The following is a 141,409-nucleotide window of genomic DNA, read 5'->3' on the forward strand; positions in this document are numbered from 1 at the left end:
AAAAAAAAAAAAAAAAAAAAAAAAAAAACGGTCAGGTCTTCTAACACATATATATGGAATCTAAAAAAATAAAAGGTTCTGAAGAACCTAGGGGCAGGACAGGCATAAAGACGCAGAGGTAGAGAATGGACTTGAGGACACGGGGAGGGGGAAGGGTAAGATGGGACGAAGTGAGAGAGTGACATGGACATATATACACTACCAAATGTAAAATAGATAGCTAGTGGGAAGCAGCTGCATAGCACAGGGAGATCAGCTCGGTGCTTTGTGACCACCTAGAGGGGTGGGATAGGGAGGGTGGGAGGGAGATGCAAGGGGGAGGTGATATGGGGATATATGTATATGTATAGCTGATACACTTTGTTGTACAGCAGAAACTGACACACCATTTGTAAAGCAATTATACTCAAATAAAGATATTTTTTAAAAAAGATATATGCAAAAAAAAAAGTGCAGGTCCTAAGTACTCTGGATAAGTGATCTTATAAGGCTGGATCAGGGAGTGTAGACAGGGAAGAAAACACTCATAGGTTAAGAACAATTCCCAGGTAGGTGTGAAGCCATGTCCAGGACTTACTGATTCTGAGACCTTAGCCTCATAGCATCTCTGAGACTCAGACTCCTCATCTGTCAAATGTAGGTGGGGGTGATTTCATGATACAATCAGATAATGTACAGTGTCTTCTATATAATACATGTTTAATGAAAGGAGCTGTTATTATAATTAACAATAAGCATGATTATTATCCAAAGGTAGCCTTAGAAGAAGGTATTAATTTTTGTCAAGTCAGGTGTATCTTTTAGGATGCTTTGGACTGTAAGTATCAGAAAATCTGTATGCAAACTTGTTGAATTTATTTCTCCTATGACCAGCACTCCCAAGACAGGGTAGGCTGTAAGCAGGGTGCATCAGGACCACAACTCGGTTTTTTTGTGACTCTTTTGGCCCTGACCTTTTCTGTGTATGGGCCTCATCCTTAGCTTGAAAGTTAGATGGCTGCAGCCATTACAAGTGTCACATCCAGACACTTATGATGTCCAGAGAAAGGATGGGATGGGACTTTTTCTTTCATGGGTCTGTTTTTAAGAGTGACAGACTCTTTTCCAGAAGCTCCAGCCCCCCCACCCCCCATTCCCCAAGAAGACTTCTTTTTTGCCCTTAGCCAGAATTACGTAACATACCCAGGCTTAAGGTAACCATTGACAAAGGAAACAGGCCCACCACGATCAGCTTAGACTAACCAGTGCCCATCTTTTAGGACTGAGGATGTGGCCAGCCTAGTTACCCTGAGGCATAGTGGTGGGTGAATAGCTAAACAAAATCAAGATTCTACTAGGAAGGAAGTGGAAGGATGAATATTGCTTAAGTCTAATACCCAACCTTCTGTCCTAACTTGTGGCTCAAAAAGAGATGGCCGTTGGGGAACGACCAGTAATGCCTAGAGCTCCCTCTGTGAACCTTGTCCTTATACTGCTCCTTTCTATGCCGGGTTTCATTGCCTACACTGTCCTTTGCTTAAGTAGCGCCTGTGGCATTGGGCACCTAAAACAAAGGAAGCTCAAGGATTCAGGGAGTTGGCAGGGAGGCTCTTACATTTCTGAAAGACACATACGTATTTCCTGGTTTTAACATTCCAAGCAGTTTTTAATTTATTTATGTATTCATTTATTTATTTAATTTTATTTTGGCCACACCACATGGCTTGCAGGATCTCAGTTCCCCAACCAGGGATTGAACCTGGGCCATGGCAGTGAAAGCATCGAATCCTAACCACTAGACCACCAGGGAACTCCCTCCAAGCAACTTTTAGAGGACATTATTTTGAAGACAAATTTTGTCCTCGGAGTGCTTCCAAAATATAGGGATGCATAGTCCAAAGGGCCAACATTATCACTGAGTTTCGAGCTCCAGAAAGAGTTATATTTATCCAAACCCAGGCTTCACCAGTGGACTAAGGGCCTGAGCACTTGACAGCACTGGAGGTCAAACAGCAGAAGAGGAGAAGGGCAGGTAGAGGACAACACGAGACCAGAAAGGAGGGATCAACCATGGGGATGAGGGGCTTAGGGCCCAGGCCAGCTCTAAGTCTTTTCTGAAACAGCTGGTGGTCTCCTTCTCACTGTTCCCACATAACTCCAGGACTTTCTGCTTGATTTTCTAAAACCCAGGGAAGATTCTGGTATTAAAAAGATTTTTGACAGCGGGTTAGGGAAAAGAAACTATAATACAATGAAATGGCCTAGAGGTAAAACAGATATGTCAAACTCAAGAACAAAAGCTCAGTGCCACTCAGCATTTTGCCTTGCAGGGAAATGGATTTTCAAGGAGAATAAACTGAACCAGAATGCTTACGGAAGGAATGGTGGAGGATTAGAGATGTAAAGAAAGGTGAAAGAAGAGGTCAAGGTGATCATGGATGGAGGCCAGAGGCTGGAATGTCTTTCTGCCGGAGTTGTGTATGACTTGTCAGTGACTCATTGCGTGATCTCAGCAGAAATGCCAAGAACAATCACATCAGAAAGTAGCAGCCCAGGCTAAGTGCAGGGTCTGATTAGATCAGCTATTTCTAATACAGGAGCTTGGTTTCTAGTGTCCACAGGCTGAGATGTCATTAAGATCAACGCCCAGGAGAATTCTCAACTCAGATGAGTCTTCCTCAGCACTTAAAAGACAAACTAACAGGAAACAAACAACAAACCCACCACCACATCACACCAAGTCGCCTATACATTCTCCTAGAGTACACAGCATTCTAGACTATTCTCTTTGGTTACAAGATGTAATTTATTGTGGAAATGAGAACTTGTCCTTCTTAGCTTGGAGCCGAGGTTAAGATGGAAGTTAAGGGATCCTAACAGATTGTCCAGGAGACAAGATCCTAAAAGGTGTACAGTGACAGAGGACCAGGTTGTTGGGGACACGCAGAAGTTGAAGTTCAAGAGGAAGCAGATAGGAGGGAGATGAATGTTGGCAGAGGTAAGACATCTCTGTTAAATACACTCAGTTTCCAGAGAAAAACTAGAGGAAGTGAAGAAGTAGGGGAGATCAGGCCACTGGGGTTCAGTCAAGTCTTTTGATGTCCTGGAACATTGGTCATTGCTGTGAGATGCATCAATAGGTCAAGTGACACAGCAGCCACTCTACTGTCACTCCCTCAGGATCGGCCATCGTTACCCCATTCCTGTGCCTTAGTCTGCCCCCTCCTTGTGTCCACTTCATCTTCACCACTGCCACAGAAAGACTTTGGGCCAGGCCAATTCATGGGCCACTGGCTACTCATAGAGTTCTATCTTTGACTCAGGAAATCAACCCTAGTCCAATCGGTTGCGGCCAGTGTAGTAGGATCACAAAAACAGGTGCCTGGTATGCAAAGGTCCACTTCTGACCACTTTTTTAAAAGGAGACCACAGGCATGGCAAACACTCAGTGTTTCGTCGATCTCTTTCTTGCCTGGGACCTTATCAGTAGATGGGATTGACACTGCCCCCCACCCCGTCATGCAGCCTTGAAGATCTCAAATTGGGATGTATTCTTTTAAAACTAAAGTATCCATATGAGTGTCATATAAACAGATGTTTCCCCCCCGCCCAAGATTCAGAATCTTTCCCTTGGACCAAACCAAACCAAACAAACAAACAAAAACATATTGTGTTTCTTTTAACTCGTCTTTTAAGTTGTATACTGGGCCTTATATATAGGACATCTCTTGGGCATCACCACATCCCAGCCTATTTTTTCACTCCAGCCATTGCTGCAGCAGCCAGCAACCAGATGTGCAAGTTACTGCTAGCACCTTCTTCACTGGCCATTCTGATACATGGACAAAACTGGAAGGGAGTTAACAGTTCAAGGAAAACTTAAGCCAGTGGGAGATAAATACACCCTTCTTTGGTTCCCTCAGGTGATCTCTTCTAAGGTACATTCTGCATAGCTCCTCAGAGGGTCCCTGGCCGCACTGAGCCCCAGTAGCCCACAGCAGTGACCAATTCAATAACTCACCCTTGGACTGGCTTTCCCTCCTGCCCGGTTTCACTCTCTTCCTAATCCCACTCTGCTCCCTGAAATCACTTCCAAAAGTGAACTATCTGCATAAAAGCCCTTGTTTGAGGTTCTAGTTTTGGGGGAGGACCCAGCCTAAGACAACCATGCCTTCCAATCAAGATAGCCTTTCTCTGGTCAAGCAGTTTTTGTTTTTTGGTTTTGGCCATGCCGCGCAGCTTGTGGTTTCTTAGGATCTTAGTTCCTCTACCAGGGATTGAACCCGTGTCCTCGGCAGTGAAAGCTTGGAGTCCTAACCACTGGACCGCCAGGGAATTCCCAGTCAAGCAGTTCTTATGATCCAGGGAACATGTCTCACTCTTTAACATGTCAAATTAATGCTTAACTTTCATAGAGGAACACTGTTTCCTTTTCTTTTTAATATTTATTATTTATTTATTTGCTTGCGCTGGGTCTTAGTTGCAGCAGGCAGGCTCCTTAGTTGTGGCAGACGGGCTCCAGGTTGCGGCTTGAGGGCTCCTTAGTTGTGGCATGTGAACTCTTAGTTGCAGCACGCGTGTGGGATCTAGTTCTCTAAGCAGGGATCGAACATGGGCCCCCTGCATTGGGAGCATGGAGTCTTAACCATTGTGCCACCAGGGAAGTCCCACTGTTTCCTTTTATTCCAAGTATCTTATAAGCATCTTCTTTTCACATCGATATAACAGAGGACGGAGACAGAGCAGCAGGCCTCTGAGAAAAGCTCAACTCCATATGCCCAAGCCCTATTGTACCTTTGAACCTGTGATTCTTAGCCCTTGGCTAAGACCTTCACAGAGTAGATCTATGAAGAAACTTGTCTTCTTCCCAACCTGCTAAATTAAACTCTCCATGTAAAGCTTAGACATGTGAGTCTTTCCAAAGCACCCCAGTAATTCTGATGTGTACCCTCAGCTGAGAATCACTGCTTGAGACTCATCACCTACCCAAGAGAGAACCAGATCCAACCAGTTATTAGAGCTACCTCAACTAAAATATAGTCAAAAAGGCAGTTGAAACTTTGAAAATGAGTATGAAGAAAAGTGAAAATTAGCTCTCTGCAAAAGACGGCACAGACACATGGTTTTTAAAAAGAGCAGGTAATGTAGGATTGTCTGGTTAGTCAATTTTGATCTCCGTTCAGCTTCTGTTTTCTGGCAGTCTTAGTAGCATTCCCTCACTCTCAAGTCAGAAGCATCTTGAACAGAAGCCAAGGCTTTAGATTCCTCTGGGGTGTCTCAAGCTCTCGAAGGCGTCTCCTTGAAGCCCCTCTCATAAGACTTCGGAAGAGAAGTAAAACCCTGGCCCTCCCTTTTGGGGTGGGTTGGACTCAAAGCACGGCAGCTCTGTCTAAAGAGACTTCTTCACGAGTCTACCCCTTCAAAACCCCCTCCCTGTGCTATACAGTAAGTCCTTATTGGTTCTCTACTTTATATATAGTACTGTGTATATTTTAATTCCAAACTCCTAATTTATCCCTCCCCCCTTTCCCCTTTAGTAACCATAAGTTTGTGTTCTACGTCTGTGAGTCTATTTCTGTTTTGTAAAATGGTTCATTTGTATCATTTTTTAGATTTGACATACACTCAATATCTTGTAATAACCTATAATGGAAGAGAATGTAAAAAAAGAATATATATATGTATAACGGAATCGCTTTGCCGTACGTCTGAAACTAACACAACACTGTAAATCAAATATATTTAAATAAAAATTTTTTTAAAACCCTCCCCACTCTTTTCATACACTCAAAACTGGTGAGGGGTTTCATCAGACAAGAAACTGGTTTTTAGGTCTTTCATTTAAAGTTTCCCATTTTTGTCTACCTCAGGATTTACCTTGGTAACTAATATCGAATGTAACTTGGCACCTCAAATCACGTAATTTAACAAGACGGCGCAATTGCAATATCATAGGGTAAGTGCAGGACAAGAGGTCTAGGCACGTAACACTGGGAGAACACTGAGCATTCTCCACTGGCCCAGCTGGAGGATGAGTGGTCCAGGAGATTCCTGGAGAAGGGAATTCCTTATTTGACTCTTTCTTAATGTATGTGCTGGAGTTAGTAGTATGACGACTCTCAGGGTGGGCGGGAGTACTTCCGAGGGGAGCATGCTCAAGAAGACACTCCTAGGCCAAATACATTATATTTCTAGACAGATCCCCAAACCAAAATGGTTACAGAAGTCTTAGTGGGTTCTTTAATCTCCTCATTTAGTCACTAAAGTTCCTACAAATTCATGAATCTAAATGTCACTGTAAAAATTGGAAACTATACTAGTATTGATTAATCCTGGGAGATTTCTTAAATTTCATTTATGCTAAGAAAAACAACCTTCATTTTCTAAAGCAGCACGTGAGAATGGTCATTTATGGATTTAAAATACATCCTGATAAAGATGTGGCACATATATACAATGGAATGTTACTCAGCCATAAAAAGAAACGAAACAGTTATTTGTAGTGAGGTGCATGGACCTAGAGACTGTCATACAGAGTGAAGTAAGTCAGAAAGAGAAAAACAAATACCGTATGCTAACACATATATATGGAATCTAAAAAAAAAAAAGGTTCTGATGAATCTAGGGGCAGGACAGGAATAAAGACGCAGACATAGAGAATGGAATTGAGGACACGGGGAGGGGGAAGGGTAAGCTGGGACGAAGTGAGAGAGTGGCATGGACATATATACACTACCAAATGTAAAATAGATAGCTAGTGGGAAGCAGCCACATAGCACAGGGAGATCAGCTCGGTGCTTTGTGACCACCTAGAGGGGTGGGATAAGAAGGGTGGGAGAGAGGGAGACGCAAGAGGGAAGAGATATGGGGATATATGTATACATATAGCTGATTCACTTTGTTATACAGCAGAAACTAACACAACAATGTAAAGCAATTATACTCCAATAAAGATGTTAAAAAATATATATATATATCCTGATAAAAACTGATCTTGGGAGTTGAGAGGTATGAATACTTTGAAATGATGATCTCATTTAAAAAGTAGTTCAAATAAGATTTAATGGACTGTGGAACTATGGTTTTAAATTAATGAGTGTACCTAGTAAAAAGCTTTGCACTGATAAGGAATATGAAAGGTCAACTGAAATATTATAATTGTCTTAATAGTTAAAGCATCTTACTTATTAACATGTCAATTATTTTGACAGCCTTTTTTCGGGGGCAGAGGGGGTGGAAGCAAGGAGCTGTCTTTTAGCATCCTTATGATATCATTATAAATCATTTACCACCTGCTCACATAGACACCACCCATGATGGATCACACAATCCAAATGCACGCATCATCTGAGCTTCAAGGAAATTTTGACTCAATGCTTTTAAGCCACAATTATATACCTAATACTGGATCTTGATTTGATTTGTCAAAACCCTTGAAAGTCATTACCCAAAAAGAAAAGGCAACAGACATCTGGTCAATCAACTTTATTTTTAATTACCCAAATGTGTATTAACCTTCGTATCCAGATACAAGGGAGGATACAAGAGGAAGAAAAGACAAGACTTCTACCCTCAAAAAAATTAAAATGAGCTGAAGACACACTGCAGAAGACAATAAAACTTAAGGAAATATACTGAGTAGCACAAAACAACTTAGTACAGAGTAAACCCACACAAGGGGGACACGATCAGCGACCATGGCAGGGAGTAGAGAGGGTGATCGGGAAATTCATCCTGGGAAATGGGATAAAGCAATGGACCTGTGTTCTAGTCAACAAAATATCAGTGGCTTATTGTGGGCCTTGGGCAATTAAGTCCCACCGCTCCTGACTTCAGTTTGCTCAACTCTAAAACAGCAAGTAAGGACAAGGTGGTGTCTAAGTTCTTCCAGCTGTAACAGTACAGGATTCTAAGGACAAATGCAGAGATCTTGGAAGATGTGGACCTTACAGGTAAGAGGAAGGACAAGCACAAAGCCACAGAGGTAGGAAAAAGCTAGTTTTTTGTGCCTGGGCAATGTATACTGTAGGATAGCAAGGACCTTTAACAAGCCTGTTTAACTACTGTAAAGATTCTGAGACCGGTGAACTTGGAAATGGGTGAGACAGAGTGCTAAGCTAGGTACTAGACAATACACAGGAATCAAAATGGAGAAAGAGATATTGTGTTTTCCTGTGGTCGAAGTCTGACTTATCGTCATGCTCTCCACTTCACTCTACATTCTTTGTGTCTTCATGGAACTTTGTTACAACTCCTTCCCCAAACCCACACACCAAATAGAAGCAGAAGAGGGTGTGGTTACAGATGCCCTCTCTTTAGACCCGCACAAGTAGCCCCCTTTTGTGGGCCAGGTAGCCAAGAGCAGTTGCTGACAAGATGGTGGTCAATCCAATCAGCCTCAGCAGGCCGGGCACGGAGGGCAAATGTCTCTCCAGGAAGGTGGTGGTAATGGGCTTCGCAGGGACATCCTGGGTTCAGAGAATATTTGGTGTCAGTACAGAAAGTCTGTATTTCTTCCAGTTCTCCGAACATGACTCACACTTGCCAACCTCTAGGCCATGAAACACCACATTCCCTTTGTTCAGAACATTCATTCCCCGTTCCCCACTGGGCCCTTTACTTAACTAATTCTGACCACTAACTTCAAGTCTCAGTTTATATCTCACTTCCTTCGGGAGCCTTTCCAGTGTCCCCAAACTAAGATGACCCCTTCTTTTTACATTCTCAGCGTGTCATCTTCATGGCACGTGGGCTTTTTTGTTATCATCTGTTCTCCCCACCACATGTTGAGCTCTGAAAGCACTGCTGTATCATTATCCCAGCGGCTGATGCAAAGCAAGTGCACAATAAATATTTGCTGAGTGGATACACCTGTGGTCCACTCAGTCCTCAGTCCCATCTCTGACAGAAGCACTAAGACAATGACTTCGGAGTGGCCAGGCTACTGTTTTTAACCTTACACTTGACAGACGAATACCTTTGACCTTTTGGACCCTTGTCCTCTATGATGTGTATACTTCCTTCCAGTCAGGAAAATTTCCTGGGGTTTTTTTAGAAAATGATAGGTATATTGAAAATGCATTTTTAACCTAAATCTGCTCCATTTCATTCCACTCCTTTGTCCCCAGACAGGGGATACTGACATATCTTCCTTTCATTTCCTCCCCCCATCACCAGGTTAGAGATTTATTCAACAGACATTTATTGAGTTCTTAATAAGTCTAGAACTCTCCGAGTAATGTCTCATCCGACCAAAAAATAATTTATTTTTTCCTAATAATCTGCAAGGCATGTGGCAGCTGCAATTTTATCAAAGTTCTTCTAAATCCCTCACCTCTGCCCTAACCCGTGGCATCTCTTTAAACATTCATGGGTTGAATCACTTAGGGGAAGGTCTGTGAATATATACAAGTGTGCTCTATTCATAAGTAATTGTTTTTAAGATTTAAATTCATGATATGAAATATAACCTACCACAGACTCTGGTTCGGGCTGCCAGATTTCATCCTCTGGGATCTTTCCCATGGCATGCAGGATCTGAAAAGAAAGCGCATCTTGGTGAATAACAAAAATGACACCATCTTTCTCCTAATCTACTCTTTAAATAAAGGACTAACGATGTCTTTTGGGATATCCATCAAAAACACCAGGGTAAAAGCCAGTGTAGTCCATTGAACCTTTGAAAAGATCCAAAAGGTCTTCGATCTACAGCATAAGAAGGTCCAACCATTAGACTCACCATCAATTTTAATAGCCGTGAACACGCCTTAATAGGGATGAGATGAGAGGAACTGTCGGAAAATATATAAATGAATTCTGAATCCTAGTGTAAACATGTTTGGTTCTATAATATTAGACCTAGGTTATCTCTCAAGTATAGCCATGGTGATCTTTTGCCCCATGGACTCTTTTTACCTTGGACTCATTGTTACTTTTGGGTTAAGGTGTTCATTTCACCTGTGACTACTGTTAAAAAGGTGTTTCACTGTCCTTCAGATGGGGGTTCACAGGGAATTGGCTTCCAGGGTCTCAGACATATTTAACCTGTTTGTCAGGCCCGTGAGTTGCTTCCTTCCCCACAGCCCATGACCCCAGGCCTTACCTCTCGGGCTGCTCTCTCCCCGGCCTCCACAGCCCCCTCCATGTAGCCACTCCAGTGTGCAGCAGTCTCCGTGCCTGCGAAGTAAATCCTGCCCACTGGCTGGCGTAGAACCCTTGAAAGCAAAGCAAAGAGATAAAAGTGGTCAGTCTCAGAGAGCCAGAGGAGAGCCTTCCCACAAAGACCAAGGCTGGTCCGTTTCCTCAGACTCTAAATGTCAGGAAGTCCATTGGCAATTTTGGAATAACGTTCATGAGTTCCTCCAGTTCTTACATGATCTTTGTCACAGATGAAAAGAAATAAAAGCCAAAGTTCACTCCCGCACCAAGAGCTTACAGGTAAAGGGACTGACATCAATGGAGGTAAAATAAGTATTTGCTTCACATACGTAAAGTGAGGGACTGTATATGCCCAGTCATGGATAGCTGGTTCACCAACTTTGAGCGAGGGGACACGTGCCCCCAGTTTCCCGCCTGGTCATTCCACCAATGAACTTGGCAAATCACTTCCTCTCACTGAGCTCTGGCTTCCCCATCCCCTAAGGGGCATGATCCAATAATTTTTAAAACCTTTTCTATTAGTAACATTTAACAACTCTGTGAGTATGACTACGGCTCCAAAACCACCATTCCTTGAGCACTTAGCTCTACCAGTGTGAAGAGTTTTACTGCATTAAATTATAACAGTTAACATTTTGGGGGGCGCCAAACACTCTTCTAAGTGCAGTAATCTTTACCACAACCATATGAGGTCAGTACGATTATAATCCCCATTTTGCAGGTGAGAATATGGAGGTACAGAGGCTGTAGTGGACACTGTGGTGCCCTGCCTAGACCCCCCTTCAAAAATGAAGGACCTTGCTGTTCTTCCCTGCTCTTGGCCCATTCCAGGCCCCCCTCCCCAGTCGACCACCGATCTGCTTTCTGTCTCTATAGATTAGTTTGCATTTTCTAGTATTTTATATAAATGGAATCATATAGTAAAAACAAAAAAACCATGAAGGACTTATTCCCAGGTGCTGGAAGTGCTGCAGGAAGATGGCCTTCTGATGTCAGCCCTCTTTGGCAACTGCCTCCACTAAAGAAAATTGCCTGGTTCAAGGTCATGCCTCCTTCCAGTAGCAATTGCATCCAGTGACTGATCACCACAGGGCTATAAAAACCTGACCCCTCGCCCCAACTTGGGACATTTCTGAAGGGCCATCTTAGTCCTAGAGCTCCCTGAAGGATCAGCTGAGGTCTTCACTGGAACTTCACTGGGAGAAACCCAACTTCTCTCTCTGTCCGCTCCTGCTTCCTTCCTCTGCCTTCCACAGATGTTGATGCCTAGGCTCTCCCTAGTACATATCCTATATGCTCATCTTTGCTTCAGAGTCTGCTTTGCTGAGGAATCTAACCAGCAACAAAGACAAAGTAATTTACACTAGGTCATAGCTAGTAAGTAGCAGAACCGGTATTTGAATCCAGGTCATCTGACTCCAGAGCCCACAGTCTTAACCACTTGGTTATACATCCTCCCTCTATTGAATTATTTTTTTAATCTTTTTAAAGAACTCCATGGCATAGCTACAATTATCCCATTTTACACATGAGGAAACTGAGGCTTAGAGAAATGTGTGCTGACTTGCCAAGACCCACTTGCTAGAAAATTGCAGAGCTAGGATTTGAACTAGGTCGACCAGATGTCAAAGTCTCCGTCTTTATGTTATATACTTTTCCTGGTGTATCATCATCATCACTAGTTAACAAAGAGTGCCCATATGCTACACAAAAGGACAGAGTGTCACAGCACTTAGTTTCTACAAGGGGCAGTTTGTTGTTACCCTGACAAAAATACCATAAGGGAAGCACCATCAACATGTCATTATTCATCCTATTCCAGGTTTCCATTATATTACAGATAATGGATGTGGATGTCCAGAGCTAACATCCAGGCTCTGTCTTAGTCAACACTGTATACCACTGGGCCTTTTACAGAAAACCAAATGAGTTGGCTTGAATTGGTGGGTTTTCCTTCGCCTACCCTTATTGTTGCCATCAAGCAAAAAGAGGGGAGGAGAATAGAAGATACTATAGAATACTAGAATGCCGATAATAATACACAGCATAATCTGGAATTATTCACAGCCAGCATGGGCTGGAGAGCCTAAGCGTATTCGGGAAGGGTTCTCGGCAAGAGAAGGTAATTTTGCTTTTTCCACGTTCATTAAACAGTGCTGCTTTCACCGCATGAATCACTGTTTTCAAACAGACGGAACCCAAATTGGGAACCTCTGGGAGGCCTGGCCAAATCCTACAATTAAATATTAGAAGAGAGAATAAAGGCTTAGAGAATTAATCATGCCGACTACTGGAATATAAAAATGTAAAAACCAAGAATTTATTTCAAACAGGCAAAGATATCTTCCCTCCACTTGTCACGTGGAAATCTTCTTCCTTTGGGGAAAAAGAAAGCCCCAAAACTGGGGAAGAAAAATCCCTGCCGTTTCTCGTGCAGGTGAGGGAATAGACACTATAGGATATTTCCACGTATACTTCCTTATGTACTTTACCACTACTTAATCACTAAAGTGTTGGGTTGGCCAAAAAGTTCATTCGGGTTTTCATAACATCTTACAGAAAAACCCAACCCAATATTTCAGTCTAAGAAATCAACACACATTTCTTAAAGTAAAAAACCTTAAGAAATGTGAGTTTATTTTTTTACTAGGGTTGTACTGTCAATTCTGTCCTCTGTCTTCCATTTGGAAGCAGAACATTTACTGTGTAATTTCTAGGCCATGAAGATAAAATTCCTTGCAGTATCCCAAATGTCATGGACCCCAAAGGTCAAGGGAATCCCTGCAGGCCAGTTGTCCTTGCTTGGATTGAGAGGTATGTCACTAAGATATGCTCTGCTTCAGTTTCCATCCTACAGATTGAAGCTAGTCACATGAAGCCTGAAACATGGCCCTGAGAAGGAATAAAGATGAAGGAGGGTGCTGCCATGTCACCACAAATGCCTGATATGATGGGGTTTATCTTGCTTCTTTCATGTGGTCAGGGTCAGGCTAGTGCAGGTGAGTGTCCTTCCCCCCCCGCCCCGCCCCCCACTGACCCCATCACTCCAAAGGCATTTTCCTGACACTCCTTATGGGATTGAGCATGAAACTAGCCACTCCGTGGTCAGAAATCTAATCACATCACAAAACTGATGGTCTTTCTCTGTTGAGAGGTTAAGTTTTGTATTCCTAAATGTGTTCTATGAAGCAAAGGATCCTATCTGCCTTTCTTACTCTCTATTCTATCCTCAAAATCACCCATAGGGCCCAGCCGTGTAACTTTTCCCCAGACATTCCATGAACTTGTTAGATTCCTATAGGAAGCGTTTGCTCAAATGGTTCCGTCTGCCTAGAATACATTCCCCAATAGCCTTTTCTCTGCCTTCTACAATTCTCAGGTGGTATGTGTATTATGAAGCCTTCTCAGCTTTCTCTAGGTAAGGCTAGCCCATCCCTCCCTGGGCCCCCATAGCATTTTTATGCCCCTCTATTCTTAGAGTACTTACCATAGTATGTTTGAGTCAATGTTTGATATTCTCTCCTCTCCCCATCCCTACCCTAGCTCCTAACACCGTCAGCTCCTTTACAGCAGGGAGGGCTTATCTTGGTACAGGCAAACTTTGTTTCGTTGTGCTTTGCTTTATTGCGCTTTGCAAATATTGCATTTTTTTTCCCATGAATTGAAGGTCTGTGGCAACCCGGCATTGTCAGATGATGCTTAGCATTTCTTAGCAACAAAGTATTTTTTAATTAAGATATGTACATTTTTTTAGACATAATGCTCTTGCACACTCAATAGACTACAGTATAATGTAAACATAACTTTTGTACACGCTGGGCAACCAAAAAGAAAATAATTTTGTGTGACTCGCTTTATTGCGGTAGTCTGGAACCGAACTCACAATATCTTCGAGGTCTGCCTATATATTGAAGTTTTCAGCAGAGTGTTTGGCCAATAGTTGGCACTTAGCCAATAAGTGCTGAATGAAACAATTACTACTGACATATTCTACAATCATCCAAAAATTAACTTAATGACCAGTAGCTAATCAGGTGGCACCCTCTGAATGATCTCATAGATGATATTTTACCATCTTCAGGAAGATGAGGAAAGTGCTCACCAAAGCCATTATGTATCCTCTCACAAGCAGGTTTTTTTTTTTTTTACGGTACGCAGGCCTCTCACTGTTGTGGCCTCTCCCATTGCGGAGCACAGGCTCCGGACGCACAGGCCCAGCGACCATGGCTCACGGGCCCAGCCGCTCTGCGGCATGTGGGATCTTCCCGGACCGGGGCACGAACCCGTGTCCCCTGCATCGGCAGGCGGACTCTCAACCGCTGCGCCACCAGGGAAGCCCACAAGCAGGTTTTAATCCTTCTTTGACTGGTTTTCACAAACAGATTGATTAGCCATTTACATTTACTAATACCCTTTTTTTGTTGCATACTCAGCCTTTTACTCATCACTCTACATTTCCTATTTTGTTTAGATTGAGCTCTTGGCATTAAATGATTACTTCGTTTAGTATTACTTCGATGGTCATAATAATTACTACTATATTACTAATTCATACCTGGTCGTTGTCATCGAATACAATGAACTAAACACCAAAGAGTCATACCTGGCTGCACAACACTGTAAATGCTACAAGCCATTGAATTATACACTTCGAATGGGTGAATTGTATGGTATGTGAATTATATCTCAATGAAGATGTGAAAAATAACTTATGCTCCTGTTAACATACTGATTCTTGTCTACTGTATGCCATCTTGCGCTTTCTCATACACCTGCTAAGGAAAGTGAGGTCCAGAGAGGAGAAGTGACCCGTCCAGGATGACAAAGTTGGTTATTGGTAGGATCAGGGGGTGGAACCCAAGTCCCTTTACCCCCAGTCTAGAACACAATTTGCTTTTATAATGCTGTACCCATGTTGGCACTTATACAGTGCCCATTGAGGAAGTTCCACTGAGCCCTAAACTCAGTATAAAGACACTTCTTCTGACAATATAAGTGAACCCTCTATCTAAATTCCTATTCTTATGCTGCCACCTTCTTTGGTTCTATTGATTGGGATTGCTCCTTCAGAGGAATTAAGAGTCAAGGGCACCACCATGATGCAGAATTATAATGACTTCATTAGTGAGATTCACGAGATCCAAAGGAAATTGGGGATTTGGGGATTTTTTTTCCAGCATTTACAAGGAACAGCGGAGAAGAGCTCCACGAACCTTCTTAGAGTTATGGACTCAGATTCAGGGAGTTTCAGTTAGAACTGAGCCCACTTTTACTCTACCTTCCGTACTGAGTCAGGATCCCTGGGGGGAAGTAGGTCGTGTAGCAGCCCCCGGAGTACTGCTCCTCACACCAGTTCTTCTCTTCATAGTGCACCGGCTGCAAGGCAGAGTGACAAAAACTCAAAGGAGACTCAAAGGAAGCAATCTAGTCTCGAATAAATCAAACACAGTCCAGTAGGCTTCCTATTGGACAACCAGTATCTGTCTGAAATAGAGCCTTATTATCCCGATGTTTTTAGAGATAGGACTTTGGGCAGGTAAATGTCCTTGGTAATAGACTTCTAAGAAATTCTGACTTAGAAAGTTTTCTCACTTGGTTCATTCATGTCCCCGGTACTGTTCATAAGCTGCAATTGTCTAGCTCTATGTTTAAACTGGCCTTACATGTTAAGAAGTTTTTAGTGCCTAATGGTTTCAAGACAAGTTTAAAAAGGGATTTATGCTTACTGGAGTAAGGAGGATGAAAAAAGTAGAAAAGCATGCCTGTTAAGGAAAAAGAATGACCAGATTCATTTTTTTCATGCAAGTCAACTTCGTTGAGAGAAGCTAGAACAGACAGATTAATGTTTTCATGGGACGTAGGCACTTCTGTTGATGGCGATGCAGGCAGCTATCGGTCTGAAAAATATGTTTTTGCCATGAACAGGCAAAACATTAGCTGAGATTTTGCAAAGTTCAAGCTCTTTACTACAATAACTAAACATGTGTTATCATTATTATTATTATTATTATTTTGTGGTACGCGGGCCTCTCACTGTTGTGGCCTCTCCCGTTGCAGAGTACAGGCTCCGGACACGCAGGCTCGGTGGCCATGGCTCACGGGCCCAGCCACTCCGTGGCATGTGGGATCCTCCCGGACCGCGGCACGAACCCGCGTCCCCTGCATCGGCAGGCAGACTCTCAACCACTGCGCCATCAGGGAAGCCCAGGTATTATTTTGAAAAGATAAAATCAACACGGCAAGTCTTAAGAGAAAAATGTGAGCATAAAAATAGATTTGGAAAAGATGTTTTGTTTTAAAAATTTGCAGTCACACATGGGACTTCGGATAGTCATTTGTAACGAATCCTATTTACAAAGCACGAGGCCCTGTCTGAGGGGTGTAAGTTGCTCTGATGCCTCAGGCCCGGCCCTCTTCCATCTCATGAGCACCCTTCTCTGGCTGTCTCCAGCCAGCTGATCAGAAGAAAGGTTGGACTTCATCTTTCACCTTTCCTTGCTCCCAGGACAGACACCAAAGCAAGTGCCCATCTCTGTGCCAAGAGCAAACAACAGCATGACCAACTTGTTTTTTTTTTTTGGCCACGACTTGTGGCTTGTGAGATCTTAGTTCCCCTACCAGGGATCGAACCCAGCCCCTCAGCAGTGAGAGCTCGGAGTCCTAACCACTGGACAGCCAGGAATTCCCAGGACCACCTCATTTTTATCACCAGCAATTAATCATCCACATTCTTCTTAGGAAAAGAGACTTTCCCATATTAAAAATAATCAACTTTTTGGGAAATTGAGCACAACTTCTTTCCCCTCCCACTGGGGTTTTCCCTGAACAACCATCTCACAGGTTGTCGGAGAATCCTCAGCTCTGCACTGCCTCAGCCTGAGGGTGTCTCAGAACATAACTTCAAAAAAGCTTGAGTATCTACCAGGGAGAAATATCTTGAACCGAATATTTAAACAGAAAGACCAGTCAATTTTAGCAGCTGTGGTAGGATTAATTTTTAATGTGTATATACTTTGGGTCTTGCCACCTCACTCATATTACACTTGCGCCCAGAGGCTATGCTTATATTTAAACTTGTTAAATGGTGTGTGAAAGCAAAAAAATGAAACAAAACACATTCTTCATTATTATTATGTTTCTCTCCAAACCAGTCAATTCATCATTCTTGTTCATTTACTGAGGAGGAATCCCCCAAACCTTCAAGAGCGTGTGTTTCACCTATAACAAGTAACTCTTGCTTTAAAAGGATGAACAAAAATGACAAATTCAAAAGCCACAACAACTTGACTAGGAGGAGGAAAGCCACTGCAAAGCTGAGCAAAGTAAGTGTCTGAGGAATAAGATGAAGCCATGTAGCTGTTCAACTAGGTCAAGGCGTGCACTGCAGAGATCTGGATTTAAGAGGCTTAACAAGTTAAACATTCTTAGCCCCTTTATTAGATTTTCTCGTGCTTTAACTGCTCATTTGTACATCCTTTTCCATTGTCTTCAAGTGCTGCACGGATAACTGGATTTAATAATAGCTTTCAAAAGGTGACGTAATCTGTGTCAAAACATTAAAAACCCAGCAGTTGTGAATGGAACGAGAATGTCGGTTCATTGTTTTAAATATTGATGAAGGAGGTCGTTATGGCTAATGGTTATGGGCCCTTTGGGCCCTTTGACTATCACCAAATGCCCCTACCGCACTGCCTCCCTACCCATCCCATCCCACCTTTAACCACCCAGTGGGGAGGGGAACTACTTTGAATTTGAAGATCACAGCTTCCTCAGGCTACCTGCCAAGATGTCTAGGAAACTCAGCTGACAGGGCTCACCTTGAGCCAATCAGCATGTCTTCCCTGCTACAGGAAGAGCTCTGAACTCAGGGACAAGGGTAGCACCACCTAAAACACATCAGTGTTGCAAGGTGCCTAAGCTGCCACTAGCACAGCCAGGGCCCATACTCTCTGGGACAACTCATAAGTTTACCAACTCTGGTGCAGACTCCTCCGAGAATAGATCAGGGAAAACATGAGCTCTAGAGCCCTTCTTGCACAAGCCCATCCCTGCTAGCCCCCTGACAACAAAGCAAGATCTCTCTCCCTTAGGGAAGGGTTGGGAAGCCTTACGTGCAAAGCTTCTTGTGAGCCCAGAACTTTTGCGTAGAGGTCACAAAGTTTCTTCAACCTATGGGAAGAGAGGGGGAAAAATAAGTGAAAATGAGAAAGGAAGAAAAAGTCAAAGATGTACCTATGATTCCCATCATTCAAAAAGATTCTGAGCTATTGCTTCCACTTGACATTTCATTGTAATTTTTCAAAACAAGGCACCTTGTTCTAGTTCCAATATCTTAAATCTGTGAGGTCACAAATAGTTTTTAAAGAAAAAGTGATGCACTGCCTGCATCACTGGGGGCACACAGCAATTTGTTCATTCATTCAAGAAAACGTTGTGTACCTGCTGTCAATTTCCTAAGCACTGGAGATTCTGGGAGGACTGAGACATGATTCTTGCTCACCTTCCTTTCTCTCCCCATCCCACTAAGAGGAAATGGGCAAAGTGGAGCAGGAAAAGCTTCAAATTCTGCTTCTGCCTCTTCCATGCTATGAGGTCTTGAACAGGTTACTTAAACTCTCTGACCTTTAGTTTCATCAACAAACTCACCTGATTTTTTTCACTAATGATGGTAAAACAATGTGGTCTCAGGACCAGCAACAGCAGCTGCATCACCCGGGAACTTGTTAGAAATGCAGATTCTCAGACCTCATCCCAGACCTTCTAACTCAGAAACAGCAGTGGCAGCAACTGTGTTTTCATAAACCTTCCAGGTGATTATGTTTGAGAACCACTGATATAGAGCATATGAAGTTCCCAGCTCAATAACTGGTACATACGTAATAAATGCTCAATAAATCGTAGCTCTTAAGAAATTTAGTCTTATGGGGGAATTGGATGTAAGCCAAAAGTTATAATTAGTCAGTTAAGGTATGAGATTAGACTTATTTCCATTCTGATTTTTATAGAATAGTATTGTTAAAGGGGATCTTACAGGTGATTTAGAGTTAGGCCAATGATTTCAAAAGTATTATTATTATTTTATTTTTTATTTTTTTAAGTGTATTTTTTAAATTATTTATTTACTTTTGGCTGCATTGGGTCTTTGTTGCTGTGCGCGGGCTTTCTCTAGTTGCGTCGAGCGGGGGCTACACTTTGTTGCTGTGCGCAGGCTTCTCATTGTGGTGGCTTCTCTTGTTGTGGAGCACGAGCTCTAGGTGCGCGGGCTTCAGTAGTTGCGGCGCACGGGCTTCGGTAGTTGTGGCTCACGGGCCCAGCCACTCCGCGGCATGTGGGATCTTCCCGGACCGGGGCACGAACCCGCGTCCCCTGCATCGGCAGGCGGACTCTCAACCACTGCACCACCAGGGAAGCCCGGGACATTTTTTTAGTGAGTGGGTCAGTCAGACTTCCATAGCCCTGGCCAAGCACAGTGATGGCAATAGTCATAAAGCAGCATGCTAATGGTGCGGGGGGAGGGTGCAGGGTTGTGAGGGATAGGAATGTGCTATAACGTAATTCAGGGGCTCTTAGTTGGTAAATATGTTATCAGTGGTGGTGTGGGGATAAATAATTGGTAGTGGTGAATACTAATTGCTGAAAGAAATTGCCACCTCCAGAGAAACTAGTCCTTCTGTACTTATGATCTGTAATAGTTATGCATCCTTCATGCAGGATGTACTGCAGACTGCCCTGCAATGCGGTCATTTGTCTACCTGGTTATCTCCTCCCCAAGTAAAATTTCAGCTCCTGGGCTATATCCATTTTTGTATCCTCCATAGCTCCTTGCATGGTATCTTGTGTACGATAAACTCAATAAATATTATTTTGAATGCTTGGGTCTTCAGTTATCAGCATTGTGCCTTTATACAAGACCCTCATAATGAACATAACAGACATGTTGTGTTGGGAATACACATAGTATTAAGCAGTCTTTAAGTTTAAAAGTGGGTAGAAAGAAGAAAAGAAGTAGGAAAGAAAGGGAGATGGAGTACAGAGGTGGGCAGGAAGGGAGAGAGGGGCAGAGGAAATAAGGGAGGAGTGAGGGAGGGAGAGAGAGGGAGGGAAGAGAGAAGAGGTACTTTTTTCCCCTACCTTTCCTCTTTGGTAAGACGGGTCAGTTTTCTGGCTTTGTGGGCAAGAATAAATCTAAAACGTACAAACAAGAAAAAGGAGGGGAAATCAATGGCTGCTTTCATCCTGGCCTCATTTCTATAGCTACACATGTGCCTAGTGTGCAAGTTAAAAGTGAACCAGAAGAAACAATTCATACACTATCTAATTTTATGTTCCATGTTTTACTATTTCCTGGTTACATTCCTGACACTAAAAGGCGCCTTCTAGTTTTAGGGATTCAAGGGACTCAAAACAGATGACTGGCCATAAGTTTTGCCTGGGATAATACCATGACTGACCCATCTCCCACTGCATAGCTGGTGCTCAACAGGAATATGCCCTGGGCCTCAAATATCTACCTTAGATGTGTCTGAGACTTTCCATTTTCATCCAGCCCTTCCTCTTTGGTTCTATCTTCAAGATGGTATCTCCCTAGTGCCCAGCCTTTTAGAATCCGCCTCCATTTCTAGCCCTACGATTGCCTTCAACTTACCAGCTAGCTTTGATCTCCCTGTTTTGACCCTTGGCTCTCTGAAATAAACTCATACGGATCCTGAAAGCCATCTCAATTTTGGCTTCTCCAGGTAACCACCGCCCATGACATCCCCATCTGTGCTGCTTTTCCCTGCCAAGCTGAGAACTGGGCTAGTCTTCGTCCCTCTCTAGTGGGACCTGGAAAATCTCAGCATCCCATGTAAATACCATAGATGCCTCCACAGCCTCCACAAGAAGCCCTCTTAGTGAAACACCCTAAGTCAAATCTTCATATCATGTTTTCACAAAAGATAGCTTACCAGAATATATCAACCCCTAGTATTAAACATGAAGCAGAAAACTAGTTTAACAAATTTTCAAATGTTACTGGTATTCTAATTCCTTTCTAAATATTAATTTGTTCGAAGACATTATTTTTTAAAAAGCAATAAGATTTTTCCAACTGCTGAATTTGGAGAAGAGTGACGTTGGGTAAAAAATTATTGAACAAAGTTTGGGGCACATTTATTAACAGTATAGGAATACGTTGTCAACGTGGAAGATTATCACACCACCATAAGCATGCCTTACCCTATTATGGCGGCATAGCTGCCATCAGGTTTGGTATCATCCAACGTGTAGGCAACTGGAGCTTCCTCTCCTTCAATAATCATGCTTCCACAGTAATCTTGGAGAAGAGCAAAATGGAAAAAGGCATTCATCACCCTATCAAGCTACCCTTAGCAGTTACGACGAAGCACACGTTTTTCAACCTGAGAAGCCCAAAGGCTGAAAATAAGATATTATACCCTAAATATACAAAGTCCAACCAAGCTGATGTCAAAAGGAAGGCTAAGGAGCCAACATTTGGTGAAAAACTCAAACGGTAAGCCCCTCTCTGCAAAGCAGCAACGTGGTATTATGAATTAATCCAGGCCAACATTTAATGAAATCTTGTTTTCCTTGCTGTTAATACGTGTGCCCCTCTTTCGTCTTTCACAGGAAATCAGATAAAACCAAAGATGTGTTAAAGAAATGCTAGTCTATTACTGTAAAGTAGAAGGGACTGAACATTCACCTTTTATGAGGAGCCACTTATTCGATGCTAACTAGTTCTTATTTATCTAGAGACAGGGCAGAGAGGACCCAGATGACTAAAATGCACAGAGTCCCTCCACTTTTCCACCCTCCTCCTTAAAGGGGAGGGGATATATGTATACACATAGCTGATTCACTTTGTTGTACAGCAGACACTAACACACCATTGTAAAGCAACTATACGCCAATAAAAATAAATAAATAAAAAGAAAAAAGATATCTTTGCTGGATATAGAAAAGATAATAAGAAAATAAAATGCACAGAGTCCCAAACCCTCATTTCAAACAGGACCTCCGGAACAACTTGGAAAACAATTTCAGCTCATTCTGCACAAAAGTGCTTCTCTCATTCCCCTCCTGAACAAAATATATGTAATTTCAACAAAAGAATACAACAGAGCAATGGTGAAAATGTCAGGGCAGAATTTGAAATGTTATAATAAGATCCGATTACAGTGTACCACTCCTCCTGCTTCATCATTTACTTGCAAATTGAGGTTGTTCGAACAAAATTATGGTGGAAGACCTGGGAACTAATGTTGTATAGAAAATCCAATGAGTGGGTTTCAAAATGAGGAAGAAAGAACAGAGAAATAACTTGGAGGGTATGCACTGTCCCGACCTGTGTGGGAGCAGACACACCTGTAGGCCTTTTTACCTGCACTTGCTTCTCTCTCTCTCCCCCCACGACTCTCCCCACTTTGCATCTATAGTCCTAGTCAGTCACTGGATTGAGGGGTACTTGCACGCCCCTCAGGTGTACTGGGGCTAAAAAAACATTGAGAAAAACTGAAATAGGGGAAGGAGAAATGTTTAAAGTTTGTCGAAGAATTTAAGAAGATTTAAGAATACAACAGAAATAGTTAAGGAATCACCTTGTTATAAGGAGACAAGAAAGAGGACAGGATGTGATAAGAGAAAAGAGCAAGGGCTCACGGGTCACTTGGGGTTCTGCTGGACTGGACAGAGGGATCATGCAGGACACCAGGCTGGCTGGGATGGAGGCCCTGCTTTCTGGGTGGAGGGGCTCCTTGGACACGTCCTTCACAGCACAAAGTTGGGTTCTGCACCATGCATGTGCACTGGGCGGAAGTGAAGGAACAAGGGGCAGAGGGAAGAGTCCTGTTCATGCCAGAACAAACCACGTGGCATCAGCAGCAGTTCTATCATTTGTAGGTAGAAAGCTCAGGAGCTCTGCCCATGCACATGGGACTTCCAGTTAGCCTGGTTCAGCCTCACTCTTAAAAAGGAAGGGCCATTCAAGGACATCTAGACATTGAACAAAATTCTTTAACAAAAGAAGCAAAGACAAAAGCAGAAGCAAACTAACAAACAAAAAGGAACTCTCAGGAAGAAAAGACAAAGAGTAGAAGAAATTTCCCCCAAAGTGGCAAGTAACATTCTCAAGGAGAAAAAAGAAGATATTGTACCTATGGGAGGTAACAAAGAGAACTATTCAGAATAAAATAATTCAGGAGAAGCTTTTTGAGTGTGAAGTGTGGAAGGAGGAGTTCTGAAAAGACGATCACATTCATCTGGAAGAATAACTGACATTTACCAAGGACAAAATTACAGGAAAAATAATGAAGAGAGAATATCCTACCAGATGTCAAACATATTATAAAGCTATGGGGATTAAAATAGTACAGTGCTGCCAAAGGATTAGAGAATATAAATCTGTGTTCTCCAAAGTGGGGTGTGCACACCCAGACTGCACATCTGGATAGTGGAGAAAGATATTAGAGATTCTTATTTTTCAATTCCAGCTTTTCAAAAATGACTACTCTTGTATATTTTATAAGAAAAACAATACACTTTTTTCCAGTGGTCCATGTACATAATTTAGGAATAAATACATTCAGTGGTAGTTGATGTTTAATTTTTTAAATATAGGGCTATAAAAAATGTTTGGAGCCCAGTGACAAAAATCAGTGGAAAAGAATTGTTGGTCCAGAAAAGCCAAATGTAGATATATTTCAAAGGAGAATGAAACCATCATAAAAAAATTTTAAAAAACTGGTACACTGGGAGAAAATATTTGCAACACATACAGAAAAAATTAATAAGCACAGGATAAATAGATAATTTACGAAATGATTTCACACAGCCCTGAAGCCTTATTCATGATGAAATTTACAAATTATAGATAAATGGGACATTTTCCCCTACTGATTGGCAGAAAGTTAAAAATATTAATTAGCTGGTCTACCCAAGTCAATTGACATTGTAATTGCACTTTTACAAATTTATCAAAAGGAAATGCTCCTATTCAAATCTTCAGAGCAATATGAAGGAAGCTGTTTATTGTAGCATAGTGTATAATAGCAAAAACTTGGAAACAATCGAAATGCCTATCATCAGCATACCTATCGGGCACATTTTGATAGAGCCATACAGTGAAATACTGTTTATTCAGTTGTTGAAATGAGGTAGATTTAAATGCACTGATGTGGAGAAATGTCTGTGGCATACCATTAATAGGAAAGAGCAAATTTCAGTATAATGTGTATTATGATTTTTTTAAAAAATGGTTTGGGGAAGGTATATAACATTTATTTAAAATTATATTTGCATATAAATGTTATGCATATTCTTTAATATACATTTAAAGTATATATACATTTCAATATATGTGTACAATATATTGAAAATATTACCTGTGCCTACAATAAATCTCTAAGGATAAACAACTTACATTTTTAACAGTGGTTCCCCAAGGGGGGAGGGGCAATTGGAGAGGGACATTTTTCATACACTTTTATTTTTTGAAAGTTTTATAGTGAATAAGTTCACTTCTGTAATTTTTTTTTAAAAGCAGGTACTGCTTCTGTTATTTTAAACTTCAGTTGAAATCATTTAGATTTAAGGGAAAATAGAAATGGTGTAGATGAGCAAAAGCGAGGGATACTGAAAGATATAAGGCTTTGGCAAGAGCCTGCTCTCTCCAGGTAAGTGGGGATGGGAGGCAAAGCTAAGGTGGCTGTGATGCACCCCCTGCCCCTGCAGGGACCCCAGGAGGGCAGGGTGTTGATGGTGAGGGTGGCTGAGCTTAGGATGATTTGGTGGGAGACCAGCAAAGAAGAGGGGGCCCCTCCTTGTAAACTCACAAAGATATTACACACTTAAGAAACTGGAAAGCATTTCCTGGGACAATCATTCTACAAGCCAGCAAGAACTGGCTAGGGCTACCTGTATCAAAAGGCAAAAAGTTACCTTCTCTTTAATAGTCCAAACCACGCTGCACTTATAAAACAAACAAACAGTAATCTTGACTGATTGATTGCTGAGTGCCTCATATGTGCCAGTCACTGTGCTAGGCTGTTTGGGGCTGCAAAAATCACCCCCTCTGAATCTGGTTAACTCATATTCCCTGTGCTTTTGTATTACTCATTAACCACAGTGCCTTTAGGGATGGCGTTGAAAGCCTGACGCAAAGCAAATAACTTCTTACAAGAGTTAACTTCCTCAGATTTCATTCCCTTATAGAATCCTTGAAAATATTGTTATTGAATTGCTTATCGATGTAACAGGAATGGTATTGGATGTGAGTCTTGGAGCCCTCCCCTGTGTTTCTATAGTAGCCTAGGTAACACCAACAGTGTACTCAATACATTGTAATGCAATTATCAGTTTACAAGACTGGCTTCCTCCCAAGTCTGGATTTTCTGGGCAAGGATTACATGCCTTTGAATTCCCAATGCCTAGCACAGCGCCTGTCATACAATAGATGCTCAGTAGAGGTTGGCTGAGGAAACACATTCAATTTCTCAAAAGAAATTGAAAATGCTTTGAAGAGGCTCTCATGTCTACAATCATTTTTTAAAGTGTAACTCAAGGCTCATTACCAATAAGGACCGAGTCAGACCCAGCCTCTTCTTGAGGATGAAGAACTTGGCTTTTCTCTGTTTTTTTTTTTTTAATTTATTTTATTGAAGTGTAGTTGATTTACAATGTTGGGTTAATTTCTGCCATACAGCACAGTGATTCAGTTATACATATATATCTATTCTTTTTCATATTCTTTCCCATTATGGTTTGTCACAGAATACTGAATATAGTTCCTTGTGCTATACAGTAGGACCTTGTTGTTTACTCATTCTATATATAATAGTTTGCATCTTGGGTTTTCTTTTTGATACTAGTACCTAACAATGAACTTGCCTGGCACACTGCAGACCTAAGATAAAGGTCTGCAGATATGAATGGAAAGCTAGAGATTCTCTCCATAAATAAAGGCATTCTGAGTCATTAAGAGAAAAAAAATCTCCATTCCACGGTCCTAAACCTTATCCACTCGCCAGCAACCAGCTGTCTAAAACGGGTGGCCTGGATCACGAGAGGAAGAAGCTTAGCACCAGCAAGCTCTCCATGGTGGGTCACTGAACCGTCCTTTGTGAAAGATAGATTACTTGTTCAACTGATGCACCAATCCAATAACAGTCCTAAACAGAATTTCCTGCAAAGGGGGAGAATCAGGAGGCTGCAATGTGGTGGGAAGAGGTAGATACAGGAAGAACCGCCCTAAGGTAAGAATATGAAACTTTCCCCCTTTGCCTCCAGCACATCCTTCCTCTCCCTTCTGCAATCTAGCTCCTTATTTCAGTCCATCCTTCCCTTTGCCCTCAGTCCCAGGTACTGACGGTTCTTACGTGGACTCCTCTTGGAAGAAAAGGAGCTGTGATGAGAGTCAATGTGATAAGACTCTAGCATTGTGCTGTCCAATATAGTAGCCACGCGTGGCATTTTTACATTGGAATTTAAAGCTATTAAAATGAAATAGCCATGCGTGGCTTTTTATATTTGACTTTAAAGCAATTGAAATGAAATAAAATTGAAAAATTCAGGTCCTCAGTCTCACTAGCTACATTTCAAGTGTTTGATACCCACACACGTGGCTAGTGGCTGCTGTCCTGGACAGAGCCGCTCTGGAACATTTCCATCATTGCACAATCTAGTATTTTAGTGGGCATCCCTGTAATGTTCTATCCAGTAGAGCCACACACTTATTGAATATATATGAATGCATAAATGAACTTAATTTCATATAGTAGAATCTTGACACTAGTGAGAAATTGCCTGGAAATTTTCAGAATCCCCATCTTTGTGAACGGCTTTATAAACTCATACTTTAAAAACCTGTATCAGAAAATGTTAATAACCTATTTTCACAAGATTTTGTGAAAGGATTAGTAAACTTTATACTGAATTATGAAAAGAGTTGATCATATTCTAAGGGAACTTAATTGCATGAGTGTGTGCCAATGTACTTTACTTGATGGAACTGACCTTAGAACCTGGATGAATGTTTACGTCCGAATTCTAAGAAAAACAGTTACACGCAAATGTGTGACTTTGCACCAAGTTTCTTGGCCTTTTAAGCAAAGAAAAGTACTCACCCTTATTCCTCCAGAAGGGCTCTTTATAATAAACTATGCACTTGATGACTGAACCCAAAGGCACACGAGTGATCAGCTGGTTTCTCATCATTGGCAGAGGGGGACTGAAATGAATCTTCATGCCCAGAACAGGAGGAATAGCGCTAATCACATACTTAGCCTGGAAGAAAAACGGCGTGGTTAAACATTGCTGGTGGGTTGTTTTTGCTCTTTTTCTAATGTTTCTCCCTCATTTACCCTCGTCCCCCACTCAATCTCTTCTTAAAAGAGAAACTAGAAGAATCAAACTTGTTAGAATCAAAATGAGCTCTTGTTGTTCCCTAGCTCAAAACCTCCAATGACTTCCCATCACACTTGGAGTCAAAGCTAAGTTCCTTACAGTCACTTTCAAGGTCATACATGAAAGGAACCCCTGTCACATCTCTGATCTCATCTTCTGTTACTCTTCCCCTCAATCCTCTTAATTCCACCATTTTGACTACCTTGCTGTTACTTTAACATGCCAGGCTTGCTCTTACCTCAGGGCCTTTGCACCGGCTGTTTCAGTCTACCTGGAAAACTATTCCCCAGAGAGCCACCTGGCTCAATCCCTCATCTCCTTGGGTTCTGTGCTCAAACATCACCTTCTGAGTGAGGCCTTCCTTGATGACCTATTTAAAATTGCATGACCAATCATCCCACCTCACCTTCTGGCACACCCTCTCCCCCTTCCCTGCTTGGTTTTTTCCACAGTACTCATTACTATTTGGCATAGTCTCTATTTTATATATCTGATTACAACTTTTCTCCTTTACTAGAATGTAAGCCACATGAAGGCAGACAATTTTATCTGTTTTGTTCACTGCTATGTTCTCAACTCCTAGAATAATGCCTGGCACATAGGAGGCACTTGATAGTTATCAAATAAATATTTTCTTTGATGTTCTAATTATGTAGGAGCCCAATACAGAGGGTTGATAACATGTGTTTTGTAAATCTCCACCCTCACCCCCAAATATTATGGTTCTGTTTTCCTTTCTTTCAGATAGAGGTAGCTTTTTTTTTTTTTTTGTGGTACGTGGGCCTCTCACTGTTGTGGCCTCTCCCATTGCAGAGCACAGGCTCCGGACGCGCAGGCTCAGCAGCCATGGCTCACGGGCCCAGCCACTCCGCGGCATGTGGGATCCTCCAGGACTGGGGCACGAACCCGTGCCCCCTGCATCGGCAGGCGGACTCTCAACCACTGCGCCATCAGGGAAGCCCCAAAGGTAGCTTTTTTGCTTTTGGCAAACGCATTGTCTACAAAGTCTAGAATATTCTTCGCTTTATTTAAGCTCTGGTTATCTATGGGACTCTGGTCTCTTCTCCCTGGTTTAAGGCTCTTGGTTACCTCATACACCTCGTGGTTTAGGGTCTCCACAAGGACATTTTCTCCTGTCTGGTCAATGTGGATCACAGGCCTCTCCAGCTTCACTCGGTCCCCAAGGAGGTCCATTATTCGCTCACTCACTTGACCAGATCCACCCACAAATTTCCTCTCCTGGAAAGAAAAAAGGACCCAAGAGGTGGGTAGGAAATATAGGAATGGATATAAATTGCTAAGTTGCTAGTTTTCCTCACATATCTTTACTGTGTGAGGTATACAATTTCATGCTGCCCTTGTGGGTCGTGTCTTTCACCATTGTTTTCTAACCAATGATTGCTGGCTTTCAACAAAATCACACGTTTTCGAGCCTTCCAGGCTATGTTCTGATGGACTCCCAGACTCCAAACTCAGCTGGACATCCTCAGCCTGACTCCCATGTCCCGCCTGCCTGGCCGAGACCCCTGCTCTGTGTCCTACCTGCATCCTTTGGTTGAGTTGCTGGGCCACCACTTGCCCGAGCACACCTAGGCCTGTTTCCTGTTTCCTTGTTACTCAGTCTCAGAATCTTGCTGACCCACCCATCCCCAGACCAGCTTACTCCCTGTTACAGTCTGTCTGTCTCACCCTGGGTCAGGTACCTGCTGTTTCTGTGGCCACCGAGGCCATTTCACCTCACCGCACCCACCTGCAAAAGCTTCCTAATGTCCTGCGTGATTGCACCCACAGTTGAGCTGACTGTCTTCTCCTAAATTTTCAGTTCAGTTAATTTTTAAAAAGACTATTTCAAACAGGTCTAGAAAGAAGGTCACGGAGAAGGGGAAAGAGAAGGGAGGGGGAGAAGGAGAAGAAAGAGGGTGATGAGATGGAGGAGGGGGCAGGAAGAGGAAGGGAAGGAAAGGAAAATGACTGTCAAGGAGATTAGCTAAGAACTCTAATCCATTTCGTACTGTGCCCAGCATAGCACATTATACAAGGCTGAGGCTCAGGAAATAGGCACTGAATGAATGAATGAATTCCATGTGGTGTGTGTGTTTTAAACTGAAAATACGTTTCTGACGTTTTCTGTTCAGCTTTCCAAGAAGCACTCAAGTTATGTTCATCAGCTGGTCTCTTACAAACTTACCAAATAATCATCGGATGTATATCCAAATGGAAAGTTGCAAAAGAACATAAAAAAAGGAGACAAGCCTAATTTTAAAATGACATTGGCCACTGGGCTGTCACACTGGGTACCTAACAACAGACTGTCACTTTGAGCTGCTATGATTAAGCTCTAAAAGCCACAAGCCTGCCTCCTGTTCCATCCTTTCATGACTGAAGGATGATGCCAATCTTTCACTTAGGCAGTGGTGGTTTTCTCTTTCAACGGTCGGGGTATGAATGGGTACCTGCCCTCCATTGGTTGTTGAGATGATCCTGGCACTGCCCCCACACTGCTTCACATACCACAGGAACCAGAGAGCGGAGACCTCATGCGTCTCTGCGGTGACACACAGGTTCACAAAGAGAGTAGCAAGCTGCTTCGAAGATCTGCTCAGGGAGAAACAAGAGCAAAGCTGGCAAATGCAGGGGAGCATCTTCTTCATTCTCTGGAAATTATTCAAGCAGTAAACTTAACTTGGCTCTAAGTGGAGAACAATTTAGCAAGTTTCAGAAAATTGTCACTAGAACCTAATATTATAAAACATGACATCAGAGATTTGGGGAATAGGAGACATATTTTCCCCTTAATCAAAAGACCTAGCTCAGAATCAGCATGTATTCCATATGCTATGCTGTTACGACTGCTCTCCACACACTTGCTACTCTCCTAGGCGTCCCCATCTCAGTAAAAGGCATCACCATTCACCCACTTGCTAAGGCCAACACTCCAGAAATCAACCTTCATTTCTCTCTTTCCATCACTCTCCCACCATCCAATCCATCAGGAAGTCCTGTTGTCTCTCATCACATCACTCCACCTTCATTACCACCAAATTGGCATCATCTCTTGCCGGGATGATTAGAATTATTTCCTCCAGACTTGTCTCTCTCGTTCCACTTGTCCTCACTGAATACCTGTGTACCACACTTGAAGCCAAAAGGTTTTTATTGCCCTCCCCTCTGTGGTGCTCTTTCTATAGTGTAAATTAAGTCATGTCATTCCCTCGCTTAAAACTTTCCAGTGGCATCCTATCAAAACCAGAATAAGATTCAGATCTTTTACCAAGGCCTCCAAAGTTCTAAGTGATCTAGCCCATGCCTACCTTTCCTATCTCATCCTGTACCTTCTGTACTTATTCCAATGTCCCCTCAGAAAGATGAACTCTTATATGTCTATAAAAATGAGCACCAGCTTCTATATTCCCAGCACCTGGCGTTCTCTATCATTTTACCACAGTGTGGTAGCTTTAAAACTATTTTCACTGTCTTAAATTATCTTAATTATTGGTTTATTATTTTTTATTGCTGTCTCCCCCACTAGAATATCAATCAGTGAGACAGGGATCTTAACTTTCTTGCTAACCATAGTATCCTCTTTAATAAAATAGTGACTGAAACGTAGTAAGCACTTAATAAATTACTTGTTAGATGACTGAATGAATACATGGTTGGTGGGAAATATCAATTAAACATTACTTTTCTTTTCTTTCTTTATTTATTTTGGCCATGCCACACAGCTTGCAGGATCTCAGTTCCCCAACTGGATTAAGCCCAGGCCGCGGCAGTGAAAGCCTGGAATCCTAACCACTAGGCCACCAGGAAACTCCCTAAACGTTATTTTTACATGATCCATAATGCTCAAAGGATATGCTAGGTGCTGTACCAAGTACAGAATTAGTCACAGTTATCTATTCAGTTATTTTACTGTCTAATGGAAGACCAGCTCAAAGAATGGATGAGGGGAAAAAGTGATTGATAGAGTATAGATAGACGAACTTTTGCTTGAGGTTGGCAGGTAAATGATGAGAGGTTATGTCCTATCTGGAGCCACATCAGAAAGTGAATGATCTCATGCAATTCCAACAGCTCAGTGAAATCTAACAGATCCTAAAATTCACCAGTAGTAATGTGTACTCTGGGATATCTTTAATTAGGACCAATCCCGCTTTTGACTTTGACATAAAGTTTGCATGTTGTTAATCTGGTTATACCTGAGGCAGAATTTTCCACCTGGTAGTGCTGACAATGGTTGGAATAAATAATACCGTCTTCCATTTATTGAACTCTTTCACACTCCATGGTTTTTAAAACCCATTGTCTTATCGATTTGTCACAAAAATGACAGTCATTATTCTTCCCCAGTTCACAAACCCAAACACTGAGTCTCAGGGAAGTTAATAACATGTAGCGCACAGCTCACTAAATGGTACAACTGCAAACCACATCATACCTGATTCAAACTTCATGCTTTTAATACCTCAAAATGCTTTAAAATCAGTCAGTTGACAACCTTGAAGGGACAAATATTGACCAAGGGACACCTCTCTACCCTAGTGTACCTTGACTCTGGAAGTTTGTAGAATCATACCTAACACACATACCAGTTACTTGTAGCACTTTTGTGACAGTCCCCATCATTAAGCCTGCATATAGTGTAATATATATGTTGAAGTGACTTCAAGTTAGTTTTGCAAGATTCCTCATGATAACTGAAGGGATGGAAATTGCTGACTCATGCTTTCTTTGCAGAGGCAATTTTTGCCTTCTATCTAAAACAAATACCCAAAGATTGGTTTAAAATATTACTTCAAAGTGAAAACATCCTTTGCTGCTTCCTGATGCCCCATTTTCTTTGTTCTTTATCGTATAGGTGAATTCGGATGGTACAAAGGAGTCATAAATCACTAAAACCTAATGTTGCCCTAGCTAGATAACCGATATTAAATATAAAAATAGAGCTGTGATTCTAGTTGTTACTGTTGCCAATTTGGTGAGAAAGAAATAACCCTGGTTTGAAATCAAGGGAGATCTAAAAGTAATTTGTCTCTGGAGGGCCAGGCCATTCTTAATCCTTTATCTGATTTACTCTAGGAGCTTTACTGAGAAGAGAAATGAGAAGAAAAATATCTGAGGGACGGAAGGCCAAGGAAGCTAGTGCAATAATATTTTCATGTTCCTTGCCCTGTTGACTCTTTAAAAGATAAACGTTATTATGTTTTCTACATGAAAAAAATACACTTATTATATAAAATTTGGAAAATTCATAAAATAAAAAGATGAGAGAATGAGTATCTTCCACATTTCTGCCCCCCCAAAGATAATCCCTAGACTCATTTTGGTGCATTTCTTTTTCTAGTTATAGGTTTTAAAAAGGGTATTTACATAGCTGTGACTACATCATAAATTTAATCTGTTTTTGAAAACCACTTTATAAATGATAACAGAAAGAACGATCAACATTAGTCTTTGAATATGTGATTGTGCTTTAGTTTGAACCACGGTAGGTTGGATATTCTGGGCATTACTTCCTTTAAAACTAGGAAATGACATCATGCTTATCTTGCTTAGGAAAAATTTAAAAATTACTTTGTGTTCATATATTCTTAACATCTCAGAATGCTTTCTTTTGTCAGCCAACGACCTAGAATATTCACTAAGGGGAGGATTAGGTCAAGGACTATGGCAGAAAAACTCAGATCTCTGTGACACCAAAGAAATATAATTAGTCCTATCTTCAATGAGCTTCAAAGCTCTCTGGAGAGAGAAGACCTAATGAATTTATTAAAAGCTTTTTGTAACAGGAGTTATAAAACAAATGCAGGTAAAAAATACTCACTATATTTTGAAAATCTCATGTATAAAATTTAAAAGTAAATACTGCAATTTTATTACAAACAAAATAAGTTGTATTACAAACTACATTCTAAAATAGAGTGGTAAATAGTATCAGATAAGTGATACTATTAATTACAATTAATTAATAATAGGCATTATTAATTAATAATGGCAATAATTAATTAATAATAGGCATTGATTTCGTGACAATAAAAGGGTTTTACTCTTTCAAAATTGGTTGCTTTCGAAGGCTGAAGACATAGGAGAGGCACATGTTCATCATAGAGTATTATATAATAATAACGGTAATGATTAAAAACTGGAAGTAACTGAAACGTCAAATGATAATAGATAAACACATTATGGTATTCACTTCCCATGGAATAGTCTGCAACCATGAATATGACGTTTGATGAAGAATTTTAATGACGTGGATAACTGCTTGCATTGTAATATTAGATGTTAAAAAACATTCTGATGGATATCCGTTGCTTGCAGTGAATGTACAGTTTTCTCTTTAGAAATGAGATGATATATCACACTGTACATACTTGATGACAGCCTGCTTTTCTATCTGTTTAATAGTATGATGTTTTTCAAGCCATTAAATATTCTTCTTCGACACGATTTTTAAAGATTTTAGAGTATTCCAGTTTTCGGACAAACCATAATTAATTTAACCAGTCTTCTATTATGGGACATTTAGATTTTCCTTTTAAAAATAATGCTTTGAATCTCCCTCTCTCCCTTTCTCTCTCCGTTTCTCCCTCTCTTCTTTTCTCTCTCCTTCTTTAAGCTAAACTCTAAGAAGTTGAATTTATGTATGAAGAAGTATGTACATTTTATGTCTTTTGGTTATTTCCACATATTAGATTCAGATATCCTTAAAAACTTTTTACTTTTAGTTGCCATTGCTCCAACTCCCCCCCCCCCCCGCCCCGCACAATGCCTAGAGAATGAAGACATCAACCCCAGAGCCACATTCTCAACTAATGCTGTTTAGCATGGGCAAACAGTCTCATAGCAATGCCATTTTCTTACTTTGCTTACCACAAATTCACCATGTGCTTGAGATGGAACCCTTATCATCCTTTCCTTTTTCCCTGCTGTCCAAGAGCAGGGAGGCCTTTCCACGCTGTCTGTCTAAACAGCTTCCACAGCTCATGTATAGTTCCCAACTTTGCCAACCACAATTTAATACATGACTCATGAACACTTTCTTTCAATGCTACACATTTCCCCCTAATGGGAAGCAGTCAGTCCAGTCATCCATGTTTCCTGGACAGTTGTGAATTATCCAGAGAACTTCTCTAGAAGTTCCTCTTCAAAGCTTTGAAGAATTCCACTCCATCCCATAGGTGTTTGAAATGCATGCGCTGATGCACTCTCTCCATACTTGACCACCAGTGAGGAGTCTACAAGTATCCCTACATCGACAGCTTGATAAGTGAGATCTTTAAGCTGTACTAAATAAGGGAAGTGGCACAATGTGGTCTGTCCTAAGGACTTTAGGGGGTAATACCACCTCTGTAATGCAAAACTATCCCAAAGAAGTAGGTTTGATGTATAGACATCTTTAGGGCAGGACATGGTTCCAATACTTTTCAGCACTCCACCTGGCCAAATGGTGTGGTTATAGACACAGAGCAGCTACTCGGTTCATAGCTGCTGAACGGAATTGCTAACTGAACCTGAAAGAGAGTCACAGTCAATGCCTGTGCCTAATGGCGAGTCTTACTCCGTCCAGCAGATCTTGTCCAGCAGCTCCTTCATCGTCATGTGGTCCCACTGTTCTGCAAGGGGCGCCTTCCATGGGGCATCACTGGGAATCTACATTCAGATGACGATTCAGAGGGGAAAAGCAAATGTAATTTTCCATTTTAAATAACTATTTGAATAGTATTCAAAACTCTAACTTAAAGAAGCAAAATGCAAGTTTTCCAAATTCCCCCAATAGTGGTTTTTTACTGCACAATCCATGTTGTCTGTCTAGATTTCCTATTCACTCAATCCATATTTTATATATATATATGTATATATATGTGTGTATATATATATATATATTTTTTTTTTTTTTTTTGCAGTACGCGGGCCTCTCACTGTTGTGGCCTCTCCCGTTGCAGAGCACAGGCTCCGGATGCGCAGGCTCAGCGGCCATGGCTCACGGGCCCAGCCGCTCCACGGCACGTGGGAGCTTCCCGGACCGGGGCACGAACCCGCGTCCCCTACATCGGCAGGCAGACTCTCAACCACTGCGCCACCAGGGAAGCCCCATATTTAATTTTTGATAACCTTTCTTGTGCTATAAATGGAGGCTATGTTGTAATCAGGCTGTTTCCAAATATCAACTACTAAGTTACTAATATAATTTAGAGAGAACAATTCAGAAATTCAACTCCTTGGGACTTCCCTGGTGGTCCAGTGGCTAAGACTCCACGGTCCCACTGCAGGGGGCCCGGGTTCGATCCCTGCTCAGGGAACTAGAGCCCACATGCCGCAACTAAGAGTTTGCATGCCACAACTAAAGATTTCTCATGCTGCGACTAAAAGATCCCAAATGCCACAACTGAAGATCCCACACGTGGCAACGTAGATCCCTCGTGTCACAGCTAAGGCCTGGCGCAGCCAAAAATAAATAAATAATCATTTTTAAAAAATCAACTCCTTAACAAAGATCAGACAGATGTACCAGAAGCCTTACTTGCTATGTCCTGAGGATATTCTAAATTAGAAACATCATCCCAGGAAAGCTGAATGACAGAAGATCTTCTCCCCCCTCATCAGTAGTATGCAAATTGCAGCCTATTGGACATGTCATTCTTTTAGAGGTTAGAAACTCACTTATTCATCTCACAAATCTTTACTGCAAGTTACTGTGCTACACAATGTGCCAGGCACTGTTGACGTGCTTCACCTTCTTTCTTTTAAGGACTAAACTTATTATGAAGAATACAAATGTCATCAAAGAAGCTTTAGGAAGCTTTACCTCTCGTCCCATGTCATCCATCGTCCTCCAAAGGTTGTTAAGATCTAGGCAGGCAATTGGATTCCACATAGGTGGGAATGGGCCCCTGAAGGGGTAGGATTTGCCCTGTGAGATACAAGATAATTTTAAAAGGAAACATTTACTACAATGGAAAAGTAGTTAAATATGCCAAGTTGTTAAATATCTGTAAGCAAAATCATGTTATCAATATGTGATATACACTCAAGTGTTTTAGTTCCTTAGTGTCCTCAGAACCCAACTTAACTTTTTAGCATTAAGATTTCCAGCAAAATTCCCTGTTACCTAAAGAAATTTGGTGCCACGCCAAACACAATAGAAAGGTTTCTCTCTGAAATTGGAACACTTATCATGTAAAATGTAAATGCCAGTACAGAAGTGGGGTTACCTAATCTCATTTGCCAATGATACTTGCAAATATCTCAGAGCCAGGAGACTCTGCACGGTGGAGGGTCAGAAAATGACAACTATAAATATTACACAAGTTAGAAGGGGATGAAAAACCGATTGCAGGAATGCAAGTATCTGTAGGAAGAGCCACAAAACAGGGCCGAGCAAGCTTCTCCAAGGAATCAGATATGCTAGGTCAACACAGGAGTTCCCAGAGATCAAGGTCAAAGCAGAAAGAAGAGACAACTTAGGGAGTTCCCTGGTGGTCCAGTGGTTAGGACTCAGCTCTTTCACTGCCGTGGCCGGGGTTTGATCTCTGGTCAGGGACCAAGATCCCGCACGCCGAGCAGTGCAGCCAAAAAAAAAAAAGAGGGCTTCCCTGGTGGCGCAGTGGTTGAGAGTCCGCCTGCCGATGCAGGGGACACAGGTTCGTGCCCCGGTCTGGGAGGATCCCACATGCCGCAGAGCAGCTGGGCCCGTGAGCCATGGCCGCTGAGCCTGCGCGTCCGGAGCCTGTGCTCCGCAACGGGAGAGGCCACAACAGCGAGAGGCCCGCGTGCAGCAAAAAAAAGAGACACAACTTCAAGGTTCTCTTTGTGACATGTTTACACTGCCTGGTTCTCCCAGAAGAGCAGGGACGCTTCAACACAGAGACAAAGGGCATATATTTCTCCAAGGATTACTAACATGGCAGCTTGTATGTCATCTCTGGGAGGCTTAACTTAATGGCAGTTCAGGTACATCCACAAAAACCACTTTAGGTTCATTTGAAAACCTGAGTCAGAAGTCAGGCCATGCATTCTGACATCATCTTGCAACCAAATTGGAGTAACTCAAGGTCCACAGTCAACCAAGATCTCACAATAACTCTCGGTCATTTGGCAAAGATTCATCTCACACTGATTTTGTAGTTACAGAAACTATTTTAATAATTAATCCTATGGTCATATTGTTCTTTGTTCTCCAACAAGGCCCTAAGATTCTCAGGGAAGAGTTATCATACAGGCTTACTTTTCTTCTTGTATTAGTCAGGGTTCTCCAGAGAAACAGAACCGATAGGATGTATGTGTGTGTGAGGAGGGGGGCGGGGGGCAGTGAGAGAGAGATTAATTTAGGGAATTGGCTCAGGCAATTGTAGAGGCTTGGCAACTCCAAAATCTACAGGGCAGGCTGGCTGGCTGGAAACCCAGGGAAGAGTTGCAGTTCAAGTGCAAAGGCCATCTGCTAGCAGAATTCCGTCTTCCTTGGGGGACCTCAGTGTTTTTCTATTAAGGCCTTTAACTGATTGGATGAGGTCTACTCACATTATGGAGGATAACCTGCTTTATTCAAAGTCTAATTTAATGTTAAACTCATCTAAAAAAATACCTCTACAGAAGCATCTAGGATAGTGTTTGATCAAATGTCTTTTGTGGCCTAGCCAAGTAGACACATAAAATTAACTATCACACTTCTTAGTCAACTTTACTGAGGTATAATTTACACCCAAAGAAACAATGTTAAATGCACGATTTGAGAAGTTTTTGACACACTGTAAGCACCTGTGTAACCATTACCACAATCAAGATATAAAACATTCCCATCACCCCAGAAAGTTCTCTCTTGCCCCTCCCCAGTCAATTCCTGTCCACTTTCTGGCCCAAGACAACCACTGATCAGTTTCTTGTCACTATAGATCCGTTTTGCCTGTTCTAGAATTTTTTAAACAATGGAATCATGCAGTATGTACGATTCCACCTTTATCTGGCTTCTTTTGCTTGGCATGACGTTCTTGAGGTCATCCATGCTGCAGTCAGTCCTTTTTGATTGCTGAGTAGTATTCCATTGTATGGATGTACCATGCTTTGTTTATCCACTCCTCTGTTGATGATTCTTTCCAGTTTTGATTCATTCATTGTGGATGTTTGCTATGAACATCCTTGTACAGGTCTTTTTATATACATATATTTTTTTCCTTTTGGATAAATGCCTAGGAGCAGAATGGCTGAGCTGCATGGTGGGTGTATGTTTAACTTTTCGAGTTCAACAGTTTCCAAAGTGGTTCTACTGCTTTATATTCTCACCAGAAATGTATGAGAGTTCTAATTGCTCCACATCCCAACCAACACTTGTTGACTTTTCTTTTATGCTTTAAGTATACTGTTGATTTTAGAATATTAGATTTACAGAGAAGTTGCAGAGATAGTACAGAAAGTGTCTATATCCCTCTCAACTAGTCTTCCCTAATGTTAGCATCGTGCGTTACCATAGTACATTTCTCAAAACCCAGGGATTGACACTGGTACACGACTATTTATAAAACCTAAGACTTTATTCGACTTCACCAATTTGTAAACTAATGTACTTTTTCTGTTCCAGGATCCCACAAAAGATATTACATTACGCTTAGTCATCAAGTCTCCTTGGTCTTTGGTCTGTGACAGTGCCTCAGTTTTTCCTTCTTTTTCATGACCATGACAGTTTGGAAGGATACTGGTCAGGTATTTAGTAGAATGTCTCTCAATCTGGATCTGTGTGAATTTTTTTTTCATTTTTAGATGGGGGTTGTGGGTTTGGGGGAAGAATACAACAGAGGAAAGTGCCCTTCTCATCACATCACCTTGGGGGGCACCTGACTTATCCCTGCTGATATTAACTAGATTCCTTGGTTAAGGTGGTACCTGCCAGCTTTCTCCACTGTAAAGTTATATTTCCCCCTTTCCCTGCCCTGTTCCTTGGAAGAGAGTCACTAAGTTCAGTCCATTCTCAAGAGGAGACGGTAGGGAGTAAACACTACTTCCTGGAGGGAGGTATCCACGTACATTTTAAAAATTCTTCTCTAGGGAATATTTGCCTCTTTCTCCCCTATTATTTATTTATTCAATCTCTTCTTTATATCAGTATAGACTTATATATATTCACTTTATACTTTGGGTTATAATCCAATACTACATTATTTATTTTCTTGCTCAAATTGTTCCATCTGTGGTCGTTGGGGGCTCCTGTGTCCTTTTGACATGAATTCATCCTTCTGTTTTTTGAGCACTTTCTTCATTTCTGGCACTAGAAGATTCTCCAGGCTCATTGTCTATTGTCTCTGCCACAGCCCTAGGATCTGCCGTTTCTCCAAGGAGCCTTCATTTCTTTTATTTTTAAAAATGTTGAATTTAATAGAATCAACTAGGTGTATGCTGGCTTAAAAAAAAAGCAGCTTTATTGAGATACAATTCACATACCACGCAATTTGCATGCTGACTTTTTTAAACCTCTACTTATGCCTCCATCAGAGCTCAGCACATAGAATTTATTCAGTAGAAACCTATGGATGGATCTACAGGATCATTCTCTGCAAAGCACATGTGGGTCCCACCCCAGCACTGCCTCTCTGAAACTGATTGACACCGAGCAAGTGAGTTGCTTAATCTCGTTGTTCCAACTCAACATCTCTTGGCCTCGTCATCTTCCTCCAGGAATTATGCCCAGATTACCATAAACAACTGGGTTAGGTGGCCTTCTCAGGGTCCCAGAGCTCCCCGTTTACCTTTCACCTGCCGCTAACTCCACTGTACCAGCTTCATGCATTTACCACTTTGCGTCACCCATTGGACTCTAAGCTGCAAGATCACGGACTCAAGTCAGCCTACCTGGATCAAGTCATGGCTCTGCCACTCACTAGTTGTGTTCAGTTACTTAAGCTCTCTGTCCTCAGTTTACTTGTGTATAAATGGGATGACAGTAGCTACCTCACAGATGTACTAGAAAGACGAAGTGAGATGATTCACATAAGTTACTTTGAACAGTGGCTGGCATGTTGTCAGTTCTCAATAAATGTTGTTGTTGCTATTACTGCGGCTGTTACTACTGTAATTATTATTTTTGCACGCCTAGGACCTGTTGGTGTAGATTGACGGCACACAGTAAGTTCACAATAAATGCTGGATATCATCTCAGCTGTGTGACCTTGAACTTGTTATTTATTTGGCACACAATGTCCTGAATTCTAAAAAGATCTTCTGTACTTAGATTTTGTCTTAGTCCATTTGTGCTGCTATAACAAAAAAAACCCCATAGACTGGGTGCTTTATAAACAAGAGAAATTTATTTCTTGCAGTTCTAGAGGTTGGGAAGTCCAAGATCAAGACGCTGGCAGATTTGATGTCTGGTGAGGACCAAGTTCCTGGTTCATAGATGGCCTTTTCTTACTGTATCTTCACATAGTGGAAGAGATAAGGGAGCCCTCTGGGTCTGTTTATAGGAGCACCGATCTCATTCATGAGGACTCTGTCCTCATGACCTAATCATCTCCCAAAGGCTCCAACGTCTCACACTATCACATTGGGGGTTAGGATTTCAATATATGAATTGGAGGGGGACAAAAACATTCAGTTTATAGCAGGTTTCCTATGCTATTATTAACTTCCTTGTTTTCAAGTCACCTACTTTGGCCTCCACAGATCCTCACCAGCAGCACCTGCCCTGCTTCCCACCACACACCAGAGATGCATTTATACAAAGAGGGTGAGAGATGGAGCTCCCATTGTGAAGAACCAAGTCAGGCTACCTCGCAAGGGCAGAGTACATCCGAGACCGGCATACAGAGACCTCTCCCTGGACTCCTCAGTGTGGCATTGTGCCCACAGGTAAAGGGCATCAGAAAGAGATAAACCCACAAGCAGGTTGAATAGCCACCCCTTAAATGGGAAGAACAGCCCATTTTTGTCGCAAAAATCTTTAGGACCAAGAATGGAGGGGAAGAAATTGGTAGTCGGCCAGATAATTTAGTTATTCAGGGCTTTGTGTTTGCTTGTTTTCACAAACACTTTGGTTCTGCCAGAAATCACCAGCAGATGGCTTGAAGAAGAGCGTGAGACCAGCAGATTTGGTTAACTGGTGCCTGCTCTGTCACTGCCACGGTCTGCACCAACAGCCATGGCAACTCCTGGGAACTTAGGGACAATCGCTTAAGAAACTGAGAACTCCAGTCTGACTCATGGATTGGCTCGGGAAAAGGTGAAGAACAGCTCTTGGGTGAGGGCAGAGTTACCCGGAAAACCATGACCTGCACAGGGACCCCCATCAACAACAGTAACCTGTTTCTCCTTCCCCATTAACCTTCAACTCAGGGACACATTGTGAGATGGGCACCTCTCTACCATCCCTCCCTCCTTTCTCAAGGATAAGGTCTTTGTACAGCACGTGTCTTATGGAAGGGATACGATGGAGGTGGGGTGGGGCTTCCAAGTTTGCTCTTGAGAGATGCCAGCTTAGTAGCCCAGCTGAAACGTCACCCCAGCTGAAGCCCAGGGATTCTCATTCAATGGGGTCCTAAACACAGTGAGGGCTGCACCAACAGCAATCGTTCCAGCAACTCAATGGTGTCAGAGACCAGCTGCCAAAGCCCTCCTAAATCAGGAACACTCTTAGATAGGAGGTGTGTTCAGAACTCTAAAGCCAAAACCAGAGTGAGAAGTGACCACCACAGAGGGCTCTGTGTGAGTAAATGGAAGCCAAACAATATGTAAAGAGCACCGTGATGAAGAAGAATAAAACACTTCACCCTTTTTCTGTTCTCATTTACTGACAGTCTTTGGTGTCTTAACGTCCAAGCAGGTAGCATCTTAGCTAAGTTTATAAAAACAATTACAGTTGTCCTTCAGTGTTCTCAGGGCACTGGTTCTAGGACCCACAGCAGATACTCAAATCTGCGAATTCTCAAGTCCCAGAGCCGGCCCTCTGTATCCACGGGTTCCGCATCCGCAGATTCAACCAACCACGATCATAAACATAATACACGATCCATGGTTGGTTGAATCTGCGAATACGGAGAGCCAACTGTATTCTTTTATAAGATTAGAGAAAGCTTCTGACAAACCCAGGAAAGAACTATTGTTAGAGACATAAAAATGTCAAGTCTTCAAGCTTCAGGGAATAAGTAGGGGAGGGCGGGAACGTCTAAATTTATTTGACGTGACCAAAGGTAACATGAGAGTTTTGTGCCTCAGATTTGGCTGTTGTAGAAACAGTCCAGTGATTGTTACTATTTAGAACATTGTCCAGGGAGGCCTGTCTCGTCTGAAGAAATCATGACATCAGAGTAAGTCCCCAGTTCAGGGACAAAACAACATATCACAACAGACTGAATGCCGACACAGATATGAGAAGCCAGCTGTCTTCTCTCAAGCCAGATGTGAGAGATATGCAAAAATGAAAGTCAATGCCACTCACTCATGTGTTTGCCTTAGAAATCACTTTTTTTCCATAAAAATGTTAACTTGTCACAGGGTTATTATTGTTATTTTAGGTGAATTAATAGATATTGTTAAAAATCCTCAGTTTCAATTCCTAATATGGAAAATACAAAGAGATGGAGTCAGTTGAGCCAAAGCTACTTGAGGTTCTCAGTAATTTTCAAGAATGTAAAAGTCTGAAAAGGGCTGGTATAGAACCACAGGAGAAGGGATGCAGGGCGGCTTTTTTTTTTTTTTAATAAATCTATTTATTTATTTTTGGCTGCGTTGGGTCTTTGTTGCTGCACATGGGCTTTCTCTAGTTGCGGTGAGCGGGGGCTTCTCTTGTTGCGGAGCGCACGGGCTCTAGGCTCACAGGCTTCAGTAGTTGTGGCATGTGGGCTCAGTAGTTGTGGCTCATGGGCTCTAGAGCGCAGGCTCCATAGTTGTGGCACACGGGCTTAGTTTCTCTGCAGCATGTGGGATCTTCCCAGACCAGGGCTCGAACCCGTCCCCTGCATTGGCAGGCGGATTCTTAACCACTGCACCACCAGGGAAGTCCCCAGGGTGGCTTTTAAATGACCAAAGAAGGGATTCAAAATGGTCTCGGAAACTTGATAGCTGTGTGACTACGGTCAAGTTGTTCAATATTTGTGTTCTCTTATCTTTAGATTTGGAATAATGGTACCCATCTCACAGGGGTATTGTAAGAATTAACCAAAATGATACATGGCAAACAGGATGCACTCCCTAAATGAACGTTGCTAACAGTACTGGGATCATGACGAACGCCCCGTCGTTTGTACAACCACTTCGTACCCATAAATCCATGCCCACAATTTTTTTTTTTTTTTTTGCGGTACGCGGGCCTCTCACTGCTGTGGCCTCTCCCGCTGCGGAGCACAGGCTCAGGACGCGCAGGCCCAGCAGCCATGGCGCGTGGGTCCAGCCACTCCGTGGCACGTGGGATCCTCCCAGACCGGGGCACGAACCCACGCTCCCTGCATTGGCAGGCGGACCCCCAACCACTGCGCCACCAGGGAAGCCTCGTGCCCACATTTTTGATTAATATCCTTTGGGTAAATTCCTAGAATCAGACACCCTGGCATGAAGATTTATGTTTGACTTTCTAAAGCAGACTTGCTGAAAACCAGCAACCAACTCGATTATCACATGGCCTTATTTTGTAGCCTAAGAGCTTCGGCAGGCTCGTAAAAACATCTGAAATCTACCTCTCAATTCTCCCCCTAACGAGTGGGCCAGGGCTCTGAGACGGGCTGGCTTGGCGGCAAGTACATCACTTGTCAACTTTGATGATCCAGACGTCTTGCTCTTCTCCTGACCCTTGTTCTCTGAGGCAAAGACTGCACACCCTGAAGTCTGTCGCATCTGGGAAGCCCTTTTGCCATCTTATTCCCCACATTGACCCCAGTCTCTGCAGCAAGAACAGGTGGCCTGGCCTTTCTTCGATCCCGCTTCTCGACAGTGACCTTTCCCTCTCCGTGTCTCCTCTGCCGTTCATGGGAATGTCGCCTTCCTCACTGTGGAGCAGGCCATCCGGCCCCTCTAGAACTCAATGACTTTTACGGCTCTTCGAAAGGACTATGCTTGGGCCACAAACAAAATAGGAGGACCAAGCTTAACTTTTGATCTATATTTCCAGTTTGGAAGAAAAGAAATTTAATCTACCCTATGGGGGAGGAGGGAAGGAAGCTCTACTTAGGCAAATGGCTTTCTTCCTCTGTTTATCTGTTCTCATTTCTAAGCACTTGGAGCCTGTGGTCAACAGGGGTTCTTTTTTTTTTTAATATATTTATTTGTTTTATTTTCGGCTGCGTTGGGTCTTTGTTGCTGCGTGCGGGCTTTCTCTAGTTGCGGCGAGCAGGGGCTACTCTTCGTTGCTGTGCGCAGGAGCTTCTCATTGCGGTGGCTTCTCTTGTTGCAGAGCACGAGCTCTAGGCGCGCGGGCTTCAGTAGCTGTGGTGCACGGGCTCACTAGTTGTGGCGCACAGGTTTAGTTGCTCCGAGGCATGTGGGATCTTCCTGGACCAGGGCTCGAACCCATGTCCCCTGCATTGGCAGGCAGATTCTTAACCACTGCACCACCAGGGAAGCCCCAGTACGGGGTTCTGATTGCATCATCACATGGGCGAAGCTGGAGGACGGGGTAGACAACAGTGACAACGTTTTTGGAACAAGCCAGCAGCTCTTAGCACAGAAAAGGCCTGGAGTTGTTAGGGAACCGTTGACTGAAACCACCCGCCTTGGCCAGACCCCGATTGCCTGAGTTGTCTCACAACAGAAGGTCCTGATAAGGAACATGGTGCTGTCACTGAAAACTAACTAGGTGAATTCGGGAGGGGCCAAAAGAGGGAGGAGAGGACCAACTTCCCAGAGTCCTCTTGCTGGAATCCATCTTGGCTGAGAGATTCACACGCCACCAGGCAGTACCCTGAGTCAGACTAGGGGCCAAGCAAGATGATTGGCCAGAGACAACCTGGAAACTAACCCCATTACCATAAAACCCAAGACTGCGAGCCACGTGGCAGAGCAGTTCTCCTGGGTTCCTTTACCCTCCTGCTCTCCGCCCAGGCGCCCCTTCCCAATAAAGTCTCCTGCTTTGTCAGCACGTGTGTCTCCTTGGACAACTCATTTCCAGGTGTTAGACAAGAACCCCCTCTCGGGCCCTGGAAGGGGTCCACCTTCCTGCAACAGAATCGTCCATGTAGGGAGAAATAGGGAAGATGGGGATGGTACTGGCTGAGAAATTAGGCAAAGCCTTGCAGGAATAATATTAACAAACAATAATGACAACAGCTGACAGAGACTGTTTACCCCGTGCAGGCCTTGTTCTGTGCACTTTACATGTATTGATTCATTAATCTTCACGGCCACCCTTTCAGATGGAGAAGCTGAGACATAGAGAGGTGAAATAATTATCGTCTGCTCAAGGTCTCACAACTGCTAAGTGGCAGCAGGATTGCGATTCAGACATTCAAAGGCCGATACTCTTGATCATGAAACTTCCCAGCCTCTTAATTATAATTATTGAACACCATTTGTCAGACACTAGGCTGATGGTTTTAATTAAATAATTTAATTTAATTCTCACAACAACTCAGTCAGTAAATTGCTAATTGTATGTTTCATTTTACAGATGAGTTCTGAAGCACAGAGAGGTTGAGAAGCTTGTTCGAAGGTCACACAGCTTGCACGTCAGGGGAAACAGAATTTAACCTCGGGTTTGTGCATTCAGAACTCAAGCTCTTAGTTAGATCTCTGCTCCATGAGCCACTGCTCAGTTGGTGTAAAGAAGGTCTCTGGAAGACATTTTGACCCAGTAACCACTTGAGATTCTTACAAACCAGGTCGAAGCTGATGATGGGTTCAATGACCAGCCAGACCTTTTCCGTGGCTCTCCCTCCTGATCCCAGGCAAGGACCAGTCCAGCCCATCCTCAAATGACTTCCATGTCAGTTCATTCACTCATTTATTCAACAAATATTTCTTTACACACAGTGTAAAACACACTGGAATTTGAAAACTTGGTATAAAAAAATGTTAAATACCTCATTAACAATTTCATATTGAATACACGTAAAAATGACTATTTTTGATAAATTGGGTTAAACAAAATATACTATTAAACATATATAATTACAAAGGGGCAAAAAGACCTTTGATCGTGGGGATGGTTTCACAGGTGTATACATGTCAGATCTTAAACTCTATACCTTAAATACGTGCAGTTTATTATATGTCAATAATGCTGTCGCTCCCCCATTGCTACCCGAGAGGATTAACAAGAACTAATTTCACCTGTTTATTTATTTTTTCGATGCAGCTGTTAGAAGTTTTAAAATCACATAGGTCAACAAATACTTCTTGAGCACCTCCTATGTATCTGTCACTGTTCCAGGCTCTGGGAACACAGTAGTGAGTGACAACAGACAAAAGTCTCTGCTCTCCTGAGAGCTTACATTCTAACAGGTGTAACCAAAATAACTAAACAAAACAGACACTAAAGAAAATAAAGAAGAAAATCATGTAGTATATTAGAGAGTGATAAGTGCTATGAAGAAAAAGAGAGTAGGAAAGGCAAAGAGGGGGTGTTGTGGTTTGGGGTTGATTATAATTTTAAATAAGGTGGACAGGGAAGGCCTCACAGAGAAGGTACCATTTGAGGGAAAAGATGAGAGGAGAGGGGGAAACCATGTGACTCAGCAGGGTGGGGGGCAGAGCACTTCAGGCAGAGGCCCCAGCAAGCATCCTGAGATGGACTGCACGAGGAACAGAAAGGAGGCCAGATTGATCCTCTCTCTTCTTCCACAGGGATGTACTCTTGCTCACTAGAACAGATCCAGGCTCCTGAGTCTGGTTCTCAAGGCTGCCAGAAGAAGGGGGATGCCAAGGAGATGGCCTCTGTGCTCTGGTCAGGGCCTCTGTGCCCTGATGTCAGCAGGCCATCCTCACCACTGCATTGTTGCTGCATCTGTCCTTCAAAGGCTCCTTTGCCTTCTAATCTCCAGCAGTGCAAAGCTTAAACTACTTTCCATGCCCAGCTCAAGACTCACTTTCTTCAAGAAGCCTTCCGAAATTCACCTCACCCCCCATCAGTGCTCGAAACATAAGGTTCACTCCATTTTGAGTCCTTACCATAGCAGCTTGTAATTGTTATCTTGATATTATTCTCAAGGTGTTCCACGTGAGTATGCCTTTTTTCTCCAGCTGCTTCAGGAAAAGAAACATTTGCCTCCTCCTATAATGTTTTAAGAGTGATATATATTCAATTGGTGTTTGACGAGCATTGGATGATTGGACGGATGGATGGAAGGATAGATGATTGATTGGATGAATAGTGCTATAGACTGAATGTCTGTGTGTCTCCCCAAATTCATATGTTGAAACCTAACCCCCAGTGTGATGGTATTTGGAGGTGGAGGCCTTTGGGAGGTGATAAGGTTATGAGGGCTGAATCCTCAAGAATGAGATCAGTGCCCTTATAAAAGAAAGTCTGGAGAGCTTCTACCAAGCGAGGATACAGTGAGCAGACGGCATCACCAAATCTGCCAGCAGCCTTGATCTTGGACTTCCCAGCCTCCAGAACTATGAGAAATAAATTTCTATTGTTTATAAGCCACCCAATCTATTGTATTTTGTTATAGCAGCCCAAATTGACTAAGGCAAATACTATTAAAATAAGCAGAGGAATTCTTCAGGATCTGAGACAGAAGTCTGACTGAATGTTTTCTAAATACAATGAAAGTTAATATCTTCTGAAAAAAATTAAAATGTTTTAACTGGGAAGCTGAGAATTGTAATTCTTCCCCCCCCCAAACCTGATCAATATCTTTGTCCTCTTTACTTTCATAATCTGTTGTAAATACACATGCTGATGGAGACAGAGGCCTCCACAGGGGAGAGTTTCCAAACTCAGCCCATACATTTACATCAAAGAATAACAGTGTGTTGAGAAGGATGCAGGCCTTTGTGCCCCTAATCCTCTGCTGCTTGTATTAGCCATTTCCAGCTGTATCACATGTCAAACCATCAGGACACACCGTTGATGTTAAGAGGTTGTTTCCAAAGCAGAATAACGCCCACAGCTAAAATCTATTCTCCTGTTCCAATTCTTTCACTCTTTCAATTTGTAGACACGTAAGTGTTTATTAGATCAAATTAGCACAGGCATCTAGAATATCCCAATAAATGTAACCTCTTTTTCTTAGGGTGTGTAATTTTGAACACTGCCAACACATTACCCAACATGCATCAGCACTAGCAGTTTTAGCTTTCCCAAGAGAAATCTTGGCTCAAATAAACACTGTGTGTACCATTATAAGAAAGCCAAAAACCTGAAGCAGTGGTCCTTGCTCTTCTCTGGGATAAGGGTCCCTCTGAAACTCTGTAGAAAACCATGTAATCTCTCCAGTAAAGTGCACACATACAAACAATTCTATATATAAAACCGGGGAGTGTAACTGAAACTTATCTTGGGCTCTTCCCCAAGAGGCACGGATTTGAGGTTGAGAAAATTTGATTACAATACCGAGTGTTGGTGAGATTAAGAAGCAACCAGACTGTCATGTCCTGCTCATGGGAATGTGACATAGTATAACCACTTTGGAAAACTCTTTGTCAGTATCTACTAAAGATGCTTATGTATACAGCTTGCGACCCACTTCTAGATGCCCAAGAAAATGTTCTCCAGACACATACACAAGAATGTGAAATGTCCATTAACTGTATTATGGACTAACAAATTGAGTTCTATTCCCACAATGGAATACTCTACAGCAATGACAATTAATGATCTACAACTACCCATAAATAAAAATCTACGGACTTCCCTGGCAGTCCAGTGGTTAAGACTCTGTGCTCCCAATGCAGGGGGCACAGGTTTGATCCCTGGTCGGGGAACTAAGATCCTGCATGCCGCAAGGCACAGCCAAAAAAAAAAAAAAAAAACTCTAATGCTGTGTTCATCTGAAACCATGTTTAGAGGCCAGAGGATATTCAAAACAAATAGTAGCAATGCCAAGAGGGCAGTTATGCTTTAATCACGTATTTAGAAGGTGTTCATGATGAGTTCATCTGTGAAGTCATGTCACTGTCCTATGGTGATTAACTGAAATACCACTGTGTCTCTCTTGACAACACTTACCACTGACCACAGGATGGCTCGGGTTGGTGGGAGGGCAGTGACCAATGTCAAACATATGCCTTCTGTTAAAATGGGTCAATGTACAGTGGAGAAGCACTCTGTTTTTCCTCTGGGAAAGGACAGCTCTCACCCAATTGTATACACACACACACACACACACACACACACACACACACATACACACACACACATATATATGGATTATTATTAGAGAAGATTCCTGCACCCATCTCAAGGCCAGAGAAAGAGCTGCACACCTCCGTCCTTAAGCACCATTGCCTTTTAGAATTATGTGGTCTTTTGCATAAAACAAATGCTTATTTTCTAGGTCATGCTTAGTAACAACTACCTTTGGTGCTTGTGCATGGTACTTCTCATATATCATTTTTGCAAGTTAAAAATTATTTTTTATTGAAGTATAGCTGATTTACAATATCATGTTAAGTTTCAGGTGTACAGCATAGCGATTCAGTTTTATATATATATATATTCTTTTTCAGATTCTTTTCCTTTATAGGTTATCACATAATATTGAGTATAGTTCCCTGTGCTATACAATAGGTCCTTGTTGGTTAATCTATTTTATACTTAGTAGTATGTATCATATATCATTTTTAATCCTCACAAGTATTTTATGGAATAGGTACTGTTATTAACCTTATTATTTTTTGTAATTGGAGTACAGTTGCTTTACACTGCTGTGTCAGTTCCTGCTGTATAGCAAAGTGAATCATCTATACGTATACATATATCCCCTCTTTTTTGGATTTCCTTCCCCTTTAGGTCACCACAGAGTAATCTTATTTTTTATTAACAGCTTTATTGAGATATAACTCACATCCATAAAATTAACAAATTTATCATTTTAACCTTTTTTTTTTTTTTGTGGTACGCGGGCCTCTCACTGTTGTGGCCTCTCCTATTGCGGAGTACAGGCTCCGGACGCGCAGGCTCAGTGGCCATGGCTCACGGGCCCAGCCGCTCCACGGCATGTGGGATCCTCCCAGACCGGGGCACGAACCCGTGTCCCCTGCATCGGCAGGCGGACTCTCAACCACTGCGCCACCAGGGAAGCCCCATTTTAACCATTTTTAAGTACACAATTTAGTGCCGTTAAGTACATTCACAATGTTGTACAACCATCACTACAACCCTTTTCAGACCTTTTTCATCATCTCAAATAGAGACTTCATATCCGATAAACACTAACACCTCATTTCCCCCTCCCACTAACCCCCTCATTCTACTTTCCGTCTCTATGAATTTGCCTATTCTAGGTACCACATGCATATAAATGGATTTTGCATCTTATTTATTTCACTTAGCATAATGTTTTCCAGATTCATGGATGTAGTAACATGTTTCAGAATTTCATTTCTTTTTAAGGCTGAATGATATTCCATTGTATGGATAGACTTCATTTTATTTATCCATTCATCTGTTGATGGACATTTGGGTTCTTTTCGCTTTTTGGCTATTAGAATAATGCTGCATGAACATTTGTGTATTGATCCATTTTACAGATTGAGGAGAGTGAGTCAGGATAAACAACTTCACCAGGATCACTCAGCTAATGAGAGGGGTTCAAATTCAGCCATGCTTAAAGTCAAGCCTGTTCCCCAGCTCATACCACCTCTCATGCAGCAGGAGATCCAAGATCTGGATGGTCACCAGGGCACAGGAAACAGCAGGCACCAATAAGGCCCACCTCATCGCCATTCCACTCTGTCTGCTTAAATGTGTTTGTGACTTTAAAAGCCCTAAGCAAAATCCTAACCAAAATCTAACTATTAAATTAGAACTAACACTATATTTAGCTAAATGATGAAGAGAATTAGAATTGTTTTACTGATAGGCTTGTAAAGGGCCAGGAAAAATCTCTAGGCATCATCCTTTTAAGTGCTATGAACACTTGGACAATTTCTTTCATTCAGTAAAAACATACTGACCACAGATATGAGACAGGTACCATGTGACACTCTGAAGACACAGAAATGAGATAAGATACAATCCCAGGCTCAAGGAGCTCCAAAGTCTAGTTGGAGAGGCAGGTCCATAGAGACAGAATTATAGCACCATAATTGTAACACGGCACATGGCTGGCTTCACGGTGTCACCTGGCTACATGGCTGTGTATTGCAAAGCCCCTTGATGGACCCCCCCAGTTTTTGGGTAGAGGGAGCTATTTCATGGAGAGTACAGTCAGCAGGATTCATGACTGCATCTATCTTACCCCAAACGCCCCTATGCTTCTCCATCCACAGCCATTCTGTTAGCCAGGTGTCAAGGTCTACAAAAGCCCCAATAAGTAAAGATTTGTCTAGAACTACTAAAGAGAAGAGTGGTCTACCCAAGTGGTCAGTATGGTGGACATTGTGATAAGCTTGCCCATCTCCCCATTCAGAAGTAAGGGTCTTATTTCTTCACCTGCTAGGAGTGTTCCTGGCAGGCAGCCCTTGGTTCTTAGCCCCCTTCAGAGATGACCCCAGCTGCAGAAAAACCACTTTGCCCAAGGTCATGCTGCCTTCTCTGGGAAGCCCACTTCCAATGACTGACTGATGTGAAGGTAGAAAGGTCTTGTCCTCCTGCCCCACTCAGGACAGTTCTGAAGTGTCAGCCATCTTCAGAATCCCTTGCAGAGTTAGCGGAGGCTTCCACTGAAAATATGTAACAGTTTTGAGACAGGAAGGGGGCAGGGCACAACCTTTAAAAGAATGACAGCCATTGAGGACACGGCATAAACTGGTTAGGACCAACTAGATCCAAGATGGTGGACGAGCTGACTTCCACTAGACCTTGAGCCTCATTATACTCTCATTGTAATACATTAGCATATGCTAAATGACACACCCACAGGCACCATGAAAGGCCAAGGCAGACCATAAAAGGCCAAAAAGTGGGTGGTTACCCAATTCCTGGAAATCCCCGCCCCTTCCCCCAAATAGTTGGAATAATCCTCCCACTTATTAGTCTATGAAATTACCCAGCCCATTAAAACTAATCACCCCATATTTGGGGGCTTCTTGCCTTCTGAGATGGCCTACACTCTTGCCTGTGGAGTGTGTTTCTCCCAAGGCTGCTCTCACTTTCTGAGGTGGACTGCATTCTGCCTATGGAATGTGTATCTCTCTAAATAAACCTGCTTTCACTTTACTGCGGCTCACTCTTGAATTCTTTCCTGCTCGAAGCCAAGGACTCACTCTTGGCAGCCCGTCCCAGGGACTCATCGGAGACCTGGGGCGTGACCCTCCTCTTGTACCCCACCTTTTCCTTCCTGCAACAGTTTGACTTCTCCCTCTGCCAACTCCTGCCTCTCTCCCCTCTTATCTACAACTGTCGATGCCCAGAGCACCTCTTAATAACCCTCCTGCATGCCCATCTCCATCTCAGAGTTGGCTTCCTGGGAAACTCCACCACAGCAGCCATTCAGTGGAATGGGCACAACAGACTGCAGCAATGTCTAAAGACTCGCAATCCCTGGGCTCTAGGGGGGGCCCAAACCTCATGGAAAACATGTAGAACCAGGCACAACGGGACCTCCTTTGAGAATAGGGGTGTTTTCTTTGGAGAGGATTAGTGGGGAGGTCCCAATCGTCTCCGTGATCCTCACCGGAGACTTGCTGAAGGAAATGAGAACTATTACCAGGGCTGCTACAAACATATTCACATAGTTTAACAGATTGACAGGGGGAAATTGAGAGGAGAAAGTCTGTAATCAAATCTAAGTGAAACTGAGCAGGACCCTGTGGGGCTCCCGGGTACAAATCCTTTCTGTGTCTCCCTTTTCTTGTTTGTAGGAAATGGGCTTCTTTCAGCCTCCTTGACCTTGCCTGAGTTCCAAAGGGCAGATTCAAACAGTTGCTAATCAGGGAAGGAAGGGAGGAGACAGAAGAGAAGAAACAAGGGAGGAGTAGTCAAGAAACAACAGCGCAGCCTTGGGGCAGGGTCCTGGTTCTCCCTCAAGGGATATACATAGCAATACCTTTGAGCTCTGCAGGAACTAACACCCCCATCCAGGTGGAAGTTGGAATGATGATGACCCTCCTGACTTCAATCAACTAAAGCTGGTACTCTGTAGACCTTTGCCCCAATTTTATGCTGAATTCTCCTCTGCTCAAGCCCCCTCATGACTATGCATATACCTGTAGCTCACAACTTCCCCAGTTTTGCTGTTGGCGAGACACTGCTTTGGGAAAGATCCCCAGTGTTCTCCTTACTTGCTGCAAGTAATAATAAATCCTTCCCTCTCCCTCGCTTTGGCTTGGTTGTGTCTATTGGCTCAACCACCAAGAAGGTATCTACTGACACCCACCAAGAGGCAAACCCAGTTTTCGGGCAACAGACGGCCTACAAAGCAAAGCTCACTTTTACATCACAGGTCATAATTTAAAAATCCCATTAATGTTCACACGGAGCTTTGTGCTAGCAGCAAGAGTGAATTTGCCATCGGAAAAATGTTTCCAAGGACCTTACAAAAATAATTACTATTGTATGTTTTGAGTTATTTAGGAAAGGACCTGGGAGTTAAAATCCACATGATCCCCAAATTCCAATAAATTTTAAACAAGTCTAAATATTGAAATCTTCCCTTCTATGCATTGTTACATGTTCTGCTAGCTGCATTGACTTATATGTAAACTTAAATTAGAGAAAAGATCATTTTACTCTCACTAAGACTTCAGAAAATCCTCCATAAATAATTTACACGAAAGATAGTTTCCCCAGCTCTAATATTAGTTTAACTAATAAATCCAATGTGGTTTTTCACAGAAAAAAACCTGATAAAATGCTTGTTAAAATAACCATTATTAAAGAGTTGTAAAATTGCATGCTCATATAGATATGTTACGGTTTGGAAAATTTTACTTCTGATAAATGGAATATTTATAAATGGGATGGAATATTTATAAATGGAATATTTCCTGCCATATCAATAAACAAAGGGTGTCACAGTCACCAATGATTTGCAGCCCTCCAACGTGAGCTGATGAGCCCTGAGGGAACTCAGGGCTGAAAAGAATACATGCCATCTAGCAGCCATCAGACTGCAGCCACTCCCTGAGGTGAGCCCTGAGGAAACTCGGCATATGAATATACAGGCCCCAGATAGCTGAGGTGCATATCAAAGGACTGATTTCAGTGAGCCCAGACTCTTGCATCTTCCCATACACAGAAAAGCGCCAAATTCCTTAACTTGAGATATCTGGTTTTCTTTAATTAACAATAATCTTTTGACTACCTGCCCTTTGTTGCAAAACGTCTCTATATCCTGGCTGCCCCGCTCACCTCCTCGGAGCAGTTTCTCAGAGTTATCTGGAATGCTGTCTCCCGGGATGCAGTCCTCATTTTGTCCCATATCAAACTTAACTCACAACTCTCACGTTATGCATTTTTTTAAGTCAACACTTCTTCAATAGTGTGACATTGTGATGATATATATTTGATCTTTGTCTCTAGTTCCTGGCGAGCTTCTAAAACCTTTGGAAATTCCTGAATGATAGGGATGAGAGGAGTGTCTTTGTTATTCGTAACAAACCCTTTGCAAGCAAACCTGCGTTTATGCTAATGAGGGTGACTCTTAATGGGCCTTTAGATAGCTTCAGGATCTGGGCCGGTTGCCAAGGGAACCAACCACGTGATTAGTGGTTGGTTCCCTTGGCAACCAACCACTAATCACTCCCTGGACCTCCAGGGAGGAAGGGGGACGCTGGATCTTGATGTAATCACCAGTGCCCAATGATTTAATCAATCATGCCTACAAAAATGAAACCTCCATAAAAACCCCTAAGCAAGGGAGTTCAGAGAGCCTCCGGGTCAGTGAACTAGAGCTCATCCACGTGCCTGGAGGGTGGTACACCCCAACTCCATGGGGCAGGAGCTCCTGTACTCAAGACCCTTCCAGACCTCACCCTATGCACATCCTCATTTGACTGTTCATCTGTGTCCTTTATAATAAACCAGTAGTAGTAAGTAAACTGTTTTCTCTGAGTTCTGTGAGCTGTTCTAGCAAAGTTTCAAACCTGAAGAGTATGTCATGGGAAACCTTTGATTTCTAGCTTGTCAGTCAGAAGTAGGCGAGGCCTGGAAATTTCGACTGGCATCTGAAGTGGGGGCAGTTTTGTGGGACTGAGCTCTTAATTTGTGGAGCCTACGCTAACTTCAGGTAGTGTCAGAATTGAATTTAACTGTAGGTTACCCAGTTGATGTCCAGAGAGCTAAAGAATTGGTTGGCATGGGAAAACCCCCACACATTTGGCGTCAGAGGGGTGGTGAGTAAAAAATAGATCATAGGTGACTGAATTGTAGGATAGTAAAGAAATAAAACCTAACACAATTAGTCTTAGCAAAAAAGGGACACTGGCTTAATCATAATCATGGCCAACCCTTATTTTAGAATACTCAGACATCAGAAGTCATTTGAAAAGGATCCATTTTTGCACCCACATACATGTGATTAGAGGCGAGAGCACAGCTTGTGATGTTCAACACAGCACTAGGTAACCACGTGTGAACTCAGGCAAATGACTTCCACTGTCTGACCTCTGTATAACGTGGCTGTTAATAGAATCAATGTCATAGGGTCACTGCCGGCAAGCAGTGAGATGATGCATATACGTCTCTTAACAGAGTGCCTCGCCCATGGCAAATGTGTAAATACCGACTAATATCATCACTACTGTCCCTACACGTTTCTTTCCACAAACGGTATGGCCAACTCTCATTAATTTTTTTAACTAAAGTACAGTTCATTTACAATGTTATGTTAATTTCTGCTGTACAGCAAAGTGATTCAGTTATACATACACATACTTTTTTTATATATTATTTTCATTATGGTTTGTCATAAGATATTGAATATGGTTCCCTGTGCTACACGGTAGGACCTTGTCGTTTCCATTCCATGTATAACAGCTCACGTCTGCTAACCCCAACTTCCGATTCCACCCTTCACCCAACCCCTCCTTCTTGGCAACCACAAGTCTGTTCTCTATGTCTGTGAGTCTGCTTCTGTTTCGTACATAGGTTCATTTGTGTCGTATTTTAGATTCCACATATAAGTGATATCATATGGTATTTGTCTTTCTCCTTCTGACTTACTTCACTTAGTATGATAACCTCTAGTTGCATCCATGTTACTGAAAATGGCATTATTTCATTCTTTTTTATTCACCAACTGTCATTTAGAGGTTGAGAGCATTGGCTCTAGAAACAGACTGATTCTGTGACCTTAGAGGTAAGTTACTTTACATCGCCGACACTTTCATCATTTATAAAATGTGGATAATAATACCTACCTCCAGGGCTGAAGCAAGGATTAGATGAGATACTATATGTAAAGTGCTTAGAAGGATGCTATTGTTATACTTTTAATAAATACAATGTCTCTTTCCAAACACACCTCCCCGGGGCCCTCTAGGGGAATTCCACTGTGTGAGCCCATGGATGATTTTGTAGCAGAAGACACAAAGCTTCCTGCCCTTACAACATCACTCTGCATGCTGGGATTTACCAGCAGAAACAATCAATCCCAACTGTTCACCCCAGTACACCCTTGTGAGGGAAGGTACTCATCTAGTCACCTTCTCTGTCAAGTACTCTCTGAACCTCCAGACCTGGACCCTGAACTCCAGCCTCAGAGAGCAGCTCAACTAATCCCAAACAACTGCACCCCTTTCCTAGTCCAACTGTAGCCTCACTGGGGTCACAGGTGCCAGACGACAGGTGCGTCCCTAGTCTTTCAAAGATATTATCCGAATGCTTTTGATGTCCCCAAACTATACAGAGTAATGAGAAGATGAAAAAGCTCTTTGTAACTCAGGCACAGACAACATCAAAGGGGAGAGAGAGAGAAAGAGAGAGAGATTAAGACTTCTAAAAGAAACGATTTTTCTCATAATGCGTTTTTCCTCGGATGTCAGTAATTATCCTCTTTGGGTTAGCAGACTATCATTTTGAAATCTGAGGAAATGTGATGATCTAGGTCTACAAAAATTGTGTCTAAAAAGCAAGTTTAAATAAATAAAATAAAAAGCAAGTTATCAAAAAAAAATTTCCCTCCTGAAGGGTTTCTCTACCACATAAGATTTTTTAGAATAGTAAAAGTACCTGATATTTATCAAGTCATTTATATATTATCATATTTAATTTTCATGACAACACTGGGAGGGATAATAGTCCCTCTTTACAGACTAGAGGGATAATAGACTAGAGGGAAGCAGTAAATGACATACCCGGGGTCCATAGCGAATTTACTGAAAGCCCAGGACTTTAACAAAAGGCCGTGACTCCAGAGTCAGTCTGCCTTTCTCTATGGAGAGGTCCTCACAAGATGGAAATTCACATCCTTGAATGTTTCCAACACAACATGTATTCTACTTTCCACTGAATAATTCACCCAGTTCCAAAGTCGGCCACTGATTAATGCCGGTAAAGACACCAACTTTTCACTCCATAAACAGTGTGAGGGAAAATGCTTACTTATCTCTAACGGTACAGACCAAAATGATGATTCACTTAGTTGAGTCAGAAGATTCCCAGATTTCAAATTCAATGCTTTGAAATACGAACTCCACTTTGGAATAAATCTAAAGAGACTTTATGCATAAATAGAAAGGTTGCCTTGGCCCCCAAATGAGCTTTGCTGCTATGAACATTAATCCCTGGTGGCAGAATAGTGTTGATTTGAGGGAGTCACTTGTTGAGGCAGTAAGAAGGATGCTGAGCAGATTCTAATTAGAAAAACATTCTGGAGTCTAGCAGAGAAGAGCCCTGGCAGGAGAAACCTGGAGTGAGATTCAGATGAAGAAAGAGGCAAGTCTGGCAAAGAGGCAACTTGTGAATTTCACATACACTCTGAAGACACTTTAAGGAAATTCAAACTTTACCAGCTGGACTGAGATGAAAGGAATATCCCAGAGGCATCTGCTTATTTGAAACAATTCATTTCAGGAAGAAAGAGTTTTCAAAGAAATTCACTTAAGGGGTACTTTGGATGAACATCTATATGCTTAAAAAAAAACCTCTAGGGGAATTCCACTCATGAGTCATGAGCAAGAAGAAGGTGGCTAAGAGAAATAAGGATTGTGACAGGCAAACATCATAAATACCATGATCCCCATCACCACCACCATCATCATCATCATGGCTAGCACTTTCTGTATGTTTGCTGTGTACCAGGGATTCTTTCAAGGAATTTACATATTTAATTCATTTCTCTCTTTCTCAACAACCCTATGAGGAAGGTGTTATCATTATCTTCATTTTTTAGATTAAGAAATAGAGGCTCAGAGAGGTTAAGAAACTTGCCTCAAATCACACAGCTAATAAGTAGTGAGTCAGAAATTCAAATCCAGGTCCTCTGGGTTCTAAACCTATGTTATCCCAATCTTTATATTATTACAGATGGGCTGGTTGTTTTATCTTTGACTTTCCCCCCAAAAAATATATTTTCAAGGCTATGAGGAACTTTAATATAATAATGCCAACACATCTTCAAGTTGGTGGAAGATATTAGCAAAAGACCACTGAGACAAAGGCTGTTTCTCTCATAGCTAGGAGAGACACTCTTTAAGATGTACTGTATTTAAGATATATTCATGTCTTCTGTGAAATTTATAAGCATTTACTTCTTTCTTCTTCTGGACATTATTTTCAGCCATCTCACTTTTTCCATCTTCAAGCCTATGTATTTATGCTCAGGAAGCCTGTCACCATACAAGTATTTTCTCTTCCTTTGATCTGTATCATTTAGACTCACTCGAAATTAATCTATTAACTTAGAAGGTTCCTAAAATACCTCTAACACCATTCTTATGCACAGCTTCAATTGTAAAATTCCATTCAGGGATACTGTCTCATATGATTGCTTTAAATTCCAAAGCAGCCCACAGGGTGCTAGCTAATTTACGGTGACCGAAAGTAAATTTAAACGTGACCAGAGAAATGAGAAATGCAGACTGGCCAAAGTATAGTTTCAAAATGTTCCCCTTCAAAGTTATTGAATGTCTGCTGACAACCCTTATGTTTCCTAAATGTACACAAATCCGTTTGGATAGAATGCTATGAGCCTCAGAGTTGGAGGACAGAGCAGAATCCTAAGAATACTTTCATCACCAATTAATGAAATGAAGTAATATAACTAATTGTGACTACAACTTAAGGCTTCACAATGTGTGCCTGATTTCACTTTTATGAGAAGCTCTAAGGGTGAATAAGCAACATATTCTTAAAAGCCATGATAATATATGGCATTTTTATTTCAGCAGGCTCTTGGTTAAATGCCTCAATGAAGAAAGAGGATCAGACCTTCGCAGGAAAGGATGTGAATTCTTCTTTTGTATCTACCCAAAAGCAAGAGCAGAGTGGTGGTTGGGGAACTAACATATATGAAGAAGAAATATACATATAACCATGTGCTCATGTGCATTTATGTACATGTGTGGCTACACATTACACACACACACATAAACACACAGAGTATCTATTTGCTCATGAGTGAACTTCTGTAGAATATAACTTTTAAAACAAAAGTCAGATCACGTTACTCCTCTACTTAAAATCCTCCAGTGGATTCCCATATGACCAGAGTAAAAGCCAATGTTCTTAAAACTGCCTATAGGTCCTCTGACCTTCCAGTGTGGCGCTGGGGGCTTGTGAATGCTGACTCAGGAGAATCGATTGTGCTCCTCTCTTCCCAACTCTGTATTAATTAATGAGAAGTTGGTAGGTTGACCTGAGCCACAGTGAAGTATTTACATCATGCAAACCCTACAGATGAGAGTTAGGTTTTGTTAGAATGTCACCTCCTCAGGGAGGCCCTACCTGACTATTCTATTTGATATTGGATCCCACTCTCTCACATCCCCACACCTCCCATTCTTTGTAGCACTTGGGACTTTCCGATAACATATATATATGTATGTGTGTATATATATATATATTTTCAAATATGGCTGAGCAGATGTTTTATTACACATCGCTTTAATGTATATGGGAGATTTAGCAGATCTGGTTAAAAAGTTTAAAGCCTTTGTAGAAATTATTAAATCTTGACGTGGGAAAAGTAACAGATTTTAAAAGCCAAAGCTTTTTGCATAATTCCACAACTCGGTGGTTAACCGATTTTTAACTCTAAAATTGAAAATCAATTCATATACCCATTAGAGCTGAGAGTGTTAAATTTAAAATGAGCATTTTTTTTAAAGTTTCATACAAAAGAATATATGAATTTTTGGTACATCTAAATTAACTTCACTTTTAAGAAAATCCATATTTTACACCTTTTTTTATTTTGCCCTTTATCATATTTCTTGATTGTGTCAGTTACTGCAAGTTAAAAGCAATATAAAATCAAATATGGCTAATTCCAATTTTATTTTAGGTATATAAGTTGGGTTTTCTATATTTTGAAAATATAGAAATATATATCTCTATATTTTTTTTTGTTTACTTACTCCTGGTCCTACACAGCTAACATGTAAGCTCCCTCAGGGCAAGGATTTGTTTTGTTTACCTCTGTATTTGTAAGTTTATTTGTAACTTAATTGTGGACAAAGAAAGTAGTCTTCAGTTGTGGAATTTTGGTGGAAGCTGGTGGTGTACGTGTTGAGATGGGGGTGGGGGTCTCCTGGTTTCTTGATATCAGATGAGGTAGGCACTTGTTATCTGTAAGATTAGATTACTTGTGACTAAAATATTTCACTTTTGCCCCTAAGAACAATACCAAATCAAAGTCCGCCCAATTGTACTCTAAAAGGGACAGGCTCACATAGGGACAAAGACCCATTCTTTCAGTCATTCAGGCAAAAAACATTTACCTAAAGCCTGCTATGCACAAGGTCCTCATCCAAGTGTTGGCGGTACCTCAGAGGACAAAATAGAAACAAACTTCTGCCTTCATGGAGCTTACATTCTACCAGGAGAAGGCATACGAAAAACGAACACATATATATTATATTAAGCATGTGTAAGTGCATTGAAAAAACAATAAGGCAGGGAAGGGATAAATTAGGGATAGAGAGTATTAGGTGGGGTGGAACAGGCTACTCCTTAAGGTGGGGTTATCAGGGAAGGTGCCTCTGAGGAGGGGATACCTGAGACCCGAGAAAGAGCATTCCAAATGGAAGAAATAGCAAGTATGTTTTGATTATCTATTGATGCATAAAGAAATAGTCCATGTCTTAAAACATTAGCCTATTATTATCTCTTATAGTTCTATGGCTTGACTGGGCTCAGCTGGGCAGTTCTTGCTCGAGGGTCCTAGTGTGGCTGTATCAGAGACAGGCTGGAGCTGAAGTCATTTGAAGGCTTGACTGTGCTGGACGTCCAAGACAACTTCATTGCCAAGTCTAGTGCCTTGATAGGTAAGGCTGGAAGGCCGGATTCAGCTGGGACAGGAGACCAGAGTAAGCATATGTAGCTTCTCCAGTATGGTGGTCTCAGGGTATTTGGACTTCATACATGATGTAACTCAAAGCTCCAAGAGTGCCTATTCCAAGAGAGAAGTGGATTTGCCAGTTTCTTAAGTTCTGTGGTTTCTCCAGTGTCAGTCATAATCAGGGACAATTTAAAAACTTTATTAAAATAATATTAAGGTAATGCCATCATACAAAAAGTATTTATGCTCTCCATGAAGTTAGTCCGTTACATTTATTTAGCAATGTCCTTCAAGGTTTGGAGAAGTGTCCAAAGCACTCTCTGGCAGTATCTCTGACCACCTCGACCTCGTTTAATTCCAACTTGCTCGCTGCCTTGTGCATGAAAATCTCAGGGACATGGCATTTTCCTGGGCACCTAGGAGAGTTTTTTGGTTTTTTTTTTTTTTTTTTTTTTTGCGGTACGCGGCCTCTCACTGTTGTGGCCTCTCCCGTTGCGGAGCACAGGCTCCGGATGCGCAGGCTCAGCGGCCATGGCTCACGGGCCTAGCCGCTCCGTGGCATGTGGGATCTTCCCGGACCGGGGCACGAACCTGTGTCCCCTGAATCGGCAGGCGGACTCTCAACCACTGCGCCACCAGGGAAGCCCCCTAGGAGAGTTTTTAAAAAGGGATTCTAAGCTGGTTTGCCCTTAAGAAGCAACGGGCACATAAGGAATTTCACTCTTTGTTTACTTCCAAGTTCTTTGTGATGCCATATATTTGGAGTTGCTAGAATAAGTAAAATTAATCTATGCCATAATGTAGGGTTTATGTTATAAGATCTAGACATATGTTTTAGACAGGTTGTTAAAAAACTGAAGATGGATTAGAAACATTTGCAAAAATCCATAGCATTTGCTAACTTTCTACGCCTCTGCTGTCCCATACAGTAGCCACTAGCCATATGTGGCTATAAAGTGCTTAGTATGGGGCGAGTCCAAATTAAGATGTGCTATAAGTATAAAATACATACCAAATTTCAAAAGCTTAATACAAAACAAGAATGTAAAATACCTTATTAAATAATGTTTTATATTGACTACAAGTTCAGATAATAATATTTTGGATATCCTGGATTAAATAAAATATATTCTTAAAATTAATTTCACCTCTTTCTTTTTACTTTTCAATATGGTTACTAGAAAACTTTAAATGGCATACGCGGCACATCTTATACTTCTACCGGAGAGTGCTGCTTTACGCTATTTTAATGAGTAGTCCAGATTTCACATATTTGTCAAAAGGGGGAAAATGAATGTATTTTGACTCTCTGAACTTAGGTTATTTAGGCATTAGTAAACTCTGACATGCCCACTGTCTCCTGACAGCTCTACACCATCAGCACTTAGTAACCCAAAGGAAAGCCCCTTAGTAACCCAAAGGAAAGGGTCTCAATTGGGCCAAATAATAACCATGGTCCCACATGCCAGGATCTGAAGAATGGAGCGGAAGGAAACTTAGAAGGTAACACAACTGGAAAAGGGGATTTTAATTTCTCTTTTTTATTAGCTGTTTACTCCGTCTGGGCATGTGAGTCTCGATGCATCCAAACGCTGACGTCCTAGCCTATTAGTAATATGGGAAATAAATAAAGAAGAGAAGACTGGATTTTAAAGTGAGAGAAGTTATATTTCAGAGTGTAAGGAGCCCACGAAAATATTTTCAGGATGAGTTTACTGGCCTGGTTCTCTTTTGAAAAGAATTTGTAAAGCTTTATCCTATCTGGTGTCTCACCATTTAAATTTTTACTTGGTAGTAAGGCTCCTCAGAGCCTATTAGAAAAGTTTGTTTTCGAAAGGAAAGGAAACAAGCTCTATCAAAACATCCTTAGTATCTTCAGTGTGTCACAGCAGGCTTCTTGGTGAAAATAATGTTAGTGTCTCTGTTCTCTTTCTCTTTAAAATCTTAAAGCACTCAGCAGGACAGGTACAAATGTCCATCTTTTGCAAATGGAGAAATCAAGGTAAAAAGCATAAATAACATGGCCAAGGTCACAAAAAAAGTCAATGATGAAGTGTGTGTGTGCGTGTGTGTGTGTCTGTAGCAGACACTGTGAAAATTCTGTGGCCCAGTAATACCAGGATAAGAGTCTTTGAGGGTTTGCATTCAAACAGCTGCTTTGGGATCTAGACTGTCTACACTCAAAGGGTCAAAGCTCAGTCACTAAGCCTGGCTGGAAGCAGTTTGGTTATTGTCAATAGATATGTCACCCAGGAGACTGCTGCCTAGGCAGGTGAGAATCACAGATATCTGCTGGAAACACTGGGCCTAACCTCTTCTCATAGACCATAAACTATCAAAAGTAGAGTCTGTGCGTAGAAAACAAACTTATCGTTACCTAAGGGGAAAGGAGTGGAGAGGGATAAATTAGGAGTTTGGGATTAGCAGATACACATTAATATATACAAAATAGATAATCAACAAGGTCCTACTGTATAGCACAGGAAACTATATTCAATATCTTGTTATAAACTATAATGGAAAAGAATATGAAAAAACGTAGAGACATTTTTCTAATTGCATTTTTTAAAATAAAAATGAGAGGAGCTCTTCATAAAAAGTTCAAGCAGTACTCAAAAATACAATGAAGAAGGCAACAAATTACCTCAAATCGTACCATTCAGGTTAAAAAAAATAGGGCTTCCCTGGTGGCGCAGTGGTTGAGAGTCCGCCTGCTGATGCAGGGGACACGGGTTCGTGCCCCGGTCCGGGAGGATCCCACGTGCTGCGGAGCAGCTGGGCCATGGCCGTGAGCCATGGCCGCTGGGCCTGCGCGTCCGGAGCCTGTGCTCCGCAACGGGAGAGGCCACAACAGTGAGAGGCCCGCGTACCGCAAAAAAAAAAAAAAAAAAAAAAAAAAAAAAGCTATAACATTACATCCCAGACTTCTGTGTAAGCATCTACAATATAGAAAGATGGCTGGATGGCTGGATGGATAGATGGATGGTTGATATGGATGGACAAGCGAATGAATGGATGACTGAGAGAAACAGGAAGGAAACAAAAAGGGAAGAAAGGAAGGAGGAAAGAAAGGGCAAAGAAAGAAATACGAGTATCTGAGAATCAAATCATATTTGTTGCTTTCATTGACATAAATGTACTTAAATTTAATGGAAGAAACATAAACTGAAGGAACTGAAGGAAGAGCTAAACTTCAAATAAATGTTGCATAACCCAAGAGAAAGAGCCCTGTAGCATAAAGTCAAAAGATCATAAAAATCATTAAGAGATCTGAGCCTTTGTTTTTTTATTAGCTACAAGTATCATTTTGGTATATACTGATTTCGTGCTATGAAGGAAGATTTCAGTAGCCCTCACCTTTCTTATACCTCTTCCCTTCTCACCTTCTCCACATTCTGATTTTATAGATTATATATATTTTTTACCATATAAAGGCTTTTTTAAAAAAAGGTCTGTAGTACATTCTTTACTAGAGTCATAATTCTTCCAATTCTTTGTTTAAATCTTTATTTAAACGTATTTAATGTTTAGTGCCAATTTCATCCAAGCTGATCCATTATCCCTGAGTTCTTTATTTGGAATCATCATTTGATGATACCTTGAAGTGGAGTGATGCTAGGACAGAATTTTAAATTGTGTGCCATTAGCTTAGTGGGCAGGATGCAGGTGCCCAGAAAAGAAATGGCACAGGATTGAAAGGTAGAGAAAGTGGTAAAGCACTGCAAAACTGTCGCCTGGATGATTGGGAAAGGCAGACCAAGTACTTACCAACCTTGAAGCTCTAAGAGAAACTGTTGGAGTTGTTAGTGATTTGGTTGTTTTTTTTTGCGGTGCGCGGGCCTCTCACTGTTGTGGCCTCTCCCATTGCGGAGCACAGGCTCCGGACGTGCAGGCTCAGCGGCCATGGCTCACGGGCCCAGCCGCTCCGTGGCATGTGGGATCTTCCCGGACCGGGGCACGAACCCGCGTCCCCTGCTTTGGCAGGTGGACTCTCAACCACTGCGCCACCAGGGAAGCCCCGCTGTATGCTTTTATGTGCTTTTTTTTTTTTTTTCTGTATTTTCCACTGGCTTTCAGAGTTCTCACCAAACTGAGGGGCTCTGCCATATGGCACCTGTTCCATGAGGTTGTTTGCGCAATAGCAGTTGTAGCAACAAGTAGTAGGCAATATATTTGAGAGATGGCTCCTCTTTCATAGGCCTCTTCAAGCCCTGAGGTTGACCACATACAACACAAAAGGGACTTTGACAGTGAGCTTGGCTTCTGCTCATTGGGAAGTAAGACCAGAGCATTTTTCTTTTTTTTCCTCAGTTTCTCCCCACAGCTGAAATTTGGAAATGATGATCAGTGTGAAGTTGGGCTCTTAAATTTAAGTCACGCTACATCTTTACATTCACCAAACTCCTAACAGTTAAGCTTTTGGGCCTAAAGCAGTTTCATGCATACTTTAACTAGACACTAGTTCCAAATTTCAGACTTATAAAAGCTTCTGAGACAGAGGAACTCTATTTGCCAATAGCCTAAATTGTACCAAACTTCAGAATTTTCTCCAACTCCTTCCAAGTAAGAACCCAAAAGGACAAAAAACAAGCAACAACAAAACGACCACACATGTGAACATGCAAACACACACACACTCTCTCTCTCTCTCTCACACACACACACGATGAAGGAGGAGGAGGCACAAATTAAAATATAGCAAGATCCCTTAAGAGGTTTATATTTTTTATCTTTTTAATTATGAGATAGTCCCTAAAACGGAACATTTTTCACAAGTCACTTTCAAGGCATGTAAACAGCTGCCTTCTAAACTATCCTAGCAGAAATTAGCATGACGATTTGTGAAACAGATTAAAAACTTCCGTAGATGTTTTCACGATAATTGTTAAGTACGAAGGACTGCATCACTGATTTGAGAAGCGCAGAAAACACCTTCTAACTTATATAGATTTGAGCTGAAGCGATCACTTTTCCCACTGATAATGAAATCCCAATATAGCTCAGTATCACATCTTTGAATCACAAACAAGGTTTTGGAAAACCACATTTTAGCAACATAAGACAGATCCACTGTAGTACTAAAAATGAATGCCACTCAGTAGATAGAAACATTTCTGGCAGATCAGAGGCAGACAGCAAAACGCCCTGCACATCACAGCACACCAGGGGTTGATGCATGCTTGTTATGGGCCCAGCATGAGCACATCCCATCTGTCAACAGACCATTTCTTCCAGAACTATCAGAGAACTGGTGATACTGGGAGTCCTCCTTTCTTGGGAAACACACCCTTCCTTTGGATAGCTATCCTATCATGGGCTGCTGTAGCACCGCCCTGCCCCCTTTTGTGAGTAGCTCCATTTCACCAGTTTCAATTCCAACCATCATATCCAAATTCCCTAGCTTAATGTTATTAAGGTTGCACGTAAAACACTGTCTTCTTTTAACGACCATGTAAGAAATCGAAAAAAACAGAGTCTTTGAGCAGGCTGATTTGAATTGCAGGATCTGACAATATGAGAAGTAACACACTTGATACTCTTGATATGCTCAGGCTTTGGGTTGAGAAATACATGCAGGTCCCCTGAAGAAACAAGGCAGAAATATACTAGATATTTGCATGAACCACTTGGGAACAGTATTTGCACTTGGGAACAGTAGTTATTGAAATAGGTAATAGAGAGTAATGGCCAAATTACTGCCTACCATGACAGAGAAGACAACTTTTTGAACTACGTTCTTCGGCATGTAGTAGCAGATCAGCTATCAGAGTTCTGCTCAATAATCCCAGAAATGGATGGAGTCATCTGAGATGCTTTTTACAGGTTCAAAATAATAAAAATGACATATGAGCAAAGACATGGAGGTGATGATGGTGGAGAACAAATATTTAGTTTGGGGAGGACTTCTTAGCTCTAAGGTCTTTATTATTATTTATTATCGTGTAGCGCTTCACTGGATACAGCCACAAGGAGGTCAAATTAGCACCCTTATCAAGACTGAAAAAAACTTTTGTTTCATAAATTCATTAGTGTTTCAATCGTGTCAGGATGAGAATTAATTAGAGAGTAAGTAAGTATATCAAACACGTACAGCAGAAGTCAGAAAATAGCAATATAGGAACATGAAAATCTAGGTACCAAAAGAATATTTTAGAGTGATTTTCTCTAGATAGGATTATTGGAGGGGTTTTTTAATTGTTTTTCTCTACCACATTTTCTTATTATATTTTTACAGTAAACATGCTTTCCTTTTGTAATAATTCAAAAGCAATAACATTTATTTTGAATTTCATACAAAGCAATGTCGGCATATATATTTATTCTGTATCAAGTCAGAGATACTGCTTAATTATATTTTCTTAGTTGCACGTGGGTTATACGAAATAGCTTAAGAAAGCAGCATTATTCGGTCATCACTCTGAAAAATTCAAGTATTACATCGTTTCCACAGTTGATAACTCTGAGCCATCTCTTTCAAACAAGGAACATAATGTCGGCCATAAGATTTCCAGATAAGCAAAGCGTCCTGAACTTAGCTCCTGACTGCCAAGAAACCCTGCCCACACACACACAGAAAAGTGAATATAATTTCTAGTCATCTCCTTTGTCGGGAGAAACCTAAAAGAGATCGTAGTGTTCTGGGAATTCAGTCTCTGCAAGTCTTAAAGGTTAGGACAAGAAAGACAGAAGAAATCAGTCAAGATGAGCTACATATAAAAGCAAGGAACGCAATGAAGAATGCTTACTAAGTGCTGCTGATGGATGTTCAACAAATCACTCTATCACCATGCTACTTTTTCATTTCTAATTCATGTGTCTCTTTTTCCACTAGACAAATAGGGAAGCAAGGTGAAAAGGCTCATAAAACAAAATCTGAACATCAACATTTATGTATAAATGTTACCCGCATTATACCAAATCAGATAGATGTTTATTTCCTGTTTTATTAAACGACTGACAATGTACAGTCTATTATTTGTCCTTCTTGATATTATCACCCACAAATAATATCCAGGTGTCAACACTGTTATGTATATCAAAACTGACTGTTGCGAGTTCTTCTGTCTCCTAAGGGGATGATTTCTTCTGGTGAGGAACTTGGCTCTATACTGCTCGCTTCCACTTACGGAAGCAAGTGAGGGAGAGAGAGGAAAGACTGAAATTCAAAACCTCTGCCAGTCCTTCCGTGGGACTTCAGAGTGGGGTCCAGGGTAGGTGAGTCTTTGCCTGTCAGAGAACATCAGTGACATTGTGGACCAAGAAAATGATGCTGGGAAAACAAGGATCAGGGAGATGCCAGAAGAGTCTAAAGGCAGAAACATGGTGGGAGACTGGAATCCACAGAGAAATGTGGCCAGTGAGAAATCCCCAGGGGCACACTGTTTGAAGAGCTTATTAGAATTAGAACGTCCAGTATTCAATTCTAAGTTGTCTATGTTTTTGCAATTGAACCCCTTACCCACACTGTTCAAAACTTCAGTCAATTTTGCTGTACACAAATGCTTGGGGTGGTCCGAAGAAAATCAAGAGAAAGAGATGAATTTGAACCCAGGTTGACATAGAACAAAGGAAAGAAGAGAGTCACTGGCCATGAATGTGAATGAGCATAAGTATCATGGAAGCAAGAACCATGAGCTACAAATGATCATGGGAATTGAAACCCAGTAAACTCACAGGAATTTGGGAGAGATCAATGGAGCTTCCCCATGAAAGATGGAATTTGAGACTTGACTTACTTTTATGTAAATCTCTAAGAGAGTGAGTTTAGCCTATATACAGGACATGATGACCAAATTTCAAAATATTACATTAGACATGTTGCAAATACTCTATAATGTGAAGTCTAGGGCAGCATTAGTAAAACTATACACAGGTTTTTGTATCACATGAAAGAGCCCGTTATTTTAATAGAGGTATTTAATAAATCAATCACAAATGTTTTTTTCTCTATTGGTTTTGTTAAACTTTTCACCAAATGGGCAATACCACTTCATCAATAACCTTCCCAAATAGGTTTAGAATTCTCCTTTGATAACAGTAAAAAAAAAAAAAAAATTCTCAGAATGGTTGAAATATACTTATAAAATACATATACATCATTCAGGGATGAAGGAGATTGTCTGAGGGGAGGATCTGGAATTCATATATGGAAAACACCCATAGAGAAATCTTCAAATCCTTCAAAGGCTGGTCCAGGCTTACCTTTACATGGTAAATCAGACGCTCTACTTCATTCACTTTGTAGGTCTCCAATCCTAGCTCCTTGGATAATCTTAAGATGCGATTCTGAGTTGGGCCAACATAAGATCCTCCAAGGTCCACATATTTAACTTTTTGGTTCTGTTTTCCCATGGAAAAAAAAAAAAAAATAAATATATGTAAAAATGTTATTCGTAAGATAAAAAAAAGACAGCCCTGAAATAAGCAAATTGGCATTTCATAGGTTCTAGACACACGTTGAGGTGTATCCATAGAAAACTGGATTCTGTTAGCAACTCTACTTCAGTCATGCAACTTAACAGTTATAGAATCATTCCTTAATGTAAAGCAAAACTGATTGACCTTGAAATAGGCAAGAGACTTCTGAACCCCATCATTCTCAATACATACCACAACGTGCTTTGGGTTTTAGTGGCTTAGACTTGTAAGCTGTGAATTATGGATGAATTTCTCTTTACTTAGCATTTCAGGCTAATTTTGAGGCACCTAATGCTAGAGGAAAAGCGAGAAAGGAAATGACCACTTCTTTTCCTTTTTTTTTTCATTGAAGTATAGTTGATTTACAATGTTTCAGGTGTGTAGCAAAGTGATTCAGTTATATATATATATATATGTATATATGTGTATATATACATATATATATATTCTTTTCCAGATTCTTTTCCATTATAGGTTATTACAAAATGTTTAATATAGTTCCCTGTGCTATACAGTAGGTCCTTGTTGGTTATCTATGTTATATATGGTAGTGTGTATCTGTTAATCCCAAACTCCTAATTTATCCCTCCCCCCTCTATCTCCTTTGGTAACCATAAATTTGTCTTCTATGTTTGTGAGTCTATTTCTGTTCTGTAAGTTCATTTGTATCATTGTTTTAAGATTCTACATATAAGCGATATCATATGATATTTGTCTTTCTTTGTGTGACTTTCTTCACTTAGTATGATAAACTCTAAGTCCATCCAGGAAATGACCACTTCCTTTGTGGTTTGCTCATCCAGACATTTGAAAGATAGCATTAGGGAATATTTGGTCCTAATTCAAACCTTTGAAACTGCTCTTATGTTCAGTAGGAAGTTTTCTATATGGTTATGAATTAGCTTCACTTGAAACAACTAAGGACCAACCTTTGAAGAAGAGTGACTAGAAAAACTTCCTATGTTTGAACATGTCCAAACATAACTGGATTCCTAATAGTCAGGGACACCAGATCAGGTCCTCCTCTTCTGTTTTTGTTTGTTTGTTGACTATATAGTTCTCTGACTAAAAAAAAAGGGAACATACATTTCACAAGGGCAGTGGTCTTTGTTTTATTCACTAATGTATTTCAAACACCTAATTATTGGTGCAATCATTTATTGGGCAAGTGCCAAGTATCATGAGGTGAGAAAAGGGACAGAAGAAAAGGGTTGAAAAGGAAGCAAATTGAGAGGCTGTGGAGAGTAATTTTCACTCTCTTAAAAAGAGTCAAATGAAGTTCAAGACCTTCAGAAAGAAACAAGAAACTCAGCTTCAGTGACACGTTTCTCCCGCCCATCATTATTGTCTTACCCTGATGGTGTAAGTCCTGCCTCCCACACGGTCCCGGGCTTCCAGAACAATCACATTCAGGCCAGAGTCATGCAGGAGTTTGGCTGCTGTCATACCTAGGAGAAAATACAAGAAAAAATCTGAATCAGACACTTTACAGGGACTCCAGATCAGCTCCTCATGTTAACAGCCAATGAGAAAAGTCCATGTTAGCTCATACACATGACTTATCATCACGCTCAAGTTATTCAACTTACATGTGGCTAGGGTTTCTCAATAGAGATCCAGAGTCCAAGTCTGGGAAACCAACTGCTATTTCTAGAAAGAATAAAAGGGATTTCATTTTTGGTAAAGGTCTCAAATCTTAAAAACTTCTTTGGGGCTTCCCTGGTGGCGCAGTGGTTGAGAGTCCGCCTGCCGATGCAGGGGACGCAGGTTAGTGTGCCCCGGTCCGGGAGGATCCCGCGTGCCGGGGAGCAGCTGGGCCCATGAGCCATGGCCGCTGAGCCTGCGCGTCCGGAGCCTGTGCTCCGCAACGGGAGAGGCCCGTGAACCGCAAAAAAACAAAACAAAACAAAAACAAAAAAAACTTCTTTGGTCACTATATCAAAATGTCTATCTTTAAAGACTAAATTACATGATTATGTGTCTGACAACATGAAAAGAAAACACAAAGCCACACAAAAGAGAAATGTATAAGCCCCAGCAGACACAGGACGAAACGGAACCACTGACTTCATTCTCAAGGCAAATCTGAAAATCCGGTAAATTGGGGAGTGGGGGGTAGAGTCTGCCTTCAAAACATGTGAAAGGACCTAAGCTTTACTATTAAAACAGAACTTTTAGAAGTTGATGTAAAGTTTCAAAACCAAGGACATAAGATTCAACCCACTTAATTGTCCTAATTCCCCATATGATCCATCACTGAAGAATGAAATGACTCCATTCATTCATTCATTTAATTATTAATGTCGTCAAAAATACTTATTGTATGCCTACTACATTTCCACCACCACGAGATCAACTTAGAAAAGAAAAAAGTTTTATTGAGGTACATTTACATACAATCAACCTTACCCAATGAGTTCAGTGAGTTTTGATAAAGTATAAAGCTTAGCATAGAGTTCGAATATGTAGTTTTTGGTATAAGTACATCCTGAATGTAGTTTTTGACCTCACAGATCTTAAAATTCTGCATCTTTAACTTACAGAGTTTTCTCAGACAAGAGAACTCTGGTGCTCTTACCACAATAAACTGAATTTGCTCAGTTCCAAATACCTTACTCGTTTGCTTTATGAGACCAAACAAAATGAAGGAAATGACAAGATGCTGTGCCTTACAGATAAGTGAAACAGTTTCTATCCCATCTTTTAAAAATAGTAGTTCTGGGACTTTTAGATCACACTAGTGTGAAAAAAAAATGATTCCCACAAAAATAGCTAATATTCATATAGTGCTCACAACATTTGAGATGCTAGTCTAAGTGTTTTAATGTATATATTTTTTTTTTTTTTTTGCGGTACGCAGGCCTTTCACTGTTGTGGCCTCTCCCGTTGCGGAGCACAGGCTCCGGACGCGCAGGCTCAGCGGCCATGGCTCACGGGCCCAGCCGCTCTGCGGCATGTGGGATCTTCCCGGACCGGGGCACGAACCCGCGTCCCCTGCATCGGCAGGCGGACTCTCAACCACTGCGCCACCAGGGAAGCCCTTAATGTATATTTTTAATGCTGTGAGAATTCACTGAATTCTCACAGCAATCCAATAAAAAAGGTACTATTGATATTCCCATTTTATGGCTGGGGAAACTGAAGCACAAAGAGGTGTCCAAAGTCACATAACGAGTCAGCAGCAGAACCGGGCAGTTTCGTTCCAGTGTCCGTTTCTATAACCACTACGAGTATTGCTTTTCACGGGGCTTCAGAGCCATCCTTTTCATAGACCGCATCTCTCAATTTTTGTTTCAGGGAGAGATTCCATTTCAAAAGATATTTTTCACTTTGTTTGGACCAACGTGTTTTTAAAACACATTTGTAGGGACCTCCCTGATGGTCCAGTGGGTAAGACTCTGCGCTCCCAATGCAGGGGGCCCAGGTTCCATCCCTGATTGGGGAACTAGATACCGCATCCACACCACAACTAAGAAGTCCGCATGCCACAGCAACGATACCACGTGTCACAACTAAGACCCAGAGCAGCCAAAATAAATACATAAATACATACATATTACATAAGTAGAATATTCTAAAAAAAGCACACACACTTGTATCTTGTGGTTTGATAAGAATCCATGGAACATAAGATATGAGCCTACCGTAAAAGCCACAATGAAAAGCCGAGGCTTCATTCCCCCTCTCTGAGCTGCCCTAAAAGAAGAAACCTTTTTTTTTTTTTTTTAAACAGTCTGATGTGGGGCTTCCCTGGTGGCACAGTGGTTGAGAATCCACCTGCCAATGCAGGGGGCATGGGTTAGAGCCCTGGTCCGGGAAGATCCCACATGCCGCGGAGCAACTAAGCCCATGCGCCACAACTACTGAGCCTGCACTCTAGAGCCCGTGAGCCACAACTACTGAGTCCGCGCACCACAACTACTGAGCCTGCGCTCTAGAGCCCATACTCCACAACAGGAGAAGCCACCGCCATGAGAAGCTCGTGCACTGAAACAAAGAGCAGCCCCCTCTCGTCACAACTAGAGAAAGCCTGTGCGCAGCAACGAAGACCCAACGCAGCCAAAAATAAATAAATTAAATAAATAAATTAAAAAAAAATAAAGAGGCTAATGTGAAATTCCATTATTTGAGTTAATCCATCTTCCGATCCCTGTCCTTGGGTGCAAGACCGGGACTTCCAGTTGGTGGTGGGGTGATGGTGCCAAAGTCCACAGCCCCATGAGCAATGTGCACAAGCACTGCAGAACCCTAATTTAGAAATACAGGGCTTGGATTTTTAACTCCAGTTTCCTAATTTTACCTTTATAAGGAAAAAACAAAGAGAGAGAGAAAACCTTTCTATTTAGAGTCAAAATTGCAGATGATTCAATGCTGTTTCTCTTATCAAGCATCAGTTCAACCAATGAAATATGAAATAACATGCAGCCATAGTAACAGCTGCTATCGTGGAATTCAGATACACTTGCTGAGCATGTTGAGGCTTAAACAAAAGGGCTCAGAACGAAACACAACATCACTCATATACACTAGCATTTTTTTTTTTTTTTTTTTGCTGTACGTGGGCCTCTCACTGTTGTGGCCTCTCCCGTTGCGGAGCACAGGCTCCAGACGTGCAGGCCCAGCCGCTTTGCGGCATGTGGGATCTTCCCGGATCGGGGCATGAACCCGTATCCCCTGCATCGGCAGGCAGACTCTCAACCACTGTGCCACCAGGGAAGCCCCTACGCTAGCATTTTATATTCCACAAAAGGTACTACTGGGTAAGCGCAGTTACCCAATAGTATCTGATGCTAAACAGAAACATTTACTAAAACAAGCCAGGGTCTTATCAAATCATTGAATAGAGTTCTTTATGCTCATGTGCCTTAAAAAGGCATAAATAGAAATTACAAAAATATCTTTAAATAGGGCAATACGAGAATATGTTGTTAGAAATACCTCACAACTTGTCTCACTCATACTTGTTGGATATCAACTGACAAAAACTGATTTGAAAAATAATTGACGCAAATACCAATGGCTTAAGAAAGTCCCTGCAAGTTTAGGAGGAGGGAATTTTAGGAAACTGAAGAAGAAACTGAGGAGTTGGAGTCTGGCCCGGAGCTGATTAAGATTGTTAAGATGTATAAACAACAAGGTCCTACTGTATAGCACAGAGAACTATATTCAATATCCTATGATAAACCATAATGGAAAAGAATATTAAAAAAAGAATGTATATATATGTATAACGGAATCACTTTGCTGGACAGCAGAAATTAACATAACATTGCAAATCAACAAAACATTCTAAATCAACTATACTTCAATAAAACTTTTTTTATAAATAAAATAAGATTGTTAAGATCTCAAGGGATTCCTTAGTGATGACTGGCAAAAGGACTAATGGTTTGATTAATCAAAGAATAAGCAAACAACGAAGTATCCAGAAGTGCCCCAGCTTACAACAGGGTTGTTTCCCAAGAGTTCATGTTTATGTCAGTCATTTGGAACTCTTTTTTAAAATAAATTTATCTATTTGTTTATTTTTGGCTGAGTTGGGTCTTTGTTGCTGGGCGAGGGCTTTCTCTAGTTGTGGCGAGCGGGGGCCACTCTTCGTTGCGGTGCGCAGGCTTCTCATTGCAGTGGCTTCTCTTGTTGCAGAGCACGGGCTCTGCAGGCGTGCAGGCTTCAGTAGTTATGGCACGTGGGCTCAGCAGTTGTGGCTTGCGGGCTCCAGAGCGCAGGCTCAGTAGTTGTGGCGCACGGGCTTAGTTGCTCCGTGGGATCTTCCCGGACCAGGGCTCGAACCCCTGTCCCCTGCATTGGCAGGGGGATTCTTAACCACTGCGCCACCAGGGAAGCCCCCTTTGGAACTTTTAACACATTTTGCCATAGAACAAAAATATGAGAGATGGTACATTCTCTGGGAAGTCTGGGAATTTTAAAATGCAATACTATTGTGAAAAAAAAAATCATAAAGTAGCAGAATTACATTTGCCCTAAGAACACTAGACAGTGTAATTGGCACAGTTGAAACAGGCAATCATTTCCTGACACAATGCAATAACAGCTAAAAAAAAAAAACCCCACAGTAATAGCAGCCACCGTCATAAAGCATTGAGGATTGCTTTGCTGTGTGAAGAAACAGCATTTCATACATAATGCTCACCGGATTTTCACCACAGTGCTGAGAGGTATTATTATCCTCATTTTAAAAAGAAAAAATGGAGGTTTGGAGACATTCACTGACTTGCCATAGATTATACAATTAGTAAATGGCAGGGTCAGGGTTCAGCCCCAAACCTGAACTCTTAGCCACCACCCACGGACCAAAAAGGAAAAATTTTAAATGCAGTAATCTATACACTGATTGATGCAAAGTGTTTTTTTTGTTTGTTTGTTTTTTTGGGGTTTTTTTTGGGGGGGTACGCGGGCCTCTCACTGTTGTGGCCTCTCCCGCCGCGGAGCAACAGGCTCCGGACGCGCAGGCCCAGCGGCCATGGCTCACAGCACAGCCGCTCCGCGGCACGTGGGATCCCCCCGGACCGGGGCACGAACCCGTGTCCCCTGCATCGGCAGGCGGACTCCCAACCACTGCGCCACCAGGGAAGCCCTGCGAAGTGTTTTAAAACATTCTGCTCTCCATCTAAATAGAAGAATCTTAAAATATCAGTTTTTCTCTTAAACAGATATTTAATTTTTGCAACTAATTTAGAAACAAGCATATAATGACTTCCTACTTTTAAAGAGCTAATTAAACTTGAGTTTAACATGCAGGATCATTTCACAATGATCATTTGGCAACTTCAGAGGCAGCCCCTATGTGTCCCTGACAGGCCCTTGATAAGATCATCTCATTTGTTACCTCTAAATGGTGCAGGATCCGTAGTATTTTGGCTCAGGGAGTCTCCTTCGGATGGATAAGCAAAGCATGGCGCACCTTACTAATGGTAGACTGAAGCCTAATGCCATGAAATGATCAAAATATTTCATCTCCCTTCCCAGGTAATTCACTTGGGAAATGTTTCATCAAAGTGATGACTATTTCAATTAAATTATTTGGATACTTCAATTTGGATTAGACACTCAAGTTATTTAAAATACCTAAACATCAGTGGTTTGCAGCTTTAACATTCTGTGCTTCCAGTTTTGTGCCACGGAAAAGGGCCGAAGAGTAACATACTGTAGGAGACTGAAAAGTACACAGTGCAGGTAACAAAGGGGCCTCTTCTTGCTTTGTCGATATGTCTCATGTCCTTCCTATCAAAACCTGATCTTTAACAGAATTTGTCAGCATTTTCAAATGCAAAGTTAATTGTTTTGAAAACGTTATGAAACATCAGTACTTCAATATTACATAAAGACTTTTTCTCAGTTTAAAGTTACCAAAAAAAAGTACCGTGTTAACCGAAACTGAGAAAAAAAATTCACTGTACCTCAAAGCATCTCTACCCTTATAACAGTGGTAAACCACATAAGCACTCCCTCAGAAAGGATAAAAGCCAAAAGTATGCAAACAGCCCTCATCACCTCTGTCACTTCTGACAATCAAATGGTTTTATGAGAAAATTCTAGAAACAACCAAGTGACCTTCTGATCATGATGTCTCTACAGAGAATGCCTTTTCAGTTATTTAACACAAACATGCACACACAAACAAAAGGGTCTGGGGTAAAAAGAAAAATATCACCAATGTGAGATTAAATTCATTAAAGGAGAGCGGCATTTGTAGGTAGAATTCAGACATTGATTGTTGAACTCTTCAACACAGAGTAGAGGCAGGTAAAGATATCACTGAAAACAGGAACATTTTATTCCAAATGTTTTACATATAAGAATTTATCCTCCTAACAACTCTATGAAGTGGGCAGATGTAAAAAGAGAAGCACAGAGAGGCCAAGTAATATACCCAAGGTCACACAGCTGGCCAATGGCAGAGCCAGTATTCAAATCCAGACAATCTGACTCCAGATAACAAACATGGCCAGCAGCCTTTACTAAAGGGTGAAACACTGAACGCCTTCCATAGAACATCACGAACCACATAAACATCAGGGTCACTGCTAGCACATTCCATACCTTTGTGTAAATGACAAGAAGGTGTTACAGGGAAGAACAAAATCTGACTGCATGCTGGATCTGTTTCTTTTACTTTAACCTTTGCTTCCCATTGCTTTTGTTCACTAAAAGGATACTGTCTATACATAATGGCCTGCCTCAGGGAACCCTGCCCCTCTCTGTGAATGTTAAACCAAAGTGCCTTTGTTCAAGGAAACATCCTGACCCTGTCCACCTGTGAATGGCTGCAAGAAAGAAGAAATTAACACATTCCCTCCCTGAGGTTGGCCATTCCAGGTGATATTTGCAAATGGCCTTTTAACCTTACTTCCTCACCTCCTCCCCCTCTTTGTTCTATAAGAGAAACTGGCATCCAGACCCCATAAGATGGTTCTTTTGTGACACTAGTCTGCCATCTTCTTGGTTTGCTGGCTTTCTGAATAAAGTCGCTATTCCTTTGCCTCAACACCTTGTCTCCCGATTTACTGGCCAGTTGAGCGGTGAGCAGAGCGAGCTTGGACGCCGTAACAAAGGCACACACTCATGGCAGGTGAATTTCAAAAAGGCATCCTTTCTTTGGGTGAATGCAGCTCACATCGGTGCTTGGCTAGCAGTGTGGGCTGGATTACAACCCCTCTTTCATGGCATCAGCCTGAAGTTTATGCCGTGGCCTTGAAACTCAGAAAACTTATTTCCTGAATGATAAGAATTTAATTATCTAGTCTGTGTCCTCGATGCTAGTACACAGTTGGCACTTACATGTTTGTTGAATGTATTCATTTAATACCCTGCAGCAAAGATGACATTTAATTACTTAGTCAAGAAATAAACAAATGGCTGAAATGGTGTCTATATAAACATAATACATTTAATATAGTATAGGAAACTAAAATATTGACACACGTTGAAACTGATTTCTTCTCGTCACACCGGAAATGGTAAAGGGATACCCTTGAATTTTTCGAAGAAAAAGAGCTGGAAAGAAAGCCAGCTAACCAATTATAATAACCACCTTATATTTGTACAGCACTACAGTTTCCAATATTCACACACATTAAGTTCTTAACAATAAGCCTTTGAGGCTCTCACTGTTATTCCTATTTTTCAGATTAGAAAATGGAGTCTGGGAGAGATTCAAGAGCTTGCTCAGCGTTACACAACTAGCGATGGCAGAGCTCGGTCTAAAATCCGGCTCTGTTTTTGTGAACTGTGTGTTCTTCATTAGTCACATTACTTCCTGTAATATACAAGGGCCAATGTTGTTAAAAAAAATTCTCAAAGCATGCCGAGTTTTAAAAATAGAATATTTCTTTATTAACTTTCTTGGAAAGACTATATTGATAAAAACCACCTGGAGTCTGTCAGTGCCCAAAACCCTGGGACCAAGACATTTACAGGGAGATCTGAAGACATTTAGAGCGTCGCAGCGCCCTCTAGGATACCGCCATTGAACTACTCATTAAGAGGTGCTTTGGGCCCCGCCCCCTCGCCTGGGTCTGGGGCCCTGCCAGACGGCGGGCGGGTAGGGGCGCCCAGAGCGGGGGCGGGGCTCAGTGGTCGAGTGACGGCCCGCCTCACCTATTCGGGGCCCGGGCCGCGGCGCAGTGGGCCCCGTAGCCAATGGGCGGGGGGGGGGGCCCGGCCGACGGGGAGAGGGAGCTCGCTGCGGGGGGACAAGGGGGGAGGAGGGGGCGGGCTCCCAATCCGGTTCCATCCGGTTCTCCTACCGCCCCCGCCGCGGGTCGCAGCAGCGACCAAGCAGCCTAGCTTCGCGAAGGCTCTCGGCGCGCCGCGGCCCGCAGGCACCCGGCTCGCGCCCGCCCCGCCGCCACGATGCCCAAGAGGAAGGTCAGCTCCGCCGAGGGGGCGGCGAGGGAGGAGCCCAAGAGGAGATCGGCGAGGTTGTCAGCTAAACCGACTCCTGCAAAAGTGGAAACGAAGCCAAAAAAGGCGGCAGGAAAGGATAAATCTTCCGACAAAAAAGTGCAAACAAAAGGGAAAAGGGGGAGCAAAGGGAAAACAGGCTGAAGTGGCTAACCAAGAAACTAAAGAAGACCTGCAGAAAATGGAAAAACTAAAAATGAGGAGAGCCCAGCTTCTGATGAAGCAGGAGAGAAAGAGGCCAAGTCTGATTAATATCACACACCTGGTCCTATCAGTGGTCCCTGTTTCCCTTCTTGTACAATCCAGGGGAATATTTTTATCAACTATTTTGTAAATGCAAGCTTTTTAGTAGCTCTAGAAACATTTTTAAAAAGGAAGGAATCCCACCTCATCCCATTTTTTAAGTGTAAATGGTTTTTTTTAAGAGGTGAAATCATTTGCTGGTTGTTTATTTTTTGGTACAACCAGAAAATAGTGGGATATTGAATATGGGAGGCTTTGATTGTCTTGGGTGTCAGCTTAACATTCCACAGATGGAGGGTAGCTTTTCTATCCTATAATACAAAGCACACTAAATGGCAGTTTGGAGTCAGTTGTGCATTTAATGTCTTAAACACTTTAAATTACTTCTCTTCCCACGTTGTTTTTGGTAGAATTGTTTCCTCAAGCAAACCACTGACCCCTTGGTCTTGGCTCTCCTGGGCAGAATTTTGTGCACTCTGTAACATCTTTGGTCGTGGTAGTCCAGTTCTTCTAGTAACTGTTACTGTGCTGTGAACGATTGACAATTTGAGTATGTAGTGTATGTGATATTAAATTGTGAATTAGTGGGACTTACGATGTAACAGCATATCAATATTTGAAGATATTGGTACTTGATATCCTGTGAAGGAAAATCTGCCCCCAAATTTTAAGCTGGAAAGTCACTGGAATAACTGTTCAGAAAAGAATCACAACTACATGATTTTTTAGGTTTTTGGTACGTATGTTGAGAATTGTGTACAAAGTGAAATGTCTGTGTACAGATCCTCAAAACAACCAATAAAATCTCAATTATGAAAGAAAAAAAAAAGAGGTGCTTTGGCCAAACAGTTCCTCCTCAAGTCCAGGCTAACTCCTCTTTCCTGAGAACGCACCGATCACAACTTTCCTGAAAACTGAAACAACACATGATATAAACCAAACATATCAATGTGTATGTACTATCACTTTGATCACTGAGAAGCAAAGTCTAGAATTACGTTATTCACATCTTGCCCCCAGATATGAAAAAGACTCCAAGCCCTCTTGGAAGCCCTTTGCTCTGTTTTCTCTTAGACAGTCAAAATATACAACACAAAAACAAATGGCAATAGCTTCTAAAATAAAGAAGACCTTTGCTGAAGCCTCAGGCCATGTGATGATTTATGCTCTTGAAAAGGAGAAAAAAAACATCAAGCTTTCATGAGTTGCCATAGAAACCTTTCTCCAGATGCGGCTGCTTCTGAGATACTACAATGAGACTGCCTTCCAAGGCCTTTCAAAATACATTTAAAACCATAAAAACTGTTTCATCACGCTTTACATGTAAATTATTGCATTTCCCTAAAATGTCAGCAATCATAATGAGCCTCGTTTCATAGCCAAGCTCTTGTCTTTTTTTTTGTCGTGTGAAAGGAATGGGTTCTCTTTCGTGTATTATAATCATGGTAGACAAAATTTGTTTCTGCTTGACCTCAGTATGGTCTCCCATGAAAAAAGGAGACAAACCCAGGGCTTCCCTGGTGGCGCAGTGGTTGAGACTCCGCCTGCCGATGCAGGGGACACGGGTTCATGCCCTGGTCCGAGAAGATCCCACGTGCCGCGGAGCGGCTGGGCCCGTGAGCCATGGCCGCTGAGCCTACGCGTCCGGCACAACAGTGAGAGGCCCGCGTACCGCAAAAAAAAAAAAGGAGGCAAACCCAGAAATTACAGCCTTGTCTTTCCCAAATTTGTGTGTTATAGTCTTCATTTTAAAAATTGTTATATAAAACTAATCGTTTAATTCACCTTTTGGAAATTCAATGGAATATATATAAATAAACACACACTCCTTTAAGAATACTGTTTTTTAAGTATCGAAAATAATCATATGATGCCACGATAGTTTCCTTGACTGTGATTTAAGGGTGAAATATCTCTGCCCTCCTATGAATCACCAACATGATTTTTATTTTTTTTTTATTTATTTATTTTACCAACATGATTTTTAGAATCACAAACATCTTTAAGGTAGAATATAAAATAGGAGAGATCCATTCCCCCTTTGGCTCACCCACTCCCTAGATCTTAGTCTCTGAAAGAGCTGGGTGTTACAAATGCCCAGAAGAGGGTCACAGGCCTGCTGTAGAATACTTTGAACACTTCTTCATTTCAACATCTCCTTTCACCAAAAATGAGATGATTAATTTGGAATTCTAGAAGAACAGAATAAAATGTGGACATTGCCAAGGAAAAGAAATCTGGATGAGATGTGACAAGTAACTGGAAGAAATGAAGTTACAAAGCAGTCATTTGGGAGCCTAGTTTGGAGCCTGGCCCAGGAGTTTTACTTTGCTGCTGAAACACCCTTGTGAGCCAAAGACCAAGGCAGTCAGCGGTGTGCAAGGACCAGAGTAAAAGGAAAACATAGCCTCATTCAAGGACAAGGCAGAACATTGTCATTCTGTAGAAAAGCTCTATGCCAAATAGGTCTAATGGGCTTTATGACCTTGAACGAGTCCCCACCTTTCTGGGCCTCACTTTCCCCATCTGTAAAGTGAATGATTAACCCCCTTTCCATTCTGTGATTAATCTACATGAGACAGGACAACAATTTTAATTAACCTGGAATTTCATTACATAGGTGGTGTCTTCATAACTCCAAAGCATTAGCCCAAAGTCTGCCCCGCGGAGCATGAAATTTGAGTGACATCAATAGGTATTAATAAAAAACATGTGAATTTTGTTATAATAAAGGTATTGTGATAAAAACAAAACAAAAAACCAAAAAAAACACGTGATTTTTGTGCTTGTTGTACGACAAGAAAATAGAGATGCAAACAAAGCTGGTTAAGGATAGGCATGCTAAGGTAATTAAGAGGCAGGAGGTCCCAATGTCTGTGGCTTCCTTTGAAATGCATCAAAAAAAGAGGTATTGACAGATAAAGAGAGGGATGGATAGATGGATAATACGGAACAAAGCAAATATAGCAAAAATGTTAACTGTACAATCTAGTTGGTAGGTATATGAGTGTATAATTCCTTGAAAATTCTCACAATAAAAAATTCTGGAAAAAAAAAGTTAAATCGGGTGGTCAAAAGGTACAAACTTCCAGTTATAAAATAAATAAGTCATGGGGATGTAATGTACAACATGGTGACCATAGTTAATCAGACTGTATTGTATATCTGAAAGTTGCTAAGAGAGTAGACCTTAAAAATTCTCATCCAAAGAAAAAAAATTTTTGTAACTATGTGTGGTGATGTATGTTAACTAGACATATTGTGGTGATCATTTCACAGTATATACAAATATTGAATCTTTATGTTGTACACCTAAAGCTAATATGTCAATTATATATCAATTTTTTTAAATGGCTATAAAATCAAAATTATGAAGATGATTATTTGAAATAATAGGTGGGTTTTCTTAGATTATACATATTTTTAATGGCAAAATACTTAAGGTTTGCCCAACTTAAAGATGAATGGGGCCTCCCTGGTGGCACAGTGGTTAAGAATCTGCCTGCCAATGCAGGGGACACAGGTTCGAGCCCTGGTCCGGGAAGATCCCACATGCCGTGGAGCAACTAAGTCTGTGCACCACTACTACTGAAGCCCACGCGCCACAACTACTGAAGCCCGTGCACCACAACTACTGAAGCTCACGCACCTAGAGCCTGTGCTCCACAACAAGAGAAGCCACTGCAATGAGAAGCCCGTGCACTGCAACGAAGAGGAGCCCCCGCTCGCCGCAACTAGAAAAAGCCCATGCAGCAACAAAGACCCAACACAGCCAAAAAAAAAAAAAAAAAGATGAATGAAGCATTGTTTAAGTACAAATGTTTGCTGACATTTTCTGTATCAACAATGGTTGTTAGTAATATGTTACCAAGCTGCCGTAAAATAAAATAAAAATAAACACACACACAAAAAGTTAAACTGGTTTCTATCCAGCTGGACGTATTGCATACCTCCATCAGGAGTTACTATATACTATTTACATCATTTCTTAGTCTCTATAACTTATTGGGGGACAGGAGATGGAAGTGATTTTCTCAAGGGCAGAAATGTCTCCTTACATATTTTGGGGAATACTACCTAAAGCAACTGGTCCATTTGGTCAATTTGTAGCCATTGTGGCTACAACTGGTGGTGGGTTGGTCACAGAATCCCCTCTCAAAAAAAAACCCTCCTCTCTTCCTCCCTACAAATCAAACATTCTCAACCACACTACTGTCCTTAAGCTGCACGTTATCAAGGAGTTGATATTCAAGCCTAACGTGCTTCTAGAAAAGAATGAAGCCTAACAGGCAAGGCACCACAGGGGTGGGAAGAGGGTGACTGTAATATACATATTTGGAAAGGGAGCTTCCTGGGAAGGCTGGAAGTGTACTTAGTTCCACCAAGTGAAAAATGGTGAAACAACAGTGTAAGAAACTAGAAGTTTCCCTCTTTCTTCTTCTTTCAAGATATGCAGTGCTGCAGGAAGGCCCATGGGCTACCAGTTTAGAACCTCTGCTCTAAGCTATCTGGACCTCATCTCATTAACAGGGATACGGCTTCAGCAGAGGTCACCATTTTCTTGGGTTCTTACTGATTCGTCAGCTCCTTGCATGGCTTCAAAGATGGCAGCTCTTCCTGTTCCAAAGCAGGGCTCTTCATCAAACCAGTAAGGAAATTCCTAGTTTTCATTATATTTACAATGTAGGGATAACTGACAAACCTGAAACTAATGAATGATCATATCCTATCCATTTTCCCAGGTTTTTTTCTGACTCGTAACTTGGGCCCAGTCATTTGCCCGGGAGTCTGTGTCTGAAACCTGGAATTTATCCTTGAGTTTTCCTGATCCCTTGTCCCATCTTACCCTTAATGCCCTAAAGATCCAGCGTGACTTCACCTCTGCCAACTTTTCTAGCTTTATCCTTCTGCTCCCCACTCTGTACCTTATACTCTAGCAATATTGAATCCCCTCCCCCTGTGGTTCTTTCCATATCCCACACTGTTTAGTGTTTCCAGGCCTTTGTTCTCCTGGGAAAATTTCACTTCATACCATCTCATCCCCCCAAATATAGCTCAGGCTCTAGACAATTTGCCCTACCCAACTGTCTCCCCCAAGGTGTGTTATGAGCCCTGAGTCACAGTTACCATAGCAATGAATAATTTACCCCTTATTAGAGCACCTACAGTAAGAATGAGGAGACCAGGGCTTCCCTGGTGGCGCAGTGGTTGAGAGTCCGCCTGCCAATGCAGGGGACACGGGTTCGTGCCCCGGTCTGGGAAGATCCCACATGCCGCAGAGCGGCTGGGCCCGTGAGCCATGGCCACTGAGCCTGCGCGTCCGGAGCCTGTGCTTCGCAACGGGAGAGGCCACAGCAGTGAGAGGCCCGCGTACCGCAAAAAAAAAAAAAAAAAAGAAATGAGGAGAATGTGGTGGGCCTGGAGAAGGTAGGCTGAGGCAGAATTTGCATCTAAATCCCCAAGAATATTTTGGGAGCTCTATAATTTTAAACTTTTCACTCAAATTATTTTTGGAAAGAGGCTTTTCCTGTTATTTCATACCAACTGTTTGGAGATAGGGTGAAAGCTCTCCATGTCTGGCCAAAAGCCACCTTGTGGTTTGATAAAAGGCTTCCGGAAAGCCAAAACAAGCTGTCAATGTTTGTGCAGACAGGGCCTCAAATGGAACTCAGATGAAGTTACTTGTATGTTCATTAGGTTCAATTCTTTTTAGGGAAAATTATACTCTCAGAAAGAGTAAAAAAGGATCACTCTAAATCTCAGTGAGAGGTCCTGGACTCAGTTGTTAGGTTAATATCAGAAGAGGACCTGCCACACAAAAATGAACGCTAGTGCCAAAATGTATAGAAAAACAGAATATCTGTTGCTGTCTGGGCAAATTATCTCAGGGGTATCTGTAGCTGGGATCCAGTTTCCTCATTCACTTTAGGACATCTACTCAGTTACCCCAAATCAAAAACAAATTGAGATGCTTTTAGTCAGAATATCTAGATTTCATTCTGAGCAGTGGGCCCCAACCCTTACCAATCCAATTGTCTTAATTAATTCCTTGTGTGAAATTGGCTTTGTATCACTTCAAAAAGGAAACATTCATCTTTCTGAAAAATTAGACATCTCTCATATTCAGGGTCTACCATTGGTTAGGTGATGAAATTTATCCCCTCCTTTAAACCTCAAGTTCCTGACCTGTAAAAGAGTGGAAGTATTTACTCCCTACCTTACCAAGTAGTTGTGAAAAGAAATTGAGGCAAAATATATAAGGCTCTTAGAACATTGCCTGTTGCATGGTATATACTCAACAAATATCTGTTCAATGAACAGATCCAACATCTTAGGAAGTATTTGGCTTTGAAATTGGAAGAATGGGGTTCTGACCCCACTTTGCCTCTTAGGCACTGTGGAATCTTGGGCAAATAACTTCTGAACTCCTCCTAATTCCAATCTGTAAAACAGGGATGTACCTTGCAGGCAGAGTTGAAACAAAGATTATGTGTGCAAAATTACTTGCATATATTGGGCCTGCTGTTGTCATATAGTGATAGGCAGGCTGGGCCTGCCAGGGAATTAATCATGCCTCTGCTTCCTTAAGTTCCACCTCCCCACAAATACTTATTGGCAACTCAAGCCTTTTTATAGCATGTCTCATCAACCTTTGATTCAGTATAGATGATTTATCTATAGACCCATGTCTTACAATATTGGCATAACATCCCAGGTTTTATTATTTCTTCAAACTGTGCATCACACAAAAAATGACTGGGTCTTAAACCACCTTCTTTTTAACCTATAACAAAACAAATGGATAAATTGTATCATAGATTGGACAAATGCCCACTGACCATAGCAGAAGAGGTAAAGCAATTTTTTCTCTGTTGATAACATTTTTATCATGGACTTGGAGCAATCTAAGCAGTTATCTTTTTTTTTTTTTTTGCGGTACGCGGGCCTCTCACTGTTGTGGTCTCTCCCGTTGCGGAGCACAGGCTCCGGACGCGCAGGCTCAGCGGCCATGGCTCACAGGCCCAGCCGCTCCGCGGCATGTGGGATCTTCCCAGACCGGGGCACGAACCCGTGTCCCCTGCATCGGCAGGCGGACTCTCAACCACTGCGCCACCAGGGAAGCCCAGCAGTTAGCTTTTGATTAATCATCCTCGGGGAGAATATTTTAATATCTCTTTTCTAAAATTAAGACTATTATATTTGACAGATACCTTCACGCAATTAAATGAATAATGTTTTTGAACCGTAGTATGTAATTTCCCACTGCCCAAAATGGCTATTTCATGCCTTTTCTTCTTCAACTTCCATGACACCACCTCCCCTGCCCCCAGCCCTCTTCGACTGATGACTCTGCTTCATTTTTTATTGAGAAAATAAAAATATCATCTTTCCATAATAAATCCAGCTATATACCTTCACCTGTGCCTGCATGTGCTGCTTTCTCTACGTCTTATGACTTAAGTGAAGTGGCTTCTTTAAGGAAGTCAACCCTCGCCACTCTCTTGGGATCCTATTCCCCCCCAGGGCTTTGATCCTCTAATCATATACCTTCTTTCCTGCATCATCAATTTCTCCCTCTCTCCTGGATCACTGTCATCGACACACAAACCTGCTCTGCTATCTCTCATCTTCAAAAAACCTAACTGCCCCAATATCTCCTTTTAGCTGCAACCCCTTCCCTCTGCATCTCTTCATAATACTTCTTCAAAGAGTTATCTTCTACCCATTGCCTCTATTTCTCCACTTCACTTCAGTCAGGCTTTCATCCCTACCATTCCACCTAGACTACTCTTGTCAAGGATGTCAGTGATTTTCATATTGCAAACCCAGTGGTCCAGTCTGGGTCCTTAGATTAATTGTTCTCTTAGCAGCTTCTCCTCTTGTCCTCCTTCTTATTCTCTCTCTCTCTCTTTACAATGTCTGTAGGATCTGCCTTAATGTCTCTTTTCTTGGCCGCGCCGTGCAGCTTGTGGGATCTCAGTTCCCCAACCAGGGATCGAACCTGGGCCAAGGCAGTGAAAGCCGAGAATCCTAACCATTAGGCCACCGGGGAACTCCCTTGTCCTCCTTCTTGACCCACTGTCTTCACTTGTTTCTGGGCCACACACTTCCTTGGGTTTCTTCCTCTCTAACTCTGCTTCTTCTCAGACTCCTTTGCTGGATTTTCTCCTCTTCCCAGCTTTTAAATGTTGGAGAGCCCCAAGACTCAGTTCTTGGATCTCTCTCTTTTTTTTTTAATCATTCTTGGGTGATCTCACTCAATCTTATAGACTTGAAGCTTCAATCTTGATATAGAAATTGCCTACTTAATTGTGCCTTCAGCTATTTAATAATCATCTCAAACTTAACATATCTCAAACAGAGGTCTTGAGTCCCCTCCACCAAACCAGTTCTTCTGCAGTCTTTTCCACCTCAGTAATGGTACCACACTTCACCCAGTTGTTCAGGCCCAAATCCAGGAATTATCCTTGTTCTTTTTTCCCCCTGGCCACTCCACCCTCCAATCAATACATCAGTAAGTCAACTCTACCTGAATACAACCATTTCTTAGAACCCATACTGCTACTACCTTGGTCTAAGATGAAAGCATCTCTCCTTTGGACTATTGCAATAGCCTTGCAACTGCAACTGCTTCCACTCTTACTTCTCTGTTTTCAATTTACATAGGGTAGAATATCCTTTAAAGCAAAATCAAATTCAAGACATTTCCCTGTTTCAAATCTTCCAACGACTTACATTGCAAAGAGGTAATCCCACCTCATTACTTAACTTACAGGGCCACATATGAATTCACTCTTGCCTACGTATCTTGCCTTAGTACCCATTTCATCCCACTCCAGCCATGCTGATTTTCCTTCTCTTCCTTGAACACTTCAAAGTTGTTCCCACCATAGGGGCTTTGCATCAATTGTTCCCATCTCCCGTAATACCCTTTTTCCCTGATATTTACATGTTCAACATCTCTGATCTCAGCTTATACCTCACCTCTAAGGAAGAGGTATTCCCTGACTCTGCTCCATCACACCATCTATTTTATTTTTCATGGATTACTTGCCACTGGTAGTACTTTGTATGTATGTATGTAGGTAGGTATTTATTTGGTTGATTTATTGGTTATTTACTGTGTGATCCTCCTCACTAGATTATAAGCTCTGTGAGGGCAGGGTCTTAGTTGTTTTGTTTCCTACTTTATTCCCAGAACCTGGGAGAATATCTGACATGTAGACAGCCTCAATAAATATTTGTTGCTGGCATGAAACAACTCAGACAAGTCAACTAGTTCAGCTGCAAAGAATGAACAGGGGCTCATTTTGCAAAGAACTTACTCTAGTGGGTTCATCAGAATGCATATCTACTCAAAATCTGATGTATCACAAAACTTATTTTAATGTCAGTGTGACCATTTGATCACAAGTGCCCTTTAAAATTTTCAACCCCAACTTTTCTGTTCCAAATATCTTTTTAATTACAAACTTATTCCAAAAAATTTGCAAGGAAAAAAGTGTCAACATAGAAATGGAGTCTTCCACCTGGAGAAGGATTCATACAGGTCTCCAAATATCAACAGTACAATGTCAGCTCCACAACCTGCCTGCCTCACATCTAAAGGCTACAGAGTTTCCTTTAATCAATAACATAGTCTGGGCACCCATCAGAAAACTAAACTATTTCCTCAGCCGAAGATCACTTGAGCATCTGATATTTTAAAAAGGTATTTTAAAGGCTTTGTTAATTATGAATTCCTCTGGGGCATTTAAATCTTAAGCCTGCACCATTAGGTTGTGGAACAGAAAGGTACCTGGTCTATGTTGTACCAGCTACTTACAGAAGTTTCTTATACATTAAATGTGTTTTAATATTATGCTCTAGCTGAAATTGTGTGTGTGTGTGTGTGTGTGTGTGTGTGTGTTTAACTACCTTAAACAAACTCTGTACTCGCAAGCTTTGGGCATAGCACCAAGTTGTAATACCAATCTGCATTCCAAGTTGAAAGGTGAAACCACCTCTCATTAGAGGTGGCTTCCATCTTGTTAAAAGGAGGTGTAATCCAGACCTAGGGGTCCTCTGATCCTTGACAAATTCCTCCTAGACAACGGAGCAAATGGAACTGAAAATGCCAATGTCAACACTTACACCCACAATTGCAAATATACATTTAACAGCCTTTAGTAACAAAATTCTCAATCTAGAAAGTTATGCTGTGATGTTCTGTTCTTCTGTGCCCCCTTGTCCAGCTGAATTTCTGTTTGATTCAATGAGTCTATTTCTGGGGCTCCTCTACTCTGTGTATATCCTTGTGTGGGTCTCCATGTACGTTCTTAGCTTAGTCTTACTATGTCCATCTGTATCTCACACTTCCCCAGTTCCTTCTGTCTCTCATGACTGACCCAACTACAAAGCCAATAGTTATCTATTCTCCCATCTGTTGACCTTGGCTGGAAATACATAAGTGATTTGGGAGTCATCTTAGCACAGGTGAAGTTTGAAACTGCTACGTTCCCCTGGGGGTTTGTAAAAGTGGCAGAATCACAATACAAGTTTTGCATAGAATAATACCACAAGGAAAACATGTTCAAGGAAGTCTACTTATTGGACTAAACCATTTTAATTGCAGTATCAGAATCATCCCATGGCTTTTGGCCAGACACCTGGGTGTGAAATCTGTACATTGGAAGGGGTCGAGAAGCTCACAGAAGACTACCTGCATTAGAAGGGCATAATCGTTCTCAAAGAGCATTTAAACATCTTGGTTAAAGTTTTTAACTGTAACCAAGAAACATATATGTAAATACTGGTTTATTCAAAAAGAAGAATAGATTCCACCCCAGATTCTAACCACAAATGAAGAAAAAAAAGAAATAAAAATAGCCCTCCCAGAAAATGTAATTGACTAATACACACAAGAAAAATGTTCAACTTTCTAGTAATTAAAAACAACCATTTTCACCTCTCAATTTGAGAAACTGAGAAATACCATTTTCACTTGCAATCTGAGAAAGATTGTAAAAAAAGGATGATATTAAAGGCTGTCAACAATGTGATGAAACAAAGCTGGCTAGAATAGTAATTGGTAAAACATTTGAGAGAAGCAATTTGGCAGTATCTGTCAAAAACTTTAAAGTATCCATATCTTTAAATCGGAAATTATTACTTTATGATTCAATTCCAAGAAATAATATCAAATGTGGAAAAAATATCATTCCTAAAGATCTTTAGTGCAGTGTCGTTTATAATAACAGTGCACACACATAATACATAATGTCCAATAATCTGGTATCAGTTAAGTAAGCTATGGTAAGCTTATTTGATATTAAATTGTGTTCATAAAGACTGTAATAATGTGGAAAATGCTTATGTTTTAATATCAGGTGAAAAGATATAAAATTGTGTTTGTTCTATGACTATAAATATAAATGTGTGACACACACACACAGAGAAAACAAACAAATGCATGAAAAAAGGTTGAAATAAAATATACCCAAATGTCAAGAGTGGTTGTCTTTGGATGATAAGACTTGAAAATAAACTTATGAAAATAATTCATCCAGAATTAGTAAAAAAAAATTATTAGTTGTGATGAGTAGTTTCATTTACTGGGCTATTTCCAGGATTCATTGTATAAATGATTGACTTTTTGTTATAAATTTATACTTTTTAGAGACCTAAAATTAAGCACTTAGAGTTACATAATTGCAAAACTTCTCTGTAAATCAGTCTATCTGCCTTTATATTGTCACTAACCTTCCCTATTTCAGAAAAAAATTGTATGCAAGTAAATTGACAAAAGTGCTTTCCCAAAGCTGTATATCAAATCTAATAAAAATAAACTCAACTACTTGAAATTTTATGAAATTTACTTCAATTACAACCTAATGATGACAGTGGGGAAAAGAGCGAAGGATGTACATTATTTTTTCAAGGCTCAGGAGCTGTTTCCCTTAATTGCTTTTTCTTTGAACACCACCAATACATCTTTATTAGATTACCCTGTAAATTTTGGAACTTAATGACATTGTTTATATTGTGCTTTCTAAACTGACGAATACAATGCAATTATCGCTCACCCATTAAGGGATTGAATTTGGCATCAAGATCTGTATTCCAGGCTCACAGGCCAACTAAAATGCCCCAACGTTCATAGGAAAATTGCTACTAAGGAAAATACTTATTATATGTTAAATATAATACTTAAATATACACATAAATATATTCATGTAAATATACACATTTTATATATAAGCATATACTTAAATACACCAGTAAGTATTTTCTTTGGTCAGGGTTTTTCTGTGAATGTTGGGGCATTTTGCCCCAAGGATCTATCTCTTCCAGTCCCAACCATCTGGGAAAAGCATACGGGAGAAGCAGGCAGCTTAGCTGGTCAAGCCCCTCCTGTCTCCTTCCAGTTTCCTGGACTAATACAGTCAACTTCTCTTCCCAGAAGGCAACACAAAATACCATCTTTCTAGGTGCATCCACTACGTGGTACCCAGAAAATCACTGGAGATGACATTTTAAAATCTTAGGTATAGAGAACAGACCTGTGGTTGCCAAGGGGGGTAGGGGAGGGATGGATTGGGAGTTTGGGATTAGCAGAGGCAAACTATTATACATAGAATGGATAAACAACAAGGTCCTACCGTATATACAGCACAGAGAAATATATTCAATATCCTGTGATAAACCATAATGGAAAAGAATATGAAAAAGAATATATAACTGAATCACTTTGCTGTACAGCAGAAGTTAACACGTTATATATATAATATATATATGTTATATATATTATATATATGTTAAATTATATACATTATAAATTATATATATTATATAAATTTTAAAAAATCTTAGGAAGATGATTCTCAAAAGGTTAAGCATAGAGTTACCATATGACCCAGCGATTCCACTCCTAGGTATCTAACCAAGAGAAATGAAAACATATGTCCACACAGAAATTTGTACATGAATGTTCATAGCAGCACTATCACTATCCACGATAGCCCCAAAGTGGAAACAACCCAAATGTCCATCAACTAATGAAGAGATAAACAAAATGTGGTCTATCCATACAATGAAATATTATTCAGCCATAAAAAGGAATGAAGTATTCATACATGCTACAATGTGGATAAGCCTTGAAAACATTATGCCGAGTGAAAGAAGCCAGACATAAAAGTCATTTATGGTATGATTCCATCTATATGAAATGTTCAGAACAAGCAAATATCTAGAGATAGAAAGTAGATTAGTGGTTGCCAGGGGCTGAGGGTAGGCGGGTAGTGATGGTGGTGGTGGTGATGGGGAATGGAGAATGACTGCAAATGGGTGCAGGGTTTCCTTTTGTGGGGCCAAAAAAACTCAAAAGTTACATTGGGGTCATGATTACACAACCCTGTGAATATATTAAAAACCATTACACTGTACACTGGAAGTGAGTGAATTGTATGGTATGTGAATTGTACATATCAACGAAGCTGTCATTTAAAAACTTTAAGAAGATGAAATTTTAGAACTCGATAAGGTTTACAATTATTATCATTCCTTTTTAAAGTTATGTTGAGGTTTTAATGAAAGATGTTGTAACAGGTGTTGTCCATGCCCCACCCCCCTACGTCCCCTCCTCATTCGTTCCTACTTAAGCCCCTGACTGACTCTGCCTCACAACTCAGTGGGGATAAATGAGGAGTATCCTCCACTGTCTCCCCCGGGGTCCCCAGCAGGATTGAGCTCCAGTCACTCACAGTGGAAACAGGCTTGAAAATTCATCCTTTTTGACTTCCTTACCTCCTCTAGGCTTCCAAACCCCTCTGGGGTTTGCTGGGATCACTTCCCAAATAAATGACTTGCACTCACATTCTGTCTTAGGGTCAGCTTCTAGGGGAACCCAAGCCAAGATACATGCTACCCTTTCTTCCCTTCTCAAACAATAGCCATATCTTGCCCCACTAGAAAGATCTAGAATGATGATAATTGGTCAAGTTATTAAAAGAAAAAACAGAAATAGATTTAGAATTAGATCTTGTTGACTCGGTTTTACAAATAATGCCGAGTTTCCTTCAACTGCCATAATAACTACAGCCCATCTTTACATACCAGGCTGCATGGGAAATGTGGTGGCCTTTGGAGCAGGGGTCTCTGGAGCCACTGTCTTCCCTGGGGTTCCAACCAGAGGATTCTGAGACCTCAGCCTACAGGTGTAGAAGGAGCACCTCCCAGTGCAGTGCTGTGGATGGGGCGACTGCAGCGTGTCCAGTCCATGGAAACAGCAGCAAGGGCTTCAGGGGATCAGAGCAGGGACACTAGAGCTGGCAGAGACTAGCAGATGGAAGGTTCCAGAGTCAGCCAAGTTTTGGTGAGTAGGGAACCCTACTGTCCTCTGGGGTTCAGTTAGCATGATGGCCCTACTCAGAGGGACAGAACAGCAGACGCCATGGAAGCACTGCCACCAAAGTACTGAAAGCTTAAAATTGGAAACTTTCTTGGTACTCCTACATGTTGAATTCTTGCTGAAAAGTTTGGTGGGAATACTCAGGTCGTTTCTGAGAACGATGAACTAATTGTGTTCCTTAGCAAAAACCCACCAACTAACAAACTAAAACCTCATGATGAACAGAATAAATGTATGACTGTTTCATTTTTGGTATTATATTTTCCAAAGTATACCATCCTCCTAGTTTATATATATATTTTTAAATTAATTAATTTATTATTTATTTTTGGCTGCATTGGGTCTTCGTTCCTGCATGAGAGCTTTCTCTAGTTGCGGCGAGTGGGGGCTACTCTTCGTTACTATGCACAGGCTTTTCATTGCGGTGGCTTCTCTTGTTGCGGAGCACGGGCTCTAGGCCCGTGGGAGGGCTTCAGTAGTTGTGGCACACGGGCTTAGCAGTTGTGGAATGAGGGCTCTAGAGCCCAGGCTCAGTAGTTGTGGCGCACGGGCTTAGCTGCTCTGCAGCATGCGAGATCTTCCCAGACCAGGGCTCGAACCCGTGTCCCCTGCATTGGCAGGCGGATTCTTAACCACTGCACCACCAGGGAAGCCCCCTAGTTTATATTTTTAAAGATGGGCCTGTTCTGAAACTCTGGGAACCAAATGCATTTCAGAACTTCGAATTTTTCAGATTTTAGAGTGACAAAACAGTACGTAGGTGTATATTATGTAATAGTCCTAATGACAACTGGGACAACCACTCTGAGATCACCTGCATTATTATGTCTGCAGTAAAACATATGACTAATAGCAAACCAGACACATCAGTTCTGGTCAGCTCTTACTGAAAGCTCCTGAAAATACTTTCAATTTTCAGAGCTCTGGGTGTTTGGGAATTGCAGATAAGGGACTGTGGCCTATATTATGGTAGATTAGAGTCATAGCTGTCATCAAATAAGTGCTGAGCACATGGATGTTGAAAATGGGACAAGAAGACTCAGGGAAAACGAGGACATTCCCTTCATTAAAAATATAATTTTGCCAGCCAACTAGGTGGTTTAATAGTTACTAACCAATCATCAGAAGAGCTAAACAGACATTTCTCCCCAAAAGATATACAGGTGACCAAGAGGCACATGAAAAGATGCTCAACATCGCTAATTATTAGAGAAATGCAAATCAGAACTACAATGAGGTATCACCTCACACCAGTCAGAATGGCCATCATCAAAAAATCTACGAACAATAAATGCTGGAGAGGGTGTGAGTAAAGGGAACCCTCCTACACCGCTGGTGGGAAGGTAAATTGGTATAGCCACTATGGAGAACAGTATGGAGGGTCCTTAAGAAACTAAAAATAGAACTACCGTATGTTCCAGCAATCCCACTCCTGGACACATAAACAGAGAAAACCATGGTTCGAAAGGATACATGCACCCCAATGTTCATTGCAGCACTGTTTACAATAGCCAAGACATGGAAGCAACTTAAATGTCCATCGACAGATGAATTGATAAAGAAGATGTGGTACATGTATAGAATGGAATATTATTTACCCACTAAAAAGAATGAAGTAATGCCATTTGCAGCAACATGGATGGACCTGGAGATTATCATACTAAGTGAAGTCAGACAGAGAAAGACAAACATCATATGATAGCGTTTATGTGAGGAATCTAAAAAAAATGATACAAATGAATTTGTCTATAAAACAGAAACAGACTCACAGACTTAGAGAACGAACTTATAGTTACAGGGGGAAGGATGGGGTGAGGGATAGATTGGGAGTTTGGGACTGACACGTACAGACTGCTATATTTCAAATAGAGAACCAACAAGGACCTACTATCTAGCACAGGGAACTCTGCTCAATATTCTGTAATAACCTAAATGGGAAAAGAACTTGAAAAAGAATAGATACACATATATGTATAACTGGAAAAAAAATGAACCCTGTTACTTGGGGAAAAAATAGTTACTAACCCATCATAATAACTACATTAAAGTAACTCAGAAAAGAGGGATAACACAGAGGGGTCCAAATGAAATTTAAAACCCAAAGTTCTAAATTTGGTTCTCAAAGAAAGGCTTAATTAGCCAATCAATATTTACTGTGAACTTATTAGGTGCAAGCACTGTGCTAGGTGGTGAAAAAGACAGAGTGTCTGCACTCCTGGAGTTTATCCCAGGGAGGGCAGGAAAGGTATAAGACAAGGTGCCACAGGAAGGAAGAACTGGGGGTGCAGTGTAGTTTGTGGGAAAAGCTATCAGATAAGGAGACCCTCCCCCTAAAAAGTAAGTTATAAAATAAACTCTGAAAGATGATCAAGAGTCACCAAAGTCGTAGGTAGGAAGGAGGAAAACGGAGCAGGACCCCATGGTCCATGACCCCCATGTCCTCGACCTGCCTTTTGTCTGTGGAAAAACTTTAGCCAAAGAATAAGTTTAGTCAGAGAAGTGAGAAAATGCAGAAACAAAGGAAAACAGTCCAACAAGACTAACTAATAATAGTTTAGTCATTAAAAATAGTCAAGGACCTTTAAAGTTCCTCCTCAAGGGCTATAGATAATATTCAGAGCCATATTTTTTGAGCTGTCTTATAGATACCAAACCCCCAACAGGTGGAAGAAGTTAACCACATGATGACCAGACTGGAGCCATGACATAAGCAGCCACAATTCTGAGAGCTGGCCTCAAAGATATATGAACGAACCGACCTTGGAACTAAAGACTAACTGTACTTAAAACAATCAAGACCACACTGGTCAGACCACCGCATGACCAATTTCAAGATGACTGTCAGAGCTGACTGTGCTGTTTCTGCATGTGGCCCCCTCCCTCGGCTTATAAAAGTTCTTGCCCCCTGATTGTCAGTGGTGGGGGAGTCGGCCTTTGGACAGGACTCTGCCCTTCCCTCCCACCCCTGCTTGCCGGCCTCCGACATAAAGCAAACTTTCCTTTCCACCAACCTTACCTCTTTATTGGCTTTCGAGAGGTGAGCAGCCAGACCCCACTTTCAGTAACAGTAGGAGAGCTAGGAAGAGATCCACATGAAGAGCAAGTGCAAAGGCCAGAGACCATAGAGAACATGGTAGATTATTTGAGAAGTTGAAGGTGGGCCAGTGTGGTTACACAGTGAACAGAAGAAGTCATGGGAGATTGGGCTTCCACTGTAGGGAGGGCTCAGGTCTGCAGTGTGTCTGGGCCACAGTCATCATTTCGGACTTGATCTTGGGTTTAATGGAAGGTTGCTAAAGGGTCTGAAACACACGAGTAACCTCATGAGATTTATATTTTAGAAAGATGATCCTTTCAGGAGAAAAGTCTGGAAGGATACGTGCCAGGCTGTCAACACAAGTCACCTCAGAAGGGTTGGGATGGGATAAAGGCCGATGGGTAGTTAGCTTTTGTCTTTGAACAACTTTGTTTACATCACTTCTGACAATACATTTTTGTAACTTAGAAACATCAAATTTGTGCTTTCCCCACTAAAAACAAATTATTCTTCCTTTAGTGTAAGAAAGGACTGGATGGATGAACCTTGAGGACATTATGCCAAGTGAAAGAAGACAGACACAAAAGGACAGATAGTGTATGATTCCACTTATATGAAGTTCCCGAGTAGTCAAATTCATAGAGGCAGGAAGTAGTATGGAGGTTACCAGGGGTTGAGCGGAGAGAGGAATGGGGACAGAGTTTCAATTTAGGTTGATGACAAAATTCTGGAGATGGATGGTGGTGACGGCTGCACAACAATATAGATGTACTTACTGCTACTGAATTGTACACTTAAAATGGTAAATTTTACGTTACATATATATTTTTTCACAGTAAAAAAAGGAAAAAGAAAAAGAGTGGACTGGAGAAGGGCTGGACCAAATGACGGGACTTAAACGAGCAGACTCAGAACTATAGCGGTCCCACGTGTGGAACCCCAGGTCTGGAGGGACACGGAGACGGTGAGGTGGACAGATCCAAGCTATATTTTGCAACTAGGACTTTAGGAATAAGAAAAGAAGAAAGTATCTAATATCCAAAAGCAGACCCTGAAACAAGGAGTTGGATGCCACTAGTTTATTTGGGAGGTGACCTAAAAGAAGCCCCGGTAGGACTCTGGGGAGATGAAACAAGGAAGGGAAGGTAGGCAGTAAAGACACAGCATCTAGCAGGCTGTTATTGTGGGCAACTGGGGCTTGATCCCACTCGAGACCTCTGGGAGACTGTGCAGAACATACCTTAGTGATTCCAACTAAGAGGGGATTGGTTGATCATGTCAGTCTTAGGAAGACGGCTGTTCCTGGGGGCATTAACCCGGCCCCACTGCTGTCCTGTCCTGAGTGGAAGCCCTTATGGGTTCCAGTGGCCAGAGAAAGCCCTCAGGCATAGACTTGCAGCACTCAGTAGCCGTAGGTCCCTGTATATGGGAATGGGTGCCGAGGGGAGATGGCGGGACCCCTCCAATGTCTGCTACCAGTGTCAAGGGTCTTGACTTGAAAACTGGTCTGAAGGTGATTCTGTTTCCCAAAACAGGGAACACTGGAGGTGAAGCGTGTAGGTGCTGGCACAGGAGGCTGAAGGAGCAGCTAGAGAAAGAGGAGGGAAGCATGAAACGGTGGGATCATGGGAGTGATGAGAAGTGATGGTTTAAAATGCCTGGTTAACACATAGCACGAGAAGCTGAAAAATCTTAGTGGGAATTCTTCTAGAAAACAGTATTAGTTAAATAACAGGTTATAGGACCCAAACACCCTTATACTGTGCTGTACCACAAGGCTCAGATGCCAGACAGAGGAAACAATACTCAACCAGACAAGTAACAGTGTGAGAGAAATAAAAGCTTTCAATGTGTTTCCACGCTCCATCTATTTCTGACTTTCCACTTCATGTAAAATTGTACAAATCAATACTGCACATACCACCTTATAGGAAGGATATATTTGTGGAGGGAAAAAACCCCTAATATTGCCTTTCTTATATTTACGGAATTATATGTAACCAAGGTCCTTTAGAAATACCAGGCAGATACTGTATTTTTGTTACTATATTTTGCACGTGTTCTTCACACAGATGCAAAGGTTTTAGTGGCAAGATTGAATAAGCTCTCACTTTACAAATTATTTGTAACTTGAAAAATGCAGGCATCACTTTTCATTGTCATTGAGGTCTTCATCCATTGTATTTAAAAAATATTGAAAAATAATGCCAAGAATTTATATATAGAATGCATGATTTGAAGAGTGGTTTAAATTCTAATTGCTCATACTTTTAAAAACCCCTATTTTTCTATGAAAAAGTATTCAAATATCTTAACACACACATATTCATTGGAAATTTACAATTCACTAATGCTTTGAATTTTAGAGATTGGTTTTAAATTTGCTCTCATGCAATCTTTAAACCTATAAATTCCTGTCAAAGGAATTCATCTATGGGAAAGGAAGCCATATTTAAAAAATATCTGTTTACTGAAATACACCTTTTAAAAGAACACAGGAGAAAAAAAATGCTCTCTCATTTCCATCAGCTTCTCATAGTATTCTGTTCACAAATAAAGTCCAGAAATAAAGCAAGCATAAGCCCCAGATGATTTTTCTTTTGCACATAAAATGTTTTTGCCTCGCCTACCTTGCAGTCAGCTCAACCTCTTTGTACTTTTCCGCATTTCTCAGACCTGTCCACTGGAAGCGCAATATTGTGGACCAGCAGACTGATTTATCTACAGAAAACTCATTTCCCTCTGGACATATTCTTCACGAAATCAGAGAGAAAGGAACAAGGGGAGAAAAGCAGATCACAGGCAGTGTATTTTGGATGTTCTGCCTTTTATCGACTAGGGCGACCCATGTGATTTCCTTTCAGATTGTGGCCGTTCCCGCATGCAACCCGATTTCTGACGACAGAAAAGGCATTTGTGATGTTCTCCGTACCCCTCCTAAGCCCAGAAGTATCACACCATCTATGAGTAAGACTAAAAAAGGTAACAGAGGACACAACACCTGGAAACCCAAACCAAAGTTATCTTAGCATCTATTCTAACTTGGTCCAAGGGTGATCTCTTGAAAGGTACACGGAGGTTTCTTTCATTGAAAAGGGACATTTTTGTGCATGCATCAACAATAAACAGGCACAAGAAATGTAATTTAACGTGATTCCTTGTGTGTGCCCGCCTGTGTTAAACTGGAACTGTCTCCTGATTGTTCATTCCTAGCACCTGGCACGTAGAAGGCCCTCAATGTTTTCTCAATCAAAGGCTAGCAGCAGATGGACAGAAAGATTGGCATGCTGCCAGACAAGATTTTTCAGTAGATAGTAAACAGAAGAGGCTGAATCACAGGATTAAAAACTAGCCCACAATTTCCTTTTACAGACATTTCCATAAGTAATGTGCTTCATCTTTTTCCATCAGAGAACAGAATCCTCAAAGTGTCAATGTCATCATAATACTAACAGTCTAGCTCTATAATCTTTGGTTTGGCGGGGCATGGGAAGGACCGGCTCTCTCTCTCTCCTCTCTCTGTTTTGCCGTGGAATGTGACAATGTGTTGTTCCTATTGGACTTTATGTAATGCTGAATTATATATAGCCCTTGCCTTTTTCCATGCTTTTCCAATCATCTTCAAATAAGTAAGCTCGTAGGGAAAGTCTTTCTTTGTCTCCCTGTTGCTCTGCACTGCCAGTCCTTGGGCACCTTGCTTTGGGTCCCCTCCCTATCCTGTGTCCATCAGTCACACACAAGTCAGCATTTGAGGGGTTATCCTTTCAGTGATGTGCGTGCAGTTTGAACAAAGACCTCTGCTTAGAATCTTCAGAACCCAAAGCACAGGATTCCTGCCTTTCTCAATCCAGCAGATGGGCCTTCCCTAAATTTAGACTTAAGTCATCCCTAAACTTGGACTTAATGAATAGCTGTGTCCTCTGCCCAGTTGTAAAACCAAGAGCAGATTACTATTTTTTTAAAGGCATTCATTTTTCTGGCCTTTAAATTGTTTGGTGAATCACACAGAGAATACTATCTCTGGATATGGCGATTCAAAATGTTGCAACTCATTTAAATGCTATTAATGGTCATTTCCAAGAAATACAGTCAAAAGGTTACCTGTCCAAACTCTACAGCACCCTCCCTTGCAATCACGATCGTCTATCCTTCTAGTTCACTCGTTCAAATCCATCTCATATCAATGTCCTTTAACCCAAGACCCTCGATCTATGAACCTTTCCACTCAAATCCTACCAACAGCTCCCTCACAGCCTCACTTTCTCTCTTCTCCTTCTGGGATTCCATCATCCATTTCTAGAATCACTTTCAGTATCTACAATTCCCTATAAGAAATCCTACAGGAAGCTGCATGAAATGGTTGTAGTATTAGGGGAAGAACAGAGGTTGACACCAACAGCACCATTTTGCCAATAACCCAGAATCTGAGCTGGATCCAAAATGGTAGCCTGGGAGAGATGGATGGCTCCTGACCTGAATCGTCTCCACAGACTAGGGGTGTCTGCTTCATAATTTATGCCTTGGCTGCACTGCCACAAATTTCTCCAATAAAGAAAGACATCCACATTTGTAGCAAGTCCAGATCAGAGCCTATGAATCTCACCTCTAAATCAGCACACAGAGTGGTGAGAGAATTGAATTCCCCAGAGCTTGTATGGGCCAGTGTAGTGGTCAGCCTCCACCATCCACCCCGTTCCAAGGACTCTCAGGACACCTAAGAGAGGTTATCCAGAACTGATGAGGCTTACCACCCTCCCCGGCCCTGTTGGCATCTTGCATCCTGGAAAGGGCCAAATCCTTTAATGGCCTCCACCTCCAACTGACTGAAGCTTCGTGGTTAGAGCATCTTGTGATGTGCAGAACAAAAATGCTGTTCAATTATTGTCTGACTAAATTAGGGTCTGTGGCAAGAAGCTTCTGAACCTGATTTGCATATAGAAGCTTTATCAGGGTTCAACACGAGTAAAAATGTAAGTGAAGCAGGATTGGACAGAGGAAGAAGTTGAACTGAAATGCAGTCACAACATAGGCCTCAGTCAATCCTACAGGGGGCTCCACAGCTGAGATGGCCAGGGGCAAGGCAAGGGGGCCAGGCCTCTATATCCCCACATCTGTTGCAGGAAGTCAGCTCCCCCCAGTCAAGGGCAATTTCCAGAGAGGGACTCAGCTGTGAACAAAGCAGCAGCCAACACTCTCAGCAGATGGGGGAATAACTGTCCTAAAGGGGGCTTGGGCAGCCCACTACAGCATCCACTACACTGCCATTTCAAGGCCAACGGCAAGAAGAACAAACCTGAAATTTCAATGCCATGCGTATATTAGAATGTAGATTTAAATTTCAACCACTTAACGCTATATTTTATGGCAGAATATTTGAATTGGCTAATTATCTCTCTAATAAATCCTATCACCAAGTCTTCCTTTGGGTCCTCTGAGGCCCTGAGGTGAGATGCCATCCTCCTCTCCTCTGTGTCATCAGAACCAGATGAACTTATCTTTCTCAGCACACACCACCCCTCAGAGAATTCACCTGTATGTGGCTGCATGCACCTCCCTCTGCTTGGTGTACCCTTCAAAGATGGAAACATGGATTACCCATCTGCATATTCCCACGCCTAGCCCAATGCTTCGTAAATAAGGCACTTGATAAGGGTTTATTGAATGAATCAATCAATCAACGAATGGGCAAACCTGACTTCTTTTTCTCCCCTGCAGAAACAACAAAATAAGAAAACATGTTTGATGAAATGAGGATAACTCATTTGAGTGTATGCCTTTACGTGTGCTTATCATCAGTACTTAACAAGGGCTGTTTCTCTTTAACTGGCATAGCATAAAAGGGCTATTCTGAAAACAATCAACTGTATCTTATAGGACTCCTAAATAAACCAAAATCTATCATAGGATTTGAATGCAAACTAGAGAGGAAATTAAAATGTAAAACATGAAACAGCTGGTTGATCGGCTTTTACAATAGACTGTGGACCAAGGCTATATTCATGTCTTATCTAGACGGGTAAAAATAATCATAGAAAATGGTTTGCTACAGGACTATCCTTTTTTCTTTTCTGCACTGAAACGCAACAGAATTATCTAATTAATGATCTCAAACTTCTAGAAGCACAGGATAATGGTATTCAAAAAATTATAAAGCGCTATAAAAATATATAAAGACCTAGTAAATCATGGTAGGCATAGAGCATTAATTGCAAAAGTGGTTTGCCTGCATGTCGTAGAGAGCAAGAATTACTTGCCACCACTGAAATTTTACAAGACTAAAGATCATTTACAAAACCTAGCACATACAATTTCATTAAATTACAACACTGAGCTGGTGAAGAATGATGGTTTTCTCTGTGCTGTGTCAGAGAGGGAAAAATACTGGTTTCCTAGTGAAGTAACTAAGAAGCCCATTATTAAAATTCCACCTTAAACTGATGAAACTTTCTTGGAGTGACAATTTTGTAATCATTACTAAATGCCTTAAAAGGATTCCCAACACTTATTTCTAGGAATTTCCTAAAGAAATAATCAGAGTTATGCACAAAGGTTTGGGTATAAGGATATTCATAATAGCTTTGTTTAAAATAGCAGAAATTTGGAAACAACACAAATGTTCAGCAATAGAAGATTGGTAAATAAATATAATCAGATGAAATAATATAAAGTTATCAAGATCGTATAGAAGAAGAGCATTTAAGACATGGTTAAACATTCATAATATGTTATTTATTTAAAAAGAACTACCAGCGAGTGCAGTAAATACAGTAGATGGTTTGCAAAAAGAAAATATAGGTGACAATAGTAACAGTGGCTGTTTTGTGTGTAGGGGGGGAATCAATTATAGATGATTTTCATTTTCTTTCTGTCTCTTTCTGTAACTTACAGATTTTCACAATAAATATATATTATTTCTGCAATTCACCTTATTAAAAAAATGTTCCCACATCTCCAAAAAAATTCCTTAAGCTGTAAATAACCAAGAAGGAATGTGATTTCATCTTTCATTTACATCAGTGGCCTTTCGTCCTAAAAATTTTCGAGGAAACTTTGGTTATTAATTTGATTATTAATTCTTCACTTTACCCTAAGTTATCTGAAAGGGAGCCGTGTTGGATAACAAAACTTTTCCAAAGAGCGCGTTGCTTCAACTGGAAAATAACCCAAAGAAGGGAGATAGAATTAAACATAATTATAAAGAAACAATTTAAGACAGAAACACAACTGGGATCACAGGAATAAAAAGTAGCTCCAATTCCAAAAGATGAGGTCAGGATTCCAAATTCACTATAAAAGAATCATTGGAAATGTCTGCAAGGTAAACGAAAAGGGGGGATTATTTAGGCTGGAAGGAGAGCAAATAAAACTAAGGACCTAGAAGGACACCTTCACTGTTGTGGAATTCTGATAAATGTTGATGATGATGATGAGTCCAGAGTGAAAAATGGCCCAGGTAAGGGATGAGATGACATGAGATCAAGAGTGTAAACTTCTGACATGAGGTTGAAATTAACTAGAACGTGACATTTAAGATGCCATTAAAAGGAGGCTATGGTAACATAACTAACATTTGAAAGGCCAGACCTACCTGAACTTGCTTTCTGATTTTGCCCTCTCTCTCACAAAACAACAAGTTTCAATGACAGCTTTTATGTTACAAAACAGGATGAACTATTCAGTTTGTGTTTGAGATTGCCCAAGATGTGTGTTTGTCATTTAGTAAGCTGGGTCACAACCCTTAGGAAGAAAACCTCTTTGATCTTATTTTTTTAAAAAAGGAAATTTAAAAATACAGTCAAGTCCTTCCATTTCAACTCTAAAACTTCAGGGGGGAAATACTATTTTTTGTGATACTTCTTTTCTGGGCATGTTCTCAGCAAAATAGAAAAAAGGAGAGTGTACCATTGAAATACTTCTTTCCATTCTTGTCTCCCCTCCCTTTCTCCTGCAACCTTCCTTGAGCTTCAGGATAACTCAATTCATTATACACAGCTGATCACCTCTCAACCTATTCCTGAATTACTACCCATCTTTTGGCTGCCCTGGCTCTCGGGTTGCCCTCTTTCACCTATCAGGCACACAACTGCCCATCTTATCTTTATAGTAAAAATGGTCAATGCTTCCTTCTTTCCAACCACGGAAAAACGTAACCAACTCACTTTGCTTTTCCTTGCTTGATACTGCCCTCCTCCTTCTAATTTTATTACCCATTATCTCCCCATCCTACTAGTCTAGACTTGCCTCTATATTATTCCTCCCATCTTTAAAGCCTCTCTCTTCTTCTCTACCGACCCCAAACCTTAACTGTTCTTCAGGAACTGTTCAAATTCCACTCCTTTAAGGAGAACTTCTCCAACTCCTGGGGTCTTCAGTGATTTCCTCTATCTAACTTAGTTCTTGGGTCCCCCAGTACAGAACTCAATTATTATTATTATCATTTTGACCACGCCGCGTGGCATGTGGGATCTTAGTTCCCGGACCAGGCATCGAACACGCCCCCCCCCCCCCTGCAGTGGAAGCGCGGAGTCTTAACCACTGAACCGCTGGGGAAGGCCCCAGAACTCAATTATTTATTATTTCTAGTCTTTTCTTATTGCCTATATGTGCTGCTCTTGTGTCTCCAATTGCATTTTAAGTTTTCTGAGGGTAGGAACTTGGTTTTCTGTAGTGCCTTTGTTTACTGAGTTAACCGAGGAGACTGAAGATGGACCCATTTTGTGAACTTGAAATCCCAGACCAGGGATTGAACCTGTGCCCCCTGAAGTGGAAGCACGGAGTCCTAACCACTGGACCACCAGGGAATTCCCTAGAACAAACATTTTTTTAGCTCACGAGGAATTTACGGGATTTGGATGGTCAAAGTCAGGAAAGAATTTTATACCATTCTCAAGGGAAATAATGACTTTTATTCAGAAACAGTCCTAAAACGCTAAGCCCAACAAATTTGGGGCCTTTGCCAAATGGTAATGCTGCATTTTTCACCTCAGCAAACTTCCAAAGTATTCTGTTATGGGGACAAGAACACTCATTCTGAACAGGGCCTCTCAATTTGGCTCACTTTTTGGACTTACAAGCGGACTTCCCCACCGCTAACCCCTTTGGTAACCATAAGTTGTTTTCTATGTCTGTGAGTCTATTTCTGTTTTGTAAATAAGTTCATTTGTATCATTTTTTAGATTCCACATATAAGTGATATCATATGATATTTGTCTGTCTGACTTCACTTAGTATGATAATCTCTAGGTCCATCCACGTTGCTGTAAATGGCATTTTCATTCTTTTTTATGGCTGAATAAGATATATATATATATATATATATATCACACCTTTATCCATTCATCTGTTGATGGACATTTAGGTTGCTTCCATGTCTCGGCTATTGTAAATAGTGCTGCTATGAACATTGGGGTGCATGTATCTTTTCGAATTAGCGTTTTCTCTGGATATACGCCCAGGAATGGGATTGCTGGATCACATGGTAACTCTGTTTTTAGTTTTTTAAGGACCCTCCATACTGTTCTCCATAGTGGCTGTACCAATTTACATTCCTATCAACAGTGTCTCCATACCCTCTCCAGCATTAATTGTCTGTAGACTCTTTAATGATGGACATTCTAACTGGTGTGAGGTCAACTACTCATTGTAGTTTTGATTTGCATTTCTCTAATAATCAGCGGTATTGAGCATCTTTTCATGTGCCTGTTGGCCATCTGTATGTCTTCTCTGGAGAAATGTCTATTTAGGTCTTCTGCCCATTTTTGGATTGGGTTGTTTGTTTTTTTAATATTAAGCTGTATGAGCTGTTAAACCAGCTGACTTTCAAACTTTGATGCCATACATATCAGTTGTATTACTCAGTGTGTATGTCTTTTCCATTGTTCCAGCGTGAACAAATTGTATCAAAACAAATTCTAAGTTATTGTTACAGAGGAAATGGCTGCTCTGATGATGGGCAAAGGTTAAGAGGCTGGAACTAACTGCTCCTGCAGTGACATTTTCTCTGGGAGCAGAAGAAATCAGCAGCGGTAGAGCATAGAGGTTAAGAGCATGGCGTTAATTGTGATTTCACCACTAACCAGCTGTGCCACCTTAAGCAAAGTTGGTAACCTTTCCATGCCTTAGTTTTCTCATCTAGAAAGTAGGGATAATACTTCAAAAAGCAGTTTAAAGGGTTAAAAGAGAAAATGCATGTGAAGTGCTTGGAATGGGGCTTGGCATCTGGCAAGCACACCGTAGACCTTGGCTATTATTGTTAATCAGGCTGACAACATGGCCACTAACCACTAATGGATCTGAAATGGCAGTGTGCCAGTCGACTCCACTGTCAAACCTTGGGTTGAGGGGATGGCTAGTGGCTGTGCATGTACACACCCTAACACACACACACACACACATACACACACACACACACTCATGGAATATTATCTTGTCACAGGGATGCTGCTTCGCAGCCCTACTTTCTTGGCTTGTATGTGATTTACGAACTCAGACGATATACGAAAGTCAGCAGCTAAACTGAAAGAAAAATCTTAAACTCCAATTATTTTTAATATATATTTAAGAGATAAACATGTCAGAAATTCTAAACACAGAACACATTTCTACGCGAAGATTTCGAATTCATTTGGTGCTCAGCAGATGTTAATACTAGGATCACCTCACTGTTACTCAATTTAGCATATAGACAACACGCAAAATGCTGGCTCTTTTATTATTATTAAATAATTAATATTATTAAAGACATAAATAATAGTCCCATTTACTATTGCTTATAATTAAGACAGGAGTCGGGTGGCTGAAAATGAGGACCAGGACAGAATCGGAATAACAGCCAGGCTGGGGTAGTGATGAGATACAGATCTAGTGCTTTTAAAATGTCTTCTGAAGAGGAACACAGTGGGTTTAGTGGCTCTGAAGCCCAAGGTAAGCCTGAGCTCTTCAGGCTCCGCACCAGAGGGAATGAAGGGATGGGGGTGGGGCAGGATGAGGCCGGAACCATGCCCGCGTATATACCTTGCATCCTGTTGCCACCTTATAAATGCCTCACAGCAAGAAAAATGACTGGTTAGTAAAGAGGGAGATGTGATTACACAGAGGTGCCTGCCTCTGCTCCCACAGATTAAAAAACCCTAGGAGCTAAAAAAGATGTCTTTTTCAAAGGGTACAAGCTGACACCATAATGACCGCTGTGTACAGTCCTTCATGTGCATTCTTTCTAATCCTAGCAACAACCTCTCTGCCAATAAAGGCATTAGGAGTCTCATTTTAAAGATAAGGCAGCTGGGGGCTTCCCTCATGGTGCACTGGTTAAGAATCCGCCTGCCAATGCAGGGGACACAGGTTCGAGCCCTGGTCCGGGAAGATCCCACATGCCGTGGAGCAACTAAGCCCGTGTGCCACAACTACTGAGCCTGTGCTCTAGAGCCCACGAGCCACAACTACTGAGCCCGTGTGCCGCAACTACTGAAGCCTGTGCACCTAGAGCCCATGCTCCGAAACAAGAGAAGCCACCGAGATGAGAAGCCCACGCACCACAACGAAGAGTAGCCCCTGCTCGCCGCAACTAGAGAAAGCCCGCCCACAACAACAAAGACCCAACGCAGCCAAAAATAAATAAATAAATAAATAAAATAAATTAAAAAAAATAAAGATAAGGCAGCTGAAGAGCAGAGAGGTGAGGGAAATTTTAAGGTGACACAATAGGTAAGTGTAGGAAGTGGGATTCATAACAAGTCTGTTTGATGTCTGATGTATGCTGCTTAAACATTGCCATACTGCTTCTCTATATCCTGTCCTTGACCAGGATATACAAATTTCCAAGCACTTCTACCCGATTACTATTTTTTAGAACATTCAGGTGGGTCATAGGAGTCCAGGGAAGTTCTCCATCTTTCTTCATCAAAGGTGAGGTGGGGCTTTTACCACTAACATACAGGCCACGTCTGCCTATTGCGTCCCTCAACTCATGATCCTTCGTGAGCCCTCTCTGACGCCCCCGCCCAGGCCACTCCTGCCAACCAGCAACAAGCTGGCCCTCCTGGCCGCGCAGATCACCTCCCAAGTGTTGGTTACCACTTGGAAAGCTGGCTCTGATTCCTCCAGACTCTTAGCCAAGTGCCTGCCACCCTCACATGACCAGATCTCCTCTCTCAAGCCTGGGGGGGAAAAAAAGTTCTCCTTTCTGCTTCAAGTTTCCCTTTTTAGCTTTTATTTTGAGGCTTGAGCAAGAGCCATTCCAGAATTGCAAAAGATAGTTTCCATGGTTCTACCAAACCAAACTTTAAAACCAAGACTCGGAACAGAAACCACATGCTGCTGTCCAGCCCCATGGGGGAAATGCCATTTACTCTGCCAAGTCTCCAGAGATGAGCTGCTCCTCGGGGGAAAGAGATTTCAGGAGGCGTGCATTTATATACCACACACATTTCCAAAAACAAAAAGCTGTTCTATAGTTGCCTTGGAATTTTGCAAACACTAAAAAAGAAAGTTACATATTAACCAGCTGTACCCCCAGTACACCTGTTTATCCCAAGGGGAGTGATTAAAATTTGCTGACAGCTTTGCAAACTATCAGAGAATGACCAGAATGACCAGAATGTCCCAAGTTTAATAATTAACAAAGTTAAAAAAACAGAGTCTAATTCAGACTCTTTTATTTTTTTTAATTTTTATTTATTTATTTTTCTGCAGTACGCGGGCCTCTCACCGTTGTGGCCTCTCCCGTTGCGGAGCACAGGCTCCGGATGTGCAGGCTCAGCGGCCATGGCTCACGGGCCAAGCCCCTCCGCAGCACGTGGGATCTTCCCGGACCGGGGCACAAACCCGTGTCCCCTGCATCGGCAGGCGGACTCTCAACCACTGTGCCACCAGAGAAGCCCCTAATTCAGACTCTTTTAAACCACTGTGTCAGTCACCGACTAATCCCCAAATTCTGATTTTACCACTTTTCCCATTCTCAATATGATTTGGCAGGACATGCAAAAGGATTGGTAGTGAATGGATGTGAATATCAGATCCAATCAACTGCTGCTTTGTTGGTGTAAAGTTAAAGTTCATTAATTCAACTCATTTTGAGTGCTAACTGGGCCAGGCAGAGCTCTGGAGCTGGGGTTAGAGGTTCTCAGGGAGAAAAAGAAACACCTCCCCGGGCTCCAGAGGCTTACAGCCTAGTGGAGAAAGATATTGAACTAGAAATGACATTAATATATGAACAATGAAAAACTCATGGAAAAGAACAAGATGGCAGAGGAAAATTAAACAAAGGCATCTAATCCCATTTAGAGGGATTTGGGAAGGCTGCCCCGGGGAAATGACATCTGAGCTAAGATCTGAGGTTAACTAAGTGTTTTTCAGTTTCTCAGTTTCCTATCTCTCTCATCAAATTATAAAGAATGACTGTAGGGCTTCCCTGGTGGCTCAGTGGTTAAGAATCCACCTGCCAATGCAGGGGACCAGGGTTCAATCCCTGGTCCAAGGAGATCCCACATGTTGCGGAGTAACTAAGCCTGTGCGCCACGACTACTGAGGCCGCGTGCCACAACTACTGAAGCCCATGTGCCTAGAGCCTGTGCTCCACAACAAGAGAAGCCACTGCAATGAGAAGCCCGCGCACTGCAACAAAGAGTAGCCCAGCTCCCTGCAACTAGGGAAAGCCTGCGCGCAGCAATGAAGACCCAACGCAGCCAAAAATAAATAAATAAATAAATTAGTTTTTAAAAAAGATTATTATTATAAAAGAAAAAAGAATGACTGCAATATCTTCCTCCCAGTGGAGGAGGGAAGCACGCCCTTGTCCAGTTCTGTCCCAGGCATCCTCTCTTCTCTTTCTGCTCTTGGTTTGGGTCATTTCATGGACTTAAGTGGCTTCAACTAAAATGTCTCTGTCACACAACTCTGTCAGCCCAACTTGTTCCTTGCACTTCCAGCTGCTAGACATCTCTCCCTGGGAGTTCACCCAGCACCTCCAACTCTAGATGTCGCATCTTTCCCCCAAGCCTGTTCTTCTTTTTGCATCACCATATTCCTGTCACTTGACACATGCCACTCTGTGAATGAAAAATCATCAGTGGCTGTTCACTGACCTCAGAAGGAACTAAATCTTTGTGGGATGACATACAAGGCTCCCAACCCACCTTCGTAGCCTGGTCTCTCACAAGTCCCCCCAACACTCCACACTGAAGTTCTTATGTTTCCTAAGCATGAGAACATCTCACATATTTGTGATTTTATATAAGCTGCTCTTTAGCTTCAAATACTTTCTTCATCTAGTCTCCTGGTGAATTCCTATCCATTCCTTAAGATCGACTTCAAGTGTCACCTCCTCTGTGAAGTCTGCCCAGATATTCTCAGGCAGAGTTGGACACGCACTTTGCCTAGAACTTCCTGCTACTAAGGCATCTATCATAGGTCATTAGTTTTACTTGTTCATGACTCTGCCTTCTGCCTCAGCGTGTGACTACCCCAGGGGCAATGGCTCTGCCTAATTCACCTTTCATTCCCTTTGGGATAAGATGTGGGACAGGAAGCAAATGTTCCTTGAATGAATGGATAATGAATTAATGAGTGGACCCCTCTTGTGACACCTGCCGCTTTCTACCTTGTATTGTCTTTGCCTGGATACCTCACCTCCCTTCCTGAATGGACAAATCTTCCAGGACGAGAACAATGTGACCCATTTTTGCATCCTCTACCGCAGCTGGCCCTAATGCCTACTGTTTGAATAAATGAGCAAAACTCTTGCAAGACCTTGTGTCATACATATGTCAGACTTTGCAAAGCCATTTTCACACACATTGCTTCACTCACCTTTCACAAGAACCTTGTAACCTAGCTATGACTAGTTGGTGTTATCCTCATGTAGAACAATGCCTATTCTATGTAAGGTTCTTGAGAAAAGGCAGATCTACTCACCAGTCCCTTGTTTGGAGAGTTTGGGGGTCAGAGTAGAGATTCATCACTGTTGGAAAAAATAGCTAAAACCTTATCTATCTTTCCTATACGAGTCTAACATGAATAATTTGAGTGAGCTTGAAGGTTTGGAGTATGAATCAGAAAGGCCAAAATAAGAGGGAAAACAGAAGAATCTGAACCCGTTAGACATAGTTTGGGCAAGAAAAGGACTTTGGGGACCTAGAAAGAGAGGCTTCAGCTTCCCTAAGATGGGGCGCTGTGCAAGGCAGCGTGGAGGCGCACCTAGCGATATTTTCTAAAACACCTAGGTAGATATGATTTTGAGTCCAAGTTCTTCTAGGAGAGAAGATGTCAAAAATACTGAAAGACAATGGCATCTATATAGCCTTAGCCTACCGCAGCATGCTGTTGTGCTTATGTACCTGTGTACCTGCAGCTCCGGCCACAGAGCCTGGCATGGGTGAGCTCAGGAGGAACCGGGCAGACAGAAGTGGTAACCCCTGAGATCTGACTCAAAGGTGAGGTAGGCTGGAGTGGAAGAGCAGCACCCAACGTCCAACACCTTGGTTTCTTCACCTGGCACAAGGGAGTCAGAGCACCTCTGCCCTGCCCGCCCCACAGGGAACAAGGTGGAGCCCCGCTCCTGAGATCTGGTTAGGGCACATTTTAGCCAACACATTCACGGGTTGCGGAGGTGTCCTAATTACGGCTCAAGCACCAGGAGGTCCTGCGGGTTCGGCCAAAGCATCGCCAGGGGTCTGTTAGCCAGGCTGTTTTGGAAGCATTGCTTAGTTCCACTGACTCCATCCCATAGGATCCGCCTGACCCTCCTGAGAGGGTGGGTTCCCCCACTGACCCCATCCCTCTTCTGGCTTCTGTTTTTTTGGGGGCCCTGCTGTGTGCACGGCCCCTCTCCCTGCTTCTCCCCCCGTGTCTAAGAGGGTAGTTTCTGTCCCCATCCCTGTTGGGCTTCTTGGCCACCGCCACTGAGTGGGGGGAGGAGGGAATGAGAGGAGAAGAGGCACTTGACAAGAAGGCCCTGCAGCCCCAGGCAGACACATGGCAATCGTGGAACCACAAAGAATCAGGGTGAGGAGGGTCGTTGGTAATCGACTGCCCCAGGGTCCAATCCTTTCTGAACTGGGAGCTGTTCAAGGTCGTTTTCCTGGTTCCGGAATAACAACACGCAGTGGTGCACGCCTGCTCCAAGTAAGGATGTAGAGTGTCCAGGTCAGGCTGCAACAAAGTGACTGACCTTTATGCCACCCCCTAGTAAGGCTCTGTCCCCTGCCCATTTTCTTCCCCCGCGATTTGAAAATTCCAGCTAGCTCAGGCTTGGCAGCTGTCCGGGGGAAAGTTCAAAGTCCAGCCCCAGACCTTCAACACATTTCCAGCCCTCGGCTTCTGTCCAGGGGCGCACCAAATCCTTCCCCCGAGGGAGGATTCCGTGTGCGCGCTCGGGACCCTATAGATCCCCTCGGGCGCACGGAGGGTCTAGGGTCTCCTGGCGGCACCCCGCCCCACTGCCGCCCTGCGTGCCTCCCTGGGCGGCCACTTGTCGGAGCCCGGGAGGAGGAAGGAGGGCGCGCAGCCGCCACTGACCTGAGATGCCGCCCCCCACCACGACCACGTCGCATTTGCTGCTCATGTTGCTCGTCCCTCTCCGGGCCACCTCGGTGCCAGCTGCTCCGGTGTCTGGATCGCGGCCCCCGCCCGCTGCGCTGCCCCCGCGCACTAGCGCCTCAGCCGAGCGGCTATATTGCCGGCCGAGGGCGTCGGGTCGCGGAGCCCCGCCCGCCCGCCTACGCGCCGGCCTGGTTGGAGCGCACCGCCCCCGACCCCGCCCGGAGCTCCGCCGCTCAAACCTGGGGAGGGCGGACGCCGGAGCAGAGAGGTCACTTAGGGCCTCCAAGAGTCCATGCCCGGAACCACCACCCTTTGGCCTTCTGCGCTGCACGGTATTTTCCCATCAGCATCCCTGGTGCGCTGTTCAGCTTGGGGCTGGGAGAATGGCAGATTGGGTGTCTTCCTCCAGCACCCCAGTGACTCCCTGGAAAGGAGCAGTAGAGGGAATAGCAAACAGTAAATGAGGGCTTTTCTGGTACCAGGCACCGTACTAAGCATTTTACATGCGTAATTCCCAGTTAAACCTTACAACAGCCCATTTTACAGATGAGGTAAGTGAGATAAAGTAGTTAGCGAGGGGCAAAGGCAAGATAAAAAGCCAGAAATAATGCTTTTCTAAAAAGCCAGGAAGATTCCAAGACCCACCTTGATCTACCACACAGTATTGCCATTACCTTGGCATATACTTGAGTGGGATTGCCAACCCCTCTCACCTGCTTCCGAATACCCACTCCTTTCCCCACTCTCCCTGCCCTTATGCCCACGGTGAACTCAAGCAGGTTCTTCCCTAGTATTGCAAATGCAACACCTAAAGTTTATCTTAAAAAGTCTCATGTTTGCAAGTGATCAAAACAGCCAGCTGCTCCTTGAGCAACCCAGTGTGTCCCTTTGTGGGAGCTGCCGAGGCAGGAAGCCAGGAAATTGGTGGTGTCAGGGTGAGGCCTTGGATGGTCAGGGCAGCATTCAGAGGCCTCCCTGAATCAGCGAGGGGAGTTAGTTATGGCCCTGGGACATGGGCCTGGGCTTTGCCAAACGTAGGATGATTCAACGAGATGACAGATGTTTAAGCTGAGGCAGCTCTAAGTAATACAGAGGTGTACTTCTTCATACCACCCGGAAAGCCACCTCTGAGAACCAAAAGCAGAAAGAAGCAGTGTAGTGTGGCTTTTTCAAGAAATAACTGTGAAGTGCTTCTGTTCAGAATAGGGAAGCTGTGGGCCTGGTGGGGGCCTGGCTCCAGGTCTGGTGAATTGATGAAGCCTGAAGTACACCTCTATCTCATCCCACCCCAGTCCATGTATCCACTTGCTGCCAAAGAATTCTGAGCTCTTGCTGCCCTCAGGCTAGAAGAGGGTTTGGGCATGTCTGTGACTAAGAAGTCACTGGTGGCAGAGAAAGTCTTGGTCCAGCTCTAAGCTGAATTCTGGAAACTTCCATCTCTCACGCTTTGGTGTAAAACAGTTCTTGTGTTTGAATGTTGAGCCCACATCCCCACTGCCTCACCCAGCAGGCAGCCTGTGCTGGCCTCTTCCTTGTCAAGTCTTACTCATCCACTTCCATCCACAGGTCCCTGAAGTTGTGGGCTCCTTAGCTGTGGACGCTCTGTCCCCTTACCTAGCCTGCAAGAGAATCACACATCCAGGAGGGTGGGACGGGATGCGTGGAAAGGATGCTTGTGAGATCTGCTTGGAATGTCCTTTGCTTGGTTCCAGCAATGCAAAGTCAGCCAGAGGCCTGGGCATATAAAACTTTGAGTCCAATGAAGGTTGACTATCCTTTCTCGATATTCAACGGGCAGCAAGGCCAGGAGAGGAACTGCAGTTCCATGGTGTTTACGGAGAAAACTCACTGGCAAACAGCATTTTCCCCAGACAAAAGTAATCAGTTACGTTGTGCTCTACGAGGCCAAAAATGGCTTGAACTCAAGCCTTGGTTGTGGAGGGAACAGGAGCCTTTAGAGACACATCTGGGCAGTTGTCCAGGCCTGTTCAGGGTCCTCAGCCTCCTAGGTGGGGTAACTGCCAAGGTCCATCTTCTCCCCTGGCATCATGCGGCAAAATGAAGCCTCTAAAAGCAGTGTTTCCTTTTTGTTTTTTTGCGGTACGCGGGCCTCTCACTGTTGTGGCCTCTCCCGCCGCGGAGCACAGGCTCCGGACGCGCAGGCTCAGCGGCCACAGCATGTGGGATCTTCCCGGACTGGGGCACAAACCAGTGTCCCCTGCATCGGCAGGTGGACTCCCAACCACTGCGCCACCAGGGAAGCCCTCTCTAAAAGCAGTGTTTCTTAAACTTGGATGTGGGTACAAATCACCCAGGTCTGGGATGGGGCCTGAGAAGCTGCATTTCTAACAAGCCCCAGGTGATGTCAGTGCTGCTGTCTGTGGACCACACACCTTGAACACATTCCACTCTTCTCCAGGCCTCTGCTCCCCATCAGTTTCAGAACCAGCTCCACGGTCCAGAGCCCCTGACCTATCTCAAGGTGATCTTAATGATAAGATGTCTGTTCATTATACAAGCATTTATGGAGCATCAACTATGCTGAGCCTTGAAGGATGAAGAGGAGTTAATCAACTGCCGAGGAAGATGAGCACTCCAGGCAGAGTTGGGAGGAAAGCTTGAGGCTGGAGACTTGGAAAAATTGGACACAGTCCAGGATACAAAGAACTTTTTTTTTTTTTTTTTTTGCGGTACGCGGGCCTCTCACTGTTGCGGCCTCTCCCGTTGCGGAGCACAGGCTCCGGACGCGCAGGCTCAGCGGCCATGGTTCACGGGCCCAGCCGCTCCGCGGCATGTGGGATCTTCCCGGACCGGGGCACGAACCCGTGTCCCCTGCAGGCGGACTCTCAACCACTGCGCCACCAGGGAAGCCCTACAGAGAACTTTTTTGACCACCTTTAGGACTTATTACAAATACTACAAAACTAATAATGAAAAATAAGATAAGAGTGAAATATTAACAATGAAGAAAATGATAGGAAGCATCGTGTGTGTGTGTGTGTGTGTGTGTGTGTGTGTGTGTGTGTTTCTCTTCCCAAGTAGATAATAAATTCCTGCAGGAAGAGATCTTGCATTTTCTTTTATTCATCCATTCCAGAATGATTTATTGAACACCAGCTCTGTGTCAGGCACTGTGCTCATCATTGGATATATTCCCTTATCGATCAGAAATGATGCTAATCTAGGGAAACCAAATATGAAAACAGATAATTATCGTGAACCTAATTCATCCAGTAGAGCGATGCTTAGCATCTTTAAACAAGAAGCACAGAGGAATGCTGTTTGCCCCGAGCAGTGTTTATCTGCCTTTTCCAACTTGATGAAATCCGTGTTTCTTTCATCAATTAAAATGAACTTACTTTCCTTTCATGTTTTTTTATTAGAAGACTGCCAAAGAGATAAAATGTCCTTATTACTTCTTTCTTGCTGTCCAGCTTTTCATTAACAGATGTCTAGGTGAGTCTTTTATGATGCCACAGGAGGTTTCAATAAAGAGGCAGTCTGTGCAGAACAGAGTTCACCAGATATTATCTAAGTTGTACATTTCACTTTTTTTTGAACACTGGAAGCCTGACAGGAAATAGAAAATTTTGTTTTAAAATTAGATTCTTTAGAGTTTACCAGTTTCTTTTTCCCAACTTCTCTGTTAATCTTTTTTTTTAAAATATACATGGAAGTATCAAATGATGAAAGGGTCTCAGCCATCGCTGCTTTTGAACAATGTTAAATAGGAATTTTAACAACAATGGTTAAATATTATAGGGCCTCTGGTTCAGCCCAGTGAAAAATCCATCATCAGCTTGGATCCTAATCTGAGAGCGTCTAAACCCCCTCCTTGGGGACAACAAAAAGGCAGTAGGGGATTTTCGATGGGCCAAGACCTTACCTTTGGCCTCAAGGACTTGCTTAGAGGGGAATCACATCCTCAAGCAGCCAGAGAGTTGGGGGAGCCTAGCTTCATTCAAAGTCAAAGCCCTTCACGGGACTTTGGGCTAGAAGCTTGAGATTCAACTCAAAAGTCCACAGGCTGGTTTGAGATGCCAAAGGAAAGACCTGTCCCAGGGACAGGGGACTGGTCAGGAACTGGATCAAAGCAGAATTGGCAGAGAACAAGGCAGAGGACAGGTGGGTCTTCACGACTGCCCTTAACAGGCCGGCAGTGAGATGGATGTTCTGAGCTGGCTCATAGACACAAGGTTGAGAGGAAAGAGAAATGACTCTTCCTGCCCAAGGAACCAGAGGATGGCTCTTTCCTCTATGACCGCATTGCCACAACAGGACAGGACTGGGACAAAGGGGCACAACACAGAGGGGTGGGCCCCAGAACATATGGCCTCAGGCCAAAACACCAAGCTCCAAGGCTTCAGAAAGACAGAGGTCATACCTAGACATGTTGCAGAGCCTGATGAAGAAAAACAAATCTTATCTGCAACATAAGTGCTAAACCAACTGGACCCAAAGTGTTTTTTTTTTTACAACGACTGTATGTCGAGACTAAGAATATTTCTGTGAATCACAATAAAGTTTCCTAAACAAAGGGTGATGTATCAGATGACATGACAAGGATTGTAGGGGACACACAGGGGAAGAGCAAACTGCAAACTATTCAGCTCAGGAAGAAGAGAAGCTCAGAACATTTCCCAAGAACACCGTGTTAAGGGTTTTCACCGATTCTTTGGGGAAGAAGAAATTAGAAATGAATATTAGAGCCCCACCATATACTAACTATTCGTTGTTGAATAAATTAATTATTCTTATTTATATGATTCTCATTTCATAGTGTGAGGTCACGGATGCAGAATCAATCCTTTGGTTATCTTTCTGTAGTCCTGTGCTGAATAATCTCCCCTCATAGACGGCTATCACAGCAAGACATAGTCCTGGTGGAGAGGGTTACACATTACAAAATGATGCTAATAGCTGGAGCTTGAGCTACTTGAACTCTTCTAAGTAATAGACATTCACTTTATACAAAATGATTGAAATCAAGGTGTTAAAGAAGGAAAAAAGTATTCTTCACTGTGGACGTTGTGACCATTAGGGGCTTCAACTATGAACAACTGTAAAAATAAGTGAAGCGGGAATTGGGCAGCCTACTACAAAAACCTGAAATGTAATACAGAAGGTAGAAAACCTGAGCATACCTCTGAAATATATAGTAATAGACTGAATATAATCATAGAACTATATATTACATATACATACATTAATGTAGGCCATATTAATTAATTATATATTATAACTATTCACATAAAATAATATATCTCAAGTAGATATATTACATAATGAATATGGTGTTTGGCAGTACACATGGAGATCCATTTGTCTGTGGCAGTGCAGCCAGGATTGTGGACCAACAGCCGAGGCTGGTGGGGGGCTCTTCAGAAGATATATAGCATCATCATGTTTTCTAAGTCAGACACCCACATCTACAAGGGAAGAAAAATATTCTATGAGAGGGGGCAACCTAGAGACACTGCAGGAATTTACCGTTCCTCAGGAACCTAAGTGGTATCATAATGAGTTTGAGATAATTTTCTTCAGGGGTAGAGACCAGCTTTGTGCCCAAAGCATGAAGAATTGAGGATTCTGTCCTCACAGATCAAGCCAAATCCAGCAGCCTCGGTCACAGTCTAGATTACTCAGGAAACAGACTCTGAAATAGAGGTGTTCAAAGATAAACTGAGGCACATTAAAATTTTCAGGAGTTTATCTGAGCAAAAATCTATTCGAATGGAGTAGCGCCAAACTGAAAATGATTGGGGGGCACTTGGATGGCAGGAGCTAGGGGCAAGGCTTTTACACATCAGAGAAGGAAGCAAAGCAAGGGAATTATTTGATTGGCTAGAGCTTAAGCAGCTGCCTATCCGGAAAAGCCTAGCTGGCTGTTTGTGATTGGTTGTTCTTGAATTTCCATTTCTTGGATACAACTGCCTGAAATGAGTTAGGTATCAGTTTGCTCACATAAGCTATCAAGGCATCAGGGCGTTTATCACTTTAACAGAGGTTAGTGAACAGGAGATTTATTAGGGAGTGCTCTCAGGATCCGGGACTGCAGATGGGAAAGGAAGGAAGCAGGAAGTTAGAGAAGTTGACCTGTAATTCAGTCCCAGTGGAAGGTTCAGCCAACTGTGCAGGGAATTCTGGGACTGGAATGGCCCTGCATACTTGTTCCCCCTTGGAGCAGGGGCCAGGCCTTTGTACTCCTGCCTCATCCTCCACTGGTAGTGGGCTGCCTGGGGATGGTGACACGGCTTTCAACAGCTGAGGCAACCCCTAAAGGGGGCTGACAGATTTACTGGAATCTGTTAAATTTATAAAATTAACTTGGGAAGAGCGAGCATTTTTATGATGTTGACTCCTTTTATGCACGCACATGATATATTTTTCTACTCAATCAAGTAGAATTCTGTGTATTTCCAAACTGTTTTGTAATTTTACTCATATAGGTTTTGGATGTGTCTTGTTAATTTTATGCCTAGGTATTTTTTTTCTATTGTGAATGAGGTCTTTTGTTTCATTATATATTTGAATATAATATTGTTTTCTTTAATGGAGGACTTTCATTTTTGTATATTTATTCTATAGCCTACTACTTTTTAAAAATCTCTCGTCTACAGTGATATATCGTACAGCACAGGGAATATAGCCAATATTTTATAATATTGGTCCAATTCATGAACCATTAAACAAAGCCAATTAGATCTTTAAATTTACTCAGTTAAATTTTGTTTTCTAACAGTAGAAAAGGTTCTATGATTAAAACAGAGTGGCATTAATTCATGAACTATATAAACCACAGCTCAATGGAATGGAATTGCATAAATTGATTCAGTTGCATATGGAAATTTACCATGTGATAAAAGGTGAATCTCAAATCAGGAAAAAGTGGAGGTGGTTTTTTCTCTGTAACTATGTTGTTTTACACAGTCTCAAACTTACAGAAAAGTTACAAGTACGTACAAAGAACCTTTTATTCCTTGAAGCATTTGAGAATAAATTGTGGGCACGATGTCCCATCACCACGACCCCCAAATACTTTAGTGTGTCTTTCTTAGCAACAATGTCATTCTCCTACAAAACCACAATACAGCCCCCCAAATGAGAAAATTAATGTTGTCTCACAACTGTGATCTAATCCTCAGACTCCATTCAAATTTTGCCAATTGTCCCAATAATGTCCTTTCTAGCAAAATGACCCAGTCCGGAATCATATGTTGCATTTACTTGTGCTGTCTCTTTAGACTCCTTTAATTTGGAACAGTTCTCAGTCTTGCCTCTACTTTCATGATTTTGACATTTTAGAAGACCCTAGTCAAGGAAGTTTGTAGAATGTCCCTCAGCATGGGTTTGTCTGTTGTTTCCTTGTGATTAGATTCATTTTATGCATCTTTGGTAGGGATCTCACAGAAGTCTGTGTTCTCCTAATTGCATCCTATCAGGTGCAATTTCAATTGGTCCCGTTACTAGTGATGTTAATTTTTTTTTTTTTTTTTTTTTTTTTGCAGTACGCGGGCCTCTCACCGCTGTGGCCTCTCCCGTTGTGGAGCACAGGCTCCGGACGCGCGGGCTCAGCGGCCATGGCTCACGGGCCCAGCCGCTCCGCGGCATGTGGGATCTTCCCGAACCCGTGTCCCCTGCATCCGCAGGCGGACTCTCAACCACTGCGCCACCAGGGAAGCCCTAGTGATGTTAATTTTGATATCTTGGTTAAGGTGGTATCTTACAGGCTTCTTCTATAAAGTTACTTTTTTCGTTTGTAGTTAATAACTATTTTGTGGAGAGGTACTTTAAGACTATGTAAATATCTTATTCCTCATCAGATCTTCAATGTATTTTGCTTATTATTTACAGCAGGATGGACTCATGGATCCTTATTTTATCCAGTAGGTTATAATCCACTACTATATTTATTTTGATCAAATTGTCTGTGAGTTGGGGTGCCCCTTCAAGCTGACTTCTTTGTCTTTCTGACATGTCCCCCCAAAGATGGAGTTACTAATAAATGGTACCGAAATAACTAGATAGCCATAAAGCAAAAGATAAAATTGAATCCATGTCTCACAATATATACCAGGATACATTCCAAACAGATCAGGAATTTAAATGTGAAAGATTAAACTATACAAGTGCTCAGAGAAATCCTTTATAAACTAGGAGTAGGTAAAAATTTCCTAACAATGACTCGAATGCAGAAATATTAAGCGAAAAGATGGGAAAATGTGATCAACCTTGCCCCCGTGGTGTTCGCATGACGTCTAAGACCCTTTACCTGGTTTCATGGCATCCCTTGAGCTGACCTTGGTCCCCCTACTTTTAACAGCCCTCCCCATAATTCCCCATGCATAGCCTTTTGGCAAGCCTCCTCACCACCACCCAGGCTCATTCCAGCCCCTGCGTCTTTGCTTTTTACCCATTCCCTGTCTTTACCAACCCATCACCAGACTGCTCTGTCTTCCCTCTGCCTACCCAAGCCCCTTGCCTCTCCTGTAATGTCTAGGTCAGTCTCTCTGCTCACATTAACCTTCCGGGGTCCTCAGGCCCCCTTCATCTCCACCTACACTGAATCCGTAAAACACCAGTTTTTAATTTTGTTTTTTGGCTGCTTGGCTGATCTTAGTTCCCCGACCAGGGATTGAACCCACGGCCACAGCAGTGAAAGCGTGGAGTCCTAACCACTGGACCGCCAGGGAATTCCCTATCACTCGGTTTAAACTCTGTTGAGTGCAATATGTCTACCTTGAGGACAGGAAACATGCTATCACATCCTCAAAGCTCCTGATATAGCCAGGCTGGCAGGCACACCATAACCATTGCACACATGTGGTCACTTTATTTCCATGAGGACTAAATAGTTCACTTATTCATGTATGGATTGAATGCCCATCACAGGGCAGATGCACTGTTAAGTGTTAAAGACAGCAATGATGTAGAGACCCAGGCCCTACCCTTAGAGAGCTTTCAGTCTAGTTTTCAGCAGTTTGCTAAGTCCAGCTTTTTAACAGTTTTTTTGTTGTTTTTTTTTTCTTCGCGGTACGCGGGCCTCTCACTGTTGTGGCCTCTCCCGTTGAGGAGCACAGGCTCCGGACGAGCAGGCTCAGCGGCCATGGCTCACGGGCCCAGCTGCTCCGCGGCACGTGGGATCTTCCCGGACCGGGGCACGAACCCGTGTCCCCTGCATCGGCAGGCGTACTCTCAACCACTGCGCCACCAGGGAAGCCCTGTTTAACAGTTTTATCTGCACCCAAAACTAATTGGAAAATCCAAACGGTTGCCTGCCTTTCTTGAGCCTTGCTTTCCTATACTTTATATAAGTCAGCATCATGCTTCTTACATTATCACTTTCACTTTTTCCTGCTCCATCCAAGGCATATATAGGTTGCACTTCCTATACAGGGGTAGGAAAACTGTTAAATATACTTTCTGTCTTTGCATTTCCCAAGAGAACAGTGGCACTCTTGTCTTCAGACAATTGGCACTACGCTGCCCTTCATTCCTTTCCATTCCCTTGGTTCCCGTGTGCTACATGTCCCCCCAAAAGTCACATGTTGAAGCCCTTTCTTCGGTGTGATGATATATAGAGGTAGGGCCTTTGGGAGGTGATTAGGTTTAGATGAGTTCCCTCGGGCCCTAATGATAGGATTCGTGCCCTTATTAGAAAGAGACACCAAAGCCCTCTAGCTCTCTCTCTCCTTTTCTCTCTCTCTCTCTCTTCTGCTCTCTCTCCCTCTGCCATGTGAAGATACAGTGAGAAGATGGCCACGTACAAGCCAGGAAGCCTCACCACACCCTGACCATGTCGGCACGCTGATCTCGGATTTCCAAGTCTCCCAAACTGAGAAATAAATTTCTGTTGTTTGAAGCCACCCAGTGTGTGATACTTTCTTATGGAAGATTAATGCGCAGTATCAGGATTTTTTTCTCCTCTTATCTTAGCCCTCTTCAGGTACCTTTTTCTGAGTCACTTTGCTGAAACCTCATGTATTGGGTTGGCCAAAAAGTTCGTTCCGTTTTAAGTAAAAATAAGACATTTTTCATTTTCACCAAGAAGTGTATTGAACAATGTATTCACTAACCGAACGAACTTTTTGGCCAACCCAATACCTTCCGTGTTACCACCGCTTGATTTTTTTTTCCCTCTCTGTCCCCTGTCATGTGGTTTCCCCAATTTCCTGAGCCTAGCTAGCTGCTTTGGTGAAGCCTCTCATCCTATTGGAAACGGTGTATTTTCTCTCTCAGTAAATCAAATGACCCATTAGCTCTTTCTTGACATACCTTACACCCATAAAAATCTTGCAGTAGAAATGTCTTCAAATTTTACTGTGATTTCTCTAATAGATAGTCTTGACTTTAGGTAGTGTTTTGGAGGTGTTTGTTTTAAACTGGAAAATGCTAGCTAAAGCATTTGTACAACAAAGGCAACAAAGCTCAACTAAGTCTTTTACACATTTTTCTGAAAGAAGCTATGTGACAAAGGCCATGGTCTCACTTTGGTTCTTTGTGTATCACTTGGAAGAAGCTCTCTATCCCAAAGCTGTAAACCACAGTCTGATATTCTGTATACTATAATCACTTACTCACAGACATCTGGCCATGTGCAGTGTAATTATTATTATGCTAAGGATCCCAAGAGTCTCTGAAATCCTGGAATGTTTTCTAAATTGTCCAATAAAAACAGATTAAATTGTGCTCACTAGAAAAGAAACTTGAAAGGCTCAACCAAATGCAATGTGTAGACTTGTTTGGATCTTTTTTTTTTTTGCGGTACGCGGGCCTCTCACTGTTGTGGCCTCTCCCGTTGCGGAGCACAGGCTCCGGACGCGCAGGCCCAGCGGCCATGGCTCACGGGCCCAGCCGCTCCGCGGCATGTGGGGTCTTCCCGAACCAGGGCACGAACCTGTGTCCCCTGCATCGGCAGGTGGACTCTCAACCACTGAGCCACCAGGGAAGCTGGTGGCTTTTATTTTTTTCTTTGTTTGTATCTTGAGGACAGATGGAGAAATTTGACTATGGATTGGCTACTAGATGATATTAAGCAATTATTGTTCATTCTGACATATGTGATAAGGGCATGGTGGTTATATGAAAATATCCTTAACAGTTAGAGATGCATACTAAATATTGGAGTGTAAAACAACATAGTGTTTGAGATTTGCTTTAAAATACACTAAGAGGACATAGTGATTGCTGTAAATAAAGCAAGACTAGCAGAATGGTGATAGATATTGAAGCTGGGTGATAAGTGATAGGTGCATGAGGAATACATTATTTTGTTATTTTTTAAATTGAAGTACAGTTGATTTACAATGTTTCAGTCATACTACAAAGTGATTCAGTTATATATATATATATATATATATATATATATATATATAATATATATACACACACACACATATATTCTTTTTCAGATTCTTTTCCCATATAGGTTATTACAAAATATTGAGTAGAGTTCACTGTGCTCTACAGTAGGTCCTTGTTGTTTATCTATTTTATATACAGTAGTGTGTATACGTTACTCCCAAATTCCTAGTTTCCCTCCCCCCCACCTTTCCCCTTGGGTAACTATAAGTTTGTTTTCGAAGTCTGTGACTCTATTTCTGTTTTGTAAATAAGTTCATTTGTATCATTTTTTTAAGATTCCACATATAAGTGATATCATATGATATTCGCCTTTCTCTGACTTACTTCACTTATATACTATTCTTTCTACTTGTGTACATTTATGAAATTTTTCAGAATAAGATATTTTTAAAAATCTGTTTACTGTAATTTTATTAAGCATATTTGATTACGATCAAAAGATTTGAAAACTGGTAATTGGCTGATAAATTTGTGTTAATCTGAAAAATACTGTCCAATTATGTTGGATAATAGAGGATTTACTGTATTCCAGAGAACATAAAGTTTCCCCATCTTCCTTACTTCCTACTCTAGTAAATTATTCAGTTTCTTGGTTCTCTACCTGGAATAACCTAGAACAAATTCAAATAAACTTTCCATCTCCTCAAGACAGATGAAAAGTTAATACCTTCCCATCTTAAGAGGAATGATGATGTGGGCCACAGAGCTAGAAAAGACCTTTGGAGCTATTTGGTCTACATCTCCAGTCACGTCCCTACAGCAGTCCACCTAAAGCCTCGGGACCAAGGAGCAATGTCAGTGTCAGGCAGGCCCTACTAGTGAGACAATGGGACAGACAGAAGGCTCTAAATAGGAACAGGAAGTAATTTCATCTCTGATACTCCTTCCTCCTGCAAAAAACAGCACCCTTTTATACAGCCAAGATTAAAACTCAGGACTCCTGGCAATGAAAAACAAGGATGAAAAAGCTCACGTGTCGTGAAGTTGTCATGGCATTTTGTGTGACAGTAGTTCCTGTTTATATAATACTTGGACTATATGTGTGTGACATTTACCGACCAATTCCACATAGCAGGGCATTTTCAGGCTCCAAAAAGCAATACTTGTAGTTGAGGTTGCAAATAGAAACTCTGACCTGCTGGGCTCAAAATGGATGCTATTAGGCAATGGCTGTTTATGCTTTCTGGACATTTAAGTCAAGTCATTTCATCACTGTTGAGATTTCAGGAGTAGCTCTGGGTATTTTCAGTTACAATGTTGACCACAGAAATAGCATAGTGTTCGCTGATAGCAAAGTGCTAGATGAAAAAAAAAATACTATTTGTGGGTAAATTTCCGTGATTAATTATCCAAATAATTGAGACTGAAACAAGTTGTTTCCCTGCATTATCAGTATACATGCCCTATGTGAAACTCATCTTGGAATGGATGGGACTAAAAGACAGACTGTCATCCACCCTATCTTCCTCGAGGGAAGAAAAAAATCCCTAGGGCATGGATTCTCTTCTCTCCTAATTTGATATTTTAGAAGTTACATCCTAAACTCCACCTTTTCCTGGAAGCCTGCTCCTGCTTCAGATCACAACTGATTTAGCTATGATGTCACTATCAACCAGAACAAATTACTCACTGTTCCTACCTTTGGAGGACGAATATTTTAACTTTCTGTGTTCCTCAATGGAATGAGACAGCTGCTTATTTGAGTGCTTGTTTGAGTCCTGACTGCACATCCAGGCCTCTCTCATATGTCCTTGGAGATGTAGGAAAAACACTAGAGAACGCTTGCTCTAAACAAGATTGCCAGATTTGGCAAATAAAAATACAGGATGCCCAGGTACATTTGGATAGTCTTTTTTTAAAATTTATTTTATTGAATGAAGTACAGTTGATTTACAATGTTGTGTTAATTTCTGCTGAGCAGCAAAGTGATTCAGTTATACATATATATACATTTTTTTCATATTCTTTTCCAATATGGTTTATCACAGGATATTGAACATAGCTCCCTGTGCTATACAGTAGGACTTTGTTGTTTGAATAATCTTTTAAAATATAAATGTGTTGCATACAACATTTGCAACACACTCATACTGAAAACATTAGATGTTGTTTATCTGAAATTCAAATTTAACTGGATGGCCTATACTTTATCTGGCAACCCTAGCCTGAAAAGATATTTTGTTCTTGTTCAGGAGGAGAAATCAACGCCAACAAAGTCAATTTGAGAGTAATAAGTAGCAGGATATAATTAAGTATTAAATTGGGGGGTGCAGGGAAAGGGAAGTATTAACAGAGGTCAGAATTCTTCCAACAATGAGCTACTCAAGGAACTCTGTCTTTGGGGGGTTTTCCAATGTTCCTAGCCCTTAGCATAGTGGTAGTGGTGTTTAGTAGATTCTCAATGCGTGTAATGAATGAACAAATAAATGAATGCATCCATGAGTGTGAGGGGTCTTGAGGTAGGTCTTGAAGGAAGACCAAGATCTATAGGAAAAGAGTAGTAGAGAGAAAGAATGGACCATCCCAGCAGGAGACTGATCGGGAGGAGCTGTTGAAAAGAAAAGTTTTCATAGCAGTGGTTCTTAATCGTTTTTTGACTGAGAATGACTTCGGCAGAGAAAAAGATTCCATAGCTGTTGTTGCTACTCATTGCACTTTCCAGTAGAAAAAGAACTAGTACCACAAAATTCGGTAAAAGTCTATGGAATTGCATGTGATCAGAAACACTGATGCAATGTAAAAATTTACATTTTTAGGTCTGTTTACAGCTCTCCAGGGGAACCCTTGTCACCCATTAGTGTTTTAAGGATTGTATTTTGGGAAATATCCAACCAGAATATAGGTGTTAAGTTTCTTGAGCTGGAACACTGAAAAGTGAGAGACTATTTTTCTTGATGAGTCTGGCTAATGGTTTATCAATTTTGTTTATCTTCTCAAAGAACCAGCTTTTAGTTTGATTGATCTTTGCTATTGTTTCCTTCATTTCTTTTGCATTTATTTCTGATATGATCTTTATGATTTCTTTCCTTCTGTTAACTTTGGGTTATTTTTTTGTTCTTCTTTCCCTAATTGCTTTAGGTATAAAGTTAGGATGTTTATTTGAGATGTTTCTTGTTTCTTGAGGTAGGATTGTATTGCTGTAAACTTCCCTCTTAGAACTGCTTTTGCTGCATCCCATAGGTTTTGGGTCATCGTGTTTTCATTGTCATTTGTTTCTAGGTATTTTTTGATTTCCTCTTTGATTTCTTCAGTGATCTCTTGGTTATTAAGTAGTGTATTGTTTAGCCTCCATGTGTTTGTATTTTTTACAGATTTTTTCCTGTAATTGATATCTAGTCTCACAGCACTGTGGTCAGAAAAGATACGATTTCAATTTTCTTAAATTTACCAAGGGTTGCTTTTTGACCCAGGATATGATCTATCCTGGAGAATGTTCCATGAACACTTGAGAAGAAAGTGTGTTCTGTTGTTTTTGGATGCAATGTCTTATAAATATCAATTAAGTCCATCTTATTTAATGTATCATTTAAAGCTTGTGTTTCCTTATTTATTTTCATTTTGGATGATCTGTCCATTGGTGAAAGTGGGGTGTTTAAGTCCCCTACTATGATTGTGTTACTGTTGATTTCCCCCTTTATGGCTGTTAGCATTTGCCTTATGTATTGAGGTGCTCCTATGTTGGATGCATACATATTCACAATTGTTATATCTTCTTCTTGGACTGATCCCTTGATCATTATGTAGTACCCTTCTTTGCCTCTTATAATAGTCTTTATTTTATAGTCTATTTTGTCTGATATGAGAATTGCTACTCCAGCTTTCTTTTGATTTCCACTTGCATGGAATATCTTTTTCCATCCCCTCACTTTCAGTCTGTATGTGTCCCTAGGTCCGAAGTGGGTCTCCTGGAGACAGCATATATACGGGTCTTGTTTTTGGATCCATTCAGCCAGTCTATATCTTTTGGTTGGTGCATTTAATCCATTTACATTTAAGCTAATTATCGATATGTATGTTCCTATTACCATTTTCTTAATTGTTTTGGATTTGTTATTGTAGGTGTTTTCTTTCTCTTGTGTTTCCTGCCTAGAGAAGTTCCCTTAGCATTTGTTGTAAAGCTGGTTTGATGGTGCTGAATTCTCTTAGCTTTTGCTTCTCTGTAAAGGTTTTAATTTCTCTGTCAAATCTGAATGAGATCCTTGCTGGGTAGCGTAATCTTGGTTGTAGGTTTTTCCTTTTCATCACTTTAAATATGTCCTGCCACTCCCTTCTGGCTTGCAGAGTTTCTGCTGAAAGATCAGCTGTTAACCTTATGGGGATTCCCTTGTATGTTATTTGTTGTTTTTCCCTTGCTGCTTTTAATTTTTTTCTTTGTATTTAATTTTTGATAGTTTGATTAATACGTGTCTTGGTGTGTTTCTCCTTGGATTTATCCTGTATGGGACTCTCTGTGCTTCCTGGACTTGATTAACTATTTCCTTTCCCATGTTAGGGAAGTTTTCAACTATAATCTCTTCAAATATTTTCTCAGTCCCTCTCTTTTTCTCTTCTTCTGGGACCCCTATAATTCCAATGTTGGTGCGTTTAATGTTGTCACAGAGGTCTCTGAGACTGTCCTCAGTTCTTTTCATTCTTTTTTCTTTATTCTGCTCTGCAGTAGTTATTTCCACTATTTTACCTTCCAGGTCACTTATCCATTCTTCTGCCTCAGTTATTCTGCTATTGATTCCTGCTAGAGAATTTTAAATTTCATTTATTGTGTTTGTTCATCATTGTTTGTTTGCTCTTTAGTTCTTCTAGGTCCTTGTTAAACATTTCTTGTATTTTCTCCATTCTATTTCCAAGATTTTGGATCATCATCATTGCTCTAAATTCTTTTTCAGGTAGACTGCCTATTTCCTCATAAAGAAGATGTGGCACATATATACAGTGGAATATTACTCAGCCATAAAAAGAAACAAAATTAAGTTATTTGTAGTGAGGTGGTTGGACCTAGAGTCTGTCATACAGAGTGAAGTAAGTCAGAAAGAGAAAAAAAATACTGTATGCTAACACATATACATGGAATAAAAAAAAGGGTTCTGAAGAACCTAGGGGCAGGACGGGAATAAAGACTCAGATGTAGAGAATGGACTTGAGGACACGGGGAGGGGGAAGGGTAATCTGGGACGAAGTGAGAGAGTGGCATGGACTTATATATACTACCAAATGTAAAATAGATAGCTAGTGGGAAGCAGCCACATAGCACAGGGAGATCAGCTTGGTGTTTTGTGACCACCTAGAGGGGTGGGATAGGGAGGGTGGGAGGGAGACGCAAGAGGGAGGAGATATGGGGATATATGTATACGTATAGCTGATTCACTTTGTTATACAGCAGAAACTAACACACCATGTAAAGCAATTATACTCCAATAAAGATGTTTAAAAAAAAAAGTGAGAGACTAAATCTTAGATCACTAACATTTTGTTATAACATTTTGTTATGTTAATAGAACAGCATATTCTCTGGCCTGGCAGACTTCAAATGCATTTTAAAAAGTCTTGCTAACACATATATACGGAATTTAAGAAAAAAAAATGTCATGAAGAACCTAGGGGTAGGACAGGAATAAAGACACAGACCTACCGGAGAACGGACTTGAGGATATGGGGAGGGGGAAGGGTGAGCTGTGATAGGGCGAGAGAGAGTCATGGACATATACACACTAACAAACGTAAGGTAGATAGCTAGTGGGAAGCAGCCGCATGGCACAGGGATATCGGGTTGGTGCTTTGTGACCGCCTGGAGGGGTGGGATAAGGAGGGTGGGAGGGAGGGAGACGCAAGAGGGAAGACATATGGGAACATATGTATATGTATAACTGATTCACTTTGTTATAAAGCAGAAACTAACACGCCATTGTAAAGCAATTATACCCCAATAAAGATGTTAAAAAAAAATAAACAACAACAACAACAAAAAAGTCTTTAAAAATTACCTGAGGGAATTCCCTAGTGGTCCAGTGGTTAAGAATCCGCCTTCCAATGCAGGGGATGTGGGATCAATCCCTGGTAGGGGAACTAAGATCCCACATGCTGTGGGGCAACTAAGCCTGCATGCCGCAATGAAAGATCCCGCATGCCACAACTAAGACCCAACACAGCCGAAAATAAATAAATAAATAGATAGATAGACAGATAAATAAATAATTTTTAAAAATCATCTGAGACCAAGAAGGAACATGATTTAAATTCTGAAATTGCTTCAGGCTAGATCAGGGTTTCTCAACCTCTGCACAGCTGACACTTTGCACAGGAAGATTCTTTGTTATGGGGGCTGTCCTGAGCATTGTAGGATGCTTGGCAGCACTCCTGGTACCATGGTCAATTTTATGTGTCAACCTGACTGGCCACAGAGTGCCCAGATTAAACATTATTTCTGGGTGTGTCAATGAGAGCGTTTACAGATGAGATTAGCATGTGAATCTGTGGACTTAGTAAAGCAGATTGCCCTCTCCAGTGTAGGTGGGCATCACGCAATCCATTGAGGGCCTAACTAGAGCAAAAGGTGAAGGAAAGAAGAATTTGCCCCTCTTGCTTCCTGCCTGCCTGCTTGACTTGAAAGATCTCATCTGATCTCCAGCCCTCAGGCTGCAATTTAAATCACTGGTTCTTCTGGTTCTCAGGCTTTCTGATTTGGACTGAGTTATACTATTGGCTTTCCTGGATCGCCATCTTGCAAATGGCAGATCATGGGACTTCTCAGCCTTCACAGTTGGGTGAGCCAATAGTCCTCGTCATCTATATATGTACATCTCACTGGTTCTGTTTCTCTGGAGAACCCTAAATGATATACCAGGCTTCTACCCACTGGATACCAGTAGCATCACCACTGCTCTCCCTTCCCCCGCCATTTGTTTATGGCAAACAAAAATGTCTCCAGACATAGCAAAATGTCCCCTGGGGGGGAAAAAACACCCCCTGTTGAGAACCATTGGTCTAGATGAAAGCACCCCGTACTGGTTGAATTAGATGTCTAAGAAGTCTCTAATGTAATTATTTTCCTATCCACCTGAGAAAAATAAGGGACAATTTGAGCAAATAAGGCATTTGAGAAGCTCATCTCTAAGATGAATAAAGGTGCTGCGAGACATGAATACTGGGTGATGAAAAGGCAAATGATGAACTACATCCATTAAGATCACACACATTCACTTCAAAGATCCTGTCTTCAGTGGTCCTGTGTTGACCTCATCAGATTCGCTCATTAAAATAAGTGCATCTGAAAATGAAAGCCAGATTATTACTGGCTAATTGCAGAGATGATTACCTTTAATAAATGTTTCTTCATCTACAATTTGGGGGAGAAGAAAAATTGCCCATGATAAAGGAAAAGGAGAAAGATCCTTGAAAGTCTGGAGTCCCTCCCAAGAGGCAAATCTCTTCAGCTGATAAACACTGTTCTATCAGTTCAAAACCACATGAAAATCTTGCACATTCAAAATTATTCTATCAAAAGAATACTGTTTGCCTCTGGCTATACTATCCTAGAGACTCTATTTCCTCACTTTGAGAAACAATTGCTACTTCTAACTAGTATTTGGAAGCTCATTAAGAATTGATCCCTGTGGGAGAGATAAGCAAGGAGATGTATTCACAACACATTTTTTCCTGATTCAAGAATTTTTTTTCCCTATAGTGAAGTTAGAAAAAAATCACTTTTTCTAGTAATTTATTAAGTGCAATTTAGTGTATTCAAAATATGGATAAAATGAAAGTATACTTTGAATGCCCACTGTTTTAGGGAATTATTGACCAAATATTAGAGGAAACTCTCTTATTCTTGCTTTAAAAAAAAAGTAAAACATTGAGTGAAAGTTTCTGAACTCCAACAGATAAATATCAGTGAAAAGGATTTTTAGTAACGTCCCCTAATTTCCTACTCATGGTAATAATCAGATATAGGACTTCTATTTCCAGCAACATGATGTATATACTAGATGTCCTGAAAATTCTCCCAACACAAAACAGCTAAAAACACTAGATAAAATATAACAGACAGCACATTATGCTAAATAAAAGAAGCCAGACACAAAAGATCACATATTATACGATACTATTTATATGAAATATCCGAAGTAGGTAAATCTATAAATACAGAAAGCAGCATAGTGGTTGCTAGGGGCTGGGGGGTGGGAAACGGGGGATTAACTGCTCTACGGGTTCAGGGTTTCCCTTTGGGATGATAAAAATGTGGAAATAGACAGAGGTGGTGGTTACACAGCATGGTGAAGCTACTAAATATCACTGAATTGTACACTTCTAAATGGTTAGTTTCATGTTATGTGAAATTTGTCTCAATACAAAACATAGAGAGACATAACAAACATCTTTTTAAATGTACGGCCTGGGAATTCCCTGGTGGCACAGTGGTTAAGAATCCGCCTGCCAGTGCAGGGGACACAGGTTTGATCCTCAGTCCAGGAAGATCCTACATGCTGCGGAGCAACTAAGCCCGTGCACCACAACTACTGAGCCTGTGCGCCACAACTACTGAAGCCCACATGCCTAGAGCCCGTGCTCTGCAACAAGAGAAGCCACTGCAATGAGAAGCCTGCGCACCGCAACGAAGAGTAGCCCCTGCTCGCTGCAACTAGAGAAAGCCTATGGCAGCAACGAAGACCCAATGCAGCCAAAACTAAATAAATAAATAAATTTATAAAAATAAATAAATGTATGGCCAGGTTAATAAGAAAGTGATAGAAATCACGAGGGGTAAAATTTAGGAGGCAGATGGAAATGCAAGTGGTCATATGAAACTATAGCTCTAGTGCGGCTTTGATGATTTTCCTAACCAAGGGAACTGGCTTTTAAGGGCAGCACAGGATAGGAGGCAGTGCTTTGGACCCATGCTGCATGAGATGTTGAAGCTGAGACCACTGGATGAAGCCCAAACACTAAGAAGAATGGGTCAATGAAAGGGCTCATTGGACACAAGCCACCTGCCTGAAAGGCAGAAGAAAAAGAACATATCTCAGCTTGGGGTCTGGATGTGAAAAAAAACCACCAAAACAGTTTCTTCCTGAAAAACTGTAACGGCAGGTTACAATTACAGTGAATGGTAGAAATGATGGGGAAAGTGATGGGGAAAGGTAACAGTTAAAAACTTATAGTAAAAAGGAATATTTAGCATATTAAACAATTGAATAAAATTACACAAAATGGTGAAAATGTAAGGAGTTGAAATCAAAAGAGTTTGTTAGTGTCTTGGAAGTAAAAAAAGAATGAAAATACTATAAAGGTGATTTGAAAAATAAAAGGTCATGTAAAATGAAGAGATAATCAAAGGGAAGAATTTTTTTAAGTATAAATCTTAGAGGGTCAAAGAATAGAAAAGAAAATAGAGTAGTAATTCATAGAAAAATTATTTAAAATAGGCTAAACAGAGTAAGAGTGCACAAAACCAGAAATGCCAAGCTACAAATAACTCTAAAATAAAGTAAATGTATACCCAATCACTGTGAGGAAAAATAACAACCACACAAGCAATAGCAGAGCGACTGAGAATTCCTAAGTGGGCAGAGGCCGTCAATGTCAGAGGGGCAAGGGTAGCAGAGTCCAAATTCCAGAGGTCACAGCCTTACCTTTGGCTATTTACAAGATGACTTGAAACCCAAGTCTCCTCCTCAGTTAAAACACACACAGAAGGACACTATGACTACCAGGCATGGGGGCTTTCCTTACATCACACAACTAATAAATGACAGAATGATGAGAATATACCTGGGCAAAACGGGCTGCTACTTCAAGAGTGGGGGTAAATGATGTGCTAGAAGGATATGATGCAATGCACCTGAAGAGTCTGATACAATGCTTTTGTCAAGTAGAAGAATCCAGAAGCAGTTGCCTCATGATAAGAAACAAGGTTTCAAGTGAATCTTCAGTTGGATGTAATTCTCTTCCCATTAGCCTGTAGCGCTTCTGGCCTCATCCCAGTGACAGCTTGGGAGGGCAGGCAGATGTTTTTCTTCTTCTTTTTTTTAACTTATTTTATTGATTTACTTATTTTTTATTTTATTTTATTTTATTTTTTGCGGTACGTGGGCCTCTCACTGTTGTGGCCTCTCCCGTTGCGGAGCATAGGCTCTGGACGCGCAGGCTCAGCGGCCATGGCTCACGGGCCCAGCCGCTCCGCGGCATGTGGGATCTTCCCGGACCAGGGTACGAACCCGCGTCCCCTGCATCGGCAGGCGAACTCTCAACCACTGCGCCACCAGGGAAGCCCCAATTTACTTATTTTTTTAAATTCATTTATTTTTGGATGCGTTGGGTCTGTTGCTGCATGCAGGCTTTCTCTAGTTGTGGTGAGCGGGGACTACTCTTCATTGCAGTGTGTGGGTTTCTTATTGCAGTGGCTTCTCTTGTTGCTGAGCACGGGCTCTAGGCTCACAGGCTTCAGTAGTTGTGGCTCGCGGGCTCTGGAGCACAGACTCAGTAGTTCTGGCGCACGGGCTTAGTTGCTCTGCAGCATGTGGGATCTTCCTGGACCAGGGCTCGAACCCGCGTCCCCTGCATTGGTAGGTGGATTCCTAACTACTGTGCCACCAGGGAAGCGCAACTTATTTTATTTTTTTGTTGAAATATAGTTGATTTACAATGTTCTGTTAGTTCCTGCTGTATAGCAAAGCAATTCAGTTATACATATATACATTATTTTTTAATATTCTTTTGTATTATAGTTTATCCTAGGATATTGAATATAGTTCTCTGTGCTATACGGTAGGACCTTGTTATTTATTCATTCTATATAGAAAAAGCTTACATCCAGGCAGATGTTCTTCTGACATGCCATGTACCCAAGCCCAGCTGAAACTCAAGCTGATGTCTTAGGGTTTCTTACTTCCCAAGGTCCCTACTTTCCTCCCATATTTACACAGTGGTCGCAGTGATCTGCTCTTTGCATAAAGACTTAATAATTCAGTCTCAAGTGTTACTGCAATGGGCCTTCTTCCATTCTCCATGGCCTAGACTGGCTCAGTCCCAGCCTGGGTGAGGAATAAGCTGTCACATGTGTACAACCTTGCTAAAGTTACAGAACATTTTCATATGATATTTCTTATGTGACCTTCACATCAACGCTGGAGGAATAGGTAAATGGTAAAAGTGACAGCTGCATTCCAGAGGTAGCATAGCTACCAAGCCATAAAATGTTAGGATTTCTGACAATGTTCTTTCCTCCTGGATATTCTACTTCTCCTTCATAACAATTTGGGAAAACAGCTCTTAGGCACAAATAACTTTCTTCTTACAAATTAAAGGTAGAACACTGCAATGACCATCTTCTGTCACAGTTGTCACTATATCCCTAGTGGGCCACTTTATATTCTTGAGTAAACAACTGAAATCAATTCTATCTATCTTACGAAACAAAGATTTGTTGGAAAGATATAGGTTGGTTAACAGAATCAGTGGGAAGACTAAAGAACTAGGCTAATAAATAAACAGGAACCAAAGTTACAGGGTTGCCTAGGTTATGTTTAAGCAGCTTAAATCAATAAAGGCTTATTTCTTACTCAATCCACATATCCATTTTGGGTTGACAGAGGACCTCTGCTCAACATAGTTGCTCAGGGCCCCAGGCTGATAAGGCAACCACCATCTCAAACCTTGCCAGTGGCCATACCAGAAGGAAAAGATAACTCTGGAGGTTCTCACTAGACCAATTAAATCTTCAGCCCTGAAGGAACACTCATCACTTCCAGCCCAATTCATTGGCCATAACTGGTCATATGGTTCCACCCAACCACAAGGCAGCCAGGAAATGAAACTGTACCATGTTCCCAGAAGAAGGAAAAAACTGGAAATAGATGACAAACATTACTCAGGACTGTCACAGTCATGCAGAAGGAAAATTCCCTGGTTAGCATGTCATCCTTGGGCACTGCTGGCCACCACTAGCAATGGCAGAATAAAGCCTAAACTCCCCTCATCATTCATTCTGATTTCCAAACCCTGAATGCATTCTGAATTCAAAGTCCATATTAATTGACTGGGCTTGGGTCACATGACCATGCTCTAGTTGCTAGGACCTGTCTCCCACCATGTCATTGTGTGAATTCAATAGCAGATTCCCCAAATAAAAGAAAGGAGTTTAGATCCTGGGCAATCAAAAGGGAGAAAAATGTCCACTACATGATAAATGTCCAATATACGCAACTTGCAGAAGAAAATAGAAAAAAATATATAAACGGTCTTATTCAAAGTGTCATTCCTATTTGTTCTCTGATTAATTTGGAAATCAGTGTTACATGGACCATTCACTCATATCTACATCCATATATTCATTTAGGCAACAAATGTTCACAGAGATCTCATCTGCTTCCGGGCACTCTGAACATACCAAGATAAATAAGACATGGCCCTCCAGATGCTTATGTTCCAATAGTAAGATAGACACTAAATAAATAATTGCAATACACACCTGAAACTAACATAGCATTGTAAATCAACTATACTCCAATAAAAATTTTTTAAAAAAGAAAATATTTTCTCCCATTCTGTACATTGTCTTTTCATTTTGTTTATTGTTACTGATGCTGTACAGCAGATTTTTAATTTAAGTCTCTTGTTTATTTTTGCTTTTATTGTTTGAATTTTTGGTGTCATATCTAAAAAATCATTGCCGAGACCCATGTCAAGGAGTTTTTCTCCTATATTTTCTTCTATGAGTTTTATGGCTACAATCCCAATTAAGTCCTTAATCTATTTCAGGTTTTCTAAAGTTGTATAAGGTTCCAATTTCATTCTTTTGTAAGTGAATATTCAGTTTTCCCAACACCATTGATTGAGGACTCAGTCTTTTCCCTGCTGTGTATTTTTGGCTCTTTATAAAATATTATTGAACACATAAAAAATAATTGCAATACAGTATGATGTCCTGACATAGAGATTAATGTTAAAGAATGGGGTTGGCACAAAGTAGAGAGTAATTAACTTTAATGGGGGTGGGGCCCCCATGGTCAGGGATGGCCATTCTGGGAAGATGCTATAGAAGGGAGATACTGCCTTGGAGAGAGATGAGTAATGTAGTATGTCAGAGGCATAGAAGAGCAGATAGAGCTGAGGCTGGAATTCAGGTTGCCAGATTTAGCAAAAAAAAAAACCACAAAAAACTGGAATGCCCAGTTAAATGTAAATTTCAAATGAACAATAAATAATTTTTTTTAGAGTGAGTGTGTCCCATACAATATTTGAGACATATTTATACTAAAAATTATGCTAAAAATTTGTTTGTGTGAAATTCAGATTTCAGTGTGTGTCTGTGTTGTATCTGGCCACCCTAACTAGAATGCTTTCTTACTCATTCTTTGGGATACATTTCAAATGTCCTGTCCTCCAGGAAGCCTTCCCTGAACCCCCTCAGTTGTCCTGAATACCTTCTTCTGGGCACATTTGGACTCACACATCTGCCTCCATCATAGCATATAGAAGTTATTGTTGGTACTAGGTGAATTGTTGTATAGCGCTCCAAGAAATCATATAGTACTCTCTGCAAAGCATCGAAGTTCAAACAACATAGAAGTTTGACCTTTCAGTGTAAATATATGTTTGATATGAATCTTTAGGAAAAAAAAGGATATTTTGCATTTTTCTATTTCAGAGTGCTGATGAAATGATAAGAAAATGTGAAGGAATTAGTGCTTTAAGAGGAAAAGCATAAGAGGTCAGCCATTAGCTAGCCTAGCAAGGAAATCTATTCCATTTCCTTGAGATAGGAATCATCTCAGCAAGATGAGAATCTAGGTAAGAATTGAAAGTGTCCTTTATTAGTCAAAAGCTGTCATTTTACAGATAAAGAAATTAGAACCCAGAGAAACTAAGTAACTTGTCGAAGGTCATGGAACTAATTAGTGACTAAGGGTTAAAGGTCTTTTGATCCCCAGCCCAGCACTCTTGTAATTGTCTACAGAAGACTTGGATGGAAGATTTCCAAGGTCATCGAGTAATTCATTTGAGTGTTTATTAGATACTTATTATCAAAAAGCCCTTCTTTCCTTCCATCTTATCTAAGAGCTTCATTCTGTTAAAGTCTTGCTTTGGTTTTTCTTCCAATGAAATGGAAAAATAAACCTCACTCTCATCAACCTGTGCTTTGTATATTTAAAGCACTGTTAAGTTGACCCCTAGGTCATCTCATTCTCAGACAAAAATAATAACAGTTTTTTATGGAGTTTGTCCTCCTGGGCAAAGTGACTTTCCTTTGAACTATTAGGTCTCTAGATCCGTCCTACATTAGAGAGCATGGAATAGATATGGCATTTTAACATGGTCCTGCCCAGTTTGAGAATAAAGAAAGAACTACTATCTGTGCATTTTCATGCATACCTATATATTTTATGATTACATTTCTTTTAAAGAAAAAAAAGGTGGAGAAAAAGGCTTTTAATTGCTGGTTCGTGATAATGTCACTGACTTCAAATCCTGACATAATTTTACTACTATCCATAATAAATCCACTGAGATCCCATGACCTCTGCCCTGTAACTAGGCATTAATATATTAGGTACCCTACACCTTAAAGGGCTTACTTTGCCAAAGTAAGCTTAAATTCATTCTCTTTGCCATTCTTAGGCTTTGCCTTAGATGCATTTTATTAAGAATACAAAACCACGAGCATGCAGGCCATAAATCTTACCTAGGGCAAAGTATATTAAATTTCAAGGAATTTAAATCTAGAGTTCCTTCTTGGCCAATTCTCACTGAATTTCCAATATCCATTTTACTTAATCTCGATGTCAGCTCTTTAGTATGTATTGTCCTTATTTTTAATCTACAAAGTCTCTAATTGCCCTGTAATAACACAAGCTTATCTTCTTATGAAATTTCCTTATAAGTTTACTTAATAGTCTTTAAAGGTACATGATGCTATACTTTAACTTAAAGAGGGTAAGCACGAATGTCTACTCATAAACTGTAATACTGGGAACAGAATAAATATTAAAATCATTCAGTTCAGAATCTGGCATAAGTACCTTTTCTTCTAATACTTTCGTTGAAACCTTTCCGTCTTGCCTAAGAATGCCTGAGTCTCTTCCCCTATCTAAATCCTCTCCATTCTTAAAGGTTTAGCTTAAAATCGCTCTCCTCTATGATGATTTGCTGACCAAAGGACGGTTCCCATACTTACTAAAAATACACACCCCTTTAACCTACCTCTAAATAGTATCTGTTACTTGAAAATTAAGTTTTAACTAGGAAGGCTTTCTGGAGGATGTTACAGACAAAAATTCATTTTGAAGAAGTCAGAATTTATAAGATGAATAGACTGATTTTCAAAGACTCAGTATTGTGTGAGAAGGGTATAGTAGCTCTATGAATGCAGCACAATATCCAGGATGTCTATTTTTTTAATTTTTATTGGAGTATAGTTGATTTACAATGTTGTGTTAGTTTCAGGTGTACAGCAAAGTGACTCAGTTATATATATATATATATATATATATATATATATATATATAT

At 41.6% G+C, this 141,409-nt stretch overlaps 1 protein-coding gene and 1 pseudogene across 2 annotated transcripts; one reads left to right on the top strand and one right to left on the bottom strand.

The window, feature by feature from the left end:
• Positions 1-7,449: 7,449 nt before the first annotated feature.
• MAOB (monoamine oxidase B) lies at positions 7,450-114,691 on the bottom strand. Of its 2 annotated transcripts, none has more exons than XM_027091522.1 (15): positions 114,524-114,691; positions 71,772-71,866; positions 70,203-70,340; positions 36,347-36,451; positions 35,099-35,190; positions 29,991-30,132; positions 28,627-28,776; positions 27,258-27,417; positions 21,355-21,451; positions 20,269-20,322; positions 18,249-18,306; positions 15,416-15,513; positions 10,082-10,193; positions 9,454-9,516; positions 7,450-8,447 (listed from the first exon to the last, which is right to left on the bottom strand). In XM_027091522.1, the coding sequence occupies exons 1-15, from the start codon at positions 114,567-114,569 to the stop codon at positions 8,295-8,297; spliced, it is 1,563 nt and encodes a 520-aa protein (XP_026947323.1). In that variant the 5' UTR covers positions 114,570-114,691; the 3' UTR covers positions 7,450-8,294. The 2 variants fall into 2 exon arrangements, with proteins under 2 accessions (XP_026947323.1, XP_026947322.1); XM_027091521.1 differs by lacking the exon at positions 114,524-114,691 and adding an exon at positions 103,542-103,666.
• LOC113611985 (non-histone chromosomal protein HMG-14 pseudogene) lies at positions 78,912-80,860 on the top strand (annotated as a pseudogene).
• Positions 114,692-141,409: the final 26,718 nt, after the last annotated feature.

This window comes from Aethalodelphis obliquidens, unplaced genomic scaffold (assembly GCF_003676395.1).
Source record: "Aethalodelphis obliquidens isolate GAN/ISIS:26980383/991018 unplaced genomic scaffold, ASM367639v1 scaffold71, whole genome shotgun sequence".
In the NCBI taxonomy this organism is placed as follows: Eukaryota; Metazoa; Chordata; class Mammalia; order Artiodactyla; family Delphinidae; genus Aethalodelphis; species Aethalodelphis obliquidens.

Excerpts from the sequence above, each read along its gene's own strand:
- MAOB (XM_027091521.1), bottom strand. The coding sequence starts at position 103,599 with ATGTTTCCATCTTTGAAGGGTACACCAAGCAGAGGGAGGTGCATGCAG. Across the intron at positions 30,133-35,098 it reads GACAAGATCTGCTGGACGGA|ATCTTCGAAGCAGCTTGCTA; the intron begins GTAAGACTCGCC and ends CTCCCTGAGCAG. Across the intron at positions 15,514-18,248 it reads GCTCACAAGAAGCTTTGCAC|CCGGTGCACTATGAAGAGAA; the intron begins GTAAGGCTTCCC and ends TCTGCCTTGCAG.